Genomic DNA, 111252 nt, shown 5'->3' with positions numbered 1-111252 from the left:
TGTCAGTGGAGCATTTTTGAGCATTGCGAAGAAGATGGGTTTAGTGCTCAATGAGGGCAAAACCAAGTATATGCTGTCATCAAAAAAGGACATTGAACAACGACGTCTTGGACAAAACGTCACCATGGACAGCTATAACTTCGAGGTAGTTAAGGACTTTGTTTACCTAGGCACCGCTAAAAACATAGACAACTACACCAGCGCTGAAATCAACAAAGAAAGAACTCTTGCAAATCGCTGCTTCTTTTGACTTAGAAATCTAAAATCACCATCTATAAGACCCTGATCATCCCGGTTCTCATTTATGGCGCTGAGGCCTGGACCCTGTCAAAGCAAGATGAAAAAATCTTCGGGTGATTTTGGGCCCCGTACGCATAGATGGAGAATGGAGGAGAAGATATAACGACGAACCCTACGGGCTGTATAGCGACACTGACCTAGTTAGCAGAATTGAAGTGCAACGGCTTAGATGGCTGGGTCATGTAGAGCGAATGGACATCAACGATCCAGCCCGGAAGGTCTTCGAATCCAATCCCGAGGGACGACGCAGTAGAGGAAGACCGCGACTAAGGTGGCGCACTCAGGTGGGGCAAGACCTCAACTAACTAGGCGTGCGAAACTGGAGACAGCTAGCTAGGAACCGAGCTGGCTGGAGACGCATGTTGGTTGAGGCCCACGTCCGCCCGGACTGTATCGCCACCTTAAATAAGTACGTAAGATATGAAACGTTCATTTGTTTTTAATCAACCATTAGATTAACAATATTTCCTTTTCGATGTTTTGGGATATTTTTATTTAAATTCATGTTTAAATCTCAATTAAAGAGCATCCAAAGCAAAGTCACTGTAAAAAGTAGATTTCTTACATTTATTAAGAAGTTAATAGTTTTTATATTTAAAAGATATTCAATTTTAGTACAACGAAAACTCTAAGAAAATTGGAAAATGCTGCTTTCTCGGAACATAATCTTAAATTGATAATCTCTTATTCAAGGTTTCTTCTTAAGAATCTGAATATTTGCTCTTTACATCAGAAAAGATCTTATTAAAATATTTTAAAGCCTTAAAGAGTTTTTTTCAATTTTAAAATTTTGTCATATTAAAAATATTGTAGTTGTTTTTGATAAACAAGTCCAGTTTTTGGTGGATATTGTCAAATAAATAACAAATTAACAAGTCTTTGCCTATAAAACTAAACTATTTAAGCTTAAGGCTCATATGACCACTCCTGATTCTTCCATTGGTCAAAAGTTCATGAATTTGTGATTGGAATAGACATGATTTCCCATTCATATTGATTTTTTGGTCCAGTGGTCAGTTAAAAGAAGCAGTTTTAGCAAACAAATTGGAAAGTACTAAAATACAAATTTTATTTACATTTATAATAAATAAATAAGTTAATATATAAGGGGGTCATGTCCATTAACGCAAAACGATTGGATTTGAATTCATTGAGATTCCTATGAAAATTCAAAAATAAAACTCTAACAGAGGGAAGGGGCATCACCCTAGATCCGCCGTTGCCAAATTCCCAAGGGGGTTGTATGCCTCATTTAAAATACATTGTTTTAGGAGTGTACAGTGAGTCGAAATTTTCCATGATTAATTCGTACATTTACGATTGTACATTGTAAATTTACAAATTCAATCTTTATGGTTTTAAATCGATTTTTTAGTTTTGTTGTCAAGTTGTTGGGCAATATTACAGAACTTTTGCCAACCTCTATGAAATTCCAAATAAATGAAGCGTTTGGTCTTATTGTCCAATAAAATAAAAAAAAAATCCGAAGAAAATGTCACAAAACCCAAAATTAATGTCATATTACCCAAATCAATTTTAAAATATCATAACTTGTTACTAATTGACATATCGCCCAAAGGATGTCATATGTTTTAACAATTGGGCTTTTTTCACTTTCAGAAAGCGAAATAAGGCCAATATTCAAAGTGAAATAAGACGAAATAGTTTGCTGTAAATAGTTAAATATGCTGATGGGCATGCTGCGCTCCTGCAAACCCCCTACTTGGGCTATAGGATTTCAATGCGAGCTTGTGTACGGAGAAAAATGAGCGACTATCGACTAATGTGTCATTTAGCATATCATCCTTAAAATGTTTATGGAATGCTACAACTTCAAGGTGACGAAGAGCTCGAGTTGTATACAAAACTTTAAGTTAATTTTTAAAGCCGCGAAATCGAAAAAAATTGTCTTCTCAAAAATTTTACGAATAAAAAATTACTATATCTCCAAAACAATTTTGTGCAACAAAAAATAAGGTTTTTAACATCTTGTAAGATTTTGAGAAAAAAAAAACAATTGACAGTTTTTTAATAAAAAATAAAAACCTGAAAAAAAACATTACTCACATATCTTTTGAAAAACTTGAGCTAATGGCTTCAAACTTATTTTATCTTACAATAAATATTGTTTTCAACATTCAGAAAAATTTTTAAAAAAATCGTATTGACAATTTTTTTTTACCAAAAATAAAAACTTAAAAACTAATTTAACAAAAGTTGGTAAAAATTGATTTTCGACACAAATATCTTTTGAAAAATTGAGATTATGGCTTCCAACTAATTTTAACTTACATGAAATATTATTTTCAACATTCGGAAAAATTTTGAGAAAAATCAAATTGACAGTTTTGTTACAAAAAATAAAAACCTAAAAAAAAACAATACTAAAATTTAGTAAAACATTAATTTTCGACTCAAATAGCTTTTCAAAAATTAATAATATTGCCTTCAAACTTTATTTATTTCAAAGAAAATATTGTTTTCGATATTCTGTAGTTTTTTTTTATAAAAATCCAACAGTCCGTTTTTTCATAAAAAAATAAAATCTACAAAAATTGTACGCAAATTACCAAATGGTAAGAATTGATGTTCGGTTCTTGATATCTCTTAAATTCATTCGAATCATCCATTTGTACATTTTAAGAAATGCTACTAAAATTGGTAAAAATTTGTTTTCGACTAAAAATATATTAAACAAAATTAGATTTTTATATTAAACTACTTTTTTATATGAAGATTATTGTTGGTAATTTTAAGAATAATTCAACTGACAACTTGTTTTAACCCAACACGAAAACCTACAAACTTTTAAGCAAGACAAATCGACAGACGGGATGGGAAGTTATCAGTGTGGGTCGCATCGTTGCCTTTTTGAATCAAATTGAAAAGAACACCAATTTTCGCAAAAATTTCGGAGAAAATTGTGAGAAAGAAACAAAAATCTTTGTTTCCTAATTTAAAAGATAAGCTCAATATCATTTTATTTCTTTAAGAAATTAAGTACTTCAAAGCCATTATTTTTATCTAACAGCAATCTTTTCCTATAAGATCCATTGTAACTAAAATTTAAACTAAATGCAACCAATTTTCACAAATCAATTCCAACTCAAACCTTAATTACCTTTTTATCTTTAATTAATCATGTTTTTGTTCACACTTTTAATTATACACCTTGCACTGAAATCTGCTTGTAAGCAGTATTTTAATTTTAGTATAGGCTTAAACGGATGGGTCCTGCTACAATCCTTGCAGAAGATGGAGAAGGTTAGGTTTCAAATTGTGAAGGAACATTAACGCCTTGAATTGTATTTCCGTGTTTGAGAGATACCTGTGAAAAATATGCCGAAGGATTGGATAATTGGTTGGTCTGAAATAGGCTGGATAAGGTCCGAGACTTTCTACGAATACGTAGTAAGTGATTTCAATGGGTGCCTGCAAATTTATTTGAACGCACCCCATAATAAATGCACAATCATTGAATGCACACGTTGGATTATTCATTTCACAATTTATTGACAGATAGCTCAAAATTTCAAAATCATCACATCTCAAGATCAAAAGTTACGGATAAAATTTACATGTCAGAATTTTGGAAAAAGGTCGGTTATCAGTAAACGGTTAAAATGAATATTGTTTTCGAAATTTAGGTAAGTTCGTTTATAACTTGATGTAACTTCCTCACAGCTCAGCTGCTGCTAAGTTGACACTTTTTTTTATTTACTTTGATTAAAACTAAAGGCAGACTTAATTTTGATACCATTATCGATGCGACCCACACTGATAACTTCCCATCCCGTCTGCCGATTTGTCTTGCTTAAATGGTGTGCAAGGCTTTCGTGTTTTATTAAAAAGTTGTCGGTTGAATTATTCTAACAAATTTAGAAACGTCAACGAAATATTTTAGTCGAAAACCAATTTTAGTAGCATTTAAGTACTATTTTTGTAGATTAGTTTTTTTTTATAAAAAAACTGACTATTGGATTTTTATAAAAAATTACGAAATGTCGGAAACAATATTTTTAAAAGAAATTAATTCGTAGCCAATATTTTTTGAATTTTTGAAAAGATATTTGAGTCGAAAGTAATTTTTTAACAACTTTTAGTAAAGTTTTTTCTTAGGTTTTAATATTTTATAAAAAAAGACCGTTATTCTTCGTTGCATACAATTATTTCGGAGGTAAAACCATTTTTTGTTCGTCAATATTCAAGGTGACGATTATTTTTTTGTCAATTTTTTTGATTTATAAAAAAAATGCAAATTGGATTTTTTCCAAAAAAGTACTTATTTGTTATAACATTTACAATATATTTTATAATATAAAATTTAATGCAAGTCGCTAGCGTCATTGGTTTGTGAGCAATTTTCGGTTAACCAATTTTGTTTAAATTGCTGCGGTTAGGAAAACACCCACCAGCGTTACCGCGAAGAAAAAAATGTAAGGGGCATTTTGAGGGCTATTTCCAAAATGTGCGGGCCACTAGCCCACTACCCTATAAAAAATTTGTTTGAAAATAATAACAATTTATCTCTTCTAAATAAACTTATTATACATAGTCAGGTCTTTGTTTTTACACTATTAGTTATCATTATCACACTTGTACAAAGTATGTAGATATACATTTGTTTCAATTCATTGTATGTATGTTCTTAAGTCCACAATAATAATAAAAAAAAAGCTGTATGCATAATTTAACTTGGGTAGGATCACATTTGGATTAGTTCATTTTCTTTTGTGATTTGTATGTAATGAGTAACTATTTGTTTAATAGACAAATAATAAACTTTTTTTTTAAATCTTCATTTGAGCTCATTAGCAAACCATTTTTTAAGCAAACGTCATGTCAGTCTGAATGAATGAGTGCAGTGTCATTTTCATTGTTGAAATGATTGTATAATAAATTCGCATTCGCATCAGGTAAAATACCAATTTAAATAAAATCAAATTCGAAAACTAATTTGAAAGGATATTTACATATATTTTGGTAATGTGCGGTGTAGCAATATTATTTTAATTAAATTGGATAAACTGAAGAACTTCACTAAGATGAGTTAGACGGAACATAGTTGCACTTAGAAGTCTTGTCATTTGCCAGTCTCAGCATGTTTCATGTGATGGTGGCATTATGCTTGTGCCAAGTTTAACCAGGACTTATTCTCGACTGCCAATCCTAAGATTGCAAGGAAAGTGATTGCGTTTTGAGGGAAGACGAACCAGAAGAAGTTCTTAGTGAAGAAGGTGAGGAGGTAGTTGCTACAGTAGATTTGCTGTTGGAAGCTGCTGCAGTGGCTCAAGCAGCCGCTGTTCAAAAGGATGCAGAACTTCTTTCTTTAAAGAACGAATTAGAAGATATGAAAAGGAAGCTTGCAATTTCTTCATTTACACGTAAACCACTAGGCCCTCCAGCATCATCAACCGATGATTAAACGTTTTCAAGCCAATCATCAGTCGCTGTTCAAAAATGCCACTCAGCCAAGTCAATCTACACAAAATCGTAACACTGCCACTCATAATCATCAAGATTGCTTTCAAGATTCTTCAATCCATCATTCCTATATGGCGAGTTTGCTTACTATTCTTAATAGAAGCAACGTGCAGGAGTTGCCAAAATTTTCTGGAAGTAATAAGCGGGAATGGCCTTATTTCGAGGAAGTTTTCAGATCGACGACCATTGAACGGAAGTACAATGCAAAAGAAAATGTTGCTCGGCTTCGTAAAGCCCTTAAAGGGGAAGCATATCAACTGATCAGTGATCGTCTGAAATATTCAACTGATGTTAAGGCAATTATGGATTCCTTGCGTGTTATATTCTGACGTTCTGATGTCTTGGTTCATGGGTTGACCGCAGATCTTCTCAAGCTTTCAGCTTTCGAGTTGAAAAGCGATCCAAATCTACATTTTTTGGCTGTTAAAGTGAACGGATTAGTTGCTGATTTGAAGTCGATGAACAGATTTGATGACCTGTCAGAATGATATGACGTGTTGACTGACCTGTCTTTCAAATAAGGTGCTGGGCTTTATCAGGATTGGCGAAAAATTGTCAAACCCTCGAACATCAATAGAGGATCTCGCAAATTTGCTTCTGCAGAAAGTTATTTATTTGCCACAGGAGTTAGTGGAGCCTTTGGAAACCTCTGCTCCAAAAAGCACACAGTTGGGACAGAAAACCACAAATCGAGTGTTGACTCATCAGCCATTACCAACATCTGCAGTTTCAAAGGTTCCTTGCGCTAATTGTGAACGCAAAGAACGTACTCTTATTGATTGTGAAGAATTTAAGTTGTTGGTAGAATCAAGATTATCATTTGCAAGAAAGCAAAAAATATACTCTACTCTGTTTGCTCAGACTCTGCTCAGTGCTCATCTCTGAACTAAAAGAGAAAAACGCCAAATATGGGAACTTGTTAATGGAGGAAACACATTGATAATTTGGTAATGGAATAAAAAGATTGTGTTTTGAATAATATTTTGTTTTAGAAAAAAGAAAATATATGATATGCGGACCATTTCAGGTTGGCTTCGGGCAACGGGCCAAATTTATCGATCGGCACATTTTTACAACGCTGACACCCACTCAATTTGTGGAAGTCATTTCTGTATCTCTCTGTATTATTATCTGTTAAACAAAATTTATTTGAAGTCGATACCTTTAGTGGTACAGACGTACGAATGTACGCACACACGCACGCACAGAATTTTCATTAAAAATCGTTTATTTAGACCTGAAATGTCGAGAAATGTCGAGACATGTCAAAATGTTTAATTCTACAAATCGGATCGATTACAATAACTTCGTATAGGAAGTTAAAAACCGTTTCGGACAAAAATGTTTATGTTTATGTTAATAAACAAATTTGTCGTATTTGAAGTTCTGATAATCCTCAAGTAATTGAAGACAGCCCATTACATTCACAAAAACTTACTATTTGGTGTGCTCTTTGGTCCGGAGGTGTAATTTCACCTTACTTCTTCATCAGAGCGTTCTGGTCATATGATAACCGACTAGTTTTTGCCTGCTATTGAAGAATACGACTTGGAAAATTTTTGGTTTCAACAAAACGGTGCCACATTCCACACAACACGAGAAAATATGGCTTTATTGCAAGAGACATTTCCTAGCCGTGTAATTTCTTGCCACGGCGATATCAACTGGCCACAAAAATCATGCGATTGGAAAGCGCTGGACTATTTTTTGTAAAGCTACGCGAAAGACCGTGTCTATGCAGATAAACCTTTTAACTTTTGAGTACTTAAAAACCAACTTTCGTCAAGTTATGGCTGAGATACCACCCAATATGTATCAAAAAGTGGTCTTAAATTACCTGAAAAGAATCTATTCTTACATAAGGTCAACGTTCAACCTTTATAATAAAAATGAATTATCATAAAAGAAAATTGTATGTGTTTTATTTACGTTTACTTTTAAAACCCCAAATGGATAACCCCGTAAATATTATTTTTGCGAAATTATGATTTGTCAACTCGTGCGAGTTCGGTTGGGTCAGCTAGTTAGAAAATAAAAGAAATCAATTCTGTAACGTCAAGAAGTAAAAATTAATCAAGATATACCTTATTTATCAAAAATATTGCTCGTTTATTGTTATTTTCTTTATATCGGACTTAAATGTTTTTCACTTAAATACCTATACATAATTTAATTGACAATTTTCCTTCTAAATGACAACACATGTATACAATTCTTTTGTTTTGCATATGAAATAAGATTCATATTTGTTTCTTCCTTATATTTTTAAGGTACATAGTCGAATTGCCTTTTAGTACAGGAACAGCAATTTTGTTTTATAAACTTACGTCCTTGTTTTTTTTTCTCATAGAGGTTAGTACCTTTAAAAAATTTGCTTGAAATATTATATAATTTATTTTATATTTATTTGCTTAAAATTTTCAAAATGAATTATACATTATTATTTATGTACATTTTTTGTTTTATAATTTTTATAATGAATTGAATAATTAAAAAATATATAAGCTAAAATATAGTGTCTTTTATTCTTGGTTCTCTCCGAAGTGTATTTCGCTTCAAATTTTGTATTGTTTTATTATTTATTTATTTATTTAAAAAATATTAATTTATATAATATTAAGTCATTTTTCTTTATTGAATCATTTACTCGAATGTAAAATATTTGCGCAAAAATAGAATACTACTCATGGATTTTGTTTTACTTTTGTTAATTGAGTCTGAAAATGTATAAATATCATTGTGTTTTTTGTTATTAGGTTTTTATTTTATTTTAAATAAATATTTCTTCTTAAAAATTAATTAACAACTTTTAAAATATGTATAATAATTTTTGTGTGTTTGTGTTTTTTTTTTAAATAAATTATTAAAATTATAGGTAAGTTTTTATTTTTAACAGGATAAGCACAATTTTAAAACTTTAAACTTTTGCTTATTGCTTTGAAATTAACTTATTTATTTACATAAAAGATTCTTTTAAGCAGCTACATGTTTGTAAGAGTGCTTGTGCGTATTTTTTTTAAATAAAATACATTTGTAAATATTGAGTAGAAAAATGTACAATGCTTTAGTGAGTTTTTGTTTAAAGTTTATAGTTCATACAGGTTTTTGAAACCTATTGATTATGGATTAAAATAGTTAAAGATACAAAAATAAAATATAAAAACACATCAAGAACTTTTATCACACTTGTTGATGTTCATCATGGTTTTTCGTCGTCCAGATGCCAGGTATTAGTTCCGGAGGTAGATTGGATTTTTTGCTAAACGCTTGATTATTATTATTATTGTTATTATTATTATTAATATTTGACGACTGATGACACTTTGTGTCATTTATTATTGTCGTCGATGTAAGTGTTGTCTTTTGTTTGCTTATTGTACGTGGACTAGAAATAAGAGTGGATAAAACTCCACCAATAATTGTAAATGAGGCAAATGCCGTTTGTGGCACAAGCTGCCCGAAAATAACAGTTGCTCCAACAAATGGCGCAGTTAAGAGCCATATTCTTGCCCAAACTATTGTCGAAAAAGCACAGATCTTCTTTTTATCCTCAGTGACTAATTCGGTTGTGCATGTTGTGAGAATTGAGAGCGTACACGAGATTGCAGCTTTGGATATCATAGCAGACATCATTAAGAGGGCTATGCGAGGGTTACCTTTAACTAAATGAAGACAAATATGAAATAACAAAGTTCTAAAACGTTCAAACAATTTTTAAGAAAACTTACTGCTATCAGGAATTAGCCAAGCTGACAAGGCAATCATTCCAGCGATAATATTAAATGCACCAGTGCATTGCCACTTTTTGCTTGTTGTTAAAATTAGGAACAATCCAATAAAAGTTCCACATATTTCTGCACAACCTGCGATTATTGTGTTAATCTCCAGATGTTCTCGACTAAATGAACGTATGTTGAGCAACATGCCATAATAGACTACAATGTATAAGGACCAACATAGATGGACACAGATCATATGGCGAATAGCATGGGGACCTTTCCATAGGGACCACCAACCCGATGGCGGGTCTTGTTCCATACTTGTGATGGCTTGGAGTTGTAGCTGCTGGTCAATATCATGTGGAAGACAGTATCTTGTGCCATTCATTTCAATGCAATCTTGTAGAATAGTTTTAGCTTCTAGAACGCGACCTCTTTGTATCATCCAACGAGGAGAGTCGGGAATCCACCTGAAATAAATTTTTAAAAAATAAGTTGTTGAATTTTGTTGCGTCTTATGACTCGTAAGCCACGGTAAACTGTTTAACGCTTCCTAATTGACAATTGTTGACTATAATTAACAAGTGTTTTGACCGAACTTGAATAAAAAAGACTTGTTCAAAAGTTACATTAAAACTTAGTCACTAGTGCTCAGGGTTTGGTTTATTCATATCGGGTTTTTAAATAGAGACTTTACAACTTTAAATTTAATTTGTGAATGTATATTTTTACTTATCATCGAACTGTCATTGTCAATTTATTCAGTACATTCAAGTTTTTAAGAATTTGGCACTTTGAAGACCTTAATCTGACTCAAGTTTTGAAACCGATGGACCATTTCAAGCGTCGTACGTTTCTAAGATGGATAGCATGCGCCAAAAGTATGAATTTCATCGCAAAATCATCTTCAGTGACAAAATACATTTTTGGCTGAATATCTCAAGCAAAATATTCGGCTGAAAGTCCACATTTCGTTCATCAATCACCATTATTTTTGAATTGGAAAATATAGACTTGGATGACATGTGCTTTCAACAGGATGGTGCTAGAAGCCACTTATAATATATTCATTTTTTTATATAAAGCACGCACTAAAGAGGTTAGGAATACCCTTTTAATAATTAAACACATTGCGAGCAATTAGGAGGGAAGGACAGGATTATAAAGGAGATGCCGCTGCACATTAGTTTTGAATCTCTGCACATTGTAATGATTGGGAAATATTGAGCCTGTTAAAGCGTTCCACATTCGTGTAGTGCGGTTAAAGAAAGAACAGTATTTCCGTAGTTGGGCTTAACGCTATTACGGTTGAATTGCAATACAACTTAAAACAACCCCAACTCACGGTTTAACCTTAGAAACGTATGGTTCGATAGCGATTGCAAATGATTACGTAAATTATCTTTTATGTATCTAAAATTGTTAAGATCCACAAACGCTTTAATTTTCAAAAATACTAACCTATATGTCAACAAGGAATACAAACAACAATGTACAACGAAAAAAACGGACTACCTTAACAACTTGCCAAAAAACTCACTAACTGCAAGAACTCAAAGGAATTTTGGAGTAATGTTCGAGAATAGGGTGGACGTAATAGAAATATGGTGAATTTTCTCGGAGCTGAGACACTTGCTGCTCATTTTAAAACACTTTAACATTATTTCTCCTACGCACTTCCCAATTTTACAGTCAGTGAATTAGATTGTCCAAAATCTTGGACTGATTTGGAAACAAGTTTGAGTAAGTCGAAGAATAACAAAGCTCTAAGCATAGACGGGATTCCTATTGAGTTTTACAAAAACAGCACTGATCAATTTAAAAACTATCTTGTGGAGTACTTTAACAGGTTATATAATGATACTTATGTGCCAAAAAACTTCAAAAAAGCAGTTATTTTTGCCATTTACAAAAAAGGAGATTCAAATCATTCAGATAACTACAGAGGAATTTCTATTCTTAACTCTATGAGGAAGATTCTGACTTCAATTCTGTACGAAAGGCTCACTAAGTGGATCGAGACCATTAATCGTCTAAGCAACTTTTTAAGCTGGTGTTCGGTCGGGCTTTTCAACGATGGATCATACTTTTGCACTTACCAGCATGGCCAGGAAGTCTACTGAAAATTGTATGCTTGTATTGTAGATTACAAAGCAGCACTTGATAAGGTCAACAGACAGGCTTTAATGTACAAGCTCTCATTACTAGGGATCTCCCGAAAATTCCTGATGATGAATTTTAAATTTTTGGAGTCATCAAGCGCCTGTATATAGAATGGATCAGAGTTTTCGGATTGGTTTGAAACAACAGCGCTTGTTCCACAAGGCTGCATTTTGAGCCCAATAATGTTTGTTTTGTTTATCGACGATATCTGTGATGAACTTCCAGGAGGAATACTCTTTCCCGATATCCAAGTGAAAGTTTTGCTATACACGGACGAGTTGGTTGTACTAGCTGAAAATCCTTTCACTCTGCAGCTACAAATAAGTAGATTGAACTCCTTTTGCGAAAGGTGGGGCTTGCATGTTAACACAAACAAAACGAAAATAATGATTTTTGAAGCGCGTCAAAAAAGAAGGCTACGGGAAAAAAATTGGTCACTCAATAATGTACGTATTGAAGTAGTACAAGAGTTTAATTATCTTGAAGTTTTGCTTGCGCATAGTTTAAATTTTTCCAAGCATGTCAAACAAAAAAGCAAAGAAGCTAAAATTGCGTTGAGTTTATTATGGCCAAAATTGTTTGCCAATCCAAAAATCGATTTTGCGTCAAAATATCGGGTCTTTTAAGTAACTTTCAACACTTGAATGTGCTACGGTGCTCAAGTTTTTGGATACTTGGCTCTCGAGGAGTTTGAAGCAATTTTAAAGACATTTTTTCAAACGCTTGCTTACACTACCAAATTCAACACCAAATTATGCTATTAACGTGGAGTCTGGCGTAACGCCAATATTTACTTAAAACCTCAAAATGAACTCGGATTATTTAATAAGAGTGATGAAGAGGGATGAAAGAAGTCTTTATAAAACCATCTTGCTAAGACTACTGCAATCTAATGACACCCCTTTCAAAGAATGGAGTCAGTTAGCTTTCTCATATGAAGCTAACTTAACTTTATTTGAGTCAAATGTAGATGAATGGAGCTCTATGTTTGCAAATTTTACTGCTAAAATTGATGAAAGATATTACAATCAGCATCTCTCTAAAGCATCGTCAACATCCTCCAGGATCACCTATAGGAACCTCAATCACCAATTACCATCAGAAGCTAACTATTTCAATAATGAATTATCGACCGAAGCTATAAGTTATATTTTATAGGACGCGTTGAAATTTTAAATCTTAATCTTAATCGAGCTGATCTTCCACAAATTTGTAATTTATGTAACAGAAGAGAAATAGAAGGTATACATTATTTTATTGCGGTATGCCCGATATTACAGGAAATTCGTCGATTGCATTTAAATGAAAGTCATCTCACTGTAAGCAGACTTCAGGAGATATTAAATGGTTCGCTGGGATTGTCCATCCTGTTGATTTATGTAAGCACGCCCTACATTTCTGAAACAGTTTCCCAACGCAAAATCTAATCATTGGCCGGTTACCATTATTTAAAACCTTTTAATTTTGTGTTTCAAATCACTTTAAAATTGATCTATTTTATGTTTCAAATCATATTAAAATTGTTATTATTTTTGGGTTTCAAATCATACCAAAATTGTTAATGTTTACTTATCAGGCTACTATTGTTTAAAAAAATTTAATTTTGTGATTGAAATCACTTTAAAATTGTAAACTTTCTATGTTTCAAATCGTATGAAAATTAATATCTTTTTGTGTTTCAAATCATATCAAAATTGTTAATGATTGTTTATCAAGTTTTTTCAATTTTTTAACTAAATTATTTTAGTATACGAATCCAACCAAATTTTTGTATTATTATTGTTGTTTTTTTTTTTAATTTTCAACATTTTTTAAATTATAAATTAATTATTTAGTTCAATTATTTTACTTTTAATATTTTTCTTTTATTATGAAATGTCAAATCAGGCAGAGGGTAGAATTGCCAAGTCCTTATTCTTAAGTAAGAATTTTTTTTTAAACTTTAATAAGAAAAAAAAAAATAAAGAATTTATCTGTCTATCTATCTATCTAATACAAATTCCTTTTTCACTAGAGCATTGTTGGTGCAAATGTCGATGAAACAATGATAGGCATAAAACCTTGCCGCGGTGTTCAAAACAAGAAAATGTCTCAGAATTATAATCATTAACTGTCATTTTAATGGCTCTTTTTTCGAATCTTTTCAAAAGAATTAACTAAGTTATTGGGGTAGCAGCCTAATATGAGAATTATACTCGAATTTTGGATGAATAAAAGCTTTGTAAATTATAGCCACATTAAAAGGGGTAACAAACTTCTTGAAAGAAAACATAAATATAGCAATTTTGACGATGTCGAAAATGTTATCCCTCCACAAAAAGTTGTTTGTGATGCACATACCTAGAACTGAGTGCTTTACATTCTCCTAGATGTGCATACATACATACATTATGTATTTATTTATTTATTGAAAATATTTTGATGTGATTTTTGAAATTGAGAACACATTTTCAAAACTTTATTTAGATTTGGCTTGTTGCTGCATGCCAACCTAATGACATCATCTAGGTGGGAGTCCGTAAGTTTTTGTCAGTTAATATTATTTGCATATTTAATTCTGGGAAACGAAGATTCGCAAGTAAATGTATAGATCCAAATAATGTCAGCAGAATCTGTCAAGTTCTTTTGACGATTGAATATTTTTGGGGGATGATGCTCTAAAATTCTTAGTATTCCCCTTTTTTCCTTAAACAGAGCTTCAAGATTTAAATCGTTTTTAAAATCGATGAACTCATCAAAAAAATTTGGCTCTTGCCTGATCTTGATTTAAAACAGAAGCCGTTTGCGAAATAGTCGTTGTTTCCAGATGCCATGGGTTTTCTACAAGCGTTAAGCATTTTTTTATTTTTCTGATATCATGAAACCTTTTTTCAAATTCTTTTGACAGCGCTGTTAAGTAATTCAATATTGTTGAGCATTGTTGAAAAATTGTGTAGCTGTTTAAGCTTTTCTTCAAAAGCAAATATTTTACTTGCCATCTATGAAATTATGTTATTTTGTCCTTGTAAATTTCGATTGACGCTATTTAGTTTTCCTGTGTTATCTCATAAACACTGTAAAAGACTCCACCATGGATCATCTTGCAGTTCCGAGTAAACTTTTTTATTTTGTTATAAGAAGAGGATTATTTCGTGGCGCAAGGAAAAAAACCTTTCCAAAACCATTGCACAGAAGTATGCAAAAGAACGTCACCATACTCACTTACCAATTCTTCCAAAACCCTTTTAAATTTTCTGGGTTTAATTATTAATTCTCTCGCTCAAAAATAATTCACAATATCAATTACAATCTTCATCGCAGCATCGATTTTTAAATTGATAATCAGTGCTGCCAAGTTTTCTTGATGAGTAATGGAATGAAATGTAATTAAATTTGCCAATTATACTTTTATTTAAGCAAGATTATAAATCCATTTTCAGATCCATCTGTACATACACCCACGATTATCAATGTCATTCTGCTCCAGAAAATTTGAAATTGTATCAAGATATTCCCTGGGTCTGACCTTTCATCGGAAGGAATTTGAAAAATTCTAAATTAAATTCTGCTTAAAAACATACAGTTCCTTAAGTTTTCTATTAAATTTTCAGACAATGTTTGTTTTTTGTTACTCAATTTATCAAACAGCAGCACTTACGAAACATTCTTTGACAATTTCTGCATGGGTGAACGGTTTCATGTGTTTACCAAGAGTATCTATATCAAATTTCGTAAGATGCCTTAGCTACCACAGAGTCTTGAGATAAAGCCACGGACATCACATTTTGTTGCTGTTGTAATGATATTTAAAAAAAGTTAATTTCTCACTTCTTAATTGTGTTAAGGAGGATAAGTTTCGTTGAAAGATTTGTGTTTTGTGTTAAAATGACGACCAATATTATACTTTTTTAAAATAACTTTTTCACGGCATATTAAACAGCTAGCCGCGTTGTTTTTGCTTGGCACAACACAATATTCTGTTTCCCATTCCTCTTGAAATGATCTATGTATGTATTTTCATCAAATATATTTCGTTTAAGTTTCGAAGAAATTCGTGCCATTATTCTTTATTTACAAAAATTCACTTCAACCGCACTAACTGAAATTCACAATGTAGGCAAAATTGTTTCCTTGACTAATTATGCCTGGACTGCTGTGTTTATGAATTTTCCATTTAAAATTTGAATAAAATGATTCCAATTCAATTTCGCAATGGCAGGAAAAATAAGGAATACTCAGTGACATCTATTTTTTATTTAGTTGTGAAAACTTTTCATGGCGTTGAAAGGAGTGACATCTAGAATATTTTTTTGAAAACACACGATGCCCACTTTTCCACTGATGTACGTTCTAGTGTTGCTTCCATTTTGAAAACTCAAAAGGATATATTTTTCTCACGTGTTTTGCAGTCATTTGATATTTTAAGAATTTTTACTAAATCACGCTGCGTGCCAATTTTTATAAGATCGAGGGCCGCAGGTTGAGTATAGCTGTCCTAGATGTAAATGGGATGGTTTCGTTTTTAGGACAGTGGACAGCATACAATTTTTGAAGCATTAAATTCTACACGAACAATGCTGTCACATTGGAGTTTAATTAGCTTATCATTCGATGCCGTTGGTAGCCCCCATTTGAAGGACAAAGATAAAAATCTAAAACGAATATGAAAAGCTGAGGGTACTGTCATCAGCGAAAAAATTCAAAGTTAAAGGGTGGTTGTTATTTTTAAGAAAGAGATTCATAGAAAACACTTATCAAAATATTTAAAATAAGTGTCTGGGGCATAATTATGGCCCAGAATTTGTATATATAAAATAAATAAATTGGGTGGCGCAACAGTCCGTTGTGAACCAGGGCCTAGTGACTTACAACTCTCAACCATTCCTGTGTAAGAGTAATATTGCAAGGAATGGAGGGGACCTACAGTTTATATGCCGAATCCGAACGGCTTATTTGAGAAAGCGCTTTTTCATGACAAGAATTACTCTTGAAGGATTTGTCAATTCCTCGCAAGAGGCAGTACCCGCGAAAATTATTATAATTTTTTTTTTTAAATTAAGGTGGCACAGGCAGGGATTGAACCCAAGAGCCCTTCCATGACAGTCCAACGCACTAACCATCATGCCACGGGTACTACCCAAAAAAAAATTTGGATATATGGAACTTTAAAAAATGTCGGGGTTCCCAAGAAAAGTTCAAGGATGTTCGATAATGTCATTATTCAATAGGTTAACTTTTAAGAAAAAATACCAAAAACAACAATTTATGGAATCAACTTTTAATAGCTAATTGATTTTCCAGACCTAACAAGTGTATTTGCCGGTATAAAAAAATGCTGTTTAACCTAAGGGGACCACGTCAAGTTTTTGAGATATAGCTATTTAAAATCTGAAAAACACGTATATACACGCATTTCTGTCATTGAACAAAATTTCCTGATTGAAATCTAACGTTAAAATGTTTACTGACAGAAATCTGTCATTGGAATTGTGTGAAATTAGAACACAAATAAATGCGCAATTACCCTTCTTTCTTAAAAAAGAAATTCTTTAGGTGATTTCCGATAGGTAACGATTTGAATTGTATCTAAAAGAGTAATAGGTATTAGTACTTTCAAAAATCATCATAGAATTTATTGTTTACAGATATTTTAAGTGTCAACTTAGCCTTAAAAACTCCTTATTTGGTTTTATAGAATTTTTAAAGGGGCATATTTTAAAAATCTAATATGAAAGACAAATTTAAAGGCGATATTAATCATTGTCCCTTAAATACGTATTGCTTTGTTTGTAGGACAATAATGGGGTTTTTAAAGGAAACCAAAAACAAACAAAAATTTTCTCCAAATATTAAAAGCATTGTAAAAATTGAATTGCAAATTACCTCCATAAATAAATTAATATGACAGTTGGCCATGATATCGCCATATAGAGATATGTCCAGCTTTTTGAAAAGCTAGCAACCCCTGGCAGCATTATAACTCCGACCGACCAAAATTGCTCAAAAAGTGTACAAACTACAGTTCGATACGTCCCAGCAGTAATGTCCATGACTTTATATATGCAAACAAAAGAAAAGAATGAATGTGGGTTTAATTAAAATACGGCTTATGTATATTGTAGAAATACTTACAAATCATAGCACCAGCGGTATACATTTGACAACAGCAAACAGCTGAAAGGCAGCGAAAGAACACATGTAATTCATAAGAAGAAACGTGACCTGTTAAATTACCACAAATAATTTGTGTAATCATTCCGAAGAGCATTACATTTCGAGGACTAAAGCTATAAGAAAAAACAAATACAAATTTAGACTAAATATATAAATTATAATTAATTGGAAAGTTTTAAGCGATATGAAATAGATAACAAGCTATAACATAGGGATTCTGGAAGATTTTGAAACCAATCAGGATCCCCATGAAGCCAGTATTGCTAAATTTTATAGTGTGAGAACGTATAACTTATTCCTGGTGCAAGGCCTTTTTATTTTAACGTAATATTATAGGTTAAGATATTGAACTTACTACTTAAGTAAATGGGTGGCCAATAAGCCACCCGTTAGAACGCCAAACAAATGGAAGAATTGCGTGACAGCAACCAAAATATCACGTGAGCATACTAAATCGAACTGTGTTATCAATGACGGATAGTCGGATTTATGCTCGAAGGCTTTGCAAGGAATAACGGTAGCGTTCTTCGATGAAGGCTCATCCCATAATCTAGGTTCCATATCTGGATGTTGATAATGATAGTATTGATGAGCATGATCCAAGGCATCTTGATAAACATTACAAAAGTCTATATTAAACTCATGATCTTCAACTTCTTCTAAAGTCGGATGTGACACTTTAATCCATTTTGTGTGGTTTCGCGGACTTAAGGAATCTGGTGGCTTACAATAGAATTCACCATGACGTGGTGCTGGAGCTGTGAAGATGATACATGCCATAAACCATGATGAGGGTATTTTACAAAGGAAGATCAGTAGAACCGTTCGTAGTTGCCATTTGCCCCATTCGCCTGTTATCTTCCCAACAGCATCGACTTTTGATTGCATTTTAGTAACAACTTTAGGTGGTTTTCCTTCGATAAGCGCAAAAGAATCCACTGGGTAGGGGTTTTGTTTGTGAGTGGGTGTATTGTTTAGGGATTGTGTAGTTGATGTAGCGTCATAAATAGCGGCTGTGGCGGTGGTATTAGTACCGTCGGAGGAATCTAATCGGGTAACTGATGATGTTGAACTTCTTCTTCTGCAATTATTGTTATAGTTTATATTTCGACTTGATGAATTATTGTTATTGTTGTTGTTGTTAATATTAAGAATTCGTGCTTCGTTTCTCACATTCGCGGGAGATGAAGACAACGATTCAGGTATCGCTATGGGAGCGAGAAGTGGCGTTGATATGTTTGTTACGGAGGTGGGCAATGATTCAGTTTTGTCTTGATTCCGCAGAAGTGGTGACTCCGCCTGCAAGTAATTAAAAAAAATAATTTTAGACAAAATTAAATCAAATGGTTTTCAAGCATTATTTTAATTCGTTCAAGTAAGTGAAAAACCTATGTACGTATTAAATGGTGAGCACGGTAAAAACGTGGATAAGCATTGAATTACTTACTTAACATAGTACAATCGCTAATGAAACCCATATAATTTTTTCTTATTACTCTATAAAGAGCCAAAAAACTTATTCATTTCTGTCCCTTGAAAACGCTTAAAATACAATTGGCATGATAATTTAATTGCGACTTAGGCTCACATCATAGCCTCACAACAAGCGGATTATAATTTTCATGTGAAATATCTTTGTTTAAGAGGAAATATACTCAGGACTCCGGTCTATAAAGCCCAAAATTATACCTAGCATGGGAAAAATAAAACTGAAATTCATAACCTGAGATTATATTTTTGATATACAATATTGATTTGTTTCCGGTCGTTCTACAACAAATAATTTTGCTATTTTATCAAATTATGTGTTAAATTTGCTTCAAGGTAAGAATCAATTAGATGCCGTACATTTTGATGGTGTAAAGCATTTGATTCAGTGGATCATTCCACTTTATTATACAAACTTAAACTCTAAGGTTTCCATTCTATTCTTCTTGATTGGCTCTAATCTAATCTAATGGAAAGATCACAAAAAGTTATAATAAATAAAACAATGCAGCTCAGGTGTCCCTCAAGGCAGTCATTGGGGTCCTCTTCTCTTTAATACTTTAATAAATGATATAACCACAGTGATTCTCAATGTCTTCTTTACGATGACGATTTCACACCTCTCTCGAGGGCCAAAGTGCCAATATATAAGACCCTCATCATCCCCGTCTTGCTGTACGGTGCAGAAGTATGGACTATTACAAAAGCGGATGAAAGCACCTTGGGTCGTTTCGAGGGAAAAGTTATTCGTGTGATCTACGGTCCCTTATGCATAGAAGGGGAGTGGAGGTGAAGATGGAACGAAGAGCTGCACAGCAACGTGGATTTAGCCAGAAGAGTAAAAGTCCAACGATTAGGATGGCTGGGTCACGTAGAGCGAATGAAAACCAATGCTCCGACCCGGAAAGTCTTCGAATCCACACCCACAGGACAGCGCATTAGAGGAAGACCGTGGATCAGGTGATTCGCACACGTACAAATTTCCTCAACCCACTTGGAGTGCGAAACAGGATAAATCTAGCTAGGGACCGAACTAGATGGAGAAGTTTGTTGGGTGAGGCCCCAGTTTAAAAAGATGAAGTGGTCTTCAATCCCTCTTCAATCAAGAATAGATATTCATGGCATAGTGCTTGTGAGGGATATTTTATCTTATCATGTACATTGTCCAATTTTTCTTTTAATTATACAAATATAAGTCAATAGCCGGTGCGTTGCAGAAAATGTCTGTTTGAAACTTTTCACAGAACGAGCTATGGTAATAATGAGCTAATTGGGAGGCCTATAAGGCAATTCAATGAAGTTTCTCAATCTATTCAGTTAAGTAATTATAGGGATATATTTATTAGAGCCAATTTAATGTTATTATTTAATTTTGAATAAAATATTGCAATACTTTAATTTTTGAGATCAAATTTATTAGCTTTTTTTTTTGGAATGGGTGCGTATTACAAAAATAATTGTTTAATTCACGCGACGCCAACGAAGCAATCAATTTATTGAAGGAAGCATTTGGTGGGCGCATTATCCATCCGTGGCCTGTCACGTGGTCTTCAAGATAATACGGTTTAACACCGCATGACTATTTTTGTTTTGGGTTTTTGTCAAGTACCTTGCCTACGCAGATAAGCCCGAGACGATTGACAAATTGAAATAGAATATTTAGGACGTTGCCCGAAATCTTTTTTTAAACCATTATGGAAAACCCTTAAGTATCTTTATAATTGAAGCATTGAGAGCAGAAGTGGCGTAACCCCAAATTGCAATAATTGACAAAAAATCACGGTTAAAGAAAATAAAGAAAAACATTTGTTTATTATTGGTTTCCTATTTAAAATAATGGCTAATAAACTTCAGCTATGTCATATCTGGTGAAATATCTTCTATTTTAGATCCTAATCTTGTCTGTAAATTTGTGATTTACTGGATTTTATGTGGCTTACTCCACTTCTGCTTTCAGGATGCAGAAATAATTTAAAAAACGTAAGTTGATTACGCCAATAATTAAAAATACAAGTTATTAATTTTTTGTCTATTATGACTTTCTAAGTACAAAATAGTTACAAGTTATGAGTAAAGACTACTATGAAACCATCACTCTTCATCCTCATCTATGTATATATTCAATTAAGCCAACGTCCCTGTCTGTAGAAACACTTCTCAAGTTCTAATAAAAGTCCTCGTAACTCGGGGGGATAAAATTTAGTAAGTCGAGTAAATCTTTCTTTTTCGCTTCACTTACGGGATTTCCTTTTGGAAACAGTAATTCGAGATCTGTGATTAATGCAGATGTTCTTTTTTTAATATCACAGTTTCAAAAAGAACGTCTGCGTTATTGTTGTACTTGTAAGAAATATTGAAGGTGGTCTCTTTCAAAAATTGAAGCCATTGAATCTTAAGCCATGCCACTTTCCCTTTATTAACATTAATCTTTGGATTTGTTATATTTGTTTCCAATTTTTTCGTCGAAAACATCACAGATCTATCCATAATTTTTAATGGATCATTCTTTCTTGCCGCTACTATAACCTTATACCAGTCCATAGGGCCAAAAATGTCATTTAAATACTTCTTTTGTTTTTCGATAAGACCAAAGTCTTGAAATTTGAGATAAATTTCATTTACAAGTTGGTCATTATGCTAAAAAATATATTGACACAAAACGGACATCTTAATATTCCTATTTTGCCCACCACACTGGTCTGTGTACATAATGAAATTTGCAATAAGCAGCTGCCAATTTCTTGGGGACCTCTTGATGCAACCGACTTATCCCAAATTTACAAGTAAGCTTTGTTACTTATCATGACATGGATACCTAGATTAGATTCCTTTGCCTTTGTCGCATCATATCCAATGCCATTTTGAATATGCAGTTCATGTTTGATTTAGCTTACAGTAAAATTTTGGTGCAGTAATGGCGTATGTGTTTGGAATTGATTAATATAAAAAAAAATTCATAATGCAGAAGTGGCGTAAGCGGGTTACGCCATTTCTGTCCTACGAAAAATTGCGCGCAGAAGAAATGTTTCAACAATTTTGTGTAGGTTTATGAACAAATATGAGCTACGCCACTTCTGCATAGAAAGAAAATTAAATTTTGGTCATGTAAGTGTAATAAACGCAAAATTGAAAAATATGGGTTACGCCACTACTGTTCTCAATGCCCCAATTAAGCTAAATTCTTGGCCATAACATTAAATTATATGCTTTTGAATTCTTTTTATAAATACCACGTCTAAGAAAACTCCTTGAATTATCTTCTTTTTTAGATTACAAAGGCTCCATCATATCAGGAATTATTTTTATCTTTTGTAATTGTTACTAACATTTAAGAAAGACCTAGATTTCAGAGAATAGTTTCAAAAATCTACTAATTTTTCTTTTAAAAACCATAAAAAAAATGCAATTCATTCAACTAAATGAGGGTAGAGATTATAGAAGCTATTATTATTATTTTATGTTTTATGACACGTGTCAGGTATTATTTTATATTCATATTTTTGTTCTAGACAATTTTCTTCTTTGCTTTATTATTGTTCCTTTTGTCAGCGATACAAATGTGAAAAAGTTTTCTGAGGTAAAGTAAGATAGAGCATAGATATTATATAAATTGATACCTTAAAGCTAAGTTCCTTAGAAAAAGACCGTATAAATATATTGAAGGTATTATCTATTATTTGTTATAACACAATAAAACCGCAGCCAATAAAATTGTAATAGATTCAATAAAGTTATTTCATATAACAAACAACAAAAAAAAATTAGGAAAAAAAAGAACCCAATTGAGACAGTTTTATTAATAATGTCTAAATCATAGCTTTCCAAACAAAGTAGTAAGGTTATAAAGTTTATTTGGATATACCTTTGTCTAGAATATATGTATATGCATATATGTATATACATTATAAATGTATGTATGTATGTACGTTTGTACATTATATTACAAGTTAAGAAATAGCTATTTTATTGTGGCCATTTGGGAATAGACAATATCGCAAATAATGTGTCAAAAAAGGTTCAGCAGGTCACTTAACTTTTTTATGATTTTTTTATTTCAAGCAGTTTATCGGAAAATATCTTGAGCAGAGTAAAGTAAGATTGCACTATCAAACAAAATTAATTCAAGACTCTTTAAGAATGATAAGAATTTTAAATGAATTGATATTAGAGGCAGCAGGATATAGCACAGCATTATGCATAATAAACAATTCTTGTTTAACTTCTCATGTGAAGTTATTGTAATCTGGTCCATTTGTCCAATTGAAAATTTTAACATTTCTCGACGTTTCAAAGTCCCTAGAATGTAAATTAAAGGTGTTTGGAAAGATGTTTGTGTGTACGTTCGTTTGGGATATATTTTTTCGTTGGGGACATTTCTTCAACTTTCAAAGATAGATGCAGAAAAGACTTTAAACAAAATGAGAGGGTAATTTTTGTTAGTATAGCAACTTAAAATAAAATTTGGAAAAATTAGTTGACACTTAATATCTCTCAAAGCAATAATTTCAATTTTATAATATACATTGTGACATGAAATTGTCAAAAATTGAAAAAAAAAGTCAGCAAACGGTTTTGTATATCCAAAATACCAAAAGAAAATATTTGTCACCTCAAATATTTTGAAAACACGAAACGATACTACCTGAAGAAATAAAGTTATTCTTCGAAGAATAAGGTTTTTCATATCTCGTTAGCTTGTTACAAAATTAATGTAGTAGTTTAAAAAAAAAATTAATCTAAAACAATTAAAGATATTGACGAAAAGTTTTAAACGATTTAAAAAATTGTAAAATCCATTTTAAGCAACTTACTTCAGCTAATTTTGAATGATTTTAACACCTTACTAGCTCTTAACATTTTGCTAAACGTAAAATTCACGGATGGCTACTTTAACTTTTAGCAATTTCCTAAATTCAAATGACATCTAAATAATCTTTGAGGAGCATTAGATGAAGTGGTGCAGTCTTCAGTTGGGAATTCCTACAAATAAGCCCGTTAAATTTAGGTGGCGTAACAGTCCGTAGAGAACCAGGGCTTAGTGACTTATAACTCTCAAGTTATTAAGCTATTAACAAAACATGATTTTCAACATTTGGTAAAACTTAAAAAAAAGAGGCTGGCATGCGACCCACACTGATAACTTCCCATCCGGTCTGTCGATTTGTCTTGCTTAAAAGTTTGTCTATATGTACTCGTACCAATTTTTACAAATTTGCGTACTATTTTTTGTAGATTTTATTTTTTATGAAAAAACGGACTGTTTGATTTTTATATAAAAATTATTGAATATTGAAAACAATATTTTCTGTGAAATTAAATAAGGTTGAAGCCAATATTTTTAATTTTTGAAAAGCTATTTGAGCCGAAAGTAAATTTTTACCAAGTTTTAGTATTATTTTTTTAGGGTTTTATTTTTTGTTAAAAAACTGTCAATTCGATTTTTCTCAAAAACTGTTCTAATGTTGAAAACAATATTTCTTATAAGAAAAAATTAGTTAGAAGCTATTATCTCAAAGTTTTTAAAAGATATTTGAGTCGAAAATCATTTTTTACCAACTTTTGTTAATTTTTTTCGGTTTTTAATTGTTTGTAAAAAAACTGTCAATTCGATTTTTTTTTAAACTTTAACTGAATGTTGACAGCAAGATTTTTTGAAAGATAAAAGTAAATTCAAGCCAATATCTACAATTTTTGAAAAGATATTTGAGTCGAAAATCAATTTTTACCAACTTTTATACATTTTTTTTTAGGTTTTTATTTTTTGTAAAAAAACTGTCATTTCGATTTTTCTCAACATTTTTCAGAATGTTGAAAACAATATTTCTTATAAGATAAAATAACCTTGAAGCCTAAATTTCAAGTTTTTGAAAAGATATTTGAATCGATATTCAATTTTTACGAACTTTGAGTAATGGTTTTTTTAGATTTTTATTTTTTTTTATAAAAAAAACTGTCAATTAGATTTTTCTCAAAATTTTTTTGGATGTTAAAAATATTATATTTCGTTGCCCAAAATTGTTTTAGAGATGAAATCATATTTCAGTCGTAAAATTTTGGAGGTGACAATTTTTTTTTTTTCAGTTTTTTTGATTTATAAAAAAAACCGTTAAATGGATTTTTTCAAAAAATATATTTCTTTAATATCGCGTTACAATATATTATATAAAATTTAATTCAAGTCTCTAGCGTTTTTAGTTCGTAAGATATTTAGGGTTAACCAAAATGTTCATCTTTTTTTCAAACTGCTATGGTAAAAAAAACACTCACGCAATTTGCTTGAGAGCTCTTTCTGCATCTTTCTGCCTTATTATCTGTATAACAAAATTTATTTGAAGTCAATATCTCTTCTGGTTCTTGAGCTATGGAGGACGAAAAAAATGTCGCGAACGTACGGACGTACGGACATACAAACGTACGTACACACGCACGCACAGACATCTTTCTAAAAATCTTTTATTTCGACTCTAGGGACCTTGAAACGTCAAGAAATGTCAAAATTTTCAATTTGACAAATCGGACCCATTACAATAACTTCCTATGGGAAGTTAAAAAAAAACAATTACATTTTTTTTATAAAAGGCACAAATCTACAGAAACACAACACAAAATTAAGGTAAGAAGTGATTTTTGACTTTAATAACTTGATATCAAAATCATTTCATATTATGCAAAATATAGTTGTTAACATAAAGTAAATTTCTTATAAAAATCCAATCTGCATTATTTTTATGAGGAATAAAAACATTCATTGGGATTTTACAGAATTCATTTTTAAACCAAGGTAAGCCGCCGATAAAAGTAACATCTAACACACATTTATCGTATAAACCATCATTGCAAAAGTTTTCGAAAATGTTCAATGTTCTAATAACTTGATACAATGTTAGTTTTAGGCATAACATTCGAGTAAAATATTTCGGAAACCAAAACAGATATTAAAATCAAACTTATTTTACTATACGCAAAATGTTGTTCTTTAATTGGGACCATTTTCTTTGAATACTGACACATACTGATTAGAGATGATTTACGACAAAAGTATCTTGAAAAAAATGTAAATGTAATGTAAAAAGCCGAGTTCTCAAATTTTTTTGAAATTTTCATCTTCCGAAAATATTTTCTTAATTTAAAATAGAATAATTGATGATTTAGCTAACTTTAAACATCTTATTTTCTCTCAACATTTTTTTTAAAGTCAAAATCACTCGTGACTTTAACTTTTAGAAATAAACTTACTCGATATGACATCTTTCATTGTCCTGGACAAAATTGCTCGCTAGTTTTACTCGAAAAAATTGATTTGGATATTTCTTATAATTTGTGACCTTCAATAGTTCTGTTTTTAATTGAAAAAATATTTTCGAAAGACGAAAATTTCAAAATATTTGATGACTCGGTTTTTGCAGAACTGTACAATGTTTACGTCCCTAGCAAATCCCTTCGAAGAGCTGGATGATGATCGAGAATTTCGCTTTAGATTTGAAATAGTATTATTGCGGTTCTTGATTGAAAACCTTGTGTATACCAAGAGATTAGGATTTCCCAGAATAATAGGTACTTGTGCCTTAACTTATTTTTGTCGAGAAATGTGTTTTTTTAAATTAAAATGAACTCTATTATTTTTTACAAATAAAATATTACATACAACTTAATCGTATAACGATATTACATTCGTTTAATTAATTTCGAACTTGTCTAAAAAAGGACACTAGTAGATGATGAGTCTTCTTAATTGTTTTTAATACATAAATGGGTTACCATTAGGATTCATCATAGGCCCGCTTTACTTCATAATTTTTAAAATGATTCAACTTTGATGAATAATTGTTGCGGATTTAGTCGCAAGAAGTAAAAAATGTTAATTAGAGTATAAACCTTTTTAATAACATTGTGGTTTTAAATCTAGCGTTCAAAAATCATATTTATTCTAATATTGAACTAAATGGCCATGTTCTGAATTTTGTTGTTAAATTAAAAATTGTTTAATTTGTCTTTAATCAAGCATCGTTATGAAAAACGGGTTTCACATAACTAGTACTTGCTGCCTTTAAACATAAATAGCACTGGAATAAAAGATTAATAGTTTAAGATTCGTTTTGATCAACATGAAAAGATCTTGAGATTTAACTAGAAATCCTTACAAAATTAGGACTTTCGTCAAAATTTTACATTGATCATGAAAACCAAGAGCTTGATGCAGGATGTTTTTTGTTAGAAAAATTAATTTAAATGTTATTTGGGGAGATAAAAGTTGTGCTCGAAAATAATGTTCAATAATGAAATTGTGCACTGCCTCTTTCTTCAAGAGTAATACTTGTCATGAAAAGTGCTTTTTCAAATTATCCGTTTCTATTTGACATACAAAATTGTAGGTCTCCCCATTCCCCCATCCCTGACATTACTCGCACACAGGAATAGTTGAGATTTTAAGTTAAAAGGGCCTGGTTCTCTATGAGCTTTTGCGACACCTAGTTTATTTTTAACCTCCTATAGGAAGTTAATTTAATCGGTCTGATTTGTTAAATTGAAAATTTTCGTAGGTCTGTACGTTTAGAAAGCTTTTTCGCTTCCATAGCTCAAGAACCACTAGAGATATTGAATTCAACAAAATTTTGCTATACAGATATTAATGCAGAAAGTATGTATTCTCAAAAAAATTGAGTGGGTGGTTTCTTTTATCATAACAATTTTTTAAAAAACTTCGGTTAACCCAAAATTTCTTACCAACCTTTTTTTTTAATAAATCAATTTAATTGAACGAAGAATAATGTTTTTGAAATCTGCTTAAATTTTAAGAAAAATGTAATCGACAGTTTTTTTTACAAAAAATAAAAACCTACAAAAAAACATTAATAAAACTTGCTTAAAATTGATTTTCTACTTAAATATCTTTTCATAAATATTTGAAAATTAAAACATTGGATTCAACGTAATTTCATTTTATAGAAAATATTGTTTTCTTTAGCCTTTCCAACATTCTAAGTGACACAGTTTGTGGAATTATACTTTTTTTATGATCAAGTTCATGTGATATAGTCAAGTTCCATTTATTCAAAACGCAACACAAATTTAATGAGAACAACAATATACAAAAATTACTGCAAAAGCTAGACATGGAAAGGAGTTGTTTTGCATGCAGAAAAAATAATCTCAAGAAAAATTTGCATATAAACTTTGTTTTTTTTTTTCACATGTCTACATAAATTGACCTTGCGAAAAAAGTTCTCATGCTTGCTGAGAAATTGCCACGTTCCTAAGAAAATGTATGAAAACAAAAATTAACATACTAATTTATAAATGTTACAAAAACACATAAATAAACATGCTTTCAAAAATTGCACACATAAAATATATTATTGTTTGAATAATATTAAATGTTTTCTTTTGATTAAATAAAAACTCTTTAAATAATTACAAAATACTAAAAGTTTAATGTCTGGTACGTTTATTTTGTGCTTACTTTAGAAAGATTTTAAATAAAAATCATCTAATTTATCTACCACCAATTCAATTTCACATTTTAATCCACAAATCTTCATAACTGAAATTAAGTTCAATATGAATTATCAAATACATTTGTATTTGCATACGAAGGAAAGTGAACTAAAAAAAATTCATGACAATCAAATCTTGTCAAGGCTTCAGGACGTTTAAAGGCTGACAACTTTTGATTTCTTTTTAAATGGCGATAACATTTTCAAAAATATTTGAGAAAACAAAACTGGAACGACAACGTACCTCTCTTCTGCACTATGTGCTCTAGGTCACTTATTTATTTGTAAAATAAACACATCCGGCTTGTTTTGTTGTTGTACAAACTAAATTTTATCCCGGAAGTTAAACTTATCAAATAACAAATTCACTTATTTTGTCGACTGCTCCCTTAAGACTGTCCTTTTTTCTCACAAAAGAAGTTGGACAAATTTTTGAAATCACTTTTAACTCATTTTTTTTTTTCGACCGGCTCCAATTATACGGCGAGCGGCTGTAAAACGATTTTATGGATGACGTTCAAAAGGGTGATATTTAAAAATATTTTCGATGTACTTCACCGGTTTGTTGTGATGATGATGATGATGGTGATGACGAAATGAATTCGAATTCTTAACAACTGACTTGCGATAAAAGTTCAATGCACACACAAAAACTAAAATATAAAATACTTATTTAAAAATAAAGTCACAAAAATTAAAATACATCAAGCAACGGTTTTGTATCATTTAGTCATATCAGTAATTTTAAAACGTTTTACAAATTGTAGATTCGTGTAAGAAGAACAAAAGAATTAAAACTGGTTATATTTTTATTTGAGTTTGCTTTAACTTTTACGATACTCCACTTTAATATTGAAAATAAATATCTAACGAGGTTTTATAAAAGCTTCCTTGAAGAAGAAGAAAAGACACGCATTCGGTTTTTATCCTCTCGTTAGCAGGGAATGTTTATTTTTTTTTAAATAAAGTTTTTTTTTTATAATAAAAACAAGGTGAGGTTGAATCTGAAAAGTGATGTAAAAATGTAGTCAAATTTCGTCAGCTCTAAAATTCGTAAAATAATAATATGTAAATTTTGTTAGTTTGTTTGAAGATTTTGATTATAAATAAGAAAAACTGTTGTCTAATGTTATTCGGCATTATTCCCCTTAAGTCATATATAAAGTGTTTATAAATAAATAATATATTTCTTTTTATTTATTGAAAGTAAAATTATTTAATTTTAAGTGGGAAGATAAAAAATCAATAAGAAATCATTAAACGAAAAAACTGAACAAGAGTTAATGTGTTATTGAAACTAGCCTTATCCGCCCAGCACAAACTGTTCTGCCATCTTTTTCAGGAAGTGCTATTAGATAGATAGATAGATAGATTTTATATACTTGCAATTATTGTACAGTTTCATTAACAATCTTTAAAGCATGGTTTTGCCGTCTGCCTGATTGGAAAAGTTTTAACTGTATTAAAGTTTTGTAAATAATTAAGTTACAGTTGTGTTAACTAAAAAATTTCATCTTTAATTCTGCTTCTATAAATAAGTGCTGTTTTGCAATTTATAAGCATTTTAGTCACATCAACTTCATTTAAGAGAGCTAAAGTTTCGTTGTGATAAAAAGTCTCTACCAAGTACATTTCTTCCAGTTTCTCTCAGGACTTCCGACAATATAAAACATATTCTCTTGTTCAGCCATTTTGCAAATACGTAATTTATGTTAAGCAGTTCACCTCTTAGCCGAAACATGTTGGAGATTTGCTCTACAGTATTTATGTCCTGGAAGTAGTTTCTTTCATTAAGATTATAATTCAGCCTGCTATAGATCATCCGATGAAGTGAGCTGGATGTCTGTTCTGTGAACACTTTTCTAAAAATCCCAATCCACTCTTGAACACATCCTGGTTTGCTTTGTACCGCTTGTAAAGCTGCTTCTGATTTTGATACGTCTTCGAAAACTTTATATTTACTGCTATGCGCAATGTTTTTGTTGTTGAAACATTCTTCCATGCCACGTTAATCGCGGTTTTAGCCTTAAGAAGTTTTTCGTTGCATTGTTTTTCCATACTTAAGTTTTGGGTAAAATATACTCCTAAGTATTTGTATTCTTTCACTCTTTCTATGTTCTCATTGTTGAAGTACCATTGTTCACTTGAGCTTAACCTTCCTCCACCTTTCTTGATAACCATCACATTCGACTTGTTCAGATTCACTACCAAGCTCCATCGTCTAAAGTATTTCTAAAGTCGATTTATCATAAGCTGTAAGGATTGCTATGAGTTTGCGAGAAAGACTATATCATCTGCGAAGAGTAAGGCTTTAATGACCTCTCCAGCACATCTAACACCTCCTGTTAATGCGTCAGTGATCTCATTTATAAATAGTGCTATATATAAGCTGGGACTGAGAGCACAGCCCTGTCTTACCCCCGGCTGCGTCTGAAACCATTCAGATACCTGCTTTCCATTCCATACCGCTGCTCTCGTGTCTGCTTACAAGTTCTGAATAATTCTTCCAAAACTTTAACGCCATTCCGGATCCAAACAACTTGAACATCAATGTGTTTCGATCAACTGAGACAAATGCAGCTTTAAGATCCACAAAAAATGTGTACAGCTTTTTATTTTTTTCCAAAAAAGAATCAGCAATGCTCCTTAGAACGAATATATGATCGATGGTCGAGTAACCCGACCAGAATCCGGCTTGAGACTTACATAATAGATTATTCGAGTCTATCCACGTGTTCAGTCGCTTTAATAAAATCCCAGTAAAGATTTTATACGAAGTGTCCAAAAACGAGATTCCTCTATAGTTGGCTGGATCTTCGATGTTGCCTTTTTTGTGTATCGGAAAAATCGATGCATCTTTAAACTGCTGAGGGATGATTCCAGTTTCAAAAATTTGATTATATATGTTTGTCAGGTTCTTAATCAGTTCGTAAGCACTGTCTGAAATCTCGTCATGAATATAAGGTTGAGCATGGTAGAACATAACTGGGTCCAACATTGCTGGGATGAGCAGTTCATTGAAATGATTTCATAATAGTTCACTCTTTTTTCCTACAAAGTGCTTTATAAATTTGATTGTGTTCAATATATTGGTTTTTTGCATAGCATTCGTTACTGCGTCTAAACTCATTATGTCAAGCAAATTGAATCTAACCAAGGTTCTTTAAATTTCTTTTTTTCTAAGCATTTGTTGGCACCTTGTGCACCTCCTTTATGAAACATTTAATTTTGCTCAAACACATATAATTTTCCTCGGACAGTAGAAGCGAATTCAGTGTTGTTCTGTAATTTGAGGCCTCCATTGAAATTTGGGCATAAGTTCTAAGCTCCATTCACCTCTTTCCAAGCTATAATCTGTAACAGAGCTACCCTGTTTCCCAAAAAATGTAAATTCACCTTCGTTGTCTCCCTCACTGGTACCGTTTTGGACCCGAAGCCCGAAAGAATTGCATAGGCCCAACAATCCATTGTCATATGTATGTTCCCAGTGAACTCTTCACCAAGTCAACCGATTTCGGTGAAAGTTGGCATTTTATGTGTAATTTGGTCTAACTTAAGATATAGGATAGTTTATATTTCGATTAATGGTCTAAATTTTATATATGTTGCATTAATATATAAAAATCCAGTGTCATTATGTATGTTTCCAGTGAACTCATCACCAAGTCAACAGATTTCGATGAAAGTTGGCATTTTATGTGTAATTTGGTCTAACTTAAGATATAGGATAGTTTATATTTCGAGTAATGGTCTAAATTGTTTACATATATGTTGCAATTGAAAAATACTTAATATAAAATCTACTGTTCTAATTATATATGATCATTATGTTTTCTGAAATATATTTTGACTTTGAAATAAAACTCAGCTGATCCCAAAGTTACCATCGGTGAGATGGACAAAATATGTAAGTATTGCCAAGCGTTAAAATTTTGCAATAAAACACCTGACATGTTGTGTGCATCCGGAAAAGTTGTATTGCCATTACTTCCTACTCCATCACCTGAACAATTGAAATCACTACTTTCTGGCATTTCAAATGAATCAAAATTATTATTGCGTAAGACACGAAAGTTTTATTCTTGTTTTCAAATGACATCATTTGGAGCATCTAAAATTTGCGATCTCTCATCTGATGGTCGTAATTTTGAAACAACATTTAAAATTCAAGGCCAAGTGTACCATAAAATTGGATCATTGATGCCAATGCCAAATGAAGATCCAAAATTTCTCCAAATCTACTTCATTGACAGTTTTGAGGAACGTGTGACAACTCGATGCCAATATAATTTTATTGAACACGCAGAAGAGAGAGCAATTGTAGTATTGTTGGAAATATTTTTAGGGAACCGTAATCATCTGGTTCAACTATTTAAAAGAGTATCATCACAATTGAAAAATGACAATTATCAAATTGTCATCAAAGCTGACAAAAGTACCTCAGGAGAGCACGCTCGCAGATTCAATGCGCCAACCGTAGATGAAGTTGCTATTATTATGGTCATTGATCCAGTTGACAACAGATCTATTGAAATTACACACCGAGATAATACAGTGAGTAGAATTTCAGATATTTACCGTTTGTACGACGCACTCCAGTACCCATATTGATATTCTGGCAAAGACAAGATGAATATCACATCAATATCAAACAGTGTGATCCAATCAATGGTAATGAATTAAGTAAAAAAGTTAGTTCAATGAATTACTACGCGCATCGATTAATGATTAGACATAATCAGGACAATTATATTCTTCGATATCGTCAGTTATATCATCAATACGTTGTAGATATGTTTGTTAAGACTGAAAGCGAACGTTTGCGATTTATTCGGTTTAACCAAGCTAAATTACGATCAGAGGAATACATCCACTTACAAGATGCTGTTGTTGGAAACATCGATGGAAACATAAACACCAATGAAATCGGCAGTGAAGTTATTTTACCTTCAAGCTACATCGGTAGTCCACAAAACATGCAAGAATACATTCAGGACGCGATGACTTATGTCCGTCATTACGTGCGTCCACATTTGTTTATAACATTTACTTGGGTCGATACATCGTCACAAAATTACTGCACGAGTGTTTAAACAAAAATTAAAATCCTTAATTGATTTTATTGTAAAATATTCAGTCTTTGGCAAAACGTGTTGTTGGTTGTTTCAATTGAGTGGCAAAAGCGAGGCTTACCTCATGCTCACATTTTAATTTGGCTCGATGTTAAAATTCGTCCAGAAGAAATTGATCAAATTATTTCAGCCGAAATTTCAGATTCATCAATTGATCAAGAATTATTTGACATTGTAACAAGTCACATCATTCACGGGCCGTGTGGTGCTTTTAATATGACATCGCCATGCATGGAAAATGGGAAATGTAAAAAAAAAATTCCTAAGAAATTCACGAATGATACTATTACTGATTTCGGTGGTTATCCGTTGTATCGCCGTAGAAACGACGACAACGGTGGTCACACATTTATAATAAGAACGTCAAATTCTAACGTCAAATTCGACAATCAATGGGTGGAACCGTCCTCACCACTGCTCTCAAAAACATACAAGGCTCATATTAATGTTTAGCTTTGTAGTTCAATTAAATGCATTAAGTACATTTGCAAGTACGTCAATAAGGGCAGTGATTTAGCCAAGTTTGGAGTACAAAACATAGCTGAAAATGACGAAATAGCACGATACCAAATGGGCAGATACATTAGCAGCAACGAAGCTATCTGGCGTATACTTAGTTTTCCCGTACACCACAGAGAACCATCTATCCAACATCTTGCAGTGCATCTTGAAAATGGTCAACGTGTATATTTCACTGAAGAGAATGTTTTTCAAAGAGAATTTGAACCACCAAAAACGACGTTAACTGGATTTTTCTCACTTTGTCAAAAAACTGATGCCTTTGGCCAATTCGCAAGAACATTATTGTATACCGATATTCCATGCTATTTTACATGGAACATGTCAACTAAAAAATGGGAGCTACGTAAAAAAAAGAGAACCACATCCTTCTATAGCAGGTATATTTAAAGCTAAGACACTGGGGCGACTTTATACAGTCATCCAAAACAACGTGAATGCTTCTTTTTGCGTTTGTTGTTGGTTAATGTTCCTGGACCAATCTCTTTCCAATTTTTACGAAAAGTTAATGGTGTTCAGTACGTATCAAGATGCATGTCGTGAGTTGCAACTTTTAGAAGATGACAATCATTGCTGTTGATGCTAAACAAAGTGGTTTCTTTTTCTTGGATGCACCAGGTGGAACGGGTAAAACATTTTTGATATCGTTGATCCTTGCGAAAGTACGGTCACAAAAGAAAATTGCATTAGCAATTTCATCATCAGGCATAGCTGCTACTTTGTTAGATGGTGGTCGAACAGCACATTCTGCTTTTAAGTTACCACTAGATGTCCATAAAAATCCAAATGCTATGTGTAACATTAAGAAAAGGAGTGGAATGGCTACAGTGTTACAAAGGAGTTCAATCATAATTTGGGATGAGTGTACCATGGGTCATAAACATTCACTCGAAGCATTATATAGAACTTTGCAGGATTTAAACAGTAATGACAGACTTTTTGGTGGAGCTATTCTACTATTATTTGGTGATTTTCGGCAAACATTGACAGTGATTCCTCGCTTTACTTTTGCTGATGAAATCAATGCATGTTTAAAACAATCATTTTTATATAGAAACGTCCAAACACTAAGGTTCACAAAAAACATGCGAGTACAACTCCAAAATGATCCGACAACACAAGTATTATCTCAGCAACTATTAGATATTGGAAACGGTGAAGTGGAATTTAATCAGGATACCCAATGCATAAGATTGCCAGGCAATTTCTGTACTGTTGTTGAAACTAAAAATGATCTGATCGAGAGTGTCTTCCCAGATATAATAAATAACTATCTAAATCACAATTGGCTCAGTAATCGTGCTATTTTGGCAGCAAAAATGTTGATGTAGATCTTATTAACTACCAGATACAACAATTATTACCAGGCGATATAATGTCGCTTAAGTCAATCGATGAAGACGAGGCAGTGAATTTTCCAATTGAATTTTTGAATTCTTTAGACATATCAGGAATGCCACCACACAATCATCGGTTAAAAATTGGATCACTGATTATTCTTCTGCGTAATTTGAACCCCCTAAACTATGCAACGGTACACGTTTGGTAATCAAAAAAATCACCGGAAATGTTCTCGAAACAACTATTTTGGCAGGAAAGTTTAAAGGAGAAATCGTTCTGTTACCACGCATTCCAATGATACCGTCAGATTCTCCAATACCTTTCACAAAACTGCAATTTCCTATCCGTTTAGCTTTCGCGATGACTATTAACAAATCACAAGGACAAACAATGTCTATTTGCCTTCCTTAATTACTCAGCCACAGCAACGCGTGGTCGGGTCTGCTAGTTGTCTTATAAAACATTTATGTCCTCATAGATACTTTAAGGTTATTCATTTTTAGTACAAAAAATTAAAAGAGAAAATGTCAACAACATATCTTGAATATATTTAATCAAATTAATTGACAATTGTCAATTGTTGAACATATATATATGCATGCAACCGCTACTAGTCTTCTACTATAGGATGCATATTATTTCCACTTGTAAATTTGAAAAAAAGTAAATTTTAAAGGCAGCGGTAATCGGTGTTTGTTGCAAAAATATAGGATATTATCAGTTTCGTAATATTGCCATACCTATAGTGTCTCGAAGACCAACATAGTTTGACTATTTAAGCTTAGCGTTCTGCACAATAGTAAACGTTTACTGTTAAGGCAGGAGGTCCTAAATGACATTCAAGACATGCTGATGATATCTGATATATATATATCTGATGATGCCCCACTTAGCAATGACTTATATTTGTCGCATTTGCATCCTTAAAAATTGATCGATATTTAAATAAAACACAAGCAAAACCAAATTTAATGTTATTAATAACATTCAACAAAAGCTATAAAAACAACAGAGTGCTTATCTTTTATTGTATAGCCCCGCAATTTTGTTCATATTAATTCACATAATCCCTCGTCCTTCCACATCAAATCCTTAAAATTTGTTATAAACACTCGAAACACCAAACAAGTTGTAAAACAAATCGATCAATGCAAATCCCATTGTGACTCAATCGAAGCATAACGACGAGCTTCTTTAATGTGAAACACACCTTTCTCTGTTACAAAGTCATACAAAAAAAGTTATATCCTTGAATGTTCCTTTGTGTTTTTTCTTTAGTAGGTTCCTCAATAGAAATTATGTCCTTGAACATGAATGCAATATTTGCAAAAGACATAAATGACGAAGAAGACGGCTTTACGTTTACTTACTTTGTGTGTTTTTTAGTAGACCTTTATTTTTTGACTTATTTTGGGATACCTATAATATAAGAATGGATATAATATTTTTATTTACGTGTTTATGACGAAAACACGTCAAGTTCATGGTTCACCATAAATCGATTCCCTTCATTGTGATATATGTATGTTTTGGCTTTAAGCTTGTTATACTGTTACGCCAGTTAAGCATATGCGACATGATGTACGTGGTGTAGAATGTATTATTTTGTTTTATATTTGTGCGAGCCTTGTTGTTTTGCAATGATAAGAAAAAGTTTCAGCATTAAAGAGTCTTACTGTGTAAGGCAGTTAAAATAATTTATTTTACAGGAAGGAGTGTATTGGGGAAATAAATGGAGAGAGCATTCCTTTGGGGAATGAGTTTTGATACAACGAAATATAAAGAGAATACAATGACTTTAAACATTTGTCAGAATGAACGATATGTGAATCATTCTTTCTCTGGTTTTTATTTTGTTGGACTTATAGATTCTATTCTAACTTAAAGTCGAAGACATATTAAAAAATTACTTAGAAATTTGGACATTAAATTTGCATACATTATTATCATATTTTTGACAGCCCATATAACTTTGTTAGGCCAACGCACGTTGTTTTGCTAATTGAGTATTGAACTATTTTTTTGTTTTTATAGTTTTATTTATAAACTCGTATATACTTATTTTTGTTCTATGAAAACCTCAACTACAATATATGTTAAACTTTCAAAAAATATAAAGCCATTAAAACAAAGAAATTCGTTTAAAAGCTTTTTGGGTAAGCAAATTTCAGGGAAATATCATCAAGTAACTCGTACCTTTACCAAATAAACATTTACTTTCAGATCTTACAAAAACATCAGTGCTTTGATATGCCATCGTAAGGTAAACACAATGTATAGATAAACAGGCTACACGGGAGGAAGTTTTAAAGAAACCTCAATCATTTGAACTGCCGTCCGTCGTCGGCCCAAAAAACATGGACCTATGCGAAGGACAGTTTGTTTGTGCTCTGGAAGAGTACAAAGAGGACATTGGTAAGTAAAAGTGATTATTTCTTTTGAAAACAATAGAAGATTTATTATTAAAACAATATTATCTCAGTTTGCAGAGTAAAAGGGACAAGGCCCGAAAAACTGGATCCGGAAGTGGGAGTGAAAGCGTCATGCACGAAGCTGACTTGGTCATCCTCTTAACTGAAAATACCAGAAAGCTACAGAACTTACAAAATATGCCATCAAATCCAAAGAAAAGAAAGGACTCTACTGGTTTTTCTATTGAAACTTTGCATAGAGAAAAGATATACAGCAGCTCTTTTAGGTTTAAATTTATTACAGAGGAGAGGGAGTTATATCTAATATCATCAGTTAAAACTTAAGAAATTACAGCGGCAGAAACGACAACCATTTAAGTTCTTAGTTTGTATGTCTTATTGTAAGGTAAATCGGTGGAAACAGCGTTACACACCTTAGTACGCACCATCGAATATTTCCTCCATCATAAAGAGTTCACTATGGTTGCGTTTCTTGACATCGAAGGTGCCTTTAACAACGTAGACATAGCACATCTGCCCTAACATCTCTAAATGTAGAGAGTTCGCTTCGGAAGTTAATTCATTTAATGCTGACTAGCAGAATAATTAACTCAAAACTGGGCAACTCTTCTGGCAGACGATTCGTTAGTAGAGGGACATCACAAGGTGGTGTTCTATCCCCTCTCCTCTGGAACCTAGTGGTGAATGAAATCCTAACTAGGCTGGATACGGAGGGTTTCAGAGTGATCGCCTATTCGGACGAACGTTGCTATAGCAGTTCAGGAAAACATCTTAACACCTTAAAAGAACACTTACAAAATCCCTTCGACAGACAGATTTAGTCTTATTTTCGAGGAGATACAAAATTTAAATTAATCCAATTAAAATTCTCAGACGAGGCTGAATACCTGCGGGTCTTGTTTTAGATTAAAAACTAAAGTGGAAACGTATGTTCTGGAAAGTGTCAAAAAGCTACTGTAGCTCTATTTTATTGCAAAGAAGTTATTGGTAATAAATGGAGCTTACAACCCAGAATCACGTATTGGGTATACACATTCCGATTTTAATGTACGGTGTGGCAGCTCGCCTATGTATAAACGGATCGCTTCGCACGACCCCATCTGCTGCACTGGACACTTTACTCTGCTATTCGCCTCAAAGCTTCGTCGCAGTGGACTAACTAACAACAACATTGGCCACTCCGTAATTCTTAGGTCTTTAGAATCAATTCCAAAGCATACAGACTACACCATCCCCCAACTGCAATTCGACAGAAACTTCTAGATTTCTTTACCTCCCAGATCTTTTTTTGAGGATAGGACATTCTTGGAGGATGAGTCAATTCATTTTTACACAGATGGGTCAAAAACAAAAGAAGGGGTTGGTGGAGGTGTGTACTCTGAACGACTGAAATTAATTCTCTCATTCCGCCTTCTCAATCATTGTAGCGTGTTCCAGCCGGAACTTTTGGCGATAAAAGAAGTTTTGTCGATGTACTGACAACCATTTCCAAGCCAAAGATATTCAGCCGACAAAGCATACTCTGCACGAATTTGTCTCCAAATAGATATAGAAGAAATTAACCAGAATTCGAATCAAACAAAAGCATTCTTTAATATTACAATTTTGTAGTCTCGAGAAATTAATACGATCTTTATAATTTTTTGTAACACCCGCGTCAAACAAAAACGAAAAATTCTTCGAAAGTAATAACAATTGACATGCAAAAGCTTTTATTTTGTTTGCAAACTTTTGATAAACTTATCAAAATTCGCTTCGCAAAAATAGAATTTATGGTCTTAATGGAACGGAAGGGCGTATTTTTTGCAAAGTTTTTGTAAACTACGATTTTCAATGTTATTATTGAAAATTCACTTTTTATAAGATAACTTAATATGTGGAACAGAAATTTGCAAGTTGTGCTGATGATCAGATTTTTTTGACGGTGATTAAAGATCATTGCTCTAACAATACATATGTGGTTCCAAAAAGACGTGGCAACGAAGTAAATTGTATTTTATTTAACTCTAAACCAAAAAATTAATGACCCTGTATAAGCCACCAAACTCAAAAAACAAAGTCATGATTGTAAGCAATTAGAAACAAAGATCCTGCGATTGAGAAGATTTTTAGTTCAAATGTTTGAAGTTTCGATTATTTTGTAAATCAATTTTATGCTTATCCCCTCTCATCTTGATTGTAGCTCAATTTTGTTTTTAATTGGGCTGTAACTAAAACATAAACCAAGCCCTCGTCTTCAAAATTCTCGTGATTTTGAAAAGCAAACATTTAAATAAAATTTTCAGAATTAACTTTTTTTTCCATAAATTTCATTATTGAAATATCAAATTTTTAGCTCTCAATTTTAAATTTTAATTTTATAATTTCGTATTTATATTTTACAGATTAAAATTAAAATAACAAAATACAGTATGAAGACATGCAAATTGTATGTTGTGTTGAAGGCTATAATGAGACCCCACCAGCCGTTTGGAGACAGTTTCCAACAATGCTTAAGATGTTTAAAGTATACCTATATACAGTTCTTTTTTTATACATAAATGTTGATCTTTGCTAAGTGATACCGATAGCGGCAGCCTTCTTTCGGATTTCATAATCCGCATTATTAGTATTCAAAGTCATGTCTAGAACTTTTATCTGAGATTTCTCTTTTTAAGATAAGTAGTCTGTACTAAATGTATGTACGAGTATGTAAGAAAACAGTAGCTCTAAGCTAATTATGCATTGAAAATTCTAGACTGTCGCCAGACTAAAGCGATAAAGTTATTTGTAGAAAACACTTGAATCATATATGAATCATACTCATAACTTTTTTTCTGGGAGAAGACTTAGAACCTATTTGTTCATAATAAAACAAAATATCAATAATCAAATTCTTTTAAAGAATTTTAAAATCATTGCTTTTGTTTGGCCTAGAATTCTCAACTGCGACATAGCTATGATGAATGCCACAAAAAGAGTCTATAACAGTTTTGAATCTTGTTTATAGGTATATCCTTTGTCGTAACATTTTCTTATACATATGTATACAAAATTCAATAATGTAAATATTCATTATACATAAATGGTATAAAGGGTAGGTCAAATACAAATGCAGGTTTTCTGAGTTCATGTCTTGCAAATGTAGCCGCCCGCACCGAGTTTACCGCACAAAATGTCTTCCAGTTAAAGCTGCTTTAGGGACCAAACTGCGAAGTGCCAAAGGATCAGATGGTCGTGCGCACTTATCTGCCGCATCAATTGGGCTAATAAATAGCTAATAGCCTTTGAGATTGATTGCGATTTTATGTTTGCGGATTGAGGGTCAAGGCTGCAGAAGCCATATTCTAACCTGTGCACATTGTACAAAGCCACAGGTACCCTGAATGTTGTATACTAGTAAACTAGTAGTAGTAAGTACATAGTAGTAAAATGTTTTTTAACTAATATTTACATTTTTGAGTTTAACTTAAAAGAAAGTTATGTTGAAAGATTTAAACAAAATTACGACAATGACATAAAGAGTCGTCTGTCGGGTAAGTGAAAAGATACAAATAATTTTACATATAAGTACATTTATAAAAATGATACAATTTTTGATTTTAGATAAATTTAAAGAGAAATCCTAAATTTTAAAGTTTTAAAGGAAACTGTACAAGTTCATAGTTCACATTATTTTCAAATCAAATAAATTCTGTTTAGATTTGTTTTTTATAGCGTATAGCTACGTAAATATAATTTGAGAGTCTGTTTCAATCAGCCCTGCAATTTCCGTTAAGGACAGCAATAATTTCAGCTTCATTTAAAGTTGCTTTTTTTAAAATGTTTTATCCTGAATTCTCTTAGTACGGGACACATGCCTAGGAAATGCAGAAACTAGTCTCACGGAAGTTTTTGCTAAAATGCCTGTTCAATTTGACAAAGACTTCTTTTCATTGTTTTAAACATTTCTCAACTTTGTTTAAGATTAAAAAGACTTATTTTTATGGCTTAGAAAAGCTACTGGATAGCCCACCCTGTTTACAAAATGATGTCTATTTTTGTGTATGGTTTGTTTGCTTAAAAGGGTAAAGCTCTGAAGGACAATCAAAAGAGATCAAAGGGAATATGGAAGCATCTTTCTAAACATAACTACTTTATATCACTTAACTCCAAGTTATATTGAACATAACATTTTATCTATTTTATTTATGTATTATGTTAGCAAACTAATACCTGTTTGTCCTTCAAATCTATAAAATCTATGTTTACACTATATACATATATATTACATGTCTAGAAATAAATATCGTTCACAGCTTGAACACTGTTGTTAACAGAAGAAAAAAAAACCTTTAAGAATTTGTTTTGAAGCTTTAAGGAAAGTGATGATATGAATACGAAAAAGGAACAAAAAACAGCAAATGCTATTAGAGCGGAAAAGTTATTTCACAGTAGGTGACAATTTTAGAAACAATTTGGATTTGTTTGGTTTGAGTAATGAATTTTAATTTCCATTTCCATTTTATTGTTTTAGAAATAAATTCAAACATAAAGGTATACAGATTTTAAAAGGTATTTTGTTAAATTTCTTAAAGCGGTAAGTCAGAACAAAATAATCAAGAAAAAAAAATTTGAGAACTGGAGAGTTGTCTAAAGTTGAACGGTAACTTTTGGTAAATTTTAAGATGCAAAACCGCTAATTTTTTTTAGCATCAGTGGAAAGTTTCAATTGTCGTCTATGATTTGACAGTTGAGTATTTCAAACTTTGTGTAGACATTTCTAATTGGACGGAACAACGTTACCACATTTTGGAAATTACCTTTGAAAAAATACATCTGATCACGAGTTAATAAGCTAAATTGTATAGTTTATTGAGTGAAGACAAACCTTAAGCCTTTAAAAAATAAGCATTTCATCCATACAAATTTATTGTTAAGTGTTTCTTTTTATAATTCAGACTCACTAGAAGGGTTATTACTATACTTTTCGCATGTTTAACGATAGTGAGACCTTTAAAAAAATATGGACATTGGTCTTAAAGTTTTGAATATTTAAATACGAGAGTAAATTATAGCTAGATAAAGCATTTCCCATTCTTGATGTGGGATTAAAAAAAGAATCTCTATACTTGACTGTACGTCTAACTTGAGCTGAAGGGCAACCTGTTATGCTCTCCTGGAATAACTTAAGGGGTGAAGCGCAATAGGCTTATAAAAATATATACTAAACATTAAAGACATGAAGCGTTCATCATTTATCATTTTATCATTTTGGTTCTACAGGTGTATAAGTATATACTTATGTATATATGCATAAACATGAAACAAAAATTAAAACATTTCAATAATAAGAATTGAAATATATTTGTGGAATAGTTAATGTCTCTCGCTTTCCATATCTATCTATAAAATAGTCACAAAGTTGTTCGTTCATGTAGAGCTCGTGACCTTCACATTGAAATCTTTTCATCAGAAGTTGTACCACATGCATTGCATGCGTAATTAGTAAGTACCACGACATAAATAGTAACTAAAAGTGGGCAATTTATTTTTAAGATGAAGATGAAAATGTTTGTGTTTATTTCGGTCTTATGGTATTTCCTATAACCTTCACTCATATGAATATGTTTCCAACTTTAACCTTCAGTCTATATGCAACAAATATGAACTTTACAGTTAGCTCCTTAAAAAATAAAAGCAGACAGATGTATAAGTTATTCACATCCTTCCACAAATTTAACAATATTGAATGCTTTGAAACACAATAAGTACAAAACAAAATGCTCTAAAATATGCTCCATATATTTATCATGAAAACATCAACTTTAAATTAGACCTTCATATATATTTGATTTAAAATACATTTAACTAAACTTGACCTAAAACAAGTATTTCCAACATAAAACAATTTATGACTTCAAAATCAAACAAAATTAAAAAAAAACTTGTCATTACTTCCAACAGAAAATCTCCAAAGAATACATTTCTTGTACCAAAACAACAGAAATACTTTTCTCTAGGCTACGGTAATTTTGAGATAGTTAATCCATCGTAATAGTATTTTTTTTAATTTGTAGTGGAACAACTTTTGAAGGTCGTCAAAAATAAGTCATTTAAAGAAAAAAATCGGCCAAAAACAACCAGGTTTTTGGTAGTGGTTTTCATTTCCCTAGAGTCTTAGCTTAAAAAAGCTTAACTACATTTATACAAATTTTTAGTAATATTTTTTGAAAGTTTTTATTTATTATAAAAATAATGCTGAGTTAACACCTCGCGCCAACACGCGCGACTATGATTTGCCAATTCAGCATAACAGCATATTCTCATAAGTTCCCACGATTGGTGGGTATCATATTCTGGACAACGGTGCATTGAGGTGAATGCACCGACACTACGAGTATCAAGGTCGCTGACGCAGCAATCATCGATGCACGCCGTTAGGTGTTATTTTAGGGAATTAGTTTTAAGTTAATCAGTTCAATTGTGAGCCCGGACCTGATTAGTCGTTAAATAAATATATTGTCAAATTTAATAACCGTTTATTTATTCCGTAAGTCGAACCGTTGGGCCAGCCCCTCAGGGGTTGGCGTTCGCTTTTTTTCATATACGAATCCGCGATTCGTTAATTGGCGCCCGAGCAGGGACCGCGTTGCAAAACTGTATCCTTTTCGCCTGTAGATCCTAGTTCATTACCAATACGCTCTATTTGAGTGAACGTCACTGTTAACATGGGAACACAGTTGACCATTTTGGATAATAACTAAACTTTTCGCATAAACATGGGAACATGCGAATATCTGTTAAGGCTAAAGGATACGACGGTGATGGTGATCGTTCCATTAGTAGGCTGCTTGCGGCTAAACGGGATTCAAACGACACCTCCCACGCAACACGGTTCCTTGGAAACCCTATTCCGTCGGTTAAGGGGAGTACTAAATCTAAACCCTTTTTTTTTAGGAAAAAATATTTCAACAAAAAATATATATCTTTTAAAAGACTAAAGACTAAAGCGAGGAAGTTATGATAATTGTGTGAGTGGGAAAAAAGAGCCCATAATTTATCTATATTCTATAGAAAAAGTGATCCTTGAAGCATTAAGCTATTCAAAGAAAAGATATATATATATTATTCCTAATTTGAAAAGAATAATCATATTTAATTTATTAATTGTTATTAATTGTGCAAGTGTGAGTGTGTGCAGTTATTTGATATAAAAGAAAAAAGAAGTTTAATAAGGTGAAAAATAATCTTTCATAATCTGTGCCTAGTGTCTGTTAAGGTAAGCCTACATTTTACATTTTTTTTTATTCTTATTTTATTTTTTGAGAGAGATTTTTAAAATAAAAACATAAACTATGGATCAAGTCGCCCAACAAATTGTTGAATTGACTGGGGCAGTCAGTAGCTTGATTTCCCAATTGAAAAGCTTTGAGAGGAGAATCGAAGCTGTCGAAGGAAAAACAAATTCGTCAGCCTCCTCAGCTGCACCTTCTTCGGCTGTTAGCCATTTTGAGCTTAGTCCTCCTCAAACAGAGGCTGATCTCAGGGAAATAAGTAAGCTACCTGACTGCGTTAAAGAACTTCAGGTCTTTAATGGAAATCCTACTCAATATGTATCATGGATACATACTGTAGAGGGAATCCTTAAAGACTATGAAATAGTTAAATCAAAACCGCTTTACCGTGCGATTTTACAACACATTCGGGGTAAAATCAGAGATCCTATTTATATGGTGCAAAACAAATTAAAATATTCACTGACCACCAACCTCTTACCTATGCTTTGGGTAATCGCAATTACAACGCAAAGTTGAAGCGATGGAAAGCTAGGATAGAAGAATATAATTGTGAATTAATTTACAAGCCTGGAAAATCAAATGTGGTAGCAGATGCACTATCGAGACTTAATATTGTAAACGACCACTCGACTGTCTCAGCTAAAGCTGAAACAGAATGTGAAGTGAATGCGTTACAGAACACATCTTCAACAGACACAGCTTCCGAACAAAATTTCGCTGATGGTAGATCCGATACTGATACAGCTTTCGAACAGGTTTCCTCCTTAGGATCACAAGATGTCGAATCGGCTTCAACTGTGTCGGCCAGTGGAACAATGCACAGTGCAGAGCAGGATTCAACGGATCTGATTCCTCATGTGGAAGCTCCATTGAATGTTTTCCGAAACCAGATTATTATCAGGGTTTCAGATAATAAACTTGATTCGATGGAGGAACCACATCCCGGTTACATAAGACACTACTTCTCAACTCCGTATCTAGATAACGTTGCCCTAACAGCTGTCCTTAAAGCCAAACTTAGGCCCAATATAGTTAATGGCATTAAAATTCCTGAACTTTGTATGGAACTTCTGCAAAAGGTATATTTGGAAACGTTTTCCAGCTATAAGATTAGGCTGACACAAAGAATTGTTGAAGATGTCACAGACGAGAATCGAGTGTGGGAACTCATTAGTAAGGAACACAAGCGAGCTCATAGAAATGCTCGAGAGAACAAGGAACAACTCCTTGAAAGATATTACTTCCCGAAAATGAATAGCTTAATAACACGCTATGTAAAGTCCTGTGACATTTGCCTTACAAACAAGTATGATCGACATCCGGCGACCCCTATGTTTCAGCCTACTCCTATTCCCTCTTATCCTTGTGAGATATTGCACATGGATATTATGGAAATCCAGGGTGAAAAGTTTATATCATGTATCGACAAGTTTTCAAAGTTTGCTAAATTATTCCACATTAGGAACAAGTCCTCTCTATATCTAAGGGACAAAGTGATGAAAGTACTTCACTATTTTACAGTCCCCAGGATATTAGTTACAGACAATGAAAAAAGTTTTCTCAGCCCCATAATAATTAACTTTATCAAAATGCTCGACATAAAGATGTACCAAACACCCGTTAATCGTAGCGAGGTTAACGGCCAAGTTGAAAGATTTCATTCAACAGTTCTCGAAATTTTTCGATGTTTGAGAGCCGAGTATAAAGAACTTAAGCTAAGGGAGCTGATACACATATCGGTCGATCGATATAACAATACAATTCACTCGGTCACTGGCAGAAAACCATCTGACATGTTTTTTAACAGAAGTTCCAGAGTAAATTATCAAAAGATGTCAAATTATCGGATAAAAGTAAATCAGGAACTTAGGGAAAAGATAGAAAAAAATCAAAAGGCCAAAAACCAATGGCATAATAAAAAGAAATCTATCCCGAAGAAATACAAAAAAGGTGACGTAGTCTACACATCCTTCAAGAGGATTCAGGGCAAACATAAGCCGCTGTATCGGAAGGAGGTGGTAGCAAAAGATAACAAGGTAACCATTATAACAGACACAGGTAGAAAAATTCACAAATCCCAATTAAAGAATATTTAACTACAGAACACACACCCGCACAAAGAAAGCACACATCGAAAAAAAAAAAAATGTACCCTTGCAATGTAATGTAAAAAGACATAAAATGATAAAATGTAATGAAATAAATACATAAAATGTATAAAATAGTACATTTAATAAAATGACATAGGTAACGAAACCTTAATGTCAAAGCCAAAGCATAGAATAATGAAATGAATAAAATGCAGAAAAATTGTATATTTATTAAATGTATGGCAAAAATCATCATACTAATGAAATACATGCATACATAAAATTGCATAAAAATTGCAAAAAATTATTTATATATAAAAATTTAATTTTTTATAATATATATGTATAAAAAAAAAAAAAAAAAAAAAAAAAAAAAAAAGGTCAATGGCACCATGCCTAAACAAAAACCAAACTATATTATCTATATTATTACATAATTAATAACCATTTCTTTTTCAGAATATTAATTTTAATTTTTCCATTTTTTCTAGATATTTTAATAACGATATTACATTATTAATATTTTTAAACTTTTCATGACCTATTTTTTTCCTTATTAAATTTATATTTAACTGATTTATTTATATTTAACCAATGTAACAAATTTAAAACACAATATAGCTTATTATTCCTAACGGCCGTGCAAGGCTTCACTATCTTCGAGTACCAGTCCCCAATGGTAACAATAAAGGAAGGACCAGGGTGGATTATCGATGGACACTTCAAATTGGTGCATTTGATCCGGTTAGATGAATTTGAAGATCTGCTCAACAAAATGACTTTAGCTGTCCAAGCTGTAATCAAGCAACCTGAAAAGAAAATCGTGGCACGCCATCACCTTACCCAGCTTCACGAACGAATCGATATGCTCAAAGGAAAAATGCATAGAAGGCAAAGGTCGATTAATTGGATTGGTTCTGCGTGGAAATGGTTGGCCGGTAACCCTGACGCAGCAGATTGGGATGAAGTGCTCAAAAACGAGAACAACATAATCGAGAATAATAATCATCAATACAAAATAAACGAGAGGATCCTTAGGATAACAAAGGATATCACCCAAAAGATCAACCAGGTCATTAACAGCACCGTAATCCAAACGTCATCGTCTAATAGGGCTATCCACGAGCAAAACGTTATGGACGAATTATTAGTGGTGAAAGAAGATGTAAACGAAATTGTTCGCGCCTGCCAGATGGCGAGAAGCGGAATCGTAAATACAAATCTCTTGGACCATGAAGAGATCAACAGGCTTATCAGCGAAGTTGAAACTTTACCATATGCTAACGTTGTGGAGGCTTTGCAATTTGGTAAACCATCAGTCTATACCAACGATTCCATCCTACTGTACGTACTATCTATGCCTAAAGTCAGCAGGACTGAGTACAACTTGTTATTGACCAGAGCGTCAATCCTGGGAGGAAAGCAAGTCGACCTACCTTATTCTAAGATTCTAGCAAACCATGAAGATACCTATGGCATAATATCCAACTGCCTTAGTATGGGCAACATGACGACTTGTGATGAAAGCTCTTTAGAAAAATTGGAAGAAGAGGGATGCGTAGTTCGGTTGCTTAAAGGAGGGCACGCTAATTGTGCAATTCGTACCAATACAGCCAGTATTACGGAACTGATCAAGGAAGACACGATATTTGTCACAAACTTCCAAGGAAAATTATATAGCAAGAACATATCAAAGGATCTCTCCGGTACATATTTGATCCAGCTCTACAATGAATCAATTCGACTAAATAACAGAACATTTGTTAGCCTGACGGCAACATCGCTTCAAGCGCTTCCACCAGTTTTAACCAACACATCCTTGAAAGTGAACAAAGTGGACATCGAATACCTTCATGACATGAGCATCAAGAACATCAAGATCCTGAATGGCCTATCATATCGGCTAAACACCTATACTGCTACGGATGTGACGATCCTCCTGATATTGGCAATAGTTGTATGGATGATATGGCGCAAGCTGCACAGGAAGATTGACTTACCAAAGATCCAAATCCTACCACCACCGGTGCTACCTACCCCTAACATCTCATCTTAAAATACTGATCTACGGGACGTAGATTTTCAAAGGGGGAGGAGTTAACACCTCGCGCCAACACGCGCGACTATGATTTGCCAATTCAGCATAACAGCATATTCTCATAAGTTCCCACGATTGGTGGGTATCATATTCTGGACAACGGTGCATTGAGGTGAATGCACCGACACTACGAGTATCAAGGTCGCTGACGCAGCAATCATCGATGCACGCCGTTAGGTGTTATTTTAGGGAATTAGTTTTAAGTTAATCAGTTCAATTGTGAGCCCGGACCTGATTAGTCGTTAAATAAATATATTGTCAAATTTAATAACCGTTTATTTATTCCGTAAGTCGAACCGTTGGGCCAGCCCCTCAGGGGTTGGCGTTCGCTTTTTTTCATATACGAATCCGCGATTCGTTAATTTGCTGCATAGATTTTTCTAAAAATACGTTATGTAATCAACAATAGTTTGTAAAGAATGAAATTGTGCATTGGATTTTTACTATGAATTTTACTATATTTAAAAAACAATATTTCTTATTAAGAAAAATTAATTTAAAGCAAATATCATAAGTTGTTTTTAAGACATTTGGGTCAAAAATTAATGTTTACCAATTTTTAGTAATTTTTTTTTAGGATTGTTTCTTACTTCACGAGGGAAGTTATTGTAATCGGTCCGTTTTGTGAAATTCAAAATTTTGTAATTTCTCGACGTTTCAAGCTAAGATAGTGATGCAGAAAGGACTCTCAAACTTAAATAAAATTTTATACTATATTATAATATATAGTATAGTTATTTTTATATAAACCAAAAAAAAATAAAAAAATAATGTTCATCTCGAATATTTAAGAAACAAAAAGTGATTTTATCTCGAAAATAATTGTATGCAACAAAAAATAATGTTTTTCATATCAGGTAAAATTTTGATTAAAATCGAATTCACAATTTTTAAAAAAAAAAATTAAAAAAGTACTAAAAGTTGGTAAAAATAGATTTTCGACTCAAATATCTTTTAAAAAATTTGAGACATTAGCTTCTAACTTATTTTATCATACAAAATATTGCTGTCAACATTCGGTACCATTTTTACTTGCGACATATAGGAACTATATGGCAAGTTTTGCATTCGTGCAAAATTTCGAACTCGAGATTTTAATCAAACATGACATTTCGATGGTAGAGAAGTCGAAAAAAGTGGGTCCCGTCATTCCGTCCGGTCGGTTTTGTCTGTCTGTCCACGCTCCTACAGCCTAAACTATTGGGTCGATTGAGTTCAAACTTGGAAGTTAAGGTTTTGAGCAGATTCGCAATAGGCGTTTTTTTCATTTTTTTTAAAGACCAAGACAAACACTGGCCCCATAAATTTTTTTCAAATTCGAATTTCTCAATAGCAAACCGATAGACTTTTTTTAATTTTCTCTAAAATTTTATTTTTTAACTTGGCTTCTTTAAGTAAGAAAAACATATTTTTGTATTGCTCAGGAAAGGTACCGCTTATAGAACCGTTATTTTGTTTTTTAATTTTCTTGGCAACTTATGAACTGATTTCAATAAATTTTTTTCTGAATAAGCTCTTATATTGCCTTAACAATACTTGATACTCAAAAGTGCAATTTTTTATTGTTTGGATTTTTAAAAATATATTGAATTTTTTTTTTCAAAATTCTATATCTCAAAAAACGGGTCATTATTTTGTTTACGAAATTCAAATGTAAAGCGTATATTTACAATCACTAAACAACTGCATTCCAAAAATATTTTTAAAACAAAATTGAAAAATTTTATACCTACATACAAATTAATTTAAAAAAAAAAACTCTAACGATTTTCAAAAAAAAAATTAAAAATCAAGGGTTATTTTATTTATAAAATGGCATTTAAATTTTTGAAGACAAACTTATTTTTCGGGTAAAATTTTGAATCTTAAGATATATTTTTTTAATTATTTTAAATGTGCATGAGACCGAAAAAGCGCATTATTTTGACAAAATTGTAATTACATCACTATCTTTTATCCAAATTTATGCATTTGGTATACATTTAATTGATAAATTTAATTAACAATCGATTTTAAAGTGTCTATCAACAAGTATTATATTGGCACTTTGTATGTGTGATTTTAAAATATTATTTCTTACGAATAGGTTGTTTCACACATATTTTACTTGCCTTCGCCTATTAAAAGAATAAATATTTAGTACAAGTTTAGGAAACGGACCAGAAAGAGTAGGTAATTGTATTTTCTATTACAATCACCTTTTCAACATATGTATACTTATGCACATTATACCTGTATAGGTGTTACGTACAGCCTCTGCAACTATTGCTTAACTGTCACTTCCTAACTAAAATTCAAAATGCATAAGAGCCTGACAGTTAAAATCACTTATCTTGTTAATTTGCTTGCTTCTTTAAAAATTTAACGAACAAAATATACTAAACTTCATGTTTGCGCTAAAAACTGGTAGGAAAGAAGGAATGTGATTGGATGTGTAAACACCTTCTACCTACTAATAACATTCATTCATTATCATCATAAACATGGCTGAGCACAAACTTATTTTACAGGTATATTTTTAAATCTTATATAGGTACTTTTTTAAACAGACTCTTTGCATACAGGAGCAAGTTCGTGCGACCAAGTACTGCATTTTATTTAGGGTGATTCTATAAGTTGGCGCAAAGATTTTCACCACAACTTAATTATTTTAAGGATTTAATTTAGTTTATTTCATCAAACAAAGTTAAAATTCTTTAGTTATAACTTGATAATATTATAGAATACAATATTAAAAAAGAACAATAGGTACATTTTATATTTATCATTGCCCCAATAAAGGTTACTAAAAATTAAAAGTTGATTATTTTTAAATGTTAACCTACTCAGAATAAAATTATATGATCGATTAGTTACTCTTAAACACCTAAATGGTTAGTTGGCTGCATAATTGGCCTAAACGTCACGAACTAAAATAACGACATAAAACTTTCTTTGAATGTTGAGAGGCATGATTTCAATAATTTACATCTTATTCCATAGGAAGGCATATCTATATTATAATGAAACCTGTTCACTAAAACAGTAGTAAATCTTCTTTGGATTTTTTAAATTGTAAAAGAGTGAACTTCATTCAAAGTGCACCTATTAGTATTACAATACATAAAGAAGATTTAACAAAAGTGTGAAATAGGCATTTCAAAGTGGATATGGACCATAGAACTCTTTTGAATTGCCCAAGATAAATACCAACAATGAGTTACCTTTTGCTGCTAAAATAATTATATGTTTAAAAAAATAAGTTGTTTTTCCAAAATTACACCAAGGCCCAGTAACCAGTAGCACCTAACTGTTAAAAGGAATAACTTGTTTGACTTTTTTTATAAAATGAACAATTTATAGGCAAAATCAATTGATGAACGATTTCGAAAAAAAAACTTTGACATATCGCAATATTAAGGTGTAAGGAGTTAATAAAACACTAATTCGATAATCTCTCAAGATCTACTTTCAATAAATTGCAACCCTGTTCTGTTTTTAAGCAAAGATCGACTTTCAAATCGTTCACATACAGTAGGCACTTTGAATAAATAACTTGATCAAATGCTTAAGAGAAATCCATATAAAGAATATCAAATGGATGCCCTTTTCCAAGTCCATTTTATTCATCGTTAAAAACAAGTTGTAAGGCTTGTGCTTGTAGACCTACCAGCAATAAAACCATGATGGCATGGAAAAATAATGCTTTTATGAATAAGGGCAAAGCTTTCTTGTTTCCAAAACATTTAAAATTATTGTAATCTTTTGAATAAGACGATATTTTAAAACTTCCTGCCTATTGCCGATTAATAAATTGACGTTATCAAAGAACGTTTACATTTATCTCAAAACTTATCTTACTCTGTAATAAACGGTGATTTTTTAAGAGCTTGATAACTTTTTTTAAAAAAAAAACGCATAAAATTTGCAAAATCTCATCGATTCTTTATTTGAAACGTTAGATTGGTCCATGACATTTACTTTTTGAAGATAATTTCATTTAAATGTTGACCGCGGCTGCGTCTTAGGTGGTCCATTCGGAAAGTCCAATTTTGGGTAACTTTTTCGAGCATTTTGGCCGGAATAGCCCGAATTTCTTCGGAAATGTTGTCTTCCAAAGCTGGAATAGTTGCCGGCTTATTTGTGTAGACTTTAGACTTGACGTAGCCCCACAAAAAATAGTCTAAAGGCGTCAAATCGCATGATCTTGGTGGCCAACTTACCGGTCCATTCCTTGAGATGAATTGTTCTCCGAAGTTTTCCCTCAAAATGCCCATAGAATTGCGAGCTGTGTGGCATGTAGCGCCATCTTGTTGAAACCACATGTCAACCAAGTTCAGTTCTTCCATTTTTGTCAACAAAAAGTTTGTTACCATTGAACGATAGCGATCGCCATTCACCGTTACGTTGCGTCCAACAGCATCTTTGAAAAAATAAGGTCCAATGATTCCATCAGTACAAACCACACCAAACAGTGCATTTTTCGGGATGCATGGGCAGTTCTTGAACGGCTTCTGGTTGCTCTTCACTCCAAATGCGGCAATTTTGCTTATTTACGTAGCCATTCAACCAGAAATGAGCCTCATCGCTGAACAAAATTTGTCGATAAAAAAGCGGATTTTCTGCCAATTTTTCTAGGGCCCATTCACTGAAAATTCGACGTTGTGGCAGATCGTTCGGCTTCAGTTCTTGCACGAGCTGTATTTTATACGGTTTTACACCAAGATCTTTGCGTAAAATATTCCATGTTGTCGAATAACACAAACGGTCTTCAGCAACACTCTCAGAAACAGATGCAAAATTCTCTTCTGTACGCACTGTACGCATTCGTGTGGTTGGTTTAATGTCCAATAAAGTAAACTGAGTGTGAAACTTGGTCACAATCGCATTAATTGTTTGCTCACTTGGTCGATTATGTAGACCATAAATCGGACGTAAAGCGCGAAACACATTTCGAACCGAACACTGATTTTGGTAATAAAATTCAATGATTTGCAAGCGTTGCTCGTTAGTAAGTCTATTCATGATGAAATGTCAAAGCATACTGAGCATCTTTCTCTTTGACACCATGTCTGAAATCCCGCGTGATCTGTCAAATACTAATGCATGAAAATCCTAACCTCAAAAAAATCACCCTTTATAATAGGAGTGATTTAGACAGGTCTTATTCAATATCAGAAGCTGAAAGGTTTAAACTTTAAATATAAAAATAGCTACCAAAGAAAAAAATTGGTCATCAAGAAGTATATTTGGAGTAGTAACTAAGAAATGGGATTGACAATGATTAGAAAAATAGTTAAATACAACCAAGAGAAATATGATGATATGTCATTTCATTGAAATAGATTAACAACTTTTAATTTTTTTTAAACCTAGTCACTCATAAATTTCTTGATACCAAAAATAAAATTAGGTCATAAAATAAAATGTACATTCTGACCAAGAAAAGTTTACACTTTTTTTAATTCGTTATTTTTCTCTACTCTCAATAAAATATTTATAGGTACTGCATTAAAAGTTTAAATGTATACTACTACATATAAAAAACTTCTTGTTTTTTGTATCATCTTTTTATCTCTTTCTTGCCAAACAACATAACATATTTAAAGCTTTTTTGAAATACATTTTATTCGGAAGATTTATGAATCGTGATATGAAACAATAAGATTGTATTACCTATAGCTTTAAATAATGTGTTTTGTGTTGTAAAAAGAAATATAAAACTAAAATACACTGGGATCTTCTCATTGCGCGAAAACATTTTTTTATGGGCAGTATTAAATTTATACATACATACATTTAGTTATACAAAACTACTATTTAACTACTAATGCATTAAAACGATCTTAATGACATTCAAAAAAGTTAGAGAAAAAAAAACAATTTATTTGTTCTTTATTGTGATGCCCAATTGATAAAATACTTATATGAAACAAACAAATTTAAGTACATAATAATATGATCATAACTTCTCTCAAAGCTTTATTATAACTTCCTGTAATTTATCCCAATAATTTAACTTTACTATTGTATACCATGTATACCTCCTCAAGGAACAATAGCAGTATTTTTAAATGGCCAACAAAAGCTTTGATTATATGCTGACAGGGATTTTCCTAATAACGTTATTCTAACCAAAAAAAAAAAAAACAAAACAAAATATAACAATACACTTGACTCATGGTCATTATATCTCTGGTATCAGTTCTCGTTTATGAAAAGAAAAAATACGAACAAACCTCTATATTGGCCATCAATTCAAAACTGATGACACAGAAATTCCCGAAGATAGGTTGACAGGTTGACAATATGACATGGCCTATTCACCAAAAAGCTCATATACCTAACCTACCTTTTTGTATATATATTGTTTTCCAATTTTCAAAAAAAAAACTTTGCCAAGAGATTAAAACTCATCATTAGTTCTTCAGAATCATGAGGTCGTCAGTAGCCAGTCGTCCCACCCGTAAAATACACGTAGCACGCATACGCACGCTAGAAGCGACCAAACACACCACAAGCGATTTAATCAATGATAAATAGGTACACAGAAGAATGAGAAACTAGACAGGGTGTCCGGTAAAAATGGATAATTCTGCAACGGCTTATAGACCACTTCATGTCTGCTCTGAAACCGGAAATAAAAAGGCCCTCAAAGGATGTTCAAAATATGTGAATTTCTTCGTTTGGTGAATTTATTTTGTACTTATACAAAGCCTACAATTTAATTTATGACACTGGTCGGCAAGGTTTAACTTAAACAATGTTTTTTGGTGGCCGTAATTCAAATCCAACTTTAAAATTATTTTATATAACATTTCAAAAATCCAACAACTTATTAGACTCCACATGTCTTACAAAATCTGAAGGGAAGGAAACCATTCATACTAAAACAAAAAACCAAAACTGTTTGAAAGTTAGTTTTATCCTTGTAACGAAACTGTTGTCTAAACAATTATATTATATCGAGTCATTTGAAATGCAATGGGTTATCCTTTTTTCGGTTTCAAAAGCATAGGGATGGAATTCGACATCTGCCAAACTAAGTTGTTAATCCATTTTTTTAGTTGAAAGTCTGATATTTACGAAAATTGATCGCACAAGGCATAACAATAATTGTTAAAACCTACTACAAAAATGATGATTCTGCCACTTCCACATATCGTGCTTTAAGAAGAGATTATGATTTAAATAATCGTCCAACTACAAAAGAATTAGGACTGTCTTAAGGCATATTATGGCCAATTTTACATTTGAATCTACCCCTACGTCAATATAAAGTACAGCTCACACAACAACTGAAGACAGCTGACCATTCACAACGTTGTAGATACGTCGAATGTGTGCTTGAACAACAGGCACCTTCTTCAGTGAACAGGCACAATTCTCACTAATAATCAAAATTTTCGTATTTGGAAGTCCGGCATTTTTATTCTACAAAAAAAAATGACTGCTACTGTGGTGCGCTCTTTGCTCTGGAGGTGTGATTGGACCTTACTTCTTTGAAAACGACGAACGGTTGTCACTGTCAATTCGGAGCATTATGGTCATAAGATAACCGATTTATTTTGCCTGCTATTGAAGAATACAGCTTAGGGAATATACGGTTTTAACAAGAAAGACGTACCTACCACACAACTCCAGCAAATATGGCTTTATTGAATATCAACTGACCTCCAGGATCATGCGATTTGACACCGCTGGACCTTTTTTGTTTGTGGGGCTATGCGAGACACCGTATTTATGCAGATAAACCTTTAACTTTTGAGCACTTCAAAACCAACATTCGTCAAGTTATGGCTGATATACCGCCCAATATGTGTCAAAAAGTGGTTGAAAATTTCCTCGAAAGAATCGATGCTTGCAGCAATTCTCGTGCCGGTCATTTAAATAATAACACATAATGTCAACGTTCAAACATTATAATAAAAAAGGAATATCATGAAAAAAATATTTGATGTGTTTTATTTACGTTTACTTTTGACCCCACCAAATGGAGAACCCTGTATAAGTAAAAATAAACACTCCCAACAAAAATTTCAAATTTAGAGTTCCTTTTAAGGTAGGCTTTTTTAATTCCTCTTTCAGATCAATTATGAAGTGAGCAATAAGGCGTTTAAGGATTATTAAATGTTTACCGAACACCCTGTATAAATGTGTCTTTGTAAGAAGCAGCTTTTCGTATTATAATTGCAAACAACATTTCACGCTGACAAATAAGTATCACTAATCAACTGGCAAGGACGTGCGATTTGTAGAACAATGTGAGAGAGAGGCTGGAATTTCAAAAGCAAAATCAAATAAATAAATTTTGCTTTTCAGAAGGTAGGTTAAGTATATAGAATCTTATTAATTTTTAGAATTCAAACGAAAACAAAATGCTTTTTCTATATTGATCAAGAAAACAACGTATTTTATCTCGTCGACGACGACACACGACCTGAAACGAAATGAGAGGGAATTAACTGGCGCCCGGTTGGTAATGTATAAGTACTATATTCTGTGAACCGACATAAGGTAAATTTTGTTATGTTTTGAATTTATCAAATAAATCAGAATATGGGAAGACATTTTTTATTTGAATTAATTGTATCTATAGTAAAATTGTGTTTTCGAGAGATGAAGAGAGATTGTTTGATAGTGCAAATGGTGGAGGTCTTTTGGTGGATTTTTAAGTCGCATATTTTTGAGAGTACTTAATTAAAACGACAACAAACAAATTTGGTTAATTTGCAAATTTGTGTAATTATTTTAAAAAAAAGTATAATTTATAACTTCCATAGTTTTTCCTCAATTTTTTTAATTTCTTGAACTTGAAGTAAACAAATGGAATACTTTTATATGAACTGCCAACCACTAGGATGATATCACAAATTCTGCAATCGATTTTAGCTTTTTATGTCTGAAAGTTTTTGGACCAAGTAAATATTTGTATACCTGTGAATATTTACGTATTTCCATATTACAAATTTAAAAATTAGAGGTTAAATTAGAAAGGAGTATTAGAATTCTCCAAGAAAAAAAAACTAAACTACTTTAAAAGGGTACACAATTTTTTATTTTAATAATAAGCACACATTCAAGGGGATATTACTCTCCTTATTATGCAGAGGCACAGTATGAGCACTAGGCTAAAAAGGAGGTGTCAGTGAACGTTGGTTTTGAATTCCTGAATATTGCAATGACTAGGAAAGACAGAGTGTGGTAGGGTATTCTACATTCGCGTAGTACGGCTAAAGAACGAATCTCTGTATTTGACAGATGTGCATTTAAAGAAGCGCGAGTATTACGGTTGAACTGTTTAAGGGGAGAATTGTAGTTGGCTATTTTACTGAAGCATAAACCGTTAAAATAACGGTAAAAAAGGGTGAGACAAGAAACCTTACGATGGTGTTCAAGCTAAGTAAATGAACTTATGATGATATTATCATCTATCAATTTAAATGCTCTACGTTCAATACTACCCAAGAGGCTTAAGTAAGTTGGAGGAGAGATGGGAGTTATACTCAAGCTTTGGAGGTATATAAGTCTTGTAGATAACAGTCATATCAGAAGGTGTGAAACATTTCTTGCATCGCCTAAGGAAATCTAAACACCTTGCGGCATTTTTGGCGACATCGCGTATGTGATAGTTCCACAAGAGGTGGTTGGTGACACACATACCGAGAATATCGAGATGTTATCAGTCTCCTCGATGCAAGTGCCATCCATAGATAATGGCAAGCGTTGTAAATCTCGCTTCAACGATACAAGACAGCATTGGATTTTCGAAGCATTAAATTCCACGCGGATTTTTAATCCCCATTGTACAATGCTGTTTAAGTCAGAATTTAAAGAGCTTATCATATTTTGTCGTTGCAGTTCCACATCTGAAGAAGAGGGATGTGAGTCTGAAAACGAATATGAAAAGCTAAGAGTACTATCGTTAGCGAAACAATGTATTGGATCAGAAGTTGCAGACAGGAGACCATTAATAAAAATGAGAAAGAGTGGTGGAGAAAGAATAGAGACCTGGGGCACACCAGCATTTATTTTATGGACTTCAGACTTGAATCCATCCAATACTACTTGTATGGAGCCATCCGAGAGGTAATAAATAATCCAATGAAAACCGAAAGCACGCATTTTCGATTTGAGAGCCTGATGCCAAACCCTATTAAATGCTTTTGAAATATCTGGTGCGCAATAATGTTACTTTCTCCAAAGCGATGTAAAGATTTGCTCCACTGTTTGGTGAGATGAACCATGAGATCACCAGTGGACCTATTGCTGCTAGGAGAAGCAAATAGCAAAATTTTAGAAAAAAAACGAGAAAATACATGAAATATTTATATTTTATGGTTCTAAAAACGTTTGTTTTAGAATAGAATAGTTTTTCTTCATAATCATAGGAAATGTTGGCCCAGAAATCATAAGTAGCTTCGATTAAGGTGTCTTTGTCTTTAAAATGTATGAAACCTAAACTTTACTATATATCTATGATTATGTTAAAGTCCGGTGAGTATGGTATGAATTCACAACAAATTAACTTGAACACTCATTATTAAATTTAACACTATAACGTTTATCTTGCAAATATGAAGAGATCCAGTTTATGAAACAGACGTTAAAACCTTGCTGTGATAGTTTTAAAAGTAATGTTTTATGACACAATTTGTCAAAGGCCTTGCTGAAATCAATAAGGATACAATCTACTTGTTCACGTTTTTTCATCTAAGCAAAAGGTCGTAAAGTGAAACAGATTAGTAACAGTTGAACGCTTTTTAACAAAACAAATGACAGGACGCTACATACGATTGAGTCGAACAGTTTAGGTATCACAGATAGTTTAGCAATAGGTCGGTAGTTCAGCATTTCGTTTTTAGGACCATTTTTGTGTACTGGTATTATGAAAGAGCTTTTCCAGATAAAAGGAAACAGCAACTTTCTGCTAATTAAAAATTGGATGATGTTGTTAGAAAGTACATCATCTTATATCCAATAATTGGATAATCGTCTAATTATTTGAAAATACAACGAATTGGGTTCAAAATATTTCGAGAAAAATTGCCAACGATTGCATTTTTTCTGTCACTATTGATAAATAAAACTGAATGTTAGCATTGTTGATAAAAAATTGGTTTTAAAAAAATCCGATAATATTAAAAGATCTTCCAATCGTGTATACTTAGCTTTAGGTTTAAATATATAGAAAAAACATCAAGTTACATTTTCTAGATCAATATATAGAATACAAATCTTTAATCTACAAATCTTTTGATTAAGTTGCAATAAAAAATCTACCCTCATGATTTCCCCATTTGTCTATTGATATCGAAATATAGCCTTTTAAACCTGTATGTGTTGCCACTTCGATTTTTTTCTAGATTGTAATCCCGAAAAGACACATATTCTCATTCAGGCTTAATGCCTATGAATCAAAAGAATTCCTAAAATATCACCAAAAGTCAAATTGATTTATTTTCAAGTTGATTTATCAGTGTGAATAGATTATTTTAGCATAAATAAATCAATCCACTTCGACTTCCACATCAAAAAGCAAATATAATTCAAAAAGCCAAATCGACAGAAATTCAATTTAACGACATAACATTGGAAATAGAATAATTTTCAATAACTAATTCTATTGTATGTATAAACAACTTAGGATATAAAAACCTGGACATTAATTTCTATTATAATAGAATTATGTCATTATTTAATTGAATCAAATATCCTTTTTATAAATTGTACACGAATATACACGATATTGAAATGAGTAAGTAGATTCATCGACATCAAGTAAATGTTCTTGTAAAGGAGGATTAAGTAAAACATTTCACATTCCAGATCTCCTTATCCAAGTATAGGGCTTCAGAGTATTTTATTTTTTAATGTACACATTGTTGATAAGAATATTGAAAAGATTTTTCATGAAAAGATTGAATTCAATAAGAAAATATAGTTCATCAATCTAAATACACTCTATTAAGAAATATCTATAATAGAAGCAATCTTTGCATTTTTTCAAATACTGCTATCCTATTATAAATTCTACCATCAAAAGATTTGTTGCTATTGGAAGTGTATGTCTGTTAAGCAAATCGTATTTTTTGGTAACGTAAATTTATGCATTCGACAAAGAAATGTTATGCATTATAAAATAAAAGAGTATTCGAATGAACTTGAATTTTACCCGTAGAAATTAAATTACAATTTAATTAATAATTTTTGTATTATTTTGAAAATGATAAATTTTAATTTCGTTAAGATTTTAAACAGCTTAAAAGCCTTTAAAAATGTGAGCCCAATACAAAAAATTGAAGAGAATGAAATTTGATTATAAAGTCTACTTTGCAATATTAATGTATTAAAGTTGGAACATAACACATTATGACCTGTTTTCCAATTTTTTGTTAATGACCAAAAGTGTAGATTTCAATAAATGTGTACAAGATTTTGAATAATGTGGTGTTTGTTAACTTCCCATAGGAAGTTATTATAATGGGTCTGATTTGTCGAATTAAAAATGTTGACATTTCTCGACGTTAAAAGGTCCCTAAAAAGGGCTCACAATAAAATTGCGTGGGTGGTTTTTTTACAATAGCAGTTTAAAAAAAAGGTGAATATTTTGATTATCCTAAATATCACGACCCAATAACGCTAGAGGCTTGAATTAAACTTTATATAATATATTGTAACGTGAAACCATACCAGTATATTTTTGGAAAAAAAAATCAGTCAACGGTTTTTTTTTTTATAAATCAAAACAATTAAAACAAATTTGCCAATTCAAAAATTGTACGAATAAAAATGATTTTATCTCCAAAACAGTTTTTTGCAACGAAAAATAACGTTCTTAACATCTGGTAAAATTAAAGAAAAATCAAATTGACAGTTTTTTTTTTTAAATTAAAAACCAAAAAATAAAAATATTACTCAAAGTTGGTAAAAATTGAATTTCGACTCAAATATCTTTTCAAAACTTGAGATTATGGCTTCCAACTAATTTTAACTTATAAGAAATATTGTTCTCAGCATCCGGTAAAATTTTGAGAAAAAACGAATGGAAAGTTTGTTTTTACAAAAAATAAAAACCTAAATTAATAAAAGTTTTTAACAATTGATTTTCGACTCAAATATTTCTTCAAAACTTTGTGATATTGGCTTTAAACTACTTTTAAATTTAAAAAAATATTGTTGTCAACTTTTAGCAAAATTTTGAGAAAAATCCAATTAATAGTTTTTTTTACAAAAAACTAGAAACCTAAAAAATATTTAACAAAAGTTGGTTAAAATTGATTTTTAGCTCAAATATCTTTTCAAAAATTTGAGATAGTGGCTTCCAACTTTAAGCTTTAACTTATAAGAAATATTGTTTTCAATATTTGGAACATTTTTGAGAAAAATCGAATTGGCAGTTTTTATTACAAAAAATAAAAATCTAAACAAAAAAATGAATAAAAGTCGGTAAAAATTAATTTTCGACTCAAATATCTTTTCAAAAATTTGAGATATTGGCCTTAAACTACTTTTAACTTTTAAAAAATATTTGTGTCAGCATTCAATAAAATTTTGACAAAAATCAAATTGACAGTTTTTTACAAAAAATAAATAGTTCGCAAATTTGGTAAAAATTGATTTTCGGTTCTTGATATCCTCAAATTAATTTCATTTATTCAATTTGTTAAAATTTAAGAAATGTTACTAAAATTTTTTGAAATTTGTTTTCGGCTAAAAATCTATTTACTTAAAGTAAATTTTCAAACTTAACTATTTCTTAATGTGAAAAATATTGTTTGTAATTTTAAAATTTGTAAGAATAATTCAACTAACAACTTTCTTGAAACAACACGAAAACATACAAACTTTTAAGCAAGACAAATCGACAGACGAGATGGGAAGTTATCAGTGTGGACGCATCCCAGCGTCTTTTTTTTTATTTTCATTTTCCAATTTCATTAATCCCAATTTAAAAAAAAGATTTAAATACTTGAATATAAGACCCAAATATAAAATTTTGTATCAGTCCCGTTTTCTAAATTTTATAAGAATTAGTACGATAGCTAATGCGAACACGGTAACTGTTTGACGGACCTCATTTACGATGACGTCGTCTTGTTGAAACCAAATGTTGTCAATACCATAATCTTAACGATCGCCATTAACTTTAATGGCCACTCCTTGCTCATTTTCAAAGAAAAATGGCCCAATTATGCCTCTGTACCAAAATCCGCACCAAACAGTGACTCATTTTGGGTGTATCGGCTTTTCAATGTATGCGTGCGGGTTTTCTGTGCCCCAAATGCGACAATTTTATTTTTTACATATCCACCAAGATCAAAATGAGCTTCATCATGCAAGATTATTTTTTATGGCAAAATCGGCATCTTCTCTAAGCGTCGTTTCCAGCGTTGTTCAAGCGTATGCACAGCCATATTTGTTAAGCGGAAGGATAAAACTAATTATTATCTATCAAATCAGACATGAGCTTAGTGTTACCAGTCACGAAAGAAAAGTTTTATGGCGTTTTGTTTGTTTAATAAAAGGCAATAAGTAATTTACTAACTGATAAATTGAAAAGGTTTAAAATTTGGACTCCTTTAGTAAATTGCTAAATATTAAGCAAAATTGCTAACTGAGTTGTTTAAAATTTTGCGCCAATGTCTTTTCAGCCTTTTTAACTTAACATAATATATCTCTACAGACCCAATTTCCTAAAATGTTCGCACACTTCTTCAGATTGTTGACACATTATTTTATCGAGAATGCTGACGAAAAATCACGAAGTTTGCATTTTGAGTTAAATCCATTAACTCAGCTTGTCGACAAGCCACCTTAAGTATAAACCCAACCCCACTCTCTTGGAGAACGTAAGCTTCTTATTGACCAGCAGAATTGCTTTTATATCAATAGGTCTACTTGTGGTTTAATGGTTTATCTAACCGAACAGTTAACCGCACATCAAAAATGTGGAATGCTATACCCAACTTGTATCCTTCCCTATATTCCTAAAGCTTTCTTTAAAATTTAGAAATTTAAAATTTTTAATAAATGTTTGAGTGTCTGTTAAGTGTAAAAAAACCCTAACGCAGTGCTTAGTTGTGGACATCTCCATAATGAATTTTTCGGAGAATGAAACATAGACATAAAATTAGGCAAAATCTTGACGTTTAGACGGAACTGTTATCGTAGGATTACCATTTAATTCATATGACACAAATATAAAGGATTTTATCAAACTAAACTTTATTATACAGATAAGTGTTAGCCAATATGTTTTTTGCAGCAATTTGGTTGTAAGTCAATAATAAGGAGCCGAATATCCTCCTCCGAACCGTTAATAGTCTCGACTTATCTGCATAGCCAAGCGACTGCACATAACACCCAATAAAATAATCTCTCGCTGTTGTATCATACTATCTGAGAGGCCACTCCCGCCACATTTGATGCAATTGTCCTTAGTAAATTTATTCAGTTTTCCGTAAATTGACTCGACCTTAGGTACTCAATTAAAAACACTATTTTTATTTTTAAAATAACTTTTACAAATGATTAAAACCCCAAGGCCATAACGTTAGTTTGTATTCAATTAGGCTGAACCACCCGACTTATTAATAACATCAATTAGTTAAATTCCACAAAAGTTCGACCATTCTAATAATAAAATATGACCGAGAAATATACAATACCTTATTTCAACAACTCGCGCTATTTAGTGTGATTAGAGTAAACGCATTTGATTTGATTTTAGTGACGCTTTTTGTCCTTAATCCAAATTCATTTAACTCCCAAAATAATAATATCCATATCCAAAAGTCGAAACGTAGGTAGTAGGAGCCAGGGTGATTAGATTATGTAAGGATAAACACGTTTGAAATTTATTAAGTGCTAATGGCCTCTCACACACACGAACCCACAAAAACACACACACACCCGCTCATATAAGCACGTGAATATATACATACAATCATTTAATCATTAGCTTGTTAACAAATTCGAGGAAATGTCTGGACGTTTATGATGGTTGCCTTGTAAATATTGACATCCGTTTCCGAACCTATATACTAAATGCTTCATTGCTTGAATTATGGTTATTTCTACTAAACTGGATTTATGTTTGTGTCGCTCGGAGAAGATTTGATTTGGTTTTTTTTTTTAATTATTATGAATTATTTAAGGCCACCCACGAAAGTGGCCAAAAACACGAAACAGGACACGCAACTGTGAAAGAAAACACCTGTAGGAGTATGGGGACATTGACACTTCAGCTGTTTGTTTTAGTTTCACTTTCTTTGACGGTTCAGATGAGTTATTTGTGACATTTTTGTCTGAAGTTAGAATCGACGTACCTATGGGCAATTAAAAGCAAATATAATAAATGCTTTCATTTAACCTTAATGTTTTATTAGTGGGTGTTGAGACCTGTCTGACTGCATATATTTTCTGGAGCAACTATAGAAAATTAGGCAAATATTACAGTACAACAAAAAAATCAATTTGAAAACTATCTTTCCTGGTCTAACCGTGTTCTTCTCAAAATATCTTTTTCCAAATCGGTGACACGATATCCATATCCATACATATATCCAAAGACTATGTTTAAAACTATTTCCTGTATTTTAAGATTTAGAAATGTAACTCCATAAAAGTTTGTTTTCAAAAATGTATACTCCATTTGATTTAAAACAAACTCATTTTTTTTTAAATTTGTGTTTAAAAATTATTAGATATTTTTTTTTTAATTTATTTTTTATTTCCATTTTCAAGATATCGAATTTCGAAAAAAAAAATTATAGTTTTTTTTAAATCAAAAATAAAAGCAATGACATTTCTGATCATCAAATATTATTGAGACAGGATAAGAGCTTGTGCGGGAAAAAAATATTGAAATGAGTTGATTAGTTCTTGAGGAAACTTAAAAACATAATAAAGGTTCTACGGGAAGTACCCTCCTGGACCAATACAAACATTTTTTTATATAAAAAGAAGCCAAATTAAAAAAAAAATATGTAAGAAAATTTATATGTCTGACTGCATATATTTTCTGGAGCAACTATAGAAAATTAGGCAAATATTACAGTACAACAAAAAAATCAATTTGAAAACTATCTTTCCTGGTCTAACCGTGCTCTTCTCAAAATATCTTTTTCCAAATCGGTGACACGATATCCATATCCATACATATATCCAAAGACTATGTTTAAAACTATTTCCTGTATTTTAAGATTTAGAAATGTAACTCCATAAAAGTTTGTTTTCAAAAATGTATACTCCATTTGATTTAAAACAAACTCATTTTTTTTTAAATTTGTGTTTAAAAATTATTAGATATTTTTTTTTTAATTTATTTTTTATTTCCATTTTCAAGATATCGAATTTCGAAAAAAAAAATTATAGTTTTTTTTAAATCAAAAATAAAAGCAATGACATTTCTGATCATCAAATATTATTGAGACAGGATAAGAGCTTGTGCGGGAAAAAAATATTGAAATGAGTTGATTAGTTCTTGAGGAAACTTAAAAACATAATAAAGGTTCTACGGGAAGTACCCTCCTGGACCAATACAAACATTTTTTTATATAAAAAGAAGCCAAATTAAAAAAAAAATATGTAAGAAAATTTAAAAAAAAATCTATGCGTTTTGTTTTTGAATTTGAATTTTCGATTTGGACCTAAAAATTGTAAGCGACTAATGCTATTTTAAGTCTTAAAAAAATGAAAAAAGCCTAACGCGAATCAAATCGAAATCTTAATTTCTAAATTTAAAGTCAATCGACCCAATGGATTGGGCTCAAGGAGTCAGTACAGACACACAGACAGAAATATGGAAGGAATCGGGGCCCACTTTTTTTGACTTCGAATTTTTTTACGAATACAAAACTTTCCATACAGTTCCTATACGTCTCCTCCGCATGTAAAAACTAGTAAACCGGTTTACTTGGAGTTTTAGAAGTTTTTTCATGTCTGAAGGTTGTCCTTGATAATAGGATTTTAATTCCATACATACTTTTCTTAAACTAAGGAGGATTTACTGATTTTTGGACCGAAATCTTGACTTTGGCTTTTGATCGGCGACCATTTTAACAACATTAAATGTCAGAAATTTGAATAAAAAAAAGCCATGCTGATCAGTAATTTCCATATCAGCAAGGGAGAATGGCTTTGAAATCAAATCTAGGAAAACTATGATCAATGATGGTCATGGTCATTCGCAAGATTCTATGGTCTACATTTGATGATTTCTTATTTCAAAAATTCCAATATGCAAAATAATTTAAAACACAAAGTTAAAGGGTTTTTCAATAAGGGCGGGTAGATGCTGAAATGGAGTAAAACAAGCTGAATGTGAGGTATTAAAGGGCCAGTTTTAGCTATCATTGAAAAAATTTTGAATGGATATTTGACGGCGTTTCCCTTTGATTAGAAATGAAAATTGTATACCGATCGATCGGAAATCACACAAAGAATTTTTTTTGAGAAAAAAAAAATTTAATTGCACATTTATTTTTCTGCAAAAAATGAGTTTGTCTTTTTTCCGGATGGAAATTCATTTTCCTGAACAGCTGATACTTTTATGTTCAAAAGTGAAACGAATTGTTCCACGTGTTTTTGTTACAATTTCACACTATTCCAATGACAGATTTCTGTCAGTAAAAATGTTTGGTAAATCTCAATCACGAATTTTTTTTCAATGACAGACATTTTTAATGATTGCTAAAAACGACCTTTCAAAAAAATTCAATGTTTGTTTTCAATGATGAAAACCGATGAAAGCTTTAACTGGCGCCTAACAATTTTTTTTTTATTTTAAAGAAGCATGTACATATGTCATTAAGTATGAAATATGATATCATTTAAATGCCCGCCTCACCTGTAGGGCATCGGTCGATTGTGGCTTATTTGCATAGACCTGCGACTTCAAGAAAACCCACAGGAAAAAGTCTAACGAAGTCAAATCACATGATCTTGGTGGCCTATTCACATCACTCTTGGGGGAGATGTGACGTGACGTTTGCTGTATGGCACGTAGCGCTGTCCTGCTTGATCCACATGTCGTCTAGGTCCATATGGTTCAATTTGGGCCATACGAATTTAGCTATCATATAGCGCTCGCTGTTGACGGTGACCGCCTTACTAACGGTTTCAAAAAAGTACGAACCAATAACGCCGCCGCACCGGCTCAAAATCCACACCAAACGGTAACTTTTTGAGAATGCATTATCACCTGGTGAACCTCGCGTGGGTTGGTGTCGTCCCATATGCGGCAATTTTGCTTGTTAATACAGACATTCATCCAAAAATGCGCCTACAAAATTGGGGTCCTCTTCCAAACGATTCGAAGCCCAGTCAGTGAACAAACGGTGTTGCCTATGGTCATGAATTTTGAGCTCCTGGGTCAGTTGGATTTTGTACGGGTGTAAACCCAATTCCCGATGCGAAATTCGCCAAGTTGAAGTCTGAGAAAGGCCGAGTTTCTGTGCAAGGCGATTAATAGACTGCATCGGGTTCTGCTGTACACTTTCATGGAGTTTCTTGAACGTACGAGGGTTGGCTGATTGTTTACTGAACCCGTCGTTTCAAATTTGGCTACAAATCGTTGGAGAGCCGACATTGAAGGGCCACCACGTCTATCTTAAAATGGGCGCAATGCGCAATACTTATATGCGTTAAGGAACACTCATTTCGATAATAAAGTTTTTTATTTGAAGGTGCTGTTCAATCTTGTAACTGACCATGATGTTTTGAGAACTGAATAATAAACAAAAGATTTGACAAATGTCACCAAAACAAAATGGTCTAGCCGCGACAATTGAAAGACCCTTTATTTCAATGTTGGCTTGATTAATGTTGGATAAAAAACCAATTGACATTTAAAAGCCCAACTGTTAAAGCTTTATTGAGTCGTTATCTAAGAAAAACTTCTAGCTAAACCACAACCACGCGCAAGGAGGTCGGGTTTCTTCCCGACTTTACAATATTTAACGACATATGTGTCCTATGTGCACCCTAAGAATTTGCAAAACGTAATGGGCGATGAAATTTTTTTTTGATTTTTTTCCTAAATTAAACAACAGAGAAAAAGGCACTGGTGATATAAACAGATTCTAAAATAAAATTAATAAAATTGCAATGACAATACATTTTTCAGCTGTCAAAGCGCCGGCTCGAGCTTACAACATATACGATCGATTTAACGCCTCATAAGTCTATTGTTTCTATTTAATATGTCTAAGTAGGCAAGTCTGAACCCGTGATTGTGGTTTAGCTATGAAGCTTTGGGACATATCTCTTAGAAGATACTATTCTTTTAAAAAAAAAACGATGATCAAAGGAAATTTTTGATTGTACATAAATGAAATCAAAAAGAAGCCTATCAGTGTATTAATTTTGGTCCTTTTATAATCTTATTTTTTGATTTTTTTGTAGTAAAGGCCAGGAAGATATTACCATCTCTTCTTAATTCCAAGAGATGTTTCTGTGACTTTTTTGAATTTATTGGTAGCCAGCTAAAACCTTCTATATTTTTCGGAAAAAAATGATTCTGCCAATGATATGTAAATTTAATACTTGTTTACGTATTTCTATGTATGTATTAAAAAATAGAACTGAAAAAAATAATTGTTTGTGTCTCAATACAACGATAGGAAACAGCTTTACTACTATTGATTGCATACTATTTAAGGTTCTTTAAATTATAATTTGCTAACCGCAAAGAAAATTGTCAGGTGCAAGTTTTGAAGGTCACCAATAGGAAGTTATCAATGTAAGTTGCAGAAAATTGTTAGTTTATGTTTATAGTCGTCACTCTGACTTTTTAATCAAAATCCACAACAAATAAACAAACTGGGAAAAATTCCTTTGAGGAGGCATTAAACGTAATACAAAATTAATGATAACATTCAATTGTATTTCAAGTATTAGCTTCAATACAACCTTTAAGATTATTTAGAAATATGGCATACATACATACATAATAATTGAGGTAAGTAGCGTATATAATTTATAGATACAATATCATAAAGTCGTATATAATTATAAGAGGTTTTATTTCGATGTTAAGAAACGAATATTTTTTTTAAGAGTTATATCCCTGCCTGTGCCATCTTAAGTTTTTATTTTACGGTAACTGCCTCCAAGAGTCATGAAAAGTGCTTTCTCAAATTGGCCGTTTGGATACGACACATAAATTGTAAGCCTCTGGGAATGGTCGAGTGTTGTAAGTCCTAGTTCTCTACGAGCTGTTGCTCCACCTAATTATTTATTTTTGTATCTCTACTGGTTCTTGAAATAAGGACTACGACGGTATCCTGAATTTCCAAACGTACGTTCACATGTATACACAGACTTCTCTCCAAAATAATTTTATTGAAATTCTAGGGAAATTAAGACATTGAGAAATGTTGAGAAATTTACAGAATTTCAGTTTCCGCAACTTTAAAAGCTTTAAACTCAAATTTTCCGTCGTAATACTTGCCGCTAGTAGAGAGACAAGGCACATTACATAAATAATTGTGTAAAATCAGTGAGATAACGGGTTGGTTGAAAATATCGCTACAGTTGAGCCGTTTACTTAAGAAATGCCTAAAATCAATCAATTTTACGGCCGGCGGCGTTCTAAAGAATAGGTAAAATAACTATAACCATCTTAAGATTAAAAATTAAAGTTGATAAACCATTTAAACCGAAAACGTGCGTTTTCCGATTGGGCTCTGAAGAAGATGCTCCAAAATGATGAATTTCATAGCAAACTCATCTTCAGCACTGCCTCTTGCGAGGAAATGACAACAATCCAATAGTAATTATTGTCATGAAATGTGCTTTCTCAAATTAGCCGTTGGGATTCGATTTAAAACTGTATGTCCCCTTCATTCCAGAAAACATTACTCGCGCACACAAATGGTTGAGAGTTGTAAGACTTTAGTTTTGGTAATCTTTTAACTTATAATCTTTTCTTTAAACAAAACACGCTATTTTTTACGACCTTATTGGTTTTAATTCAACTTTATTGTGCTTTAAAAAATGAACGACGAAATTTTTAACGAAAAGAATATATGATGAAGGAAAGAATTACAATGGGTTACAAACAAGTTAATTCGTTAGGATAGGTATATTTAAGTAAATAACACAATTACAATTTAGACTAGATGTCTGGTAAACAGTAGGTAATTTAAAAATTTGTAAGAATAATTCAACTGACAACTTTTTTAACCCAACACGTAAGCTTACAAACTTTTAAACAAGACAAATTGACAGACGGGATGGGAAGTTATCAGTGTGGTCGCATCCCAGCCTCTTTTTATATTATTCGTTTCGTGCCAGTTTGTGAAACATATTTTTAAGGACTGCATTCAGTTCACGGAATAGTGTTAAGTTCTCTTAAAATAAAGTCTATAATAAGCTGCATAATTTGTAGTCACTAAGGTATGAATCTCAAAATATGCTCAAACTATTTTATTGTATACACCATTTTAAAATGAAATCGTCTAGAAAATTTCTCTCTTAAATAAGTGAAACTTGTTCTATTTTTCTAGATACTAATAATAAATTTAAACTTTGTCCTATACAACAACTTAAGGTTATTTCAACAAAATATAACTTTACACAAATTTATTAACCTCAACCTTGAGCTTCCTATATTTTCGCTTCTGAATGCATTTTTATTTTTAGTAGTAAATATGTGAAGGAAAGAAGGACATCGGAGATGGTTAATTTTTATTTTTTAATTCACCTTTTAAACAACAGTGAATTCATAAAATAGATGACATTATGTGTGTGTCTTTTATAAATATCAGCAGGGCTTCTTTTTTCTTTCGATTGAATTTTAAATATCATGGCATATTCTTATAAAAGAGTACGGGCGGTAGTTATAAAAATACTTGTTTATATCCTTGAAGAACAATATTATGAGTTTGTAACAATAAATAAATTATCTGCAAATTTTAAAGCGCTTATGAAGCCAAACCTCTGAAGAGCTCTTTTCAACATTTAAATGTCTGATATAAATATTTTCTAATTGCTTTTCGTTTGTAAACTTTAAATTAAGAAATAGTAAAAAGTGTTAAAATGTGTCTAACATAAAAATGCAAGCAATGTTTGCTCTAAAAACAAAGAGTATTAAACTATATATTGTGATTTATATCTTATTATTGTTATTATTTCGAAGAAGACATGCCTGGTATCCTATTTTCTTACCCTCCCTTAATATTGTTTAGAAGAAAAGTTTACAGACGAACGCGCGAAAGTACTTTATGTTTTATCGATATACATTTCTCATATTTATATTTTTACTGGGGGAAATATTCGATGTTAGACCGTCAAACGTTCTCATACCCTCTAAGATAAGATACTTAAACCATCAAAGGATTGAAAGGTATTAAGGGTAATGGGGTGAGGATATCCCTATATTTAACTCACAGACATAATTTGTGTTTTTAAGTGAAATGACCCATAATAATAAAACGACAATGTTTTCGATTCACATCAACTATAACTCCAAGTCTTCGAATAGTTTTATAACAATCTCTTTTCGCAATAAACAGTAAATATGACATTATTATAAGTCCACCCCTCAATTTGTGAAAAAAAAATAAATACAAATAATAGCCTACCGTCATATCATCTTCGTCCTCCCCATTGCTGCTATAGTCCTCGCCGATAAGGTATGATGAGGCCATTTTGCTGTCAAACAGTTTCACTGACACTATTTTGCCTCTATTTTTCTTCTGCTTTTGATATTTTCAAACTGTTGTACATATATCCAGGCCACTTCACACAAAAACCGAGGCGGGCTTTTCAGGGAACTTTTATTTTGTGGTCGGGGAAGTTAAAAAAGAACAACTTCAATAATTTATTTTTGATTTTCTTTTTTTATTTTTCATTTTTGTTTTCAGTAATCATCAATAAAGGACTTTTATTTCAATATTATTTTGAGCTTGGCATAGGTATAGACTTGAAATTTTTTCGGGAAATTTAATATACCTAAAGGTACTTTCACTTTTCTTTGATTTTATTTATTTATTTTTGTTTTTCTTTCAAGCACTGAAAAGGATATTACTTCGTGATTGAAATAGGTATATCACCTTCCGTGAATGCTAGCGGGCTACACTTACATCGGAAGACAACTGATTTGAAGAGAAAGCTTAACCTTTCGCTAGAGACTCCTCCGATATGCGGTGGCATCTGATGGCTATAGTATAATATAGAACGCGGAACGAAAACGACAAAAATGACGATGACGGCGGACGTTTGGGGTGGGTGGTGGCATTGCATGTTGGATTTCAATTTCATTTCCAAGGGTAAGTTGCGTGTGAGTGCCATGCTATGCCAATACTTAGGTTTTGGACAGAATTTTGAGCGCGGGGGATGAAAAGCATAACTGGAATTGTGTTATCCTAGGATATTTGTGGCGTGCTTCTCATTTTATATGGAACACACAGCTGTTATAAGCTCTGTAAGAGAGAAAACTTTAAAAGGACAATTTGAAAGCTTTTTCCAGTCAAATAGATACAGTGTTGCCAATTTGGATATATATAGGTACTATATTCTTAATCAGTTAAAATAAGATTTAATGTCTATGCCACCACTCTTAGGTCGATATACATAGGTATAAGAGTACAAATGCTAGGAAAATAGTTTTCAAGATAAGACACAGACGATTGATTGATAAATAAGCCGGAGCGTCACCACTTCTCAAAAAAATAGGAAGTAGATTTCAGGAAAAAAGTGTAGTAGATTAAGAAAAATGGAAGTAGATTTTAAAAATTAACTTTTTCATATTATTCCACATAGTTTTAAATTAAATTATGTCAATAAAACAATTTAAAAAAAAAAACTAGAACTATTTAAGCCTTCCTATCATATAATTCAATATGTTAATGTAACATTTCGTAAATTAATTATTTTTTGTCGGCAACGAAAACGCAAAGATTGGGCTCGTGTTGGTTAAATGAAATGATGTTTTGATTGCAAAGGACGAGTTCTACAGGAAATAGTTATTGAACTCGTACAACTCAACAAACCTTATTTAACTTTGTTTTTGGACAACTTGAAAATATCTTTTCTTAGTGAAAACTTAACACAACTAACATTAACAAACAGAAAAGAAATAAAATGCACGACTGGTTCGCATGAACTCGCTCTTGTAAATGCAAAAAAGTTTGTTTTCAAAAATGTAAATGCCATTCGATTTCGCAAGAAAACCTTAAGTTTTTTAAATTTGTATTTGATAATCGTTTATGATTTTTATTATTAGGTTATTATTATTAAGTTATTATTAGACATTTTGCATTTCAATTTTGTAAAAAATTATGACCCATTTTCAAGATATCAAATTTATCGTATAAATTTGTATTGGGACAACTGTTATTTTAGTTTGAAAAAACAGGGAAGACATACCTACAGACAAACCACCAAATCGGAGGACCCACTTTTTTTGGACTTATCTACCATCGTAATGTCATGTTTGATTAAAATCGCGAATTTGAATTTGTTTACGAATGAAAAACTTGCGTACAGGTCCTATATGTCGAAAGTAAAAAAGAGTAAAGGGTTAAACTAGAATACGGTAGATAAAAAAGAAAAAAGAAGTAGATTCAGTCTATTTTTACTAAAATTGAAGCAGGTAGAAACACAGATCTAAAAATGAAGTAGATTTCAATATTTTGATGATGGTGTGAAGTTGATCCACTTTATTTGAAGTAAAGTGGTAACGCTGCCCGGCTGACCACGAAAGGGCCAACTCCTGTACAAAAATCATGTCGTGAAGCGTATACAATTTGCGCAAGCCCACGTTGAATGGCACATCCTCTAGATTGATGAAAGCAAATTGTGTTATTTGCTGGAAGACGATCAAGGTCATAAGTTAGAAGGTTTCAAATACATATTAGAAATGATCAAAAATGAAGGATCAATCATTATGATCGGGTGCTGTGAAAAGGACCCCGTAAATCCACACTAAAAATGAAATTTCAAATTCATTTTCTAGATATAGGTTAGCACTCAATAAACATTATACTTGACTAACTTCATAAGTCCAAGAGTTTAAAATAAATACAAAAATACTAAAATCCGTAACTACGTCCGTACGACCGTACGTTCGCGACTTTTTTTTCGTCGTCCATAGCTCAAGAACCAGAAGAGATATCGACTTCAAATAAATTTTGTTATACAGATAATAAGGCAGAAAAATGCATAAAGGGCTCTCAAGAAAATTGCGTGGGTGGTTTTTTCACCATAGCAGTTTGGAAAAAAGGTGAAAATTTTGGTTAACCCTAAATATCTTACGAACCAAAAACGCTAGAGACTTGAATTAAATTGTATATAATATATTGTAACGTGATACCAAACAGGTATATTTTTTGAAAAAAATCAATATAACGGTTTTTTTATAAATCAATAAAACTGAAAAAAAAAAAAAATTGTCACCCCCAAAATTTTACGACTGAAATATGATTTCATCTTTAAAACAATTGTGGGCAACGAAGAATAATGTTTTTGACATTTGATAAAATTTTGAGAAAAATTGAATTGACGGTTTTTATTATAAAAAATAAAACCTAAAAAAATGTATAAAAGTTGGTAAAAATTGGTTTTCGACTCAAATATCTTTTCAAAACTTTGAGATTTTGGCTTTAATTTACTTTTATCTTTCAAAAAATCTTGTTGTCAACATTCAGTTTAAGTTTGAAAAAAATCGACTTGACAGTTTTTGTACAAAAATTTAAAAAACGAAAAAAATATTAACAAAAGTTCGTAAAAAAAGATTTTCGACTTGAATATCTGTTAAAAAATTTGAGATAATAGGTTCTTACTAATTTTTTCTTATTAAAAATATTGTTTTCAACATAAGAACAAATTTTGAGAAAAATCGAATTGACAGTTTTTTTACAAAAAATAAAATCCTAAAAAAATGTATAAAAGTTGGTAATAATTGATTTTCGACTCAAATATCTCTTCAAAAATTTGAAAAATTGGCTTCAAATTAATTTTATCTTATAAGAAATATTGTTTTCAACATTTGGTAAAATTTTTAAAAAATTCGAATTGACATTTTTTTTTACAAAAAAATAAAACTCTAAAAAAACAATACTAAAACTTGGTAAAAATTTACTTTCGGCTCAAACAGCTTTTCAAAAATTAAAAATATTGCTGCAAACTTATTTTATTTCACAGAAAATATTGTTATCAATATTCAGGAATTAAAAAATAAAATCTACAAAAAATAGTGCGCAAATTTGGTAAAAAAACGTATAGACAAACTTTTAAGCAAGACAAATCGACAGACGGGATGGGAAGTTATCAGTGTGGGTCGCGTCCCACCCTTTTTTTTCTTGTGGTTTCGCTATGAAACAATACAATTAATACTTCATTGATAAGTTCCCAGAGGTTTGATGTCGAAAATCAGATCAAATCAATGTTTTACAATTTAGTGTCTTAAAGCGTTTTTATTTTAAGTCCTCAATGATCACATTAAATATAAAAAGAAGAAAGACAACTGGAAGGCTCCGGATAGACAACTGGCCTTTCCTCAAGTAAGATTATTTATTAAATTAAAAAATAAGTGTCATAAACACAGTTTGAGCTTTGACAAATATTTTATTATAAGATTAACTTACACTTACATATATCCAAAGTGTACCAACTATACATTTTGGAACACTTGGGATATGTCCTCTGTGTCGTAAGAATAAAATGGACGTCATCCTTAACAATCTCCTATTGTAAGACATGTTTAGAATTCCTCAAGTAATGTCTATCCCAATTTTGATACAAAAATATAAATAAATTAAATTTGTTGTTAATGTGAAAAATAATATGCAAAACAAATTGATAATACAATTGAAATAATCACCTTCAACAATTTAATTTTATGATTATTTTATTATTAACATAACAAACATAATAAGTGAATAGTTGTCAGCTTTTTTTTTATATTAAAGCCAAAATACGATACATCATTAATTACCTGCTGTAAGATAAGATAAATTAACTAGAGAACGAATCAGAACGAATAGTTATTGGATTGGAATTTCGGAAAGAATATTATAGGGAGGTACAAATTATTTTTGTATATGTTTCAGTGTATTTCAATGTAGGATTCTATTTCGACAAATTTTACTTTTGTTTGCAATTTTGTTTGTTGTGCTTTTGTGCTTTTGTTATTATGTTTTTTTTAATTCCAATGCAGGAACTCTGATGCCCGTTCAATAATTTGGGAGGAACCAAAACAACGTTCATTAAAGATTTTTGCCCAGTTTTTTTACAAAAGAAAGCTATTCTACACCGTTGAACAGTATAAAAAAGTATTGAAAAAGGCATGCATTTGAATAGGTAAATGGTTTGGCTGTAGTCAATTGCTTGAGATCATTTGAGATTTGACATCATTCATATTAAGTAAAAGTTTTTGCATTTCTTTAAAAATGTATGCACGTGATTTTAAGAACGCAAAGACTCTTAATATATAAAAATGAATGCGTGCAATTTTAAATAATTGTATTCACAAACGACAGCATTCTTTCTCTGTTCGTGTAATGTTTGGATATAATCATTTTAATTACTAATTAATTTTAATTAATAATTTTGGACAAATTACTTCTCTTGTAATTCATTATCATTTTTAAGCCTCGTTTGAGTTTTTTTTTCTGTAAGGTATAGGAAACCATTGATTGTGCTCAAATATGCTAGGGGATGACGTTTGATTCCAAATATCTGAAGCAGTGCACGATATTTATTGAATCTACTCCTAGCAAGGAGCCGTTTAGCGACTTGGTTTAACAAGAGGCTTTGTACCTTAAGTAATAAAAAAAAGGCTACGCACTTGTGAAAATAATATCGATTCAAAAAATAATTACCTTTGGGTAGCGCGAGAATTCGATGTTCTTAACAAATGTCTATATACAAATTACATTGTTTCGATTGAATCAAGCATACAAACTAATTTAAAATGTTTTTGGATATTTATTAATAGTAAAAAAATGTCAAATGGTATTCCTAACAGTATGAACTACCTTACATTTTTGGATCTTTTAAATATTTGTAATTCGTTTTCCCATTACTTCGAATCAAATTATTCGAAATCTAGTTCAGATCCATTAAGAATAGCCGAATTATCTAATCATAGTTATAAGGTTGACATAGGACAATTTATTAGATATTAATCTTTCGGAAATCGAAGAAGTTCTTTTGAATTTAAATAACGATTGCAATCAAGGCCCTGATGAAATTCCACCAATTATTTTGAATTGCTATATCTGAGTCCCTTTATTTCATATTTAATGGCGCTCTTGGGAAAGTTTAATTTCTTTCAGTGTGGAAAGAAATATTTCTTTCTCCAATTCATAAAAATGGTCCTAAGCAGGAAGCAAATAACTACAGTCCTTTTTGTAAATTATGAAGTATACCGAAACTCTTGGAAAAAATTATATGTGAAAAGTTGACATTTCTCCTTAAGGAGCATTTATTGCAGGAAGATCCACTACCACTAATCTTTCTATCTTTTACAATTTCTTTTTAAATAAACAAGAAGAAGGCTACCAAACAGATGTTATCTATACTGATTTTGCGAAGGCTTTTGATAGAGTTAGTCATACTATTTTGATTGAAAAACTGAAACAATTTGGTTTTCACTCAAGGGTGTTGAAATGGTTGGAGTTATATTTAAGGGGTCGTGTACAATTCGTTTGTATTGATCAAGTTCTCTCTAGTCCAATTATTGTTACCTCGAGTGTCCCGCAAGGAAGCCATCTTGGTCCCCTTCTTTTTTTTAATATTCATCAACGACCTGGCTGATATCTTCTTAAATTCTAATACACTTTTATTTGCAGATGATTTAAAGTTTTTCAGATGCATGCATTCTTAAAATGAATGTATTATTTTGCAAAATGATCTCCAAAAGTTAACAGAATGGTGTACAACTAACCAATTATTCTTGAACTTTAATAAATGTCAATTTTTTCCTTTTGTCGCAATTTTTTGAAAATTTATTTTGATAATAAAGTTAATAACTTTGTTCTTGAAAGAGTTTTGGAGAAAAAGGACCTTGGTGTATTTGTTTCAAAACTTAACTTTAGCAAGCATATAGAATATATTGTAGTTAAATCCAATTCAATGCTAGGTTTTATTAAACGTAATTCAAAAGATCCGTTTGTCCTTAAATCTTTATTTAAATCCTATGTTTGATCAAACTTAGAAATAGAATACTGTTGTGTGACTTGGAATCCTTACTACAATATTTATTCAAATAGAATTGAAATGATCCAAAAAAATGTACAAGGTATATGATTCAGAAATTAGGTTGGAACATCGAAATCCCATCGTACTCGACTAGATGTAAAGTTCTTTGAACTCAGTCACTTCAAAATCGAAGAAAAATGTTTTCAGTATTGTTTATAAGTGACATTTTGTCGCATAATATCAAATGCCCTTTCCTTTTATCGTTGATAGATTTGTATGGTCACTCGCGTCAAATAACAGAAAGTTGCTTATTCTAGAAAATGAACATAGGGTAAATTATGCTTGTAATGAACCTTTAACTTGCTGTGTTAGAGAAACTAATCTCATTTCAAATCATATCGATTTTAATTTTCATATAGTCAAACCATGTTTATATAATTGTTATTTTAAACCCTTAATGTTATGTATTATAATTATAAATAAAAAAGCTATTAGCCGTTTAGCGACTTTCCGTTGGAAACGTTGGGTAACCACATACAATTTCACGTTAGGTGATCATGAATTTACCTCCAAGATCGTGCGTTTCAACACCGTTTGAACATTTTCTTTGGGGATATGTGCAGTCTCAAGTCTATGTCGATAAAGTCAAAACCGAAAGCCGATAAAGGGCCATAAATGGTAAGGTCTTAAGTCAAAAATGCCTGTTATTGGATTTGATGTAATGGCCTTTTTTATCCTCTCTTTCGTTTGATACTAACAACTTAAGTGTTAGACAAAACGGCATTCATTTTTGTTTTTATATTAACGATTTTAGTTCATCAAATCTGTGGGACTATTTTCTGACTTAATCCTTTTTGCTTAATGATACAGAATAAGACCTCCAGATTAGACTATTTCAAGTCTATGACGGTCAAATATATTGCATGCTAATTTAAAAAGTTCATCTTTATTTAATTTCATTTTAAGTTCTATACACTTAAAAGCACGAGACGTTGTGAGACACCCAATGTAGTGGGATAATTTTACTCGTTATGGCAGAAGACCTGGTGGTCACATAAAAACTTGGTGCAGAACGATCGAGAAGGACTCTCAGAAAAGTCGCTGTAAGTTTAAACGTACAAAATCTCCAAAAACCAAAATCAACATTCGACAAATTTTCCAGAAAAGATGCATGCAAAAATTCTCTAAGAAATCATATCCAAAATCCTCAAAAAATATTTAAATATCCAATTTCCAGTTACGTTTACTAACACTATTTGTCTTGTGGCATTGCATGAAACTTTTCAATCGTGGTAACATGGCAACGATTTTAAGTTGCAATCAAATTATACTTTTCTGACCATGACAACTAGATTTTTTAGAAAAATTCATATTTCTTGTTTACGTAACATTTGGTACAGCCTTAACTACATAAAATAATATTTTTAAAGATTTTAGGTTTTCTGAACTTAGATTGTCGAAATAATCTTCACCGTCAAATTGTTTTTATTTGTTCAGCTTCTCCGTCATCTCTCATTTTAAACAGAACATTGGCTCAGAAACACATTTAACAAAGTTCACTAAATTTGCGAAGAAAAACTATGTACATATGTACATACATACGTAGGTATCAGGCATTTGTAAGAAAATGGACACACAGAAATATTCAATTGACATATTCTTATAAAATTATCATGGTTAATTTATATTTTTCTTGATATAAATTGCCGTTGAATCGTTTAATGAATTTGTAAAAAAAAGTTTTGGATTCTTATGAAAAGTTCCCAGCGGTATACGAAAATAAATAAAAATATTAACAAATTTCAATACGATTGACGGTAGCAATCGATGTCAATAACTTTGAAGCCAACACAAATATTGATATGCTATAAAATATCAGATAACATTGTTCCTATACGGACCTACACACATATTCCTTTTTCTTTTAACTACATACATATGCATGTTTGTGTTCATATTTAATAAACCTTATAAAATCTGTTCTCAAGAAAATTACATCAAAGGAATTTATTCAATCAGCGCGTGGTGTAAGACCAAAAATAGGCTGTTCAAGGACATCACCAAATTATCTTCCCATTCCTATTTCATTGATGCGATGTTATTTCGGTTATTCAAATATAAACCTATGCTAATTTACCTGGTTTAATACTTCTTATTATTTATGCCGGAAAAGGAAGAAAATACCTAAACGAATTAAATTGTTTTCCATTTCCTTTTTTGGTTTAGTAAATTTTTATTATTTTCTTATGTAAAACTTCGTGGCCTACTATAAACCATCATACCTCTGCTCTAACCACAGTATCTACATCATGAACTGTAATAATAAACTGAAGTCTTTTAAGTGGCTCCGTGACTGAATCCGGATGGATATGTCTTCATCTTGTATATATCTAAGTATATTTAAAGGTATAGGAAGTCGAAGTATAAAAGAAGTATTATTGTAACAAAGGCACGTTCATCAAGTTTGCATGCAATTTTTTGTTTGATTACTCTGAATTTATTATACCTACTAAGTTATTTTTACAGAAAACGAACATACAAAAATGTCCTTGAATAAATCAATTTCTCTAGGGATTCGCTATAGTTAGAATTTTATTAAAAATTCAAACAAAAAGAAAATGAAACAAATTGATTTATATAAATTAATTTTCTTTTTTTTATTTGTCAATATAAATTTATTTTTAATTTTTAAGATTAATATTTTTTGGACATGTCAACAAATGGAAAACCTGTTCTTTTTTAATAAATTATGCTAAAATTTGTTTTACACAAAAACATGTTTTAAGACATATTGTTATAAACAATGTAGCCTAGACAGGTTTTGCACACTTTCTACATAGCAATAACTTTAACCATTCCAGAATACTAGTAGTGATATTCATTGTTCTGTTAAAATCCCAACATTTGTTTTTTTTTTCAAAAAGATTGAAAATTGTAACATTTTTTAAACTATTATCGGAAAAATTCTGATGTAGAAAATAAATATTTGCTTATTTTTGTTGTTCTGAAAAAGTACACAGAATAACTACTTGACAGATAAAATTAGAGACAGCAGAGTCAGGAGGAGTTTTTTCAAAATAATCTAAAGCTCTTAGAACAGACAACATGTGGTTGAAAAAATACTATAGAATTAGTACAAGGAAATAATCTACCCCACGAAAAAAGAATCTCAATAAAAGCACAAATATAAGCACTTTATAGCAAATTAACGAGATCAAATCTATTGTTGATGGCTGCCTCACAGAACATTTGAAAAAAATTTCAACTAAAGATGATATAGGTATGTGCTATCTCCGTCGAAATACAGCTCTTGCGGTCTCAAAATGAATACCTTGCGGGACGTTTAGCTGCTGTTGAAAGCTATTGTGAAACGCTTGAAAAACAATTGGAATTTTTACACGAAAAATCGTATGAAGAAATGGGTGTATTGCATTTGCCCCCAGATGAGAAAACTGACAAGGATAGTTAAGCAAAACAAACTTGTTTTAGCCTTCTCGATCTAGATGTAAATACACAATTGAAGTATGAGAAATCACAAGAATTCATCAACCGGAAATCCCAAGAATTCATCAAACTGCACAACAAATCTTAAATGCTGCACCTAAGTTAAAAGGTACCGGAGTTGTGGGTCACCGAGTACAATCTTTTATTTACCGGAAGAAAAGGAAAACACTTTTTGAACTGAAATCGAAGCTTCTTGAGAGGAATCCGAATATCCGTGCTTTTTTATGTAAACGTCAAAAACAATTCCAATACGCTTAGGGAGCCATCTATAAGTCACAAAAGCATAGATCAACATGGTTCGGGTCTAGGATTATGTAGCTCAACGTCATAACTCAACCTAGCATTCAGATACCGACTGCCACAATAATTCGATTTCTTCAAATTTGTTTAATTTAAATAGTGGTTGCTATAATGTTACAGTTCTTAAAAACAAATTATTGATGCCAGAATTGTTTAAGTTAATTTTAAATTACTATTTATTTATTTTGTTAGAAACGTTTGTAGAAAAGGTTAAAGAGATTCAATATCTTAAATATTTTGAGGGTTTTAATCTTGAATGGATTCCAGCAATAAGAAATAATAATCAGGGTCGTGCTAGTGGGAGAGTTTTATGTGAAATTAAAAATATATCGACAAAAAATCAAGTCAAGTATAAAGTTAGTGAAAACAAAGTTATAATAGATTGTTTCATCAACACGAAACATTTACTAATAATCCCAATTTACTTAAATTTTGGTTAATGGAACCTCGAGTTTGAAGCCTTACAAATTTTTTTATCAACACAGAATAATGAAAACATTTTAATAATCGGGGATCTAAACGGTCGGATAGAGGAATTCTAAAGCACACCTATTATGAATGTTGAGTATCTCTAGGAAACTTTACTTTTATTAGCAGTCAAGTTTGCTCTGTTATCAATTATTGCCTAGCCAAAGGTGACTGGCTTGATATTGTAAAAGATTTTAACATTATTCCTGCTAACTATTCATAACATCTTCCCATTTGTGTCTCTTGTGAACTTAAATCCCAACTAATTAATTTTCAAGAACAAAACGATACCAGTTATTTAAAATTGCAATGCATTGATAAGAAATATGATATTTATAGGCAAAATTTGAATCAACATTCAATCGATCTTTCGCTATCGTTTGAGAACACAATCGATGAATCATCTTAGTCTATTATTACAACCATAAGAGAGTCAAGTGTCGCCTACTCAGTAAAGAGAGGCATTTATTACAAGTGCAGTTGGTATGGATGATGCCTGTAGAAAAAGCAGAGAAATATCTTTTAAATTGTTGAAACTCTTTAGGAAAACTAACAACTCATCCTTGAAATTTCTTTATCTGCAGGCGAATAATACTTGCCTCTATAAAAAACAAATATATGTACCAAAAATACTTATAATATGATTCAATGCAGGAATGCTAAAGAATTCTGGAAAAATGTACGAATTTAATGTAACCGAAACAGATGGAATGTTTTTACAATCAGTATCGAAATGATAGGTTCATATTTCGAAAAACTTAGAAAAAATTCATTACGAAAACTGTTTACTCAGATGCAATATCTTAGATATTAGACCTTAGATATAGACCTTAGACCTTAGACCTTGGGTTGAAACAAACAACAAAATAAGTTGTTTTCAGGCTGGGTTTCGAGCTAACCTCTCTACAGTTGATCAGTTTTTGGATAAGAAAACTAATCTCTATGTTTTTTTTGGAGATTATAAAGCTGCCTATAAACAGAAAACTATTACTTTTCAAACTTGCAGGTGTTGGATTATCAACAAATTATTAAAAATATATATCAGAAACTTCTTTCAAATACAACAAGTATTGAAAAATCTAATAACTGTGTTACTTTCAAAAAAATCTAGTCACTCGAAAATTATAAAAATGATTGTTTTGTACTCACACTAAATAAAATTGATTACCAAACCAGAAGAAGTGAAAGTTTGTTCTTTGGGCTCCACGAAAAGAATGTACAAACATAGTAAAGTAAGAACACCTATGAAAAATATTTGGTAATATAAGAAAGCCAACAGTGACAGTCTCAACGACTTATTCTGTTCTACTCTTGCAGATCTTTTTCCGATTGGATGAAAAACGGCATTTGTGAAGCCTGTATCTAAAAAAGGCTTAAAGCTTTTATGGTTTTTCAACGAACAGTGAAACAAATCTTGACATCGTTTTGAATAAAATAAAATAATTGCACATTGGCATCAAGCTTTTTCATTGAAAATGCGGGTTAGAAATTATCTTCGAGCTGTTCAATTCAATTTGTATTAGACGTGTTCAATTTTGATATCCAAAAAACAAATGTTGGTGTTCCCCAGGGTTCCATTTTGTCTCTGACACTCTTTTTTATTTTTATAAATGATGTTTTTCTGAAAATTCTAACCTCTTATATTTTTTCCCTGAGGACACTACCGTCAGCTTCATATTTGTTTTTAGATTCTCATCTCAAAAGTGTAACCTTCTTCCAAAACCACTATCTGTTGGTGGTACTCGCATCGAGGTGGCTGAAAAGCTTTTAGTTCTAGGTACATATGTGTATCACATTTTTGACATTGCCAAAAATGCTGCTTAGTGTTAAGGTTTTTTCCCATCATGCAAGAAATTGGTTATCTCTTCTGATCAAGTTATAATTTACAAAGCTTTCATTCGTTCGGTGCCCAAAAACGTACTTAAGACTATTAAACAGAATTGAAAAGTCCATTAGGTATTCTATATAACGAACAAAATAAAGAATTTCAGATACTAAAAAAAGAATTACTGTTAATGTTTTAATATCTACTAACATATGTACCTTACCTTTTATTTACATCGAAGAACTAGACACTCCGTTCTCAATGCCAGAACTACTTTTTGCTGAGAAAAAATGAAAAACAATAAGGCTTCGGGTTTAGATGGCATCCAGCCGAATTTTTGAAAAATGCCAGCTCACAATTTTTAGAACATATTTTGTTCTTAATTAACCGAGTGTTCAACAATGAAGAAATACTAAAGAATTTTAAAGAGTCATCCATTTTAGCGATCTATAAAAAAGAAGATCCTAATTTCCCGAAACTACAGAGATATCTCTGTTCTCAATTCATTACGAAAACTCAGATGCTATATCTAGGACGTGTACCTTGGGTTGTTACAAACAACAAAGTTAACCTCTCTACAGTTGATCAGTTTTTGGATAAGAAAACTGATCTCTATGCTTTTTTTGGAGATTTTAAAGCTGCCTTTGCCTACTATATATATATATATATCTACTATAAACAGACAACTATTACTTTTTCAAACTTGCAGGTGTGGGATTATCAACAAAATTTTTAAGAATATATGAGAAACTTCTTTGGAATACAACAACGGTAGTTTCTAATGGTAGAACCTCTTCGCAGCAATTTAAGACAGAAGTGGGTGTCCCGCAAGGTTGCATTTTGAGTCCTTTTCTCTTCCCACTTTTTATTAACGACATTGGAGACAGTATTCCAGGGGGTGTATACTATGTATTTTGCAGATGTCCTTGTCATTTATATTGATAATCCGGTAACTCTACAACTGCAAATTAACAAACTTAAAAATATAAGAAAGCCAACAGTGACAGTCTTAACGACTTATTCGTAATTGCAAAGTTTTTCCATCTGTTCTACTCTACAGGTCTTTTTCCGATTGGATGAAAAACGGCATTTGTGCAGCCTGTACCTAAAAAAGGCTTATGGATTTCATGGTTTTTCACTGAACAGTGGAACAAATCTTAACATCGTTTCTATAAAGTAAAATTATTTCACAATAGCATTAAGCTCTCGCATTGAAAATGCGGGTTAGAAACTACCTTTTGGGCTATTCAATTCAAGTTGTATTAGACAAATTCAATTGTGTTCCCCAGGGCACCGTTTTGTCACTTACACTATTCCTTATTTTTATTAATGATATTTTTCTTAAAATTCTAACACTAATAATTTTTACCTTAAGACAATATCGTCAACTTTATATTCGATTTTAGATTCTCATTCTTGTCCTTCGGATGTGGACTACCAACGTATAATAAGCTCATTAAACTTAAATCTTGTGAAATTAAATGCATAACCCTCCTCCAAACCACTCTCTATTGGTGAAACTTGCCTCGAGGAGACTGAACAGCTTTCAGTTCTAGGTACATATGTATATGCATCACATTTTTGCCATTGCCAAAAATGCTGCTTAGTGTTAAGGTTTTCTTCGACAATGCAAAAAAAATCTGTATTTTTTCTGATCTAGTAATAATTAACACAGCTTTCATTCGTTCGGTGCCCAGAAAAGTACTTAAGCCCATTTAACAGAATTTAAAAGAGAGCCCTATGAATGATGGGCAATCGTTCTCTTACTGAGACATTTTGTTACTCTTCAACAACGCTGCCGCAAGATTTTATTGCTGCAGTGGTGGTCCAGTATAACGAATGCCGATAAAACGAATGATCGATATTACGAACACTTTTTTCAAGTCCATTGAGCATTCTATATAACGAACAAAATAACGAATTTCAGATACTAAAAAAAGAATTACTGTTAATGTTTTAATATCTACTAACATATGTATGTTTATGATAATATTGGAAGAAGCATAAGCAATTTCCCATTACACAAGTGTTTTTTTTTCGCTTGCTTAGTTATGTCCTACGTATTCGCCTTCGTGTATGTAAACAGTTGCTTCTACATTTTTTGGCGTCTGGAAGATTTAACATGGTTTCTCAGTTTCATGTCTGATGCTGAATAAGAAAGTTCTGAAGATTTCGTCGCGCAAACGTCTTACAATGGAAGCAAACATTAAAATCATTGACGAATATAAAAGAGGAGTTCCGCTTTCGAACATTTCGAAGAAGTTTGGAATTCCAAAGTCTAGTATATGCACTATCAAGAAAAATGAGAGCAAGGTTTTCAAAAATCTGAGAAATACAAACAGTGGATCTTTTCGTAGACGATCATTCAAGAAGGGTGAATATCCAAAAATGGAAACCGCATTGTACAAATGGTTTATTACCCAATGTGAGGGTCGTGTTCCTATTAATGGTAACATTTTAAAGGCCAAGGCATTGCACTTTCAAAAAAAAATATCATCGCGGTGAATTCACAGCAAGCAGTGGTTGGCTAAAAAAAATTAAAAAGCGCTTTGGAATTGGACTTCTTAAAGAGTCTGGTGAAAAGCTATCATCGAAGGCAGACCTAGTCAAACCATTTAAGAGGAAATTAGCTGAAATAATTCAATTAACCTAAAGAAATGTTTATACAAGGTCCTCAACTACCTTCAAGTAACAGCTGTGGCGTTTAAGATGTCTTCGTTCAATATCTTTTTTTAATGAGAACATATATATTAACCACTAAACCCATCTTCTCTGCTTCATTCGCAATATTCAAAAACTTTCCACTGGCTTCATGCTTTGATTTAGGATTATATCAATATCATAGACAATTGAGTTTTGCACAATTCTTTCCAGAACGATGTAAAAAAAACTCGCATGACAGTTCATCACTTTGTCTAAAACTTTTGTTTACATCAAAAGCATCACTGAGAAATTTCGTGACCTTCATGAAGCAGCATGTATTCTTTAACGTCATTATGAAGAAACAGAAGTGGTACCAAAACTTGGCATTACACTGCTCAGTTAATCCACAAATAATTATAATTGCTGACTTACGGATCAAAGATTGACCTAGTGCAATATAAAAATAATATTAAACAGTACAATATTTATATCCAATGATATTACGACCGACTTTACAATTTGTAAAAAACAACTTATATTTTGACAATCTGATTTATAGGGAAAGTTGAAACCAATAAACAAATAAATATTTAATATTTAATGAGGTTATTAAATATCTAAAAATATAGCCCTTTGTTGTTTTAATATTTTTAAGGTATAAAAATGATCTAATTTGCTTTTGCTATTTATAAGATAAATATAATATCAAATTAATAATTTTAAGAAATATAAATAGACTAATTTGTGACTATGAAGTGTTGGAGAAGTAAGTATTTATTAAAATGTCTTCTCAAGGATTGAATCAATAAAATTCACCCCTTTATAAAATACACATAAATATTCAAAATATTTATAGATTATATGAATTTGTGTATGATGAGTAGTTCGATGCATCTACAGTTCTACACAAGTAATTCGAATTAATCATAATGATTCTTGCAATTAAAATCTTCTTTGAATTATAATATCTTAAAAACAACATTTATCGATGATTAACTCTAATTAACTAAATCTGTTTGCTAGGGCGTATACGTAACATAAAAAATACGATAAATAAATTTGACTAAAGGTAAACAATGAACATTTAAACTAACGTAATAGTTTTATATTTGTTTTTGATTTAAGTGAAGGTAAATAAGTTCCCGATTGTAAAAAAACACACCCTTAAAATATGTATATTATGTTTGTACCTCAACTTTAACCATGACAATTTTAATCTGAATTGTCTCGGGTGGCTTTTCAGGCTTTTCATCGATAGTCGTGATGGTGGTAATCCTTTTTGACGTATCCTCATCTTCGTCGTTTGAGCTGCTATCAGACATTGCTAATAAGCTCTGTTATATAATATTCCTGGTCTCTTCAATCACTATAGTATATTATATATTCACTTTTTGTTTCAATTAATCATAGCAACCCCGATCGTTAAATATTTTTTTTTATTTCTTTTTCTGATTATAATTTTTATGTTTTTATTTTTTAAATTGAAATATTTTTTTTTTCTTTGACAAAAATTAAAAATTCAATCTATCTGCAGTTTTGTCTCTATGATAACTAACAGGGAATTCAACTAAGGGTATTTTTTTCTCTGTTTGATCATCGTTTCCCCGTTTAAGCAAGACAAACAAAATAAAAAGAAATCCCAGAACCATTGCCAACTGTTACCAAATTCAAATTCAAGTTCAACATGAGATGCAACATCAAATTGTTGTTATTATTGGACTTGTAGAGATCTTTCAATTTTGGTGCTCAAAAAGTGAAAGCATCTTCTAAATACATATATTTAGTAGTTTTGTTGCAGTCTGCTGCCTCAACCGCCTGCGCTTTACCTTAAATATCAGACGCGAACGTAACGAAATAACCAACAAAATTTTATTTCATACAAATTCTGCATCTTCCCATAAAGGTAATATCATAACATACCTTCATACCTATAATCATTTTGTAGATGCGAACAACATCTAACGTTTGGGGTAGCCTAGGGTAGCATAGCCACACATTCAATTCATTATTAAAAATAGCTCTCTTAAATCTGTAGCAGATTTGTATTTTCCCTTAAAGTGTGTTTATTTCCTCGTTCGTTGATGGTGCAATACGGTTGGTGGCGGCGAACGGTGTCGGAGATGGCATCAGAGACAGCTCAGTTCTACCCAAGTTCTTTACCTTGAACTTGAACGTCATGTCTACGTGGTAAGTGTGTTGGGGGGATGAGATCTGAAAAACGGCAACAAGTAAGCCTCTCATTCGGCGGTCGGATAGTGTACTCGTATAGTGTAGTGCGTATCTATCTTTTGTTTTACATATTTCATCAACATGTAATTTATTTATAATTTCTAGCATTCAAGGTGCTCATCCGTAGTATTTTTGTTTGTATATTTTTATTGCGGAATAGGTAGCTTAATATTTTGATTGGCAATCCTTGCAAATCTGGGATAAGGGTGCGGTAGTATAGGGTTGTAGGGGGAGGCATGTTCTTTTGGTATTTTATTATATTTGTATAATATTAAATCGTCACATAATTTTGTAGAAATTATAAAAAAGGAGGGTGAGTGGCATTTTCTTCGAAGGGTGAAAATATCGTCAACATGAAAATTGTGTGCGGAAGATATAAAAGTCGAATGAAATTAGACTTATAGTCTTGTAGTTTTCAAATATAAAAGGAATATATTTAAATTTTCTGTGACAGATGCAGGTATTTTGTGCTTTTTTTACTTCCGATACATATGGACATATGTTTTTGTATAGGCAAATTTTTATTTTTATTATTTGATATAAATAACTTTGATGAACCTCGATGTGCCATACAGAAATGTAAATTCAACAGACTTCTGTCTTTTTGTATGCATGTTTAGCTACAGTTAGGTATGCAGGCCGGTACGTTTTGTTTCTTCTTAATTTTGGTGCAGTTTTTTGAAAAATCAAATAACTAGTATTGAAATTAAGTTACCCAAAAATCCATTTCCGTACTTCTTTTGTGGCAAAATTTGTGTTTATTTTAAAATTTGCTCCTTTTCTACGTATTTTGTACGAACTTCTTTTTCTTCTGTACTAGTTTAGGGTGAAATTGCCAACTATAAAAGTAATACAAACAATTCCTTGAAACTTGAAATACAGAAGTGATTCATGAGATATTGAAGCTTTTCGAACTTATCTTACTTGATTTTCAAGAAAATTCCAAATATGGAGAATGAAAAAAAAATCCATAGATTTATAATCCCTATAATATCAAATTCCATTGTTTTAACGAATTTTATTTTACAAACAAATCACACCTTTATTTCATTTCATCAATTTTAATTACACAAAATGAATGCATATTTACAAAAAAAAATTTTCTGACAAATAAATAACGCAAAAGGAGGCTACGCTAATAGCTTCAAATCTGTGCCCGACGGTTGTTTTTTTTTAAATATTAACAAAATATATTAATGTCAATATTTTGCGTGAGATGCACTGTTTTGTAGTTTTTGTAGGTTTTAGTGTTGTGTAAAAAATAGTTGTCAATCAATTGATTTTGTCTAAAAAATACATGAAATCTAGCACCGGTATTGTTCATATGTACCTATGACAAAATAAGTTTTATTTAAATATTGATTTTTCTTCCAAAATGTTCGTTCGAAAACATATTTTTACCAATATTAGTAGCATTTTTAAAAGTTTTTATTTCTTATATAAAAAATGCAGATTGGACATTGTCTTAGAACATATTTTTAATTTAACGCAAAAATTTTGCACATGATGAAATTAATTGTATACTGACTTATTCGAGTTGAACATCAGTTTTTACCAATAATGTGGTAAAGCATTCCACATTCGTGTAGTACGACTACGTACTTTACAGTAAGACCGAAATTAGGCTCAAGGGTAAACTGATGGGCATTCCTAAAAGAACGAGTATTACGGTTGAATTGTTTGATGAGAGGAATGCGACTGGCTATTTCATTAGCGCATTGCTTAGACATGAAACCTTACGACGACGGTGCTCGAGAGATGCAAAAGTTTCAGTTAGACAACGGTCACCTATCATTTTTAGAGCTCTCTTTTGAATTATGTCCAAGAGACTCAAGTGGGTTATAGGATCACCTGCCAAAATATGGGAATTGTACTCAAGTTTTGGACGAATAAAGGCCTTGTAAATTAAAGCCAGATCAGAAGGGGTAAAAACTTCTTACATCGTAGAAGAAAACCTAAACACTTCGCAGCATTTTTGTCTATGTCAAATGCCAAATGTAATGCATATACCTAGGACTGAAAGCTGTTTGGTCCCCTCGATGCAAGTACCACTCATGGATAGTGGCATTGTGGGAGGGTTATGCTTTTGCGACAGTTTACGGTTTTTGATTCCACATTGTACAATGCTGCCAAGATCAGAATTTAATGAACTTATCATACGCTGCCGTTGGTAGTCCACATCCTAAGAACAAGAATGAGAATCTAAAAATGAATATGAAAAGCTGAGGGTACTGTTATCAGCGAAACAATTAAGTGAGTTAGAAGTATCAGACAAATGATCATTTATAAAAATAAGGAAGAGCGTCGGAGACAGTACGGAGCCCAGCGTTTATTTTGTCGATATCAGATTTGAACCCATACAATACTTCTTGAATTGAACAGACCGAATGAGAGTTTGGTGCCAAACTCTATCAAATGCCTTTGAAATATCGAGTGCAATAATTTTACTTTCTCCAAGACGATGTAAAGACATTTTCCATTGTTCAGTGAAATAAACCATGAGATCACCAGTGGACCTATCTAGACGAGAGCTAAATGGTGAAAAGTTTGGCTTTTTTTAGGAAGAGGCTGGATAAATGCAGTTTTCCATTCACACGGAACAGACCTGTAGAATAGGAAAGATGAAAAAGCTTACGCAGTGGTTTTGACAGCATTGAAGAACACCTCTTCAGAACAATAAAGGGGATACTATCCGGGCCAGCGGATTTGTGGTTGTCAAGATTTTTAAGTACCCTAACAACTGAACGAGTGCGAAAGAAGATTCGTACCATAGAATCGTTTACGCTTTCAAGTAAGTCATGTCACTTTCTGGCAGCATCGAATTAATAGTAAGCTGTGCTGCAAGAAAATTGGCTTTATCAATCGAGCTTACATAAAAAGTGCCATTAGAAACGAGCGTAGAAACCGACGAAGACGTAGTGTTACGTACATTTTTTACAAATGACCAGAAATGTTTACTACCATTGGGACATTGTAAATATTTTTATCGTAAGTTTTGGTCATGCAAAAATTTAATGCATCGTATATGCCCGTTGTATGTCTTTCTAGCTTGTTTGAACTAATTCCGGTTTTCCTCAGTTGGGTTGGCTTTGTGATTCCGGAAACTTACATTTTTGGTCCTAATAACTCTTTACAGCTCAAAGTGTTTGGGTTTGATAGATTTTACCCTATTCGCTATAAAATTTCTCATTCCACAAAGAAAAAAGTTTGTTATCATATCTGCACTGGAATCTACGTCACTATCGAGGAAGCATAGTGACCAGTTAAAGTTCCTGAAGAATTCATTGAGACCGTCCCATTTGGCTTTCTCATATTGTCAAACGGTTCTCGTTAAAGAATGATGGTTAAACAAATAAATAAGTTGGCGCAACAGTCCTTTGAGAACTTGGACCTAGTGACTCAACCATTCCTGTGTACGAGTGATCTTGTCAGGGATGGAGGGGACCTACAGCTTCAAGCCAAATTCTAACACCTAAGTTCAGAAAGCACTTTTCATGACAAGAATTACTCTTGGGGAATTTGTAAATTCCTGGCAGGAAGCAGTACCCGTGAAAACTTTAGATGACACTGTCAGGGTTTAAACCTAGGACCTCTGGCATGACAGTGTGATGGTTAATCTTTAATATTTATCAAAACGATGATACCCCTTGCTGTTTCTTTATTAAACCTATACTTTGCATAAAAATCATCGTCGTCATATTTATGTGTTCCAGATTAAGCTTTCATTTTTTATTGGACAAAATCAATATCAATATCCAGCGGAATATCAAAATCTTCATCAAGATTTAAATTGTTGCTATTAAAGTAAAGTGATATTTTTGCTTTTTTTTCTTATTTAATTATTAAAAATACGTAAAGTTTAATCACACCATTCATAAAATTTGAGTTAAAAACAGCATTAAATTGAGGTTATCATTTAAAAATGTGTTTGACTTTTGCATGGGCAACATAAATTGGAGTTTAGTTTAGCAAAGACAAAATAGGAACTTATCAAAGAACTATGTCCCCAATTTCTTCAATTTTGGCCAAGCTTTTCGATTAGGAAAACATTTTTAAAATATTTTTCTTTGGGTTTTTTTTAAGTGTCTTCGAGGTGACAAAATTTTCATTTTTTTTTTACAGAAAAGAATTTAAGTTGCACTTTCGAGTTCATAAGAATTTGGTATAATGTATAATTTAAAATTTATTTGCTAGCGTTATTGGTTTCCGATATATTTTTGATCAAGGAATTTGTTCCTTTTTGTTAAATTGCTTTAGTAAAAAAACACTCTTTCAAAATTCTTTCTGCTGCTTTAAATGGTATAATCCGTAAAACAAAATTGATTTAAAGAAATAATGTACACCTTTTTCCACACGCCTTTTCCGTACGGGGAATCTAAATCGGTTAAAGAGAAAAATAAATTACCCCTAAGGTTGTAAGTAGAAAATTCTTTCGTACTCATATTATGATCTTAAAAATTCGGCTTGGCAAATATTTCATGTTATTAAACTGTATTCATTTGATATCTTTCATCATTTGATTAGTTCGTTCAAAAAATTGTTGAATTATAATTACCTTACATTATCTTAATTCCCAGACAGATTGTTCGCTTTAATAAAAGGACACAAGCCCATCTTATGTTATTGTAACGTATTGCACTAACCTTAGAATCTTTTCACAATAATAGTTCACACAAGCTTTTCACAAAACCAAAATATACTAATAATGTTTAAGTATTACAAAATTTCTCAATAATTTGTATGTTTTTATTCTCATTTCACATTATTTCAATATATTCAGAGGACTCCACAAATTACTTCAAAATTTGAAGTAGATCAGTTCAATAATGACAAAAACCTGATATCAGGTATCAATTGAAAACTGCACATCACCTTTAATACTTCACTGCTAGCGCCAGTTTATTATTATTATTATTTAACAAAAACTAACACATAATTCGATCCAAATTACAATTGGTATGAAAATGAAGGTAAATGTTTTGCTTGCAACTACTCAATTCTCATCATTCTTTTTTTGACAAAAAATTGTAAACATTTGTTCAATCAATCTTTAATTAGCATTCTCCTGTGGTAATTGCGAATAATAGTTTCCACGAGATATTTGAGTTATTGATTATCACATGCAACACAAAAAAATTAGCAATAACTGCGAAAATGTGATTATTAATGTTGTATACGTAGGTTCTTTTAAAAAAAAAAAGTTTTATAAAATATTCCCATTTTGAGTTTGAGGTTTTTATTACTATATAACTAAACATATGTACACATCATATTAATATATTTGTTAACAATTTAAAGCAAAAGATATATGAATGAGTTTATGTTTTCTCCCATTTAAATTTGTTGTTTGTCTTAGAATAAATAATATGGACGCAGCTTCTATTTACAATTATTTTATGATCTCATTTCCTTATTCTATAATAATAATTAAATATCAAATTTGTAGAAAACAACTATTTGTGATCTGAAATATAAATTCAGAATTGGTATGAATCCAAACAACTTATTGATCAATCAGTCAATCAGTTTCGGTTGGAAGTAATTACATTTAAGATCAATTATTGACCAATTTCTAGATAACTTAGATCCACGTATAATATACACACCTTTATCCATATGCTTATGTGGCAATAAAAAAGTCAAGTTGCATTTGCTTTTCTCAACATTTAGGCAGGAGTTTCTGGCTTTCATTGGAACTTTATTGAAGAAACATGCATACAAATATAATATAATATTAATTGTTTGACAACTTTAAAGTAAGACTTCCTTTATACATATTACATTTTTGTCATTATAAATAAAGACAAAGTCGGTTCCAACGAAAGATTCAAAAGCCAAGCACATCATAATCTATGCATCTTCTAACCTCATTGTCAAAATTTTCATGCACAAGAAAATCGAAGTCAGGAAATTACTGCGAGATGATGGATTTTCTTCCTTATTTATAGTTCGTCTCATACAAAAGCAAACAATTAAAGGTTCACAGAAGCGAAAAGCAGATTGCCCTATTGGTTACTACAAAAGCGTTGAGTATGTCCTGATTCAACTGAAAACTTCAAAAAGATTTGCGTCAACAAATCATAAGATGCTCTTTTGGCTTGAATATCAAACAAAGAGCTTTTTGGATTTTTTTACTAAGATTAAAATTAAAACCGACAAAGATAGAGCACTGAAAAATATTATCTTTACAAATCCATACTCAATCATCAATCTGCCATATGTAGCAAGGTACGACTCAATTCTCGCTAGAAAGCACCGTTTTGATACAACAAACTCGTTAGACCTTGTATAGAAAAAACCGATAACTTTATAACTGATTTATATTGATAAAATTAGCGACGCTAGAGCCATTTCGTCACGTTCAATAAGGAAATGAGTTCTTTGATTTTGATCTCGGAAAATTCATCAATATTTTTAAGGAATGAACTTTAGAAGCTTTACGTTCTAGAACTGTATTGTGATAGATACCCAACTTTGATGAATGCTCTCCTTTCGGCTAGTGTCCAGTACATATTGCAGTGATCCTGGCTATATCATGCTCGGGTTTTCATAAAACGGGTTTTATTATCACCATTGTCAAGTTAGCACTACATTTTTCAAAATTTAAAAAACTCAGTATGCAGTTACTTGTAACTTTTTTGTTGTAAATTACTTGACGATTTAAAGTGGTATGCAGTGCTATCAAGTTGATGTCAAGTTAGCACTACACTAAGTTGACAATTACTCGTTGTAAATTAGTTGTGGAAAAAAAATCAAAAAATTTTGTTCACTTTCATTTTTTTTAAATGATGTGTGTGTAGCACCAACTTGACACCGTGAGTCCAGGCATAAAACTAGGATATTCGAAAATGTAACGATGCAATTAACTGTAGCTTTTTTGTTTTAAATTAGTTGTGGAAAGAAAAATAAATCCAAAATTTTAATTTACTTTAATTTTTTGTAAAAAGGGGTAATGTAGTAAGTGCTTGAAGTTAGCCCCCCTTTTTTCGATTTTCCTATTTTGGAAATTTGTTCCGGTTTATTCCTTTCAGACTTCGAAAATATCCAAGTTCTCCAAACCGAGTTACATTCGTCAAAGTCACATCATTAACAACCGCAACATAAACCGAAACCTCGGCACACAAAACACGGTATACTGTTCACTTGTCTCTAACTAGGTGTCAGAAGACTGAATTTCTCTTTGAAGCTTTAAACTGTGTTTAAAATAAGTTCGGATGACGGATTATATATGATGTAAAACCAAATGCCATCATTTGTATTTTTATATAATGTAAGCCTTATTTAGTACCCGTGCTATAATAGTTAGTTCGTAGGACTATCATGCCAGAGGTCTTGAATTCAATATTAATCAAATCAATTAATGTTTATTCAATTTCTTGAATTGTGATCGTTTCTCAAATTTTTCGTAATTTTTATAGGTACCGTTACACAAAGCGATGTGATATGAATGATTCGAAAAAAGTTCACAAAATGTTGTCAGCCTGAATATTTTACAAACAAAATATAATAATATCTAAAATATACTCCGAAAAAGAAAATTATCAGTAAGTGTTGCAATTCTGTAATTTTTTCTTTATTCAGTTGCAACTACAACTTAAATGCTCTCTAAATAAATATTGTACGTACATTTTGACATTTGATATTGGAATCAAATATTTTCAATATGTTCAATATTTTCAACAGGAATCAATTCAGAGTAAACTTAGCAAATTCGATGAGATATCAAGACAAGGTTTACTCCTTTAAATATCTTGGAGGTTTAGGGGCCTCCTGAGACTTTTTAAATTGTTACTAAAGATGTTAATCTACTTGATTTGTGATTTAACAAAATGTAACTAAAATAATTCAAAATTTTGCTTGCCACATGTACGGCTTAAAGAATTGCAAAAGCGTAAATTTAGCAACAGTTCAACTATTTCAAAATCTATATAGCTCTAAAAACGTTTCTTCTGGTAATTTTTTTAAGGATACACAAAATTTTGACTCTAGTTGAATTCCACCTTGTTTTAAATCATTGCTTGAAAAAAATAAGTAGGACAATATTCATAAGTTGTATGTGGAAAAATGCAACAGAAGCAGATTGTGTAAAGCTCAATCCAGAAAATTTTGGATGTGAGATAAAAAATGGAAAATTATTACCACTTTGGTTTCAAAGCGACCCAACGCCTCTAAATATTGATGACATTATATTAAAGGAAGATGAAAATGACGATATAGAATATTTAAGTGATGAAGATTATTATGACAATTGTTAAAAATGTATTGCAAATAAAAATGTTGCTATAGGTTTATAATTTTATTTTCATTTTGTTAATATTATTTACTTTATTGTTTTTATCTTTATTATTTTATTTTTAATATTATTAATGAAACAAATGAAAATGTTATGGTAATAATTTTGTGAAATATGCAAAGTTCTTATTCCCAGCTCGTGTTAAATGTATTATGTATATTAAATCATATTATATTTAATTTGTTTTTTGAAAAAAGTTAATGAATTTAGATTTTCTTTTTTGAAAAACAGCTGGACGGGCAAATTGTTAGTACATCAAATACCTCAATGTCTAGTCGGCGGGTAAGGTAAGTTTGTACCAAAAATACCGCTTTTCGAGATGGGCGGACAAGCGGTTTGGCCCGAGTTTTGTTTGCCCGCCCTCCTGTTTTGAAATCTGTAAGTAAATCCTAATAGATGCGTTGTAAATTTTTGCCGTCAGCTCATGAGGTTGGTATGTACCAAAAACCGGTACCGGAAGTAGCGATTTTGCCACCACAAGACCCATTGAAAGTTAGCCTGCCCTGCAGTTTTGTATATACCACGTCATGCTCTATCAAATTCTAGCACTCAATTCCAATCGGCTTATGAGGTAGGGCACCCTACGTTCGCCTCCTGGACTATATATTTTTTTAGTTGAAAGCCTGACATTTAAAAAAATGTCCCTTGACTATCGCACAACACATACGAACTGTTAAAACCTAGTACAAAAATGGTGATTCTGCCACAACCACATTTCTTTAAGTTCTTTAAGAGGAGATTATGGTTTACATAATCTTCAAACTACGCAAGCAATTTGCAAAATTGTGACATTTCCTGGCCGCGTAATTTCTGGTCGTAGCGATAATAACTAGCCACTAGGATCTTGTGCTTTTTTTGTGTAGCTACGCGAAAGGCCGTGTTTATTCAGATAAGTTTTTAACTTTTGAGCCAACATTCGTCAAGTTATGATGGGTGAGATACCGCCCAATATGTGACAAAAGTGAATTCTTTTAGTAGTCATTTAAATGATGTAGTGTTTCACACATAATGTCAGCGTTCAAACTGTAATAAAAAATAAATATCATGAAAAATAGTATTTTATATATGTTTTATTTGCGTTTACTTTTGAAATGGATAAACTTATACCAATGCAGCTTTTAACATAATCTGTAACTAGCCCAAAGGGTAAAATATGTGGACTCGTGAACATATCTAGATTAAAAATGAAAGAACCTATTTGATTTTCAAAAAAATACTCTCAATTTAAAATTGCACTTTCTTAGATTTATTCAACGTTAACAGCTTCATATCTTTGGTGGAAACAAATACCTGTGTAATGCGTATATCCAGTTGACTCAGTCCCAGATTTGGATCCTATTTAATTTATATTATACTTTCTAATTCAATACCATCTTCCCTCATTTTAAAAAGAGTCACCAGATTTTCAATAAAACACACGACACACCTTTTCAAAAAAGCCGTAAACAAACGCACTCTCTTAAGTCCGATAAAATAAGGCAAACAAAAAGATAAACGCAGTCTTTTGTGTTTTAATCGTACAGAAACTCAAACGAGCGTTTATTGTTTAGTTTCTTATGTAATTAACTAATACTGTTTTTCCGTCAAACATTGAGAACTTTTTTTGCAAATAAAATCCATACCTTATTTCCACAATATATCTTTCTCCAATTGATATCTGTAAAGATCATTATACCGCATCCGTCAACTTGTTATTATTCTTTTGGAAACATCAATTTTTTCGCACTGCATACGAGTCCAATAACTTATGGTCTTCAGTGTTAATAATTTATTATTATTATTGTTTTATTACTAAAACAAAACAGCAACTATTAAAGCAATTTATTTACAATACTAAACACATCTAATGCACATGATTGACCAACGAGTGTATGTTTGATGAAAATTATTGAAAATATCATTAAATTTTCAGAAAATACACACAAAAATAAACGAGTAGGTAAATGAATAAATACCAAAAAATGAGATTCAAATCTCTAGGAAAATTTTAGTTATAATTTTTTTTTTCAAATTTTCTTCCGGGGGATGCCAACAAATATTTTGGTCTAAAAATAATACTCTCTTTGCAAAAGCTCTGAGATTTTCCATTGATATAATTTGACGTGATAAGTTTGTTTGGACAAAAAAAAAATAAAACTACATATTAGACATTTATGATATTTTTTTAGTTTGTTTTTTTGGTAGATTTAAAATACAAGAAGATATATTTTGTTGATCAGAAGACTTTTGACAATTAAGAAACTTGAATAAAGGCCGTTTTTTTTTTGAAACTGAGTAAATGACCGTGCTTGAACTTGAAATAAAAGCCAATGAATACAATTTTGCCAAACAAAACACCCAAAAAACTGCCACAAAAATTAAAAAAATATATTCAATTAGTCGTGATGTTAGATATTTCTTATTCCAATGGTCGAATAAAAACAAATATTGAGACTTTAATTATGAATGTAAATTGAATAAATGTATGTGCCTAAATAAATCTGATTTGTTTTTTCCTAATTTCATAATAAGCCGGACCTTCAGACGTGTAAGAAGCGTAAACTCTGTCGTGTGTGAGTAATTAATAATCCATCATTACCAAGCGCGGTAGATCACCCAAACCCGAGGACAAACAATTGTCCTTGGATAAAAAACTTTGTGCAAACATTTATCATTTGACTAGTAAAAATACTCCAAATTGGAAAGATTCCAAATATTGGAATCCCCTACAGTGTCAACCCGATAATGATCCTGAAGAAGAAGTAATGGACGATGTTGTGTCGCCACCTTCTCAAAAAAAAAATTATGTTCCACCAATTAAACTTCTTAAAAAACCAATTGAATTTGTGCATAACTTAATGAAATCATTAAATATCGCAGAATATTCACTAAAAAGACTATCTATTGGTATAAAAATAGTGTGTGTATCCATTGAAAACTATAATTCTGTCCTAGTTAAACTCAATGAAGAAAATTGTCAATTTTTTTCGCATGATCTGATTAGTGCAAGACATTTCAAAGTAGTGCTTTATGGATTAGATGATGTTGAAGTAAATTCACTAAAAACAGAACTAATTAAACTTGGTCTGAAGTGTTTGGACATTAAAAAAATATCTAAAAAATATGATCATTATATTGACACTATATATCTAATTTCATTAGAAAATGGTTCAATCAAATTAAATGATTTAAAAAAAAACTTTCGTTCAATTTTGCATACGCAAGTCAACTGGAACATTCAACGTAAACTTAAAGGTAAATTAACACAATGTCACAATTGTCAGATGTTCGGTCACGGCGAACGTAATTGCCATATTAAAACATATTGTGCTATCTGCGCTGGTTCTCATCAGACTGTCGATTGCACAAATATGACAAATACTAAATGTGCCAACTGCAACGGTGATCATAGAGCGACTGACCCTACATGTATAAGTCGAACAAAATATTTGCAAATAAAAGAACGTTCATCACCAACAAAATCATTTTCGTCATAAAAACGGTTGGCTGCAGCAACAACAACAACAACACAATGTGCTTTCACTCCTAGCCACCATCAAGAACCGGTTTTATTAGAGTCAATGACCGATTTTCCTCCAATTCGTCAACGAAGACAAGCCCCTTTAAATCAAATCAGTTCGAATACACACCTTAAATCTCCAACGAATATTGCATGGTCAAATGGTGTCACTGCAAGCCCTGTACCTATTAGCAACAACAATGTATGCAACAACTCACTTTTCTCAATCGAAGAACTTAATTCTCTATGCATGGAGATGATATCAAGTTTAGCTAATTGTAAAACTAGAGTAGATCAATTTAATGCCATCGCACATTTAGCAACTAAATTTTTGTATGCAAATAATGATAAGTAATATGATGTTAAACGAATATATAAATATTATTACATGGAATGCTAGAGGTATTCGCAAAAAATACATAGAATTTATAAATTTTTTAAATTCTAATACTGTTGATATTGCGTTGGTGACCGAAACTTGGCTTTCATCTGAAGTTAGGTTACCATCTTCAAATTTTAATTGCTACCGCGTCGATAGAACAGACCAAATAGGTGGTGGCGTTGCAATTCTAGTAAGAAAATCAATTCAACACTCACTTTTGCCAATGTTTGCTACCAAATGTATAGAAAACATTGGTATAGAAATTAAGCTAGGTAATGAAAAAAATATAAAGGTATTTTGCGTTTATTTTCCCGGCGGGTCATCATCTGAAGCTAAGAAAAAACTGCTTAAAAGAGATTTGTCTAAGTTTTTTTCACTTAAAGACGATTATTTGATTGGTGGGGATCTTAATTGTCGCCATAGAGATTGGGGTTGTCTACGAACAAATGCTTGGGGCAATATATTGTCAAACCTTCTTCTCACATTTCCTGTCTCTGTTCTTTTTCCGTCCAGTCCAACTTATTTTCCTTCATCGTCCCGTGGAAGTCCATCCGTGCTTGATCTGTTTGTTACTAATGTTCAAACTAAAATTTCACCACCTTTTACTGTGAATTCGTTAAGTTCAGATCACGTACCAGTTTTTTGTCATCTTCTTTGGTCAGGGGTTGAGAACGTTAAATATTACTTAAACCTTAAAAATACTAATTGGTCATCCTTTCGTTCAAAAATTAAAAAGAAACTGCAAACGAATTCCGTAAATTTAGAAAATATTTCTAGTAATGCCGATGTTGATGATATTGTAGAGACCTTTACTGAAACTATTTTAGGTTGTGTTGATGAATGCGTTCCAAAAAAAAAGATTAAAAATCGCTCAAAAATACTTCCAAAAGATATTTTAGAACTGATTAAAATAAGAAATGTTCATAGAAGGAACTGGCAGAGGTACCACCAACCATTCTCTCAAAGTATGGTGTCGTACTTCAACAAACGTATAACTTCTGCAATTGAAAATCTACGAAATGAAGAATGGAACACAAAATTAAAATTCCTAGAACCTGGTGAAAAACCTTTTTGGAATATAGTTAAAATAATTAAAAACAAAAATAGAAATATGCCCTTCTTAAAAACACAGTCTGAAACATTATATACTGACTTTGAAAAAGCTGAAGAACTTGGCGCAGTTTTTTTAACAAACCATAGGGTCTCTCAACACTTGGGAGAAAATGCAACAAACGCACTAGTTCAAGAAGCTGTACAAAATTTTAATAATTTAGAAATTATAACTCCTTCTCATTACTTTGTGAAAGACAATGACATTAGAAATATTGTCAAAAAATTAAAAGTAAGGAAAGTAGGTGGTATTGATAATATTAAAAACGTTTATCTTAAAAATCTACCTCCGATAGGTTACGCACATCTTACAATCATTATTAATGCTTGCCTCAAACAGCAATACTTTCCAAATTCTTGGAAAGAAGCTAAAGTTATACCTATCATCAAAGCAGGTAAACCTTTAGAAAGTCCCCAAAGTTACAGGCCAATTAGCCTTTTAAGTAGTGTAAGTAAAATCCTAGAAAAAGTGCTTAAACAAAAAATAGGAAAGTTTATCTGTGATAAAGAAATTTTACCAGCCCAGCAATTTGGATTTAGACAATTTCACAGCACCTCTCATCAAGTTAAGAGAATCTGCGAAATTGTCAAAAGAAATCGATCTTTGGATAGATCTAGTGGAATGATCATTTTAGACATTGAAAAAGCGTTTGATTCAGTCTGGCACAATGGCTTAATTTACAAATTGTTACATTATAAATTTCCACCTTACTTGAGTAAAATTGTTCAAAGTTTTCTGTCTAAACGTCGTTTTAAAGTGCATGTAAATTGTGGTGTTTCTAGTTTATTTGAATTCAATTTTGGTGTTCCCCAGGGTTCTGTACTTGGGCCTATATTATACAACATTTATACTTCAGATTTTCCGCTTCTTGCAGATTGTGAATCAGCAATATTTGCTGATGATACAGCAATACTATCATCGCATAAGTTCAGTCTCAATATTGAGACGAATCTCAAAAATGCAATTGAAGTATTGGAACGTTACTACAACAAATGGAAAATTAAGCTTAACTTGGAAAAAACGCAAGCGATCTTTTTTTCAAGAAAAAGAAAAGCTTGCTATCTTCCAAGTAATCAGCTGCAAATCAGTGGTATAAATGTTGCTTGGGAAAAATCAGTTAGATATCTTGGTGTATACCTTGATTCTAAGTTAACGTTTCAGGAACATATAAATAAAACACTGAAAAAAATAAGTGTAGCGATAAAAATGCTTTACCCATTTATTCATAGAAAGTCTCTGTTAACAAATAAAAGTAAAATAATACTGCACAAAGTAATTTTTCAATCTATTTTTCTGTATGGATGTCCCGTTTGGGGAGATTGTGCAAAATGCCACATACAAAAGCTACAAATCTCGCAAAACAAAATTTTAAAAATGATGTTGAACCTACCATGGCATTATTCAACACAAGAACTTCATAACAGAGCAGGTGTTGAATTGATTTTCGAAAGAATTCAAAGATTAAATGAACGATTTATGTTAAAATGTAGTTTTGCTGAAAATAGTCTTATTAGTGAAAACTGTTTGTGAAAATATTTTTTTCTGAATTTGTACATATTAATATCATTTAATGTTGCATATATTGCTTGTAATTATATATTTTTTTATTTTACTTACATGTTAATAATTTATTTATTTATTTTCTTTTTTTTGTAATTTATTGTTTATTTATTTATTTATTAATCTAATCGTTTACTTATTTACTTGTTTATTTATTTATGTATAATTTTTTTGTAATTATTATTTGTTTATTTATTTATTTATTTATTATGTTTATTTAGTTATGATTATATTTTATGTAATTCTTATATGTTTATTTATTTATTTGAATTATATTTTTGTTTATTTATTTGTTTATTTACTTATTCACTTATTTATCTATTCATCTATTTATTTGTTTAATTATTTTTCTATTTATTTATTTATTTATTTGTTAATATATTTATATATTTATTTATTTATTTATTCTGTAATACGAATGTTTAATCATCTAGTCATTTTAGTTTTAAGTTTTCTTTTTACAAAAATAAATAAAAACCAAAAAAAATTATAAAAAGAAATATATAAAATATAACAAAAAAAAAATATTATATAGTTTGATAAATGAATTATATTACTATTATTGTAATTTATGTTTATAGATATACATGTATGTATATATATATATATATATTTTTTTTTTAAATTAAGTGAAGGTTTTTCCTTTCGTGTTTTCCTTCAAAATCTCTGTTATCATGTAAATAAATATTGTAAAAAAAATAATGTTTCAGTAGAAAGATATTATATATCATATCTCTGTATGTAAAATGTGCGGTGGCAATCCTTGAAAAAAATTATAACGAAATAAAGAAATCAATCAAACCAGGAAATAAGTACAAAAACATTTGTTCACACATTTAAACTAGAAGGAAACATCAATATTGATTTCTTTCTTCTTAACTAAATGTAAAACAAATTAATAAATGTACAGTCAACTTAACCAATGTTTTCAGAAACTAGTTAGTTCCTTTTAGGGTTTCCTATCCTCTAACTAAGATATGCATGGCAGGGTTATCCATTTTGCGGTTCCAAAAGTAAACAAAAATAAAACACACATGTAATATTTGTTTTTATTATAAAGTTTTAACGTTTACATTATGTGCAAAATACTAGATTATTTAAATTACCACCACGCTAATTGTTGGAAGCATCGATTCTTTTGAGGTAATTTTCGACTACTTTTTGACACATATTGGACGATACTCAGCCATAACGAATGTTGGTTTTTAAGTGCTCAAGAGTTAAAGGTATTTTCAGCATAAATAGGGTCTTTCGCGTACCCCCACAAGAGAAAGTCCAGCGGTGTCAAATCGCATGACCTTGGTGGCACGTTGATATCGCTACCACGATAAATTGCTTGCCAGGAAGTGTCTCTTGAAATATAGCCATGTTCTCTCGAGTTGTTTGAATTTTGGCAAGGTCTACTTGAAACCAGTTATTCTTCAAGCCGTATTCATTAGCAGGCAAAATAAAATCGGTTATCATATGACCATAACGATTAAAGAGCGTTACAAAAAGTGATTTTTTTTTTCGGAATGGAATGTCCTCTCTTTAATAACTTGAGGATTCAAGGAAACGACATTTTTGTTTGTTAACCGAGTCAGAAATGTGCTTCTACGCTGAAGAAAATTTCGTTCTAAAAATGCACGCCCACCGCCTCGCCTGTTGGTTAAACACCCATATTCGCATAGGTATCTACGACGCACGTTGTGAATGGTCGGATAGCTTCATTTGTTGTGTGAGCTGTCTTTTAAAAGGATGTAGGTAAGGTGCCGTAAGACAGTCATAATTTCAGAGGACGACGAGAAATCGACACATTCGGGTCTTCGGCAATACTTTCACTTATGTACAGCAGCGATATTTTTAGTGGTACGAGCAAAACGATGATACACAGGCCTTACAATATCTATCACCAATCCAGTTTCTTCATTGCATTATAAAAAATTAAAACATTACTAAAATTGTCTCAAAGTCAAGGTAATGCAAAATTAACGCAACTTATTATAACTTAATTGTATGTACTGATACACTTATCAAAACGAATGCAAATATCCCATCATTTTCTTAAAGTTATGACACCGAAAAATGTCATCCACAAAACCACATTATCAGAAAATTCAACAACGACGTCTTAATATAATTATGTGATTAAGGTGACGGGTGTAGGATATTTAAACAATGATATTAACATAAAATTTTAGGTATCTACATTTACACATATTTATATTTCACCGCTTTCAGTCGACTGTAAACTGTTTGCATTTTTATTTGCCAAATTAATGTGATTTTTATTAATTTATTTGCCAACAGACTATAAAAAAAAGATTTATTTCATTTGTTTTTCTTTGGTTTAGGAGCAGATAAGGTATCATTACGATGAGCTAAATATAGCTTCTAAAGTTATTTCAAATGAACGAATAATTGTGACATTTATTAAAAAATATAAATATAAATTATATACACCTTTGTTTGATACACGAGCATAAAGACCTTGACCTAAATTCTTCTTAATTTAAATGCCAAAGGGATACAATAATATAATAAATATAAATAATTATTATGTTCGCCAACTAAGAAAATGGCCATAGACTTTTGGAATTTTAAGGTGTCTTTTTAATTCATTAAAGGGAAGAAAACGAGACTGTACGTTCTACATGCAGCGATAATAAGGGTTGTTCATTAATAAAATAATAAAGAATTAAATTATTTACTAATTTTTATAAAATTTGAATAATTATATTAATTAGTTTTTTTGCCTAAACGAAAATTCAAAATTTTATAAAATTGCTTATTTATTGTTAAGGTATAAGTTTATTCATTAAATAACAAAAAAATAATATAAATATAAATTAAAAAAAACACTTTTCCCCTTGTATTATTTTTTATTTAATCGAGTGAAAATTTGTGTTTCTGACAAAGAATCAATTGCCACAGGAATGTAAGGCATCAAGCTCCCTTCTCGAAAATGCAAAAGCGTTACACTACCCCAATGCAAAGGGTTTAGGTTTTCTCCGACGATGCAAGAAATTTTGTACCTCTTTTGATCTGGCTAAAATTTTTAAAGCATGCATTCTTACAAAAATTGAGAATAATTCTCATATTTGGGCTGGTGCCTCAATAATGTACTTTAGTCTTTGGATGGAATTGAAAAAGACCTTTTACAAATGATATGCGATGGTTCTATTACTGAGAGATTTTCTTCTCTTGAACTTCACGGCAAGGTTTCATGCCTATCATTGTTTTATGGATATTTTCACAAATTTGTATCCACAAAAAAAAAAAAACTACCGTAATACCCGTAATTCTAGGAATGGTCGTCAGCTTACCCTTGAGCCCAACTTCGGACGTTCTGTAATAAGTAAAGCTCTAGTCATTCTTTCATTAGCCGCACTACGCGAATGTGGAACGCTGTACCAGGATCAATATTTCCCACTTATTACAATGTGGTTAGTTACAAAACTAATGTGTATCGGCAAACCCAGAGCGTCCTAAGCCCAAAGCGAGCCAACCCAATAACCAAAAACGTCATAAACCCCAAGCGAGCCAACCCAATAACCCGGTCCGCTAGGAGTCCACGCTCTCAGAGACGATTCGCCGAAGAGTTGACGCATCGAAAATCCAAGAAGCTATCCCCCGCAAGTGCTCCAAGCCCCGATAAGATTAAGAATTTTTGATACGCGGGGCTAATTATTCATCAGGGACTCTTTTTAACGTTTTTGAAAAATTAAATGTTTTCATTTTACAATCGCAAATAAAAAATCGTAAGCCTAAAAGCGTTAAACGCACATAACCCAATTTGTAATTAATCCAAAAACCATTAACTCAAAACCGTCAGATCATTTCTTTTTTATTATTCAAAACTCTAAAAATTAAAAGTAACAAATTATGTAGTAATTAGGATTTATTAGATTGAATGAGTAAGTATACATTAATAATAATTATTAAACAAATTTTTTTCTCAATTTAATTTTTACAAAATCTTGAATCAAATCATTAAACTCAATCGATCTTAATAATTCGGATTCGATTGCTAAACCAGTTGAAGATGATAATCTTTCATCCAACATCGGAGATCGGTACATATTTTTTATTCCTTTAAGGACTGAGAAAGATCTTTCTGCTACACAATTAGCTATAGGTATTGTTGCGAATATTCTAAGAGCTATATAAACATTTCGAAGAACGTCAACCATTTGGTTTTCAACTATCCAGTTAAGTATTTTATACGGTTTTCTTTTTTCTTTTTGAACTTGAAAAGAAAGCACTTGTGGCTGCAATTTCATCATTTGAATAAGCTGCTGTAGTTTAAAGGTTAATTCAATTTCTAAATCTTTATGATAAATTTTGACTAAATTGTTTGCTTTTATTTGTACTTCATTTTCACTCATACTTAAAATATTGCAAACAAATCCGAAGATGTCAGTGATGTAAGTGTAAGCTTCAATCCTCTTGTGCATTTCTGTGAGCAATTTATCTATGAATACATAAGAAGTGCCAATTCTAAACTTATCAGATCCAAAGAGCGTTTCTTTTTTTCCGTCGTTCAATATTTTTGTAATTTTTCTTTTATTGAAATCAGAAAATTAGTGATTAACTTCTTTGCTCAAGGCTTTCGATTCTATTTCAATTTGTGAAAAATTATCTCGTGTATTTTTTAAATAATCAGTTAAAGATAACATCATGTTTTTACCTACGTTTAAATCTAGTTCCACTTTTTGCAAATACGAATTGGTGGCGTCAAATCTTTTTAAAATCTCTTTCCAGAATACCGCCATAAAGGCATTTCCAAGTTTAATAATTTTCGATTTTAAAGATGAATCTTCATGCCGAGTATCTAATTTTTTTTTCAATCAGGAAACCCTTTGCTGAGTTAGGCTGATTGGATTTAACATTTTTTGAGTTTAAATTTTTGGGTTAATAGCGATTTAGGCTATGTAGGTTAGACTTTTTGGAGATACTAGCGAGTTGAGCTATGTGGGTTTAAAGTTTATGGGATTAATTGCTAGTTGGGCTATATGCATTTAACTTTTTTCTGATATATAGCTTTCGAGTTTGAATATCGCTGTTTTACGGTTTAAATTTCTCAATGGGATGAGGCCCCTCCGCGGGTCCCGAGGCTACAGTCGCCCCTAGTCCCAATTAATCCGAGCCTATGCATCGGTATCTCCTTTGACTCAAGGTATAATTAATTTGATAATAAATTTTATACTGACTAAAAATAATTTAAGAACTTCTTAATAAAATGTGTAGTCTCCCAGAACTGCTACGACTTTCTGCATACGTTTCGGCACTGATTCCAGTCATGAATTTGAAACCGCCTACAATGTTTTTGCATCAATATGTAATAAAATTTTTGTAGCTAAACTTTAAGTTTTTGATATTCATGATTTGCTTTTAAATTGAAATTATGAATGTTTGTCTATCGCATTATAAAATGTTTGTCTAGAGATAATCAAGAAAGTCACTAAGGCCCACTTCTCTTTAACATATTTATCAGTGACATCACATTTCTTATTCAAAAATTCTTTATTTTTGATGTATGTAAAATATCCATTTAAAATAGTAATAATAAGCAAGAACTGCACAAAACTGAGGCATTTTAATTGAACAATCGGCAATGATGTAATTAATTCCGAAAATCAGAGAAAACTTCAA

The 111252-nt window shown here is 31.6% G+C and overlaps 1 protein-coding gene across 2 annotated transcripts; it reads right to left on the bottom strand.

Annotated features, from left to right (window-relative positions):
* Positions 1-8612: 8612 nt before the first annotated feature.
* LOC129954130 (organic cation transporter-like protein) lies at positions 8613-90139 on the bottom strand. Of its 2 annotated transcripts, none has more exons than XM_056067828.1 (6): positions 89735-90139; positions 18175-19118; positions 17778-17932; positions 17529-17697; positions 9513-9973; positions 8613-9446 (listed from the first exon to the last, which is right to left on the bottom strand). In XM_056067828.1, the coding sequence occupies exons 1-6, from the start codon at positions 89864-89866 to the stop codon at positions 8965-8967; spliced, it is 2343 nt and encodes a 780-aa protein (XP_055923803.1). In that variant the 5' UTR covers positions 89867-90139; the 3' UTR covers positions 8613-8964. The 2 variants fall into 2 exon arrangements, with proteins under 2 accessions (XP_055923803.1, XP_055923804.1); XM_056067829.1 differs by lacking the exon at positions 89735-90139 and adding an exon at positions 73243-73933.
* Between the last annotated feature and the right edge of the window lie 21113 nt (positions 90140-111252).

This window comes from Eupeodes corollae, chromosome 1 (genome assembly GCF_945859685.1).
Source record: "Eupeodes corollae chromosome 1, idEupCoro1.1, whole genome shotgun sequence".
In the NCBI taxonomy this organism is placed as follows: Eukaryota; Metazoa; Arthropoda; class Insecta; order Diptera; family Syrphidae; genus Eupeodes; species Eupeodes corollae.
Note: the sequence above shows the minus strand (reverse complement) of the source record. Positions and strands in the feature narration are given on the sequence as shown.

What these genes read in the sequence shown, in the direction of transcription:
- LOC129954130 (XM_056067828.1), bottom strand. Translation starts at nt 89,866, where the DNA reads ATGTCTGATAGCAGCTCAAACGACGAAGATGAGGATACGTCAAAAAGG. An exon ending in GCCACCCATTTACTTAAGTA is followed by an intron (nt 17,933 to 18,174) that starts GTAAGTTCAATA and finishes TTTTTCTTATAG; the next exon opens with CTTTAGTCCTCGAAATGTAA. An exon ending in TACCGCTGGTGCTATGATTT is followed by an intron (nt 17,698 to 17,777) that starts GTAAGTATTTCT and finishes GCATATATAAAG; the next exon opens with TCATGGACATTACTGCTGGG.